This window comes from Dendropsophus ebraccatus, chromosome 6 (genome assembly GCF_027789765.1).
Source record: "Dendropsophus ebraccatus isolate aDenEbr1 chromosome 6, aDenEbr1.pat, whole genome shotgun sequence".
NCBI lineage: Eukaryota > Metazoa > Chordata > Amphibia > Anura > Hylidae > Dendropsophus > Dendropsophus ebraccatus.
In genome coordinates, this window is record NC_091459.1 from 123,316,917 (window position 1) to 123,461,095 (window position 144,179).

General features: G+C 43.4%; 3 protein-coding genes across 4 annotated transcripts; 1 reads left to right on the forward strand and 2 right to left on the reverse strand.

The window, feature by feature from the left end:
• Window positions 1-16,259: 16,259 nt before the first annotated feature.
• On the reverse strand, window positions 16,260-24,946 carry LOC138795273 (astacin-like metalloendopeptidase). Its single transcript, XM_069974266.1, has 7 exons — window positions 24,906-24,946; window positions 23,897-23,956; window positions 21,082-21,219; window positions 20,881-20,998; window positions 19,977-20,155; window positions 19,041-19,122; window positions 16,260-16,410 (listed from the first exon to the last, which is right to left on the reverse strand). Exons 2-7 carry the CDS (start codon window positions 23,910-23,912, stop codon window positions 16,260-16,262), a joined length of 684 nt encoding a protein of 227 aa, XP_069830367.1. The 5' UTR covers window positions 23,913-23,956; window positions 24,906-24,946.
• A 12,854-nt stretch (window positions 24,947-37,800) lies between these two features.
• On the forward strand, window positions 37,801-105,921 carry LOC138795053 (hatching enzyme 1.2-like). 2 transcript variants are annotated; one of them, XM_069974001.1, is made up of 13 exons: window positions 37,801-37,960; window positions 48,577-48,882; window positions 92,966-93,146; window positions 93,820-93,838; window positions 94,609-94,674; window positions 95,083-95,217; window positions 95,590-95,707; window positions 97,371-97,549; window positions 97,711-97,792; window positions 97,878-98,005; window positions 98,123-98,235; window positions 98,323-98,539; window positions 105,863-105,921. In XM_069974001.1, the coding sequence occupies exons 3-13, from the start codon at window positions 93,087-93,089 to the stop codon at window positions 105,874-105,876; spliced, it is 1,131 nt and encodes a 376-aa protein (XP_069830102.1). In that variant the 5' UTR covers window positions 37,801-37,960; window positions 48,577-48,882; window positions 92,966-93,086; the 3' UTR covers window positions 105,877-105,921. The 2 variants fall into 2 exon arrangements, with proteins under 2 accessions (XP_069830102.1, XP_069830103.1); XM_069974002.1 differs by lacking the exon at window positions 37,801-37,960 and adding an exon at window positions 45,630-45,711.
• On the reverse strand, window positions 40,937-52,501 carry LOC138795275 (hatching enzyme 1.2-like). Its single transcript, XM_069974267.1, has 13 exons — window positions 52,436-52,501; window positions 52,297-52,315; window positions 50,216-50,275; window positions 47,863-48,000; window positions 47,664-47,781; window positions 47,351-47,529; window positions 45,919-46,000; window positions 44,787-44,914; window positions 43,984-44,087; window positions 42,974-43,199; window positions 42,578-42,696; window positions 42,222-42,447; window positions 40,937-41,075 (listed from the first exon to the last, which is right to left on the reverse strand). Exons 1-13 carry the CDS (start codon window positions 52,499-52,501, stop codon window positions 41,062-41,064), a joined length of 1,479 nt encoding a protein of 492 aa, XP_069830368.1. The 3' UTR covers window positions 40,937-41,061.
• Window positions 105,922-144,179: the final 38,258 nt, after the last annotated feature.

Consider the following 144,179-nt stretch of genomic DNA (forward strand, 5'->3'; position numbering starts at 1 on the left):
CCTACTATATAGAGAACGCACAGAGAGCACACAGATAAGAGAGTTCATCTCTCTCAGGACCCCCATTCATGCGCCTGTGCACTGGGGAGGGAGGAGGGGACAGGTTGGGTGGACAGTCCAAGGCCAAGGGTGCAATTAATCCGTCTCTGGCAGCAGACTGGAAAAAAAACTTCTTCCTGCAGGACATTCACAATTCTCAATAAAAAAGCCATGATTAAGGACTAGATGGCCGAAACTTGTTGAACATGCGGTAGAATGCATTTAGCCATTGTCCTAATGGTGACTGTATAAATACATATTAAAAAAATCTACTGATTGAGAAAAGTGGGGAAATGAAATATAATTTTAATCACATTAAACTAACCGGCCCATTAAGTCTGTTACCAGAGAAAGAAAAACAGTGAAACTGCCTTCTCTGCTACTCACGTTGGATGCGGAGAAGGCGTTCGAGTCCACTGGGGATATCTATATGCTATTCTATCCAAATTTGGAATATGTGGCCCTTTATTAGAGGCCATCATGGCACTATATACAACACCCTCTGCCCAGGTGTACTCTTCAGGTATCCTATCACAAGCCTTTACCATTACAAATGGCACGAGGCAAGGGTGCCCCTTGTCACTGACCATTTTTGCCTTGGCAATTGAGCCACTGGCTCAAAAGATACGAGAAGACAGGGAGATACTAGGCATTATGATGGGAGGTCGTGACCACGGCATTGGGTTGTTTACGGATGACATTATTTTATCGCTGACTGCTCCAGATATATCCTTACAACATGCTAGAAGGATCCTATCAGAGTTTGGAAACGTGAGCTACTATAAAGTGAACCCCCTCCAAATCCTTGATATTAGCTATGGGCATGGCCTCAGCGATGAAGTCCTGTCTCCAAAGAATGTACCCATATGGCTGGTCAGAGGGGGCTATCCCCTACTTAGGGATTACGCTTACATACCCTGTAAATGAGTTATCACTTACCAATTACAATACATTACTCTCCACCCTGGATTAAGGACATTACCAAATTCTCTAAACTACCCATATTGTGGATTGGGAGGATTTCAACGGTTAAGATGATGCTACTTCCCAAAATTTTGAATTATTTCAGGAATCTCGCCATCCCAATTACTATATCTTTGTTGAAATGTATTCAACTGACAATCAATAAGTTTGTATGGCTGGGTCAGCGAGCTAGGCTCTCTGCCCAAATGTTATACCAACCTGTAGCTCAACCTCTAGCTCAAGGGGGGTTGGGCTATCCTAATATACTTTTATATTAAGCAGCAATAATGGATCAACTAAAATATTGGTGTGTTGATGAGGCTCCTAACCTATGTATGAAGATAGAGGCAGCCATACTCCCTAATAGAAATCTCTTAGCCTTCCTGTGGGCCTCTAGAATAGGCATTCCTAGTCCACCATGGATCTCGCCCACTGTGTCCGCAGGCCTTAAAATTTGAAATAAAGATATTGTTAAGTCGGAATTGGTTCCTTTAACCCCCGTTTTAACGATCGGTAAGTGACAGGGGACTCCCCGTCGTGGCCGTTAAAGGAGTTAATGACCCACTGCTGCGCAATCGCTGCAGCCTGTCATTAACGGTGAGGGCCAGGCTGCTTACTGCAGTCGGCCCCTACCTCCTATGCAGGAGAAACACCCTGGACGTACAGTTACGCCCAGGGTCGTCTGGTGACAGACTTCCATGGCGTAACTGTACGTCCAGGGTCGTCTAGGGGTTAAGGCCTCTGGCTTTACCAATTATGGTAATTGAATATCTTATCCCTGATTCTGATTTCAAATCATGGGCTGATAAAGAGATAACATCTTTCTCTACTGTATGAAAATGGAAATTTAGTTTCCTTCTCTCACCTTGTCTCCACACACAATATACCCCATAGGGACTTCTATAAATTTTATAACGAATGACACTGTTTAAAGGATATTGATGTGCAGGCCTCACCCCCTATGATTACATACAAAAAATATTTTAATAATTCTAGAAAACCGATTAAGGGCCTCTCTACTGCTTACAAAGCCATGCAAACCCGACTGACCTCTCTATCATTTGTAGTGAAATGGGAACAGGAACTGGGGAGGTCTTTCACTGAGGAGCATTGGTACCATATGTTCACTTTAGCTAATAAGGTATCTCATTGCATAGGACATCCAGAAAGCTATTGTATAGATGGTACCTGACACCCTACCAGTTATCCAAAATATACCCAGGTTCTGACCCTATATGTTGGCGTTGTAAAGCAAATGTAGGCACACCCCTACATATATGTTGGGAGTGCCCAGTGTTAATCCCCTTTTGGCACAAGATTCGTAAGCTTATTGAAAAGATACAGATGTTCCCGCTTAATTGGGGGCCTAGCATGGCTCTATTAGCATTGGACACTGAAGATCTCCACTTCTCGGATGTGAAAGTCTTACTTTATATTTTAATGACAACTAGAACTGCCAGAGCAAGGAAGTGAAAATCAGTGGAGGCCCCTGCTCTAAAAGAAATTCTAGCTACGGTAAACTTTAATTACCAAATGGAACTCTCTATTGCTATTGGATCGGACAAGGCGAGTTCAGTTGAAAAACTCTGGCACAAGTGGAGGAGCTATCAGGAGTCTTTGTGAATTAGGATTCTGTATGTGACCAACCGTTACCTACTCAAGAAGAGAGTGAGTAATCTATTTTGCACTAAGTGACCTTTCTATTGCGGTATAGAGGAACCACTGGATGTTTATTCATGTTGTATTATGTTTTCTTTTATTTCATCATTGTTTATTCAGTTATTTGCTGACCCTGTTACATTTTCTTGTAAAATTTTAAAATTTTCAATAAACTATTTGTCATAAAAAAAAAAGAAAAACCGTGAAACTGGAGACACTATAATAGCGGGTGTCACCCATGCTATGGAGATTACAGGTGTGTACAAGGGCTGCAGGGTCTGTGTACATGGAATATTCAGGTTCTTCCTCAGTAGCTATAATCTCTGCACCTTATACTGTATAATTGGTTTATGGTCTGTAAGCTTCCCCCTGACATGCGTAACCAGGACCCAAAATGTGTTACTAATGTTAATCTAATGAATTTTCATGGGGATTTTTTAGTTAATTACCAGTAGAAATAGAAGTTTCCACTATGGACTTCGGCAGCAAATACAATCATTACAATTTGTATAATACTGCTCAGGGAAGTTTGTAGGTCATTTCTAGGTCAGGGCGAATCTTGATAAATCTTGATAAAAATGTTGCTAGAAAGAAGCAGGGTGTGTATTAAGGCATAGAGCAGTGTTACCCGACCTTTCAAAACTCATCCAGTGACTCACAAGGTGACATTGTTTTTGATCTGAGACATCACCTTCCTTTCCCTCTCCATCTGGCCCAGACCACCATGATGATTTCTTGCAGCTACAATTCATCTTTTCTGAACCTGACAGACAAACATGTAAGGCAACGCACTTATACAACAAATTCATGTACAGTAAAGTCAGTAGGTATGTGGGTTGCCGCCTGTATGTAGGATCCTGTGTTGTGCCCCCCATATAGTAATAATGACCCCTACTGTGCCCCCATTTAGTAAAAATGTCCTCTGCTCTGCTGTGCCCCCACATATAGTAGCATTGCCCCCTTCCCTGCTGTTCGGCCATAGTCAATGCCCCATTACCTGCTGTGCCCCCACAGTAACTGCCCCCTGTCCTGCTGTGCCCCATAGTAATAATGTCCCCTGTGCTGTGCCCCTATATTAATGTCACCTGTGCTCTTTCCCCATAGTAATACTGTCCCAGGGACCCAGGGGCTACATGTTATGTGTGCAGTGGTAATAGCTGTAGAAGCACCACAGGGGCACTTGTCACAGTGGCGAGGAGTGGCATGAGCTATTGTGATGTCCCACCACGGGTGTTACCAGTATGTTACACCCTTCGTAAAGTCTGTACTTCAAGTAACTGTGGTGATGAAGTTGTACCTAAGTTTTGCCACAAAATGTCACTATTATATGTAACTGTACTTATGTTTTGCACAGCTGCAGGTAACCAAAGAGTTATTGTTTATTGCGATCTGTTCACCAATAAGGACCTTCTCTTCTTCTCTACCTATCACTGAGCTATTTTCTTTTCTATGCTTTATTCTCCTCCACTCACAGAGGATACACCACTCACAGAGGATACACCACCTGTAGGAAGTTGTCACATAGGGAGAGGAAGTATACACCCACACTAGGTAGTCTTTGTCTGGTTGTTGAACAGGGAGGACGCAAAACAAATTGGTCCCAGCTGTGATCCAACTGGGCTCTGGCTTTGCCAGGTCCCCTCTTCAGAACTAGTCAGTTTTAGTCAGGTTTCTGTGTAGGGCAGATGCACATGGGAGATCCAGACACCAGTTTCTTGAAAGCAGCACTTCCACATACCATGCAGTGTTAAAGAGGATGTACCATCAGGTACATCCTCTTGAATTTAACCCACTGATAGAACGGCGGCATCATGGGGAAGCTGGTGCCGCGGTCTGTTTTTCTAACCGCGGCCCGGTTCCCATGTACGGCGCCATTCTATGCACGGGCCCCAGGGTGGTGCTCAAGCACTGGAGGCGTGCCGGCCCGCCCCCAGTGGGTGGGAATTCCCTCCCCTATATGTCGCGGCTCCATTGATTCTAAAGGAGCTGCGTCATACAGGGGAGGGAGTTCCTGCCTCCAGTGCTTGAGCCCTGGCCTGGGACCCGTGCATAGAATGGCGCCGTACACTGGAGCCGGGCTGCTTTTCGAGAAATGGACCACGGCATCGGCTTTCCCATGACGGCGCCATTCTATTGGTGGGTTAAATTGAAGAGGATGTACCTGATGGTACATCTTCTTTAAGCTACCTAAGAGAGAGGATAAGTCAGAGAAACCCCAACCCATGCCGAGAGAGTCCAAAGGTGCAGTACAGTATCCTATAACAGAGGAACTGATCCGGATGGAGCAAAGTTGATAGGAGCCTACGTACTCTATCTCGCAGTGCGGTGTAACCAAGAAAATCTTGGCCACTCTGCTCAACCCAGGTAACGAGGTCTGGGGCTTGTGTCAACCTTACAGGACGGTTCACCCAACACTGGGGGGCAAAAGGTGATATAGCGACAAAGCTAGAAACACGGGCACAAGTAAACGTCTACTTTCAAGTTTTCAGTACTTTCTCTTCTTCTGCAGTATCGGCAGAGCACAATTCTACCCTGGGTTGGGACTTTCACAACACATACCTCTCTGCTACTCTGAACCTGCAATACAAATTCCTCTTCACTAGAGATGAGCGAATACGATTCGATCGAGTAGGTATTCGATCTAATATTGCGGTTTTTCGAAAGATTCAAATACAATCGAGTAGTGTGTCGAATACCCATCAAACATTCGAAAGCCCTCCCATCGCACTTGGCACTTTTTTTAAAATCCAATGACTATGCAGGGAGGCTGTGAGGGACCCTGGGAGTACGCACGCAGCGCGAAAACGACCTCTACCCTCATTGGATGGCTGAACCACATGACCTCGAATCTTAAATACTTGCCTCCCGCCTCTCGACTGCAGATGCGCTTTCAACCTAGTCAGGGAGAGTTCTTCGAGCAGGGAGAGTTAGGTTTTAATAGTGTTTTGGCTAGGCAGGATTACTACTGAACCCAAAAGTCCTTTTAAGGGCTAAGATCCAGCGAAAAAATCATCTGTGCATCCAAAGCACTTCTCAGTGCTAAGAAATAGATAGCAGCAGCAGCTGTATTCATTCCAGTACCCTGTGTGTACAAGTGCCTTATAGTTTCCCTGGTTTAGCCCACTAAGGGCACGTTAACGTTATACTTATTGTGCCAGGAGCCCAGTTAAAGGAACGTGATACCTAGTGTGCCAGTTACCCAGTAAAAGGCACGTGATACCTAGTGTGCCAGTTACCCAGTAAAAGGCACGTGATACCTAGTGTGCCAGTTGCCCAGTAACAGGCACTTGATACCTATTGTGCCAGTTGCCCAGTTAAAGGTACATGATACATATTGCTCCAGTAACGTTTGTACAGCATTACGCGTGATAACATTTGAACAGCATTACTCGAAAGAGTAGTTCAGAAGATCGACTCATTTAGTTCTTTAGTTCATTACATATCTGGCTCTGGGATCCTAATAAGAATACACTAGAAAAAGATCTTGACTCAGAGCCTTAAGTGTCGGCTGCTTGGAGGAGATACAGTGCTACCTTGGTTTAAAAGTAACTTGGATTAAGAGTTTTTTTTGCAAGAAGAGCTCACTGTTTTTCAAAATTGTAACTTGGTTTAAGAGCATTCCTTCAGTTTAAAAGCTCCCTGTACTGGGCGGGAGGGGGAGGGGGGAGGGGCATAGTGATGTCTAAAGCTGACTGAGGAAGTCTCCCTCACCTTCCAAATCATGGCAGATTCACCTAAGGCTGGGGCTTGCATCAGGGGACAGGACTGTGGAGGTAATCTCTTCATAACTGTAACCTTTCTCTCCCCAGACAGAGTGCTGCATGTATGTGCTCACATATGTCCTGCTCATTCCTTCATGCTCCCTGCAGTATCTGTCAGCACTTATGTTTCCCACCCTCTCCATTACTGCAATAATGTGCAAAACAATTATTTTATGTACTATGTAATATACAAATGACCCAAAAACCCTGTGGCTATAAATTAGCTGAGAGTCAATAGAAACATAGAAGATTTCAGCAGAAAAAGACCACTTGGTCCATCTAGTCGGCCCTTTTAGTATCTCCCTTCTTATCTTAGGATAGATATATGCAGGGCCGATTCTGGGGTTTCTGCCGCCTGAGGCAAACCTCAGGCGGCCGCCCCCTGACGGTCAGCGGGGGCCTGTGGTCAGTCGTCAGTCGTGAGTGCCTGTGGTCAGCGGGGGCATCGCGGCCCCCGCTGACCACGGGCACTCACGACTCGCTGGAGGGCGATGACAGCTGCTGACTGACAGCGCGGGACAGCGGTAAGCGTTGGCGGCGGGACCGGACGGCTGCGGCAGGACAGGTGAGCGGCTGCAGGCGCAGGGCTGCTGTCTGCCGCCCCCTGCAGGGGCGCAGAATCTGCCGCCTGAAGCGGAATACTCATTCCGCCTCATGGCAGAAACGGCCCTGGATATATGTTTATCCTATGCAGGTTTAGGCCCCATTCACATGTACGTGTTAGTTTTTACTGTTAGGAAATCCTGATCAGGAGGCCTTAAAAGACATCAGGAAAGCATCAGGATTTCCTGACAGTAATCCATTTTTACTTTCAGGAAACCATTAGGAAAAGCCGTCAGCATTTCCTGATCAGAAAAAAAAAAGTTTTTTCAATATGGTCTAGTATGCCAACAAACATCCCAAGTACCCACATAGCCCTTAGTGTACCATTCCACTGTCTCCTCCTCATGTACCGTGCCACCCTGTACCCCTTGTGTACTGTGCCACCTTTTCCCCCTTGTGTACCATGCCCCCTTCCCCCCTTGTGTAGCGTGCCACCGTCTCCCTCTCGTGCCATGTGTTTCCGCAGAACTACAGCTCCCATTATGAACTGCCAAAAGGACATGATGAGTGTTGTAGTTCTGCAACTTGGATGGCCAGAGGTTGTAAAACTACAACTACCATCATGAACTGTCAGCAGGGTATGATGGGATTAGTAGTTCTAGGGGAAAAAGCTCGCCTGTCCTGGATCCTGCACTGGCCGACCTTGTCCTTTTCTGAAGTGAGATGGAAAGGGGCAGGCTGAGGTCCAGAAGGGTGTCGGGCATCGGGCTTAGGTCCATGAAGGCCTGTGATTGCCTGGGCGGCCTTTCAGCTGACAGGCCACTCTGATGTTACAGCGCGCAGGACCCAGGGAGAAGAAGACCGCAGCAGCAGTCCTGGAACGTGGATGGATAATGTATATCGTTAGTCGCCGCCCAAGCACCGCTATTACACGTAGAAGTGCGCGGTCGGCGCCCGACAAAAATAGGTCAGAACCTATATCAACGATCAGCCGATGATCGTTGTCATCGGCTGATCGTTGTAGTACCCTTAGTCTCTTGCACTTTTGTCTACATCCAGTGTTGTTATTGCTATTGGGCTCCAACCCAGACTAGACCGTTACACCCAGCTTGTTACAGTGCTGCACCTCCATTATATCTGTCTACCACCCTCCCTGTGCTTTACCCTCCGCTAATGATTAATCCACACTTCTCACTCCCATTCCTTAAGGACTTTTCCGGTTCTATGGAATGCATGACCTGAGAATGTCAGACTCCAATACCCAAAAATTCAAACGTGCCTTCTCTGGCGACATCTTGTGGCCAAAAGTGAACACTTCAGGTCTGAGTAATAGAATACAGCGACGTATAGAAACATTATGGAAATACCTCAGTGCCGACTGACCACATACAGAAACTTAGCAGTGGCACATCTGTTCCTGTACACTGCATTGCCATCACTTCTTTTGTGTCTCCTATTTCCCTATAGATTGTAAGCTCTTGTGAGCAGTGTCCTTCATGTATCCTCCTATTTTACCCTATTACTTGTTTGCCACAGTTTAGTTCAGACAATATGAAGCAATGTCCAACCTTTGAAGGGTACTGCAATGGCCTTCAGGTGCCAACACTGTTTTAGAGGAATACATTAAATAACGGGTGATTATTGATGAGATGTCAAATTATATTATGTATAGATTTTCTTTATTAATAAAAAATTTATCACTGCATACATTTTATTTTTTGACAACCAAAATTGTTCAGCAGCATCCAATCCTGGCTTGCTATCTTTGTTCCAAAAAGTTCCATATAATTTTTTTTTTTTTACATAAAATCTCACAGCAATTACTTATTGTAAGGAGCAAAACTTGCCATTTCCTAATGGTTTTCCCATTTGAGTCAATAGAAGTTGAAACAAGGAGGTAAATTGTAGCCTTCAAAGGGGGGGGGGAGTTCTGTAGTAGAAAACCAATGGTTTCTAAATCCTCACAGTGGTGTAAGTTGTCATGAAATGAAAGCACAACCCTAGATGCAAAATATATCCAACAGGTCAACTATTACAAACTATTATCTTCTGTCAAATGGATACGGCCTTGGCTCCTGTTTTTTTTACGAGACGGTTGGTTCTGTTTTAGTTACTTCACTTATCTTGTAGTCACTGTAAGAAAGAAAGGAAAGTGATTAGCGCAGTTTGAAGGTAAGGTCACACTCCCCTCCTCTATTTCATTGTCTCCAAAAATAGGTAAGATGTCCCAACCTTAAGGCCTTATTACACAAATCGATTATCGGCCATATTTGGCCAATTCATCGCCCAGTTACGGTTGATAATCGCTTTAAGTAATAAAAGACAATGATCAGCCAACAAAAGCGAGCGGGGAACGAAGAGCAAGCGAGCGTTCGCTTGCTCCTGCTGATCGCTCCGTGTAATAGGGGCTTCACTGCATCTGTACACATAGTATATTGCCCCCATCGGGTGGGGTGGGATGGGCTTCTTGTCATTCTCCTTCCTCTCCTATAGGAATTTCTAAACTGATTTAAAACCACATCAAAGTTGGCCTTTGATCCAGTCATAAATCACCTTCAGTAGAGAAGAGAGCGGCTGATAAGAAGGCTTCATTGACGGACTTTACTGATAACAGTAGATTAATAAAGTCACAAAGAGAAAGTATCATACGCAAGAAAATAATATTAATAGGATCCATCTGTTTTGGACCTTGAAGAACCAGTATTTGTATTTTGTTATTTTAGCTTTGCATTTCAAGAGCCAGAATGTCAATTTTTCTTTTGATAGAGATGTATGTGGGTTTGTCTATTGCACATCTATTGTTGGGCTATGTTCACACTACGTAAGTTTCCGACCGTAGCGCGTTCCGTGAATAAGCGGCCGGAGACTTACGTAGTTTGCGTACAATGGAAAGTATACAATCTACGGCTGCACAGTTCACACTACGTACGAACTTACGCCCGGATCGTACGGCAGCGTAAAAAATGAACCAGACCATTGTTTGCGAACGCAAATGCCGTAACTTACGCCCGTAGCGTAACATGCGGTCCCGTACGTAGTGGTGATTTCTTCATTTTTGCAGCTTTTTGTGCCGATCCAAAAGGTTCTGTGGGGTGTCCGGGGCTAGGCGAAGATATCCAAGTAAAAGACCACTGTCAGATCTCTACGTAGGGCGCTCGGGAAGCGTAAGTAGAATTCGGGCGTAAGTTCGCAGTCCGTACGTAGCCGCCCGCATGTAGCATAAATCTCCGGCCGGAGTTTACCACGTATATGTCCCGCCGCGAAAATATACGGCCGGACATATACGCAGTGTGAACATAGCCTTGTACTGCACATACTAGACCATAAGCCTACTATGATTTTTAGCTTGTGCTTAAATTTTAGTTGTGCTTCTAGAATTAAACATGATAAACTTTAGTTTTGGTTTACTCCTACATGTTCATTCTTCAGCACGTACAGAGCAGGAGCGTGCGCCTCCCATAGACTCCTATTATGAGCGGGAGGCTAACGGCATTGCGCGACGGAAAATTCTGCCGCGGAATTCTGCTACTTTTGCTCAGTGGGAACGGGGCCATAGGGTGGAAACACACATACCGGATCCGCAGCGGATCCCTTGCCTGTCATTTTCAATGAGAAAACATCTTCGCAGTGGGATTGAGGAGGCTGTCACTTATATACTGGCAGTGGGATGTCTTTGTGTGTGTCCCATCTGAAGTGGCCTTGTATAGGATAGCACAATGCAGAATATAATCTAGGAATCACCTCAAGATGTTATATTATTATGTCCTCACTTACCAAAGTTATAGTCAGCAGAAAATCCCCTATTACCACTATTAATCCCACTGCGGAATTCGAGAAGCATCACATTCCCAGTAGACACCAGTTTAAGAGGTTTGTACATTAGTCCACAGTATGTGCCCAGGATGGGGGACGTCATTAAAGACCCATCAATAACTCTCACATAGTCTGTGGAGCATGCAGGTTCTTCATCCATCTCGAAGATATTGAAGGTTAAGGACACCTGATATAGAAACATAAGCCAGGTAAGATGGAGAAATATAGGAGCTGTGGAAGGTATGCCCTAAATATCAAGCTTTTTGCTGACATGATTTTCATGGTATTGCGTGTCATGAATAGTTTACCTTACCTTATATCCTTTGGGGGCTATGATGCTGTAGACAACATCCAAATTATTAGGATAAAAATTAAAATAATAAGGAGATGTCACCGTCCCGTTATACGTCACGTAGGTTCCTCCATATCTCACTTAAAAAAAAAAAAAAAAATGTTACATTTCTATAGACATAGGGGGAGATTTATCAAACATGGTGTAAAGTGAAACTGGCTCAGTCGCCCCTAGAAACCAATCAGATTCCACCTTTCATTCCTCACAGACTTGAAAAACACCGTGTTTGATAAATCTCCCCCATAGTGTCTGAAGGTTTTTTTTGGCTTAGCAAAACAAGATTCAAAAAGCCTTTCTTAGGGCGCCTTCACACAGGACGACTCCCAGCAGTAATCTTGCTGCAAGTTTTGCAGCGAGATCCGCTATGACGTAAGGTCCTGACAGGTCCCTGTGAATACAATACTCGCAGTGGTCTGAAAGACCAATGAATGCGAGTATGTAATTCCCCGCCCCCCCTTATCCCCTTAATCGGCTCCCGCTGTCTGTATAAACATTACCTGTCTCCTTGCTGCATTGCATGCCGGCTTCCTGCTCTCCCACCCAGCCAATCAGTGGCTGCGGCTGGGCAACACAGTGATTGGCTGGGCAGCAGAGCAGGAAGCCGTGATCCCGTGCAGCAAGGAGACAGGTAATGTATACAGACAGCAGTAGCCGATTAAGAGGTTAAGGGGGCGGGTGAATTACATACTAGCAGCGGCCTTTCAGACTGCTGCGAGTATGTATTCACAGGGACCTGCCAGGACCTTACCTCATAGCGGATCTCCGCTCAATTTCAAAAGTGTGAGAACATAGCCTTTCTGTGTTTTCAATCCACTTCTGGTTTTGGTTGCAAAATACTGACCAAAATACTAAGCAAAAATACTGTGTGTGAACATAGCCTTAAAAATGATACAATAATGAGAAAAAAAAGACATCTATTAAATTTCCATCAGTGGATTCAAACCAGAGAATGAACTGCTGGCAGGTCTCTAGGCAGATGAGTTACCCCTAGACCTCAGATCTAACACATTAAGCAGAAGAGATTCTTTCAGACATAAACTGTCTACAGAGGACTGATATGCAATCTGACAGCTGAGGGAGCAGGAGGCCGAGCAGCATTGATTATTCATGAAGAGGGAGGAGGATGCATGTCAGAGTGTGGCACAAACAACTGCTCTGTGACTCTTTAGTACAGTAGGAAACAAAAGATTGTACATAATCCGCTGCACGGAAAATTACCAAAAAGGCACCATGCTCACTGGGGGCTGCCAGCTACAGCACACTGTCAGCACCTTAGGTAGTGCCCGGGAGCAGACAGTTTCCCATTAATGTAATGGACACTGAAATTACATTTTTTTTCCCCTGTAGGAGTGCTGTAGAGAAATTTGATATCAGGACCATCCTCTTAAAGAGGTATACACGTATCCATGTTGACAAGTCCACAGGACAGGGCATAACTTAGGACTTATTCACATGTTCCGTAAAGTTGTCCGTGATCACGGACAATATTATAGCCCATTGTGAAAAAATAGGACATGTCATAACTCGGATGAGATGACGGCATGGATTCCCCCATAGAAGTGTATGAGATATATATATAGAGTGTATGGATTGCACAGATCTGAAATCCATGGAATCTGTGAAAAACAAGTGTAATTTAAAAAGCTTTAAACAGATCCGTGAAAAACATGGGCAAAGATACAGTCACGAATGTTTTTTCATGGATCACGGAGGTAGATTGCAGACTTTATCCACGGACCTTGAAAGTTGTCCGGAATTGCGGATCCGTAATCACGGTTCAACTTAGACCACATTGATTTCTATTGGGCTATTCACACAGTGCGTTGTAATTTTGATCCGTAATCCGTTCCGTAAAAAAAAAGGACATGTTCTATTGCGGATTGTGATTGCGGTACGAATAACCAATAGAAGTCTATGGGACCTGTATTTTTTTACGGACGTCACATCTATGCAAACTAGTACTATTCACATTTTACCAAAACGAACGCGGAAATGTAGGCAAATACGTATTAATTTACACGGACCACGGAGTAAAAATAGCGGGAGCCAGAAAAATTACTGATTGTGTGAACGAGGCCTTACTGAGCCACAAAACAAATCTAAACATTCATCCATCTATCGCCAGCATCTCCATGGAGAATGAATGGAGCGGCAGCCCATATATACTGTGGATAAGGCATGACTTGTCAAGGTGGAAATAATTCTTTAGACACATTTAAAATCCAGTTTCTAGATATTTTGGATTGGTTGTAGAATTACCTGTTTCATAATTAGCATTAAATCTGCTCAGTGCCGATGGTTGGTTGTTCACAATCTCTATCAGCATAAAGTTTCCAGATGAAATCAGTGGTGGGACTGGTCCACTCCCACAGGTCTTGTTCAGCAGAACAGATGATGATTGGCTGACTCCATCGTAGACTTTAATGTAGGAACTACTACAGTCAGGGGATGATGGGACATTGATGTCACTGAGCTGCAGGAGAATCTGGGAGAGAAAAGAAGAAACTATTGAGTCAATATCCCATGTAGAGGGGGCTTTGGAGTCTAGTGATTGGATGGTTGGGTATATTTTTGGCCAAAATAATTGGTCCCCATTGCCGATATCTAATGTGTCAAATTACAGGAAAGAAAATTGATTGATGTGGATCAGACACTGTAATAGATCCCTCTAAGGTCCATGACCAGACAGGTAGACAATGCAGAAAAAAAATTCTAGGATTGTTTTTGGTTACATATAAATATGTTTTAAAAAGGGGTGTCTTGGTAAGAGAAGCCCCGTCCATAAGCGTTCCTATTGATATTGTGGTGGTTAGAGGGGGCAGTTTGGGACATTCTCTGTGAACCTACGGCAAACACTCACCCTGGTGCAGTCGGCCTGTTCATATATTGTGTAAATGGCATAATACTAAACTCCATTGCAAAGGAAAAGACTTTCCTCTGAATACAATATTGGATGGACAGTGGTTTATAAAGCTGGCCCTGCAGTGACCAGCAGGCTGACATCACCATGATGTCACAGGTCCACTTGGCCATTTAGCGGCAGAGGCAGGCCACTGCCCCAGCTACTGAATGGGCCTGCAATGTCACGTCTCCGGACCTGAAAGGGACTGTATACTGGGGAGGCAGAATGGGATCCAGGGAGGTAAGTGTGTTATATTTTTCACCTACCACCTCCAATGGCATTCCGAAAAAAAGGTTCCTGACTGGAAAACACCTTTAAAGGGGGTTTTCCGGGCAAATAGAAAATTTTGTGTACAAACAGTAACAGAGTACATACCTCCTTTGCACCACTGCTCCTGCTATCAGATCTTCTTGTCCCGGATGTGCCACCATCTCGCCAACTTCAAATGATGTACCACTCCCCTGCTAAGTTCTGTGATTTGCTGAGCAGGGGAGGGAAACATCATCTGAACCTGGCAAGTGTGCAGCCAGGATTGGAGATCTGACAGCAGGAGCAGTGGGGGAACGAGGGAGGTAAGTATGTGCTATGTTACAGTTTTACTGCATGGGAAGGCAGTACACAAAGTTTTCTGTCTGCCCCAAAAATCCCTTTATTGCTCATTCAGGGCATTTGATATAACTTACCCTAATAGTGGATTGGATGAGATATAGGCAGGTTTTATATCCCTGTCCTGATGAGGAGTCATACATGGAAGATCCTGGTGTAAAAAGCTTTTGTCTACACAGATCTAAAAGGAATAAGTCTCATGTCATATGAGGTAAAAATGTGCAATACATTGTAATAAGACAGAAGTGTAATCTGTAACCATATGTACATATTTCACACAGTCAACTCTAGAGGTATTGGTATTTTTCATCAATATGACCCAAGCTTAAAGTAGTACTCCAGCGAAAATCTTTTTCTTTCAAATCAACTGGTTTCAGAAAGTTATATATATATTTGTAATTTACTTCTTTTTCAAAATCTCAAGTCTTTCCATACTTATCAGTTGCTGTATGTCCTGCAGGAAAAGGTGTATTCTTTCCGGTCTGACACGGTGCTCTCTGCTGCCACCTCTGTCCATGTCAGGAACTGTCCAGAGCAGCAGTAAATCCCCATAGGAAACTTTTCCTGCTCTGGACTGTTCCTATCTCAGACAGAGGTGGCAGCAGAGAGCACTGTGTCAAACTGAAAAGAATACACCACTTCCTACAGGACATACGGCAGCTGATAAGTACTGGAAGACTGGAGATTAAATAGAAGTAAATTACAAGTCTATATAAACCAGTTGATTTGAAAGAAAAATATTTTCACTAGATAACACCTTTAATATATTCACCCCTTCTTGCCCGTGCCTTGTAAGTAAATGGGGTAATGGCACAGTCCGTGCCCCAGAAATAAATGTGTCAGTAATGTCTGTGTCAGTAAAGGCCTAATGACATGAAATGATTATTGGCGATATCGGTCGTTATGGCCGATAATCGTCTTGTGTAATAGAAGGCAACGATCAGCCGGCATGAACGATGTCGGCTGATCGTTGCAGTTGTTTGCCTTTCAACATGTCGAAGGACAAACGACTAATATAGCAGCGACCTGTTGCCATCACCCCGTGGAACAGGAGCGGTTTGCACTTGCTAAGGTAATCCCAAGCGGGAGTACTCTGTGACGTCACAGGTGCAACGGATCACTGTGTGAGGCAAACTTCAAAGGTTCCGACCTTCTTTCTCAACGGACTTGGTGAGCGGAACTTGCACAATCACGTTCATGAGATAGATGTGTGGGAATTGTTTTTAGTAATTGGCTACATCATTGTTGAATATCAACGCGGCACAACATTTTATCATATTAATTAATATTACTTTTTTTGAGCGGTAGCAGTAACCACTAGTTGTAGCACGCAGCTTTATGGGTACTAGTATGTCAGTAATGTCAGTGTCAGTCAGTGTGTCTGTGTCAGTAATGTGGGTTTGTGTATGTTAGTGGTGTCTCAAGTGATTGTGCATAGTGGATGGTTGAGTGGTCCGCTGAAGCTCTGTCACCCAAGGGCCCACAAAGACCTGGAGCTGGCTCTGGTTATACAGTATATACAGTATATGAAGAGAGAAGGGAACACACAGATAATGTGTTCACAAATAATCTGTGCCTCCATAGTAGAAAATAAATACATTTATAGTGACTGTATACAGGTTCACGTCATTGGGGAACACTCACTGCAACTATAAAGGCTGTTAATCTTTAAAACATCCAGGTTACTCCGTCCTATCGCCTCTCCCATAGGGACGTTGGGATCAGGTTTTGGGACCATGGTTGGTAGGCCAGGATCGGTGCTGTAAGCGTACCTACAAATAAATTATTAGTAATAAAAAACATGATTTTAAAAAAAGTTTTGTATCTTTTCCAGGAGTCAGAACAAAATTCTCAAAATATTGAACCACCTCCTTTAAGGCCTCAGTCAGGTGGAAATGTTATTAAAGCTGTTTCTTAAGCCCTTTATGACCACAGGTCATTGATACACAGATGTGTTCCTCCGTGCACTCTAAGAGCCACAAATATTTTATTTTTCCGCCTACAGGGCTAGTTTGGGGCTCACTTTTTGGCGCCATGATCTAAAGTGTTTATTGGTATCACATTGGTGTAAACAGAACATTTGTGGTATCATATTGGTGCAAAAAAAAATTTTGTGATATATAATAAATAGAATCAGCAATCCTGGTGGTATTTTTCCTAGTTTCATTTATGCTAATATAGTCACATTTTAATAGAGTGGACAATTCTGCAAGCTATGATAATAAATATGTATATTTTTTATTTTTCACATACTTTTATTTAAAAGGGGGTGATTTGAACTTGTATTGGTGGATGGGTTTTCAATATTTTTTTTAAAAAATAATAATTTTTACACTTTATAAGTCCCCCTAGAGGACTTATATATGTAATCATTAGACTGCCTATACTGATCAATGCTGTGTCTTGCATAACATTAATCGGTATTATCGGCACTCTGCACAGTCTGACTGAGACACCATGGAGGTAAGTATTACTCCTCTGCCTGTCAGGGAAAGTGATAGAGACCCCCACAGTCACGCTGTTGAGGTCCCCATCAGTCAGTGACAGGACTGCTTCTATCACTGATTCCCTTAAAGGGATTCTGTCGCTAAGACACTGGTATCTAATCTACAGACATCATGTTATAGATCAGAAAGAACTGAGCAGATTGATATATAACTTTGTGGGAAAAGATTCTGTATAACTTGTAATTTGTAGACTAAAATCCCTGCTCATTCTGTGTTAAGGAGTCCAGTGGGCGGTGTCACTCAATGAACTGGACTCTTTAGCATGGAAACATCAGAGATTTCAATCAGTAATTTAAAAGTTATACTGAATCTTTTCCCATAAAAAAATATTTAGCAATCAGCTCAGTTCTTCCTGCTCTATAATGATGTTGATAGGTTAGGTAGCATTTTCATGGTGACAGGTTCCCTTTAAACGCCACGATCTATAGCAATCGCCGGGTAAATAGCAGTCAGCTGCATGATAACTCCTTTCTGACATTATCCCTGGCTCCTGGCACATTAATGTTAGCTGTGCCGCTGCCGCCCTGCACACTTTAAAACCCCTTCACTCCTACAGCACGGGGCATCAGTAGTAGGAATGTATAGAGTTGTATGTCTGACATGAAAAAAAAGTAATATAGTATCTGAAATACACTCACCGGCCACTTTATTAGGTACACCTATCCAACTGCACGTTACCACTTAATTTCTAATCAGCCAATCACATGGCGGCAACTCAGTGCATTTAGGCATGTAGACATGGTCAAGACAATCTCCTGCAGTTCAAACCGAGCATCAGTATGGGGAAGAAAGGTGATTTGAGTGCCTTTGAACGTGGCATGGTTGTTGGTGCCAGAAGGGCTGGTCTGAGTATTTCAGAAACTGCTGATCTACTGGGATTTTCACGCACAACCATCTCTAGGGTTTACAGAGAATGGTCCGAAAAAGAAAAAACATCCAGTGAGCGGCAGTTCTGTGGGCGGAAATGCCTTGTTGATGCCAGAGGTCAGAGGAGAATGGGCAGACTGGTTCGAGCTGATAGAAGGGCAACAGTGACTCAAATAGCCAACCGTTACAACCAAGGTAGGCAGAAGAGCATCTCTGAACGCACAGTACGTCCAACTTTGAGGCAGATGGGCTACAGCAGCAGAAGACCACACCGGGTGCCACTCCTTTCAGCTAAGAACAGGAAACTGAGGCTACAATTTGCACAAGCTCATCGCAATTGGACAGTAGAAGATTGGAAAAACGTTGCCTGGTCTGATGAGTCTCGATTTCTGCTGCGACATTCGGATGGTAGGGTCAGAATTTGGCGTCAACAACATGAAAGCATGGATCCATCCTGCCTTGTATCAACGGTTCAGGCTGGTGGTGTCATGGTGTGGGGAATATTTTCTTGGCACTCTTTGGGCCCCTTGGTACCAATTGAGCATCGTTGCAACCCCACAGCCTACCTGAGTATTGTTGCTGACCATGTCCATCCATTTATGACCACAATGTACCCAACATCTGATGGCTACTTTCAGCAGGATAATGCGCCATGTCATAAAGCTAGAATCATCTCAGACTGGTTTCTTGAACATGACAATGAGTTCACTGTACTCAAATGGCCTCCACAGTCACCAGATCTCAATCCAGTAGAGCATCTTTGGGATGTGGTGGAACGGGAGATTCGCATCATGGATGTGCAGCCGACAAATCTGCGGCAACTGTGTGATGCCATCATGTCAATATGGACCAAAATCTCTGAGGAATGCTTCCAGCACCTTGTTGTATCTATGCCACGAAGAATTGAGGCAGTTCTGAAGGCAAAAGGGGGTCCAACCCGTTACTAGCATGGTGTACCTAATAAAGTGGCCGGTGAGTGTATATTGGATGTAATATTCACGATCGGACCCCATTTCATATCTACTTACCTTGTATAATGCATAATGGACATGTAATCATAAGAAAGGCCCTGAGTATCCCCATGATCCAGGGAAAAAGCGCTCGCACTACCTGTATGGAAAAAAGTTTGTAAAAAAAAAAAGTAGTGTTAGTCATGTAAAGTTAGTAGAGTAAAGCCCCTATTACACAGGGCAAATACGTCCGATAATCGCTTCATGTAATAGGGCCTTTAATCAGGGCGGAATTCTATGCCCTCTGTCTATGAGAGGGCTTAAACGCCTCCGCTCCCGCCGTTCTCCACGTAAAGAATTTACATGTCAATTCTTTGCGCGGAGAGCAGCTTGAGCAGAGGCGCGTAAGCCCTCTCAAAGACAGGCTATGGCACACTGAGGCAGACGCCTGCCTCAGTGTGCCATAGAATTCCGCCACACAGTGTGAACATACCCTTTATAATAGGAGCCTATGGAACTTCCTGTAGATGTCAATGACGGAAGTTCCTTAGACTCCATTTTAATTTCCGACCACTGCTTCCGACCACACAAGTTTGTTTAAATGATAGGTATACTTTAAGGCCCTATTACACAGAGCTATTATCTTAAAAAAAAATTATCAGCATTGAGGTAATAGCTGATGCGTGGCCAATGACTGATAAACAATGTTCATGCAGCGCTGCCCATATCAATATTAAGATGTAGGATAGGCTGGGTAAGAGAGCGCCAGGTTCGTGCCAGGCCGTATTATACTGCTTTAGCTTGGCCATGCATATTCATTACCAGAAACTTTAGGCATTGGCTATCATCCTAGCACAAATCCAGTGTGCCCAACCCATCGCTCCATTCTCATGGGAGACTGGGGTCCCTGTCCTTGAGATCACAGAGGGCTCCCATGGTCAAACCTCCTGCGGTCAGCTAGTTATAGGAGATGGAAGTACGGATGGAAATACCCCTTGTGATGTTGGTTCTCACCTGAAGCAATATGGTCCCACATAATGTCAATGTAGTCATCTCGGTCATTCCTGGTGTGTTCATGGTAGAAGCCGAGATTATGCATGAGCTCATGTTGTATGAGACTATAGGTTATACAGCCGTCCATAGAGAGGCTCACGGTCTGTTTACCCCCGATCTTCCCAATGTACGACCAGCAGCTGGGAATAAGATCACAAAATCATTGAATAGGGATATTTCTTTTGGCATAGCATTGTCAATATGAAACCATGTTTCCATCTTATTACTACATCCCCCTAATCCTAAAATGTATACATTTTAATTTGGTTGGTTATCTGCCTTTTTCATGAATAGTCAGATGGGTGGAAACTTCATTTTGAAAAGGGGTGTGAATGAGAGTGGGGTGGGGGTGGGGTAAATGTGGTTTAGTAGGTATGAATATAGGCACCCCCCTGAGTTTAGTATTCATACCTTCCTCTGATGTAAAGTTCCCACCACTCTGAAAGTGCAAATGGTCAACCAAATGAGTAGTCAATCGGGGGATGTAGCAACAAAGTATAAACAGGTCTAGAATGATGGCACCCAAGGCACAAAATGCTACTGAAACTTGATTTTTAAAGTGATCTTGTCAACCCCCCCCCACTCTATGTGCAGTTTTCCACACCATCCGCAAGCTTAGATGCTGCAAATTCTATATATACCTGAATTAAACTTGTCTGTGTCTTCTTTCTACTATAAAATTACTTCATTCCAATGGTGGACAGTGTCACCTAGTCAGGGCTCTACCCAGCAGGGAATGGAGCCCAACAGCCTTGATGGGGACTCTGCCCACCGCTAAAATGAAGCTGGAGTAAGCGGGGGAAGGGGGGGTGACAGTATCACTTCAAGTGTCCATAGAAGTTTGACATTTTAAAAAGTCACATACCCGTCTCCATTTTCTATACTCAGATAGTCTGGCTCGGTGGTTCTATCGACAAACCGGATACAGGTCATCCCCACAAATTCCTCCATGGCCGTAACAAACCATGATAGCTCAAAATTTGCTGGAGAAGAAAGAAAAGAGTATTACATTATGAAGAATGAGTCACTTTTTCCTCCAATGGGATATATAATAGGAGTCACTTACTGTACGAGGAGGAATCGGTAACATAAGGAACTCGCACTATTCCATCTGGGGACTTCGGCCACAAACATTTTGTACAGTCTCTCGCACTGCGGTCAAGTTCAGGTATAATGTCACCTCCGTCAAGTATAATGTCGACTTCTACAAGGAAGGAATAAGTATTAGTAATATTTGGACGACATCCTAGATATATAGGGAACCATAGAAGGACATATCTGTCACTGGCACCTGTAACTGGTAAGATACCAAATACCTCGGATCTTCAGAAGGTCTCAAGATAGATGCATGGAAGACTGATGGCAGAAATAGATCACTTGGTCCACCTAGTGTACTCTGTCTAAAGGTGCCTATACAATTTCGGCTGATTCAATAGCTGTCAGTCTTTTGTCGAACAGGTATCTCCCCTGGCTTCACCATATACATGAACGTCCAACATGGCTAAACGTTCATGTGTCCTGTTTGGGCAAGGGAGGAGTAAGCTGCAGCCAGACAGCTCCAATGCTGGTTATCTCTTTGAGAACAACAGGGTTAGGCATTACAAATCTACTAGGAGGCCCCATAACACATTATACTGTTGGGACGGGTATTTCATATAAGGTGTATAGGCATCTTAAGTCTTTCCCCCATTTTGCATCTCTGGATCTTATTGTAGGTGAGGTCTCCAGAACTGGACACAGTGATGTCACTAGAGCTCTTTACAGCGGGATCATAATTTCCCTCTTCCTACTGGTTATACCTTTAGCTAAACACCCTAGCATACGATTATATATACAGCCTAGTATACCTTTATATATATATATATATATATATATATACACAGCCCAGTATACCATTATATATATATATATATATATATATACATACAGCCCAGCATACAATTATATATATATATATATATATATATAGCCCAGCATACCATTACACGCACATATATATATATATATATATATATATATATATACAGCCCAGCATACCATATATACAGCTCAGCATACCATTATATATATACAGCTCAGCATACCATTATATATACAGCCCAGCACACCATTATATATATATATATATATACAGCCCAGCATACCATTATATATACAGCCCAGCATACTATTATATATTTATACAGCCCAGCATACCATTTTATATATACAGCCCAGCATACCATTGGATATATACAGCCCAGCATACCATTATACCATTATATATCTATATCTATCTATCTATCTATCTATCTATCTATCTATCTATCTATATATAAATATATATATATATATACAGCCCAGCATACCATTATATATAGATACAGGCTAGCATACCATTATATATACTGCCCAGCATCCCATTATATATTTATACAGCCCAGCATCCCATTATAAATATATATATCCTAGCGTTCCATAACATATATATATACACAGCCCAGCATACCAATATATATATATATATATATATATATATATATATATATATATATATATACAGCCTAGCATACCATTATATATATATATATATATATATATATACAGCCCAGCATACCATTATATAAATACAGCCCAGCATACCATTATATATATATATATATATATATACAGCTCAGTATAGAGTTATATATACAGCCCAGCATACCATTATATATATACAGCCCAGCATACCATTATATATATACAGCCCAGCATACCATTTTATATATATACATATATATATATATATATATATATATATATACAGCTCAGCATACAGTTATATATACAGCCCCGCATACCAATAGCCTTCCCTACCGCCTGGTTGCACTATTTACAGGGGTGGATTAACTTTAATCATAGGCCCCAGGCTATTGACCAAGCTTGCCCCCCCCCCCCACATCACTGTAACTTTGGCAGCACTAGGGAGGTGTCTATAGTACAGGATAGATAATGTCATGATACCCTGATTTGTGCAAAATTGCGGTACAAAAGTGGCGATTTTTTGCAAATCCTGGCAGAACTGTAGCCAGGAGACAATACACCCCTGAAAGTATAAGTCTATTTGGGTGGCCATGGGCCCCTCAGGAGCTCAGGGCCCCAGGCTACCGCCCGAAACGGACCTATTATAATCCGCTTCTGACTCTTGACTCAATGGAAGGTGTCAGAAATCACTACCCCTAAATCATTCTCTTCTGAAGTCTTTTCTAACACAGAACTGCCATTGTAATACTTGGATAGAGGTATCCTTCTCTCCAAGTGTTGTTTTGACCAGTTATCTAATAAAGTAAAGCTATAAGAGAAAAGTAAAGGTGGCCATATATTTTTAAAAGCTGTTGGCTGAATGTATCTCACCATACATATGAACATTCATGAGGGAATAGTAAGGATCCATTTAAATCTTGTGATCTTTGACTGACCGTGGTGGCAAACGAGTGACGATTAGCAAGATCAGCACTCATCTGCAGTGCCTTGACAAGTCACAATGGATTACGTGGCCGGGCCGCATGAACAATCACTGGCTCGTTTGTGCAGCCATTACCATTTATTGTTATCAGCAGCACGTCTCCTGTGTACACAGAGAGATGTGCGACCGATAACAAATTTTACCGCAGCACAAAAGATGTGATGAGCCACCGAGCTGACCTTTTCCCGCTCTTCCACTGATAGCTGCCGCTTATCAACCAAATAAGCATTTCTAGGAAGACTTGTGGCTGATAATCGGCCTGTGTAAAAAGGGGCTTAAGCCACAGCCAGACAGCTGCTTACCTCACCCATAACAATAGAGTCTGCAGCTGAAAATTCAAATGTCTGAGAAATAAAGTTGACGTATACACAATGGAAGGATTGATAAGTCTTACTTTCGTTTACTTTCATAATTATTTCTGTCACCGTCCTATTGTCCACGTGAGTGCTGATATCTGGGAATGAGAAGAACAAGTCATCACAACAGTCTGTGGACATTGATATTATACTAAATTTTTGCCTTAACACCATAGCCATGGCTTTTTTTTTTTTTTACTACAGACAATAATTGGGCTCCACAATATACGGCACAGGACCACTGCGGCTGGTGATTGGCTGTGGCCATGACATAGGTATATGGGAATTTCATCACTGCTGCTTTACAAAGCATCAACACCGGAGTGTTAATTATCAATTAAATAATTAATACCAAGATTATAAAATAACAATATTAACCAATGCAAATAATAAAAAAGAACTGAAGGGGTACGCTGGTGATTTATTTTTTTATTTTTTTTTTCAAATCAATTGGCATCAGTAAGTTATAAAGATTTGTAATTTACTTTTAGGTAAAAATCTCCAGACTTCCAGTACTTATCAGCTGCTGTATGTCCTGCAGGAAGCAGTGAACTTTTTCCAGTCTGACACAGTGCTCTCTGCTGCCACCTCTGTCCATGTCAGGAACTGTCCAGAGCAGGAGAGGTTTTCTAAGGGGATCTGCTACTGCTCTGGACAGTTCCTGACATGGACAGAGGTGGCAGCAGAGAGCAATGGGTCAGACTGGAAAGAATACACCACTTCCTGCAGGACATACAGCAGCTGATAAGTACTGCAAGACTGGAGATTTTTACATAGAAGTAATTTACAAATCTATATACCTTACTGATGCCAGTTCATTTGAAAGAAAACAAATTTTACTGGAGTACCCCTTTAATACTACAAATAATGATAAAATGCCTAATAATAATAATAATAATAATAATAATAATAATAATATTATTAAAAAATATGAAATGATAAAAAAAAAATATTAGAAACAATGATAAAAAACGCATCTTAATCAGGAAACAATATATCAGCCTCAGCTCAGTGTTTTGAATCCACATTGGAGGACTGGGGCTTTACCTTTGTCAGCTGTCTTGCTTATTTTGGATGCATTCTTATGGCCCCTCTTAGCATGAGGGACTGTATCTGAGGAGGAGATAAACAGATCAAATAAGTTCGGAGACAATAGAGCAGACTTACTAAAGCCCCTATTACATGGGGCGATATAGAGGAGCAAACGAGCGCTGTCATCGGTCAGCTCCTCGTTCCCGGCTTGCTGCCGGTGATAGTGGGTAGGTGCAGGGGAAGCCACGGGGAGGTGCAGGGGGCTGCGAGGGTGATCACTAGATCGTCCGAGCAGCCCATACAGGATAGCGGTGGTCTGCTGCCGCTGCTCCTATTCCACAGAGCGATAGCAGCAGATCGCTGCTATCACAGTTGTTTGTCTTTCAACATGTTGAAAGACAAACGACAGCAACGATCAGCCGAAATCGTTCATGTTGCCTTCTATTACACGGGACGATTATCGGCCGTAACGGCCAATATCGACTGAATACGGCTGATAATCGTTCCGTGTAATAGGGCCTTAATTTCATCTCATTCCTAGTGTATACACAGATTAGACAATCCAATCCTTCTCTCCCCCAACATTATCAGTCGTAGAGGTGTTGGGAGGTCGGTAGACAGAATTTTATCTAATTTATATAAATTCCCCCAAATGAGATTAGGAGAAAAAAGATCTGGCTGATAGATTATGAATTGACGGAGAGGTGATATCTGGGGAAGAGAAGAACAAGTCTGTAGACACTGATATGATACAAGATTTTTGCCTTAAAGGGGTAGTGCGGCGTTTAACATTTATTCACTAAATAACACACATTACAAAGTTATACAACTTTGTAATGTGTGTTATGGAAGTGAATGGCCTCCTTCCCCATGTTCCCCCCCAAGTGGTGCATTATACTTACGTATTTGTTGTCGACCCCGACTCCAGCCATCCCTCATGCCGGCCCCCTCTGCTGCGTCATCAGCTGCTCAGCCGCCATTGGCCAAGATGGCAGCCGGGGTCGATAGCGAATATGTAAGTATAATGCACCACACTTCTGGGGGGCGGGGAACACAGGGAAGGGGGCCATTCACTTAAATAACACACATTACAAAGTTGTATATTTTTGTAATGTGTGTTATTTAGTGAATAAATGTTAAAGGCTGCACTACCCCTTTAATGACATAAAAAACTTCCTGCATTCACAATTGTATTGCTCATGAAGAATGTATTTGTAGGCTCATCATATCTTCAGGTGACGTCTACCTCATATATGATGTTTAAATAAAACAAACACAAATAAAATACCTATAGTCTATGTTCTCACATCGTCTTTTAGGATTTCCATCATTTTGAGGCCAAATAATGACCGTTACATTACTGGACGGCCGTCCAACGGCCTAAGATAGGTGGTGGGGGAACATAGCCATGTCCACCTGCTTAATCCCTGCCACATCCAGTGCCAGTGCTCCAATGCTCCCAGCCATGGGTAGTCTGAGAGTCTGAAGAAAGTCTTAGGGGGTGGAGGCTTCTTTTAGACCTCTTCTCAGGCACTGCTATGGCAGAACACCCTATAGCTAACACTAAATAAAAAATGCTACTATAGGACAATGAGTGTCTGACGACGAACTGACGACGGACTGACGAAGCGCGCATGCGCGCGAAATGGCCGTCATGAGAACGTTGTTTGTGTAGGATATAGCATCTGCCGTCCTGCAGGACTAATGTCCATGTTTTAACCCACTAAGAAATAAAGACATCTTGCATCAGAGCGGTGAGTGCTTTCAGCTTCTTTCACTATATTGCTTGCAATGAGTGTCTGACATACTTAAACAAGGAGACGTGAAAAGAGAATAAGGCAAAAAAAGAAATAAAAACATGCAAATTACCTTGATCATCTCCAGTCGGCTACAAGAAGAAGAAAAAAGAAAAACAAGTTAGTCCTGAGTGAACGACAAGAAGGTTTTCATCTTCTTTATAACAAATATCAGAAGACACGAAGAAGAAAAAATTTTTTACAGCAGATCTTGACTTACCAGTATTGGAAGAGCATGACTAAGAGGGAAAGTGGCCAAACACAGTAACACCAAGCTGAGCTCCATGACCTTGCGGAGCGAGTTGTTCAACTGTACCAAGACACCTGCTAAGGAGGATCTATATAAACCCCATAGAGAAGGGGGGCTAGCCAATCACTGTGTAGACAGCGAAGACCCCCGCCCTTATCCCAACCCACCTCCATGAAACCATAAATTCATGTAATAGTCCTGTAATAGTCCACCTTTTGGCAACATGCAAAGTAGTCACCCCTGTCCATAATAAATTAAAGGGCTATTCTCATCTCCACTAGTTAGTAAATCTTGTAAGACTCATCAAGTTAAACATTATTGAACGGAGTTCCCAGTAGTTGAAAGCTGAAAGAAAAAAATATTTTAAGATTTCCAGACTTACTCTGGTCTCTTCATCAGACATAGTTTAACAGTAAAGAAGTCAACACAGATTTTTTTTTTATTTTTATAAAATTGAAAAAAATTATACATATATGATTGTTGTTGTTGTTGTTGTTATTGTTATTATTTTTTATATATAATATTACACTAGTTAATTACAGTATAATACGATGTAATTTTTCCAAGTGAAGCGAGGCGAGCGTACTAGATTCCCATTCCTGTACCAGTCATACAAAGGAAAAAAAAAATACTAATTGTATTCTATACCCCATAGCTATGAATAAAGGATCTACTAGGTCCTCGAAGTCTACTGTTATCCATGGGCTTAGGCTATACTATACACAACATCCATCTCAGAGTTGTCCATGTTAGCAGTGTAGCTCAAATAGCTGTAAACATTCAGTATAATAGAAAAGTTGTGTTTTGATAACCAGGTCTATGTCAGGTAATTATAAAGTACTTTAGATGTTGATCCCCCCCCCCCCCAAACATCTGCCATCAGTGGGGAAATGGGAACTCCCCACACACATTTGATACTTAGACGGGTTCAGTTGACATTGGCAAGCTTAAAATTTCCCTTAAAAAACCCTGCAGCGTTTATGGTGTCCCCGGCTGTGTCCCGGGGGGGACTACATTGGGGGGGGGGGGGGCTATATACTAAAGGTGGACTACACACAGGGCCATGTACTATATGGGGGATGCACAGGACGCACCATCTACTATAGGAGGGCCATCTACTATATAGAGAGCGCACATATGTGAGCCCACAGATATGAGGGAGCCCATTGCTCTAGGGTACCGCACCTGTGCCCTGGTGGAAGGGATGTTTCAGGTTGGGTGGACAGCCCAGGGGGCAATAAATCCCCCTCTGGCACCAGACTGGAAATAAAACTTCTTCCTGCAGGACATTCACATTTTTTTCAATAACAAAAGCCACAATTAAGGACTAGATGCCCGAAACTTGCTGAAGATGCGGTAGAATGCATTTAGCCATTGTCCTAATGGTGACTTGGTTAGGATGATAAGTTTTTTCCCATGTATAAATACATTTAAAAAAAATCTACTGATTGAAATTGTATTTGATTTCCCCACTTTACACTGCAGCATCAATGTATTAGAGGAGTCCTGTAAGGAGTCTATAAGGTGTCATTTGTGTAAATTGTCGTCTTTTCTCAATCACATTACACTAATGGGCCCATTAATTCTATTACTAGCAAAAGAAAAACAGTGAAACTGGAGACAATATAACAGCAGGTGTGACCCGTCCTATAGAGATTACAGGTCAGTACAATGGCTGCAGGGTCTGTGTACATGGAATATTCAGGTTCTTCCTCAGTAGCTATAATCTCTGCACCTTTTACTTTAGTATAATCTGTATAATTGGTTTATGGTCTGTAAGCCACCCCCTGATGTGCAGAATGAGGACCCAAAATGTACAGTATGTTAATAATGTTAATATATTGAATTTGCATGGGGATTTAATAGTTAATTACCAGTAGAAATAGAAGTTTCCACTATGGACTTTGGCAGCAAATACAAAAATTGCAAAAACTTCACTTAATTTGTACAATACTGGTTAATTATAATCAAAGATACTTGATGTTACAAACCTACCTGTATTTGTACTGCAGAGAAAGTATAAAAAGATCAATAGCTGTATATGGAGGCAGCAACCTAGGAGCTAGGTGTTACGTATGCAGCGGGGATAGCTGTAGAATGATCACAGGGGCACTTGTCAGGGTGGTCAGGAGTGGTATGAGCTATGCCCACCCCCGGATACACTGACTCAGCACTGCCAATTGTTAGGAGTTGTACGTATAATGATGATGATAATGGTGAGCTGTGTGAGTGGCACGCTATTTAAGACAGTTTTAAAATAGTTAAAGTCTTTACTGAAGAACACTGCAGGCAGTACAATGGTATATAGATATCTATAAACAAATATAGCTTTGCAGTCAATCTTGTGAGGTGCTAAACAGTCATTTTCACAATCTTAGCCATACAATAGACTCCTGTGCTTTTCTCTGGTATAGAAGACACAGCCGGTACACTGGTAGACGAGAGCAGATAACTGTGATACTTTACACAGTTTAGGAGCAGAGGCCAGAGGATATGGTGAGAGGGTCATTCGAAAGGCCTATAATCGGGCCAAAAATTGTGAGACAAGGGAACTTTTAAAACCCCAAAATTATAAAGACAAAGATGAAGTAATTAGTAGTGATGAACGAATAGTGAAATATTAGAATATTCAATATGTGTACGAATATCTCCCGAATATTCGATCAAATATTTGATCCTATTACAGTCAATGGGAACAAGTATTCGATCACTGAAAAACATCTATTCAACCACTTGGAGGTAAAAACCGGAAGCCGGGGAATCTGAACGCTAATCGAATATTTATCAAATATTCGGCGAACTATTCGATAATATTCGATAGATCGAATACCTTACTATTCGATCGAATAGTATTCGCTCATCACTAGTAATTAGATTTATCTGCTCCTTCTGTTCTCTTAACTGACCATACACTGGCAAGAAATTTACAGCAAACACCAGCAATGACCTTCAGAAGGTCGAAAAATCTGCGGGACATCCTGGTTAGAAGCCACTACACAGGTAATAAACCCTCCAATCCATTCGCAAACCAAAGTGGGGTACCAAACGCTGCAGAAAATGCATAGCCTGTTGTAATATTAAAGGGGTTATCCAGCGCTACAAAAACATGGCCACTTTCCCCCTACTGTTGTCTCCAGTTCAGGTGCGGTTTGCAATTAAGCTCCATTTACTTCAATGGAACGGAGTTTCAAAACCCCACCCAAACTGGAGGCAACAGTGGGGGAAAGTGGCCATGTTTTTGTAGCACTGGATAACCCCTTTAAGGAAACAGATGAATTTTTTAAATTGGGATGGTTCCAGGAGGTTCAACATTATTCACAATATCCAATGTGACAGACTGTGATGTTTATTTTGCAGTGTGACCATGCCCGACAATTTACATCGGATTAACTTCAAGATCTCTTAAAATTCGTGTACGGGAACATGTTCGGGGGATCATTGCTGCCAAAGAAGTTGAAGATCCATGGTCTCCATGTCCAATTGCCAGGCATTTCAAGAAATATCATAACTGTGATCCGACTGGACTGATGGTAAGGGGGATTGATCGGGTGTATCCATCGCTAAGAGGTGGGGACAGAAATAGGATTTTGGCTCAAAAAAGAAATGCGCTGGATCTCTCTTCTGGTTGTGTTTTGTGTTTCTTTTGTTTTTCTTTTGCTGTGTCTTCTGTTCGTTGTCTCTCTGTGTCTTTCTTTTGCGTCTGTAGGAGTGGACGGTCTCTGGACATGAATTGGAAAAGAAATATCATTCAGTTCCGAAGATGAACACTAGAGGGCATCCTGTCCTCATATATGATTCCTATTCCTGTTATCAGCTTCCATTTCCTATTGCACACAGCACCTTTTGACCAAATATACACTATTCAATTTAATTAATCCACTAATATTCTGCTACCATAGACTTACACCTACACCTTCATCACCATTTTGTTTAAATGGAACAATTGTCCTGATTTATTGTGCACTAAGCACACGCACTCGATATCGGGGTCACATGTACTTCATTTAAATCTATTACATATAGTCATGTCCTTATCATATTTAATTTATATTTCTTAAACTTTAGACTAGGATATACATCTAATGCTTATCATATATCATGATTCACTACAATTCATTAATTATTAAATTTTTTATAGAGATTGGTTGTTTTGTTAAACCTGATTCTGTATGTTTACATGTTTTTGCTCACCATCACTTACGCACCGCGCAATTTATTTATCACCAAGTCACTTGCGATTTTTATTATTTAATTTTTATTATATTTTATATTTTATTTCACTCACCTCGTTTTCTTGATCTGCGAAATTGATTGGTTGACTGTTATACGGATATGGAATGTTATAAATGGGATTATACTTGTGTGTACATATATGGATTTAGCTATTTATTTATAATAGTATAACAGTATGATGCCGACAGGACTAACTTATGACTATGTGTGCCCGGAATCGTACCCTCTGATTGTGTGGTGTGTCTTAGGTCCGTCCATGAGAGGGCTAGGATTGATACCCTTTGAATGTTTGTGGGTGTCGGTGCCCTGGCTGACTCGCCTGTGCTGCGCAGGCGCCAATTTGCTGTCGGCGCCTGCGCAGTGCGCGCGTGTCCGCCGGGCGCTTGTGTGCCTTGTTTTACATTTATTATATATGTGTGCCTTCGGTACAAATAATTTTCTAATAAAAAATACATCTTTACCAGTTTGTAGTTGCCTATGGAGCTGTGATGCGGTTTTTCAAATTGCGGCCATGCCAAGCGGCCATGTTGGTTGGGGCATCTGAATGGTGTAGGTTGAAGTGACGTTGTCCCGTTGCTGACACCGCACTGTGTTAGCTCATCAAACATGGCGCTGGCATCATCTGTCACATCCTTCATTAGGTAAATCGCCCCTTTATATCTTACACCTGCCAGTAGCAGCTCCTGATTGGACATTTAGGCTATGTTCACACTGCGAATGATTCCGGCCGTAGTGCGAACCGCGAATATACGCACGTAGTTTTGAGGTTGATGCGCTCGCTTGAAAGTATACGATATACGCCCGCACAGTGCACACTACGTATGAGCTTACGGCCGGATCGTATACGCCGCCGTGAAAAATGAACAAGACCATTGTTTGAGGACGGAAATGTTCGAACTCACGGCCGTAGATTTCCATGCGGTCCCGTACGGAGTACTTATTTCAGCCAAATTGAACGTGATTTTTCGATCCAAAAGGTTCTGTGTGTTTTATTGGGCTGAGTGAAGATTTGCAAGTAAATGACCTGCCTCAGATAGCTTCGAAACAAGCTAGGAAGCATAACTGCACTACGGGCGTATGTTCGCGGTTCGTACCCATCCGGCCGCATGTCGATTTTTCCCACGCCCGTAGTTTCAGCCGCACATGTAGGGCGGCGTATGAAATGCGTCCGGAATCATACGCAGTGTGAACATAGCCTTACTCTGTAAATACCACACTCTCTTCCCATCATGCACCTCCTGACGAAGGGCGTACCGAAACGTGCGTTGGGGTGTTCCTGTGGGTAAGGGAGCTGCACGGCTCTAATGCATGCTGTCTGCACTTTTAACTATATGTTGTATTTTTCTCTGAGGTGATTACTAGTTAGCAATGTTGCACTTTGCACCTTTTTCCCTCTTTCTACCTCTAAAACTATTTTTGTGATTTATTATAACTACTAGTAGCACGCTTTGCCTCCGTCATTTTCTATTACTGCATGATGCACATGGCACTTTGAAATATATAAAATTCTCTGGCTAAAGTATGCAATTCATTTTTCTGATGACACATGCATGACCCGTGTGTCCCTGTGTTGTGCTATCTGTCTTGTGTTGTGTTGTCCTCCTCTTTATATAAAAAAAATTTAAAGAGTTTTTTATGATAATCATGTCTTTAAATAAACTGTTCAAATAAACTTTATTAATTATTTCTAAAATTTGCTCGGATGTTTCTTTTTGAAGAATTTTGGGGGTGGTGTATGTTTTATACATCTTCGAGCGATTTGAGTTTTGGATACTTTTTGGAGGCAATATAGCAAAAGCTTTTGGTTTTAAGGGCGGGTTCACACTACGGAATTCTCGCGGACAATGTCCGCGGAATTCCGTCAGCTGTCCACCCGCACATCTGGGTGCCTTTCCGCCGGCCCCATAGACACCATTCTATGGGCTGGCGTATTCCACTATACGCTGAAAGAAGTGTCATGTCACTTCTTTTAGCAGATCGCAGAATACGCCGGCCCATAGAATGGTGTCTATGGAGCCGGCGGAAAAGCGCGTGCCTGTGCGGCCGGACAGCTGACGGAATTCCGCAGACATTGTCCGCGAGAATTCCGTAGTGTGAACCCGCCCTAACAGTTTAGGAGCAGGGGATACACTGATGAATTGTGTTCAAAGACTCTGATGACAATAGGCTTTGGAAATAAGTAACTTTAAGAAGTGGAGGTGAAGCGACTTGTGGGTCTGTGGGGGTGAACGCAACATCCTATCCAAACAACTGTGGTGCTCAGCTGGGGCCGTAAGAGAAAGTCCTGTATCTTTGGGAATGAACATCAACCTAAGCTACCAGGTGGGCACAGATTGACACATGATCAGGGCCTACAGGCCCACCTATTAGCAGAGCTAGCCGTCATGGGTACCCCTTAGGAATCCTAGCAGTTTTGCAGTACAGACTGGGCCTCTGCACTGTGCTATACTACTGACTACCGGCCTTAGGGGTGTGTGACCTGTGCAACCGCTAAGGGCGCATCATTCCATCAAAGGGGGCGCCGCTGGGTTAACTTTTAATGTCAGACAGGCCCACTGGAGGTTCAGAAGAGCCTCCAGTGGGCGCCGACAGCTGCAGAGGCATCCCGGGAATCCAGGACACCAGTCCCAGATTCCCGGGTGAGCGCCGCACCCAGCTGTGCGTCCGGCAGCATCAGCATCCGGGACTTCCGGTACAGGCAGTGTCTCCGACGCCATGTCTGTACCGGAGGAGAGAACAAATCCTGCACAGGGTGCCATCTACCCTATGGCCGGCCCTGCTCGTACAGTACATCAGTTACTTGTGTGTTGCATTCAGAGGTAGAAGAAGACGACAGCCCAGCATGGATAAAATTAAGTCCTGAAGTTCCACAGCCCCTTACTCGCGGTGCTCTAGCCAGACATGACTAGGGTTTCAGGATATAGAAGAAAGATAATAGTCCTACACATGGGCCCTGGTCGCCTGGCCAGGCCCAGGAAGACTTCTCTCAACAGGCTCTCTGAAGTAGTGTTGCAGCTGTGCAAAGAATCCAGTGACATATGGTGGTGGGAGCATCTTTCTACGGACTTCAGCCCCAGAGTCTATAACACACAATACCGACCTATATGTGCTGCTACAATAGCAGTATACATCCTCTCTGGGACACTGCATATATTCTATAAGAAGTGGTGTATTCTTTCCAGTCACACAGACACAGTGCTCTCTGATGCCACTTCCGTCTGTGACAGGAACTGTCCAGAGCAATTTTAAATAGTGATGGGAAATTAAGTTCATTTGGGGGATTAGGTCACCATATTTGATTTAAAAGAGCAATTCAGGAGATCGGCTGATTTAGTTCTTAATTTTTTATCTCTCCGCCTCTAAGTTCCTGATAAGAGGTCACAAGAAACAGATCTTAGGATGAGATGAGCATCTTGGATGAGATATTATTTTGGTAAAATGAGGACATTTCATTAGTTAGTATTTTTGTTAATGCACTAACTTATACAACAAGCTCATAGTGTCATGCTGAACTCTGCAAAATCATTATTTTATGCATTATGTAATATACAAATGACAAGTGATGAGCGAATAGTGAAATATTCGTACGAATATCTCCCTGGTATTCGACTATTCGATCGAATATTGGATCCCATTAAAGTCTATGGGAACAAGTATTCGATTATTGAAAACCATCTATTCGACCACTTGGAGGTTCACCAAGTCCACAATGACACCTCAGGAGAAGGAAAGTGGGATTTTAACGCTTATCGAATATTTGTCGAATATTTGGCGTACTATTCAATAATATTTGATACTATCGAATACCTTACTATTCGAACAGTATTCACTTATCACTACAAATGACCCAAAATCTGAGGACTTTGTGATGTCATAACCACATTCATACCTCTCATACCCGCATGGTATTTTTAGTTATGCCATGTTTTAGCCCAGCCAGAGTTTTTTCAGAATATTTGCACACTTTGGCACTGACATTTTTCTTAAAGGAGACCTGTCACCCCCTGTGCCGGCGGGGGGGGGGGGGGGGGGGGGGGGGCGGGCTCCCTCAGTTATATCTTCCACCCCATACACAGAAACTTTTAGCGTGGTTGAGCGTTCCTGTGTTCTCTATGTGGAAGGGTAAGCCATAGCGAGACAGCTCTCACTGCGACTCCAATCCGTGAAAATGACCGCAAAGTGCAAGGTGCAATGACGATATAAAACACCTAAATAAAATAGACTATTTCACAACACCTTTTAAGGCCAGACCAGCCCCATTCTCAGGGTATGCATCAGCAACTTGATGCAACCATAACCCCTAGACCACCAGCTCGCTGCCATGATGTATTGTTTGACTCTAATTTGTCCTTTGTTAAAGAAATAAAGGCAATCCAGCCATCTTGCCCTCTTTTTAATATCAAGTTGATGCTTAGAGTGGAATGGAAAAATATATTTCTGCTTATGTGATAGTTTTTCTTGTTTACAACTAGAATAAGTGTTTTTGCAAAACCTATGCTTTGTCAGCCACCTTGTGAGCCCCTCCCAAGAATTGTTGCACGCACATCTCAATATGGTAGAAGATAAGAAAATGTGCTCCTTGCCCAAGATTCAAGCTCCAGGATTGGCGCAACCACCTTACATGGACATTTTAAACATTATAAAAACCCAGTATTGTTATCGGATTGTAGCGCGCTGACTTGCATACATGAAGTGCACGTCTGTATGTCACATTATTGTTATCTTGTTTGAATAATAATAATCCTTTAATTTGGAGCAGCTGTCTCACGTTGTCTTCTTCCACGACACCTTCAATCCCTTTCACGTTTCTTGTCACCCGCTTGTAAAGGACATTTTTAAAATCCGCCCCTTTCTTAGGGGCATATTAGACAGTCTGACCACTATAGTAAACGAGCGCCGATCTGCTAGCCTATTTCAAGGCTTGATTATCATGAAGCAAGGGCTGTGTGTACACAGGGCCGTTTTAAAACATTGGTGGGCCCAGTGCACAGCCCTCAAGAGTGGGCCCCCCCTTCCCTTTCAGCACATTGTATAATGTACTGAATTTGCCCCCACACTGTATCAGGAGCCCCAATACATACAGTAGTTACCTTATAACACTATTTCCACCATACAGTGATTACATATTACATAAAAACTGCACTAAACAAAACAGAAAGATATCACCAATGATACCATTACATAATACCGCCACATCATGACCCCTAACACTACAACCCTATAACAGAGTGCAGTTACATCCAGTGACTCACCGGGGGCGTCTTCTCCGATCAGAGTCTGTCACCTTTTCTTTTTCTCTCCATCCAGCCTGGGCCACCTTGAAGTCTTCTCCTGGCTGTGAATCTTCTCTCCAGAATCTGCCAGACAAATATTTTAGGCTCCAACACATCCAGTAGTTAGGTCCCTTGTACCCCTATACAGTAGTTACACCCCTCTGTACCCCTACATAGTTACACCCCTCTGTGCCTCCATAGTTCTAAGGTGTCCCTGTAGTATATAGACCCTCATGTGCTCCTCCAGTTATATACAGCCCTCCTGTGCGCTCCCCCATTAGTATATAGCCCCCCTGTGCACTCTCCCCAGTAGTATATAGCCCCCCCTGTGCTCTCCCACAATAGTATATAGCCCCCCTGTGCTCTCCCCCAATAGTATATAGCCCCCCTGTGCTCCCCCCAAATAGTATATAGCCCCCTGTGCTCTCCCCAATAGTATATAGCCCCCTGTGCTCTCCCTAATATATAGCCCCCCTGTGCTCTCCCCCATAGTATATAGACCCCTGTGCTCCTCAATAGTATATAGCTCCCTGTGCTCCCCAGTAGTATATAGCTCCCCTGTGCTCCCCAATAGTATATAGCCCCCTGTGCTCCCCAATAGTATATAACTCCCCTGTGCTCCCCCATAGTATATAGCCCCTGTGCTCCCCCATAGTATATAGCCCCCTGTGCTCCCCCATAGTATATAGCCCCCTGTGCTCCCCAGTAGTATATAGCCCCCTGTGCTCCCCAGTAGTATATAGCTCCCCTGTGCTCCCCAGTAGTATATAGCTCCCCTGTGCTCCCCAGTAGTATATAGCTCCCCTGTGCTCCCCCATAGTATATAGCTTCCCTGTGCTCCCCATAGTATATAGACCCCTGTGCTCCCCAGTAGTATATAGTCCCCTGTGCTCCCCCATAGTATATAGCTCCCCTGTGCTCCCCCATAGTATATAGCTCCCCTGTGCTCCCCATAGTATATAGACCCCTGTGCTCCCCAGTAGTATATAGTCCCCTGTGCTCCCCCATAGTATATAGCTCCCCTGTGCTCCCCCATAGTATATAACTCCCCTGTGCTCCCCCATAGTATATAGCTCCCTGTGCTCCCCCATAGTATATAGCTCCTCTGTGCTCCCCCATAGTATATAGCCCCCTGTGCTCCCCAATAGTATATAGCCCCCTGTGCTCCCCCATAGTATATAGCCCCCCTGTGCTCCCTCATAGTATATAGCTCCCCTGTGCTCCCCCATAGTATATAGCTCCCCCATAGTATATAGCTCCCCTGTGCTCCCCCATAGTATATAGCTCCCCTGTGCTCCCCCATAGTATATAGCCCCCTGTGCTCCCCCATAGTATATAGCAGGAATTTCTGGGTTACAGGAATTTCTGGGTTAGTTGAGCTGTAGCAGGAGTAACATCCACAGAGAGGACTTCAGCTTTTGAGGAGATTTACTGGAGCCAGCTCACCAAAGACTCTATGAAGCTTACTTATTCCTATTATTGACCAGAGAGGGAGCCTGGTCCCCTTCACTCTACTAGGTACAGTTTTAGGCTAAGTTCACTCTATGTATAATTTCATTAGACTTTCATTTTGCAACCACGGACATTATTTAATGTTCAAGTTATATACTTCTTATGCAAGTAAAAAGTCTCCTCACTGCCTTGACTCCCTATTGTCAGGCAGCAGTAATAGAGAAGCTCCAGGAGGAACCACAAGTACCATCATCACCAATCACCTAGGTGCAGTCCCTCTCCTTAGCGTGCTTCATAGCAGGTGGTGGCCGACTGCAGTGAGCAGCCCGGCCCTCACCGTTAATGGCAGACTGCAGCGATCGCACCATTAACCCCTTAAACCCCACGATCAGGGGCAGCCCGTCATTTACTGATCGGGATCCACGCACTGTGACTGCGGGGGACCCAATCGTTTTAATGGTCTCTTACCTAACTCCGTGAGGTCCGATCGGCGCTCTGTTGCTTGAGTCTGGCATAGGCAGGCTCAATCAGCAGAGCGCCTATTACACTGATCAATGCTATGCCTATGACATAGCATTGTACAGTGTATGCAATCTATTGATTGCATGTAGAAGTCCCCCAGGAGGACTTAAAAAAAAGTAATAATGTTTTTAAAAATGCCCCAAAGCCCCTCCCTCAATAAAAGTTAAAATCCCCCCCCCTTTCCCATTATATAAATAAAACATATAAAAATAAATAAATCAACATGTGCGTAATTGTCCGACCTATTAAAAAATAGCAATCGTCATTGCGAACGGCATAAAAGGAAAGAGGAAAAAAAGCGACAGTATTACAGATTTTTTCTTACATTATAAATAAAAAATATTAATAAAAAGTGATCAAGAGTCTGAGCTACACAAATATGGTATTAATAAAAATTAGAGATCATGGCGCAAAAAATGACCTCCCATACAGCCCCGTAGGTGAAAAACTAAAACCGTTATAATAAGCGTCACAATAGGGCCACTTTAGCAATAATTAACTGCAAAAAAAAAAGAAGGATTTCATTAAAAAAAATATAACATTTAGAGAATCTGTGTAAACCTGCATATGGTTGTGTTCAGGCTGACCTATAGAATAATGGTATCATGTCGCTTTCACCGTATAGTATATTACGTAGACACAGGAACCCCCCAAAATTTACCATATTGCATTTTATTTTTTTTTACGATTTCACCAATTTATATTTTCATAAATGATCTTTTTGGGGTTTCATCATACATGTTATGGTAGAATGAAAGACGCCATTACAAAGTACAACTATTCCTGAAAAAAAAAAAACAGACCTTAAATGGCCCTGTAGATAGAAAACTGAAAGTGCTAGAGCTCTTAGTGGAAAAAATTAAAACGCAAAAATTTTAATCTGCACAGTCCACTGGGTCATTTTGGGCCTGGTCCTCAAAGGGTTAACTTCCCCTATAATCCACACTTATAACACCCATCCCTTTTCCAGTTCTATGGAATGCATGACCTAAGAATGTCAGACTCCCCTCCTATACCCAAAACTTAAAGCGTGCCCTCTTTGGCGACATCTTGTGGCCAAAAGTGAACACTACAGGTCTGAGTAATAGAATACAGGGACGTATAGGAACATTATGAAAATACCTCAGTGCCGGCTGACAACATACAGAAACTTAGCAGTGGCACATCTGTTCCTGTACACTACATTGTCACCACTCCTTTTGTGTCTCCTATTTCCCTATACATTGTAAGCTCTTTTGAGCAATGTCCTTATTCAACATGTTTCCTTTTATTTTACCCTATTACTTGTTTGCCACTGTTTAGTTCAGACTATATGAAGCAACGTCTGGCCTTTGAAGGGGTACTGCAACCAACGGCATCTGGTCCCAACACTGTTTTAGAGCAGCACATTAAATAAAGGATAATTAATAATGAAACTGATGTCAAATTATATTATGTACAGATTTTATTTATTATTAAAAAAAATTCTCTGCATACATTTTATTTTTTGACAACCAATATTGGCCAAGTTTGGCAGCACCCAATCTTGGTTTTCTATCTTTGTTCAAAAATGTTCCATATAAATTATTATTATTTTTTACATAAAATCTCACAGCAATTACGTATTCTCACTTGTGAAGAGCAAAACTTGCCATTTCCTAATGGTTTTTCCCATTTGAGTCAATAGAAACAAGGAGGTAAATTGTATACTTCAAAGTGAGGGGGGTAGTTCTGTAGTAGAATATCAATGGCTTCCAAATCCTTGGAGTGGTGCAAGCTGTCAAACAGCTTCTCATGAAATGAAAACACAACACAACACAGAGGTATAGATGCTAAAGATGAGAACATAGTTTTGCCTCTTTATAAATCACTGGTCAGACCACATATGGAATACTGTGTACAGTTTTGGGCACCGGTATATAAGAAGGACACTGCTGAACTGGAGCGGGTGCAGAGGGCAACAAAGGTCATTAAGGGAATGGGTGGGTTACAGTACCAGGACAGGTTATCAAGCTTGGGGTTATTTACGCTAGAAAAAAGACGTCTTAGAGGCGATCTGATCACAATGTACAAATATATGAATGGACAGTACAGAGATCTTTGTAGTGGTCTTTTTACTCCTAGGTCTGTAACATGACAAGGGGGCATCCTCTACATCTAGAGGAAAGAAGATTTCATCATCAGCATCGACGTGGGTTCTTTACTGTACGAGCGGTAAGACTGTGGAACTCTCTGCCACATGATGTTGTCATGGCCGATTCATTAAATAAGTTCAAGGGAGGCCTGGATGCTTTTCTTGAACAATATAATATTACAAGTTATGGGCATTAGATTTCTGGTGATACGTTGATCCGGGGATTGTTCTGGTTGCCATTGCAGTCGGGGGGGGGGGGGGGGGGGGAGTTTCTCCCTGTGGTGGGGCGGTTGTCTTCTGCCCCATAGGGGTTTTTCGCCTTCCTGGATCAACACAGTAGGATTCTCCTAGGTGTAACCTGATGGACTCTTGTCTTCTTTCAACCTTATTTACTATGTTACTATGTTACAACCCTAGATGTGAAAAATATCCAACAGGTCAACTATTACAAACTATTCTATCGTCTGTCAAATGGATCCGGCGTTGGCTCTTGGTTTTTACAAGAAGATTGGTTCTGTTTTATTTACTTCACTTAGCTTGTAGCCACTGTAAGAAAGAGAGGAAAGTAAGTAAGATGTTACAAAATAAGTAAGATGTTACAAACTTAAGACCCTATAACACAAAACCATTATCGGTCATATTTGGCCAATTATCAGCCATTACGACCTATAATCACTTTGTGTAATAAAAGGCAATGATCAGCGGACGTGATTGCTGTCTTTCAATATGTTGAAAGACTAACGACTAGGATGGCAATGAACTGCTGCTGTCGCTTTGTGTAATAGGAACAGATCACTGCTCTCTCCTGCAGGGAACGAGGAGCAAGAGCGCGCCGACCTGACAGGTTGGTGCTTGCTTGCTCCCACTGATTGCTCTGTGTAATAGGGGGTTTACTGCATCTGTAGTATACATAGTATACTGCCCCCATCAGGCATGATGGGCTTCTTGTCATTCTCCTTTCTCTCCTATAGGAATTTCTAAGCTGATTTGAAACCACGTCCAAGTTGACCTTTGATCAGGTCATAAATCACCTTCAGGAGAGAAGAGAGAGGCGGATAAGAAGCCTGTCAGAGAATCGCTTCATTGACGGACTTTACTAATAACAGTAGTTTAATAAAGTCATAAAGAGAAAGCATCATACGCAAGAAATAATAATAATAGTCATAGTATACATCTGTTTTGGGCCTTGAGAAACCAGTATTTTTATTTTGTCTTTGCATTTTAAGAGCCACAATGTCAACTTTTCTTTCGATAAAGATGTATGTGGGTTTGTCTATTGCACTGTTGTACTGCATACACTTACTAGACTATGACCCAAGTATGATTTTTAGCTTGTGGTAAGATTTTAGTTGTGCTTCTACAATTAAACATGATAAACTTTAGTTTTGGTATACTCCTATAGCTGTTATAGGAAAAGATGAGGATTTGAGTTCCAAGCCCTATTAAGATGTATTACAAACTTACAGAATAAAGGATTTGACTCTCTCTTTACAGGCTTTGGCCAGTACCATTCTTAAAACGTTGTATGGTTACTGTTTAGGTCCTGTGACATGTGCTTATTGGTGGATTTAAAGGAAAACAAAATCTTTGTATGTGTCCCATCAAGTGGCCTTGTATAGGATAACACAATACAGATTATATTCTAGGAATCACCTCAAGATGTTCTATCTATTATTATATGTCCTCACTTACCAAAGTTATAGTCAGCAGAAAATCCCTTATTTTCATTATTCTTCTCACTGCGGAACTGGAGAAGCATCACATTCCCAGTAGACACCAGTGTAAGAGGTTCGTACATTACTCCACAGTATGTGCCCAGGATGGGGGACGTCGTTAAAGACCCATCAATAACTCTCACATAGTCTGTGGAGCATGCAGGTGGGTTATCCATCTCGAAGGAACGGAAGGTTAAGGACACCTGATATAGAAACATAAGCCAAGTAAGATGGTGAATTATGGGAGCTGTGGAAGGTATCGAGCTATTTGCTGATGGTTGATATTGCGTGTCATGAATGGTTTATTATGGCCATTTTCATCTCACAACTTACCGTATATCCTTTGGGGGCTACTATGCTGTAAACAAGATCCACATCATTAGGATAAAAAAATGGAAATTTAGGAGATGTCACCTTCCCATTATACGTTCCGTAGGTTCCTCCATATCTCACTTAAAAAAAAAAACCTCCTGTTAAATTTCTATAGACATAGGGAAACATTTATTATCAGGCTAAAATGCCTAAATATATTCACAAACATTGTTATTGTAAATATTTTATTTCCATTGGGTCCCTCTGCGCCGCTTGTGCCAGAAGGGTGGGGAGGGGGCCAAATGGAGGGTGCGGGTCTCTACCTAAATCCTCAGAGCCTCGTCACTGCGGGGACAATTTTAAGCACAGTACAAAATCTGGGGGGCGGAGGTGGCATTCAACTGTGAATTGTTGTACCTGTTTGATAAGAAGCAATAAATCTGCTCAGTGCCGATAATTGGTTGTTCACAATCTCTATCAGCATGAACTTTCCAGATGAAATCAGTGGTGGGACTGGTCCTCTTCCACAGGTCTTGTCCAGCAGAACAGGTGATGATTGGCTGACTCCATCGTAGACTTTAATGTAGGAACTACTACAGCCAGGGGATGATGGGACATTGATGTCACTGAGCTGCAGGAGAATCTGGGATAGAAAAAAAAAAAAAAAAAACCTATTAATGTCTTCTGAATTAATATCCCATGTAGAGGAGTCTTTGGAATCCAGTGATTGGATGGTTGGGTATATTTTTGGCCAATTTCATTTGTCCCCAGTGCCGATATCTAATGTGTCAAATTACAGGGAAGAAAACTAATTGATGTGGATCAGACATTTTAATAGATCCCTCTAATGACTTAAAAAGGTTCTTAATAAGGGACCAAGAGTCAATAAGCCTTTTTATGAACATAGCTGGGTGGGGGGAAGTTTAGTAAATTCTCTATGAGTCTACAGGACTTTGCCTGTCTTGTATTATGTAAATGACATAATATTAAACTATATTGCGAGGGAAATGAGTTTCCTCTGGAGATAACATCGGATGGACAGGGGGTTAATATATCCAACAAGAAAATGGACAATATCTTTAAAGGGGTTTCCAGGCAAGTGGAAAGCTTTGTGTACGGACAGAACAGACTACATACTTACCTCCCTCGCTTCACTGCTCCTGATATCTGATTATCTGGTCCCGGATGTACCCCCATCCTGCCAACTTTAAATAATGTGATTTGCTGAGCAGGGGAGGGGGACATCATCTGAACCTGGTTAGTGTGCAGCCAGGAGATGAAGATCTGACAGCAGGAGCAGAGGAGAAACGAGGGAGGTAAGTATGTGCTATGCTACAGTTTTACTGCATGGGACGGCAGTACATAAAGTTTACTATTTGCCCAGAAAATCCCCTTATTGCTTATTCAGGACATTTAATATAACTTACCCTAATGGTGGATTGGATGAGATATAGGCAGGTTTTATATCCCTGTCCTGATGAGGAGTCATACGTGGAAGATCCTGGTGTAAAAAGCTTTTGTCTACACAGATCTAAAAGGAATAGTTTAAAGGGTGAAATGCATTGAAATAAGATAGAAGTGTAATCTGAAACCATACATATATGTATTAATTAACACAGTCAACTCTAGAGGTATTGGTATTCTTCATCAATACGACCCAAATTTAATATATTCACCCCTTTTTGTCCATGCCTTGTAACTGAACGGGGTAATGGCACAGTCAGTTCCCCAGAAATGCCATCAATTAACTGCTGTTTGACGGCCCTGCACACTCCTGCAAATAATCCAGTCCCAGTCACAAGAATTCCCATAAATACAATGGTCATATTCCAGAAATAACGCTGGTTATCCATTTGTTAGGGAAACCCGTGATGTCAGTAATGATGTCACAGGGATTCCCAGAGCAAAGGGGGTTTGGAAGGAAATAGAAGAGATGCAAACTGCATCCTCTCTACATTTCTGTATATATAGATCACTCATAACTAATCTAAAGAGCTGGTATTTTTATATGTATATGAAGAGAGCAGGGATCACAAAGAAAACGAGTCCACATATAATCTGTGCCTCCTCAGTTGAAAAGAAATACATTTAGTACAATAAAAAAAATTAAATAGAGAAGCAAAAGCCTATGGCCACCTGTAGTCAGGGTGGAGTTCAGCTTATTTCTATGGAAGGCGACAATAAATTTATAGTGACTGTAAACAGGGTCACGTCATTGGTGAACACTCACTGCAACTATAAAGGCTATTAACTCTCATAACATCCAGGTTACTCAGTCCTATCGCCTCTCCCATAGGGATGTTGGGGTCAGATTTTGGAAGCATGGTTGCTAGGCCAGGATCGGTGCTGTAAGCGTACCTACAAATAAATAGTGATTTAAATTAGTGATGAGAATTTTTTTTTTTAATAATTTTCAGCAATCAGTACCTCTCATGCAAAAATACTTTTGACAAGTTATCACCTCAGACCCGCTGTGATTGGGAAATATAGCCAGGAGAGGACTACCATCCAATCACCGGCTGTATCTGCTCAGTGGCTAATTGCAACAATGTAATGAGGCTAAACTGTCGGAATTAGTAGGCCGGCTGGAGAGTGGATCACATTGCTGCTGTGCTTTCTCCCCGGCTATATCTCCTGATCACAGCGCATCTCAGCAGTTAGACCTACTGCGTATAACAACTTTTGCCCTGTCTGATGACATGAAAGAGAAGAGGTCCGACAGCATCTGTAGAAAAAGAAAAAAAATCAGTCCAATTTATTGACATGATCAGGTACAGCACAGCAATGTTTCAACCCTTAGCTCTTTGTCAACCTATGGGTCGAAATGGTGCTATGCTGTACTAGGTCCCATCAATAAATTAGACTGATTTTTTTCATTACGGATGCTGTTGGACCTTTTCTCTTTCAAGTCACTAAGGATTGTGGGCTTACCTGCTTGCACTCTATGGGGAAGATTTATCAAACATGGTGTACAGTGAAACTGGCTCAGTTGCCCCTAGCAACCAATCAGATTCCACCTTTCATTTCTCACAGACTCCTTGAAAAATGAAAGGTGGAATCTAATTGGTTGCTAGGGGCAACTGAGCCGGTTTCACTGTACACCATGTCTGATAAATTTCCCTCTATGTACGTGGCCTAACTGGACTACTCCTAAGGTACTTTTTTTTATATGGGGCCGCCCAGTGACTTGTCAAAGTTATATTCCATGACCGTGACCCTTTAAGGCTTTAGTCAGGTGAAAATGTTATTAAAGATGTTACTTCAATTAAAAAAAAAGTCTACTATGTCATGAACACAGTAAAATGTAGTAACAAAAATTTTGAAATATACTGGATAGGACCCTGTATTTTATATATACTTACTTTGTATAATGCAAAATGGACATGTAATCATAAGAAATGTCCTGGGTATTCCCATTATCCAGGGAATAAATCTCCTCGCTACCTGTATGGAAATGTTTTAAGTAAAAATTATAAAATGAAATCAGATTAGAATTATTATTAGTTAGTTTTATAGTTTTATATAAAGATCACTTATAAAGAGACTTAGGGGGAGATTTACTAAGGTTGCACCCCTTTCTTACGCCAGGAAGAAGCCCAGCAGTAACCCTCGCTCGCCTGAAGGACGGGGGAGCGGCGAGGGGGGAGGAGGCGTGGCCTCCTCCTGTGCCTAAATTATCAAGGGTTACGTCTGGCGGTGTAGACTTTTGGGCAATCTCGGCGTCAGGTGTAGGCGTCTTAGTAAATACGACTGGGGAAAAGGGGATGGGGATTTATTTAAGACTGGCATACTCGTACGCCAGTCTTGATAAATGTCCCCCTTAGTGTTAATGAAAAACAATACAATTCTGCTTTGCACTGTATTACCTTAGACTGCAAGTAATCTTTGATCTCATCATCATCTGACATTATGTATATGTGTGTGTAATGAAGCGTTCAGGGGTTAAAGGGGAACTCCAGAGAAAATAGATAGTTTTCTAATCAACTGGAGTCAGAGAGTTATATAAATTTGTAAATGATTTCCATTAAGGAATCTCTGGTCTCCCAGTACTTATCAGCTGCTGTATGTCCTGCAGAAAGTGTTGTATTCTCTTTAGTCTGACACAGTGCTCTCTGCTGCCACCCCTGTCCATATCAGGAACTGTCCAGAGCAGCAGCAAATCCCATAGAAAACCTCTCCTGCTCTGGACAGTTCCTGACATGAACATAGGTGGCAGCAGAGACTGCAAAGAATAAATCACTTCCTGCAGGACATACAGTAGCTGATAAGAACTGGAAGAATTGAGATTTTTTTTTTAAAAGAAATAATTTACAAATCTGTATCATTTTCTACCATCAAATGATTTAAAAATTTAGTTTTTTTTTTCTCTGGTCCCCTTTAACCTGACTACCAACTACCAATGTCTTTGACCAGAGGCAACCATATATGACTAACTTGTCCAGGTGCACAGGGTCCCAGTAGTAGTAGTAGTAGGAGCTCAGTGAGCTTCTAGGATGCATGGGGCTTGTATACTGCTCTTACAGGGAGTCCTCTGCTATATGTGTCCTCCTCTTTATAAATGGTCACACTTAGCATGGCCATACATATTGCAGAAACTTTACCAGAAACTTCAGGCATTGGCTATCATCCTGACACAAATCCAGCATGCCCAACCCACTGCTCCATTCTAATGAAAGACTGGGGTCCCTGTCCTTGACATCACAGAGGGCTCCAGTGGTCAGACCTCCTGCGGTCAGCTAGTTATAGGAGATAACTCTGTCGGATGGGAATACCCCTTGTGATGTTGGTTCTCACCTGAAGCAATATGGTCCCACATAATGTCAATGTAGTCATCTCGGTCATTCCTGGTGTGTTCATGGTAGAAGCCGAGATTATGCATGAGCTCATGTTGTATGAGACTATAGGTTATACAGCCGTCCATAGAGAGGCTCACGGTCTGTTTACCCCCGATCTTCCCAATGTACGACCAGCAGCTGGGAATGAGATCACAAAATCATTGAATAGCATGTTTCTTTTGGAATAGCATTTTAATACTGACCATAGTCCCCTTTATATAACATTTATGGTAAACATCTATATACATCTGAAATGTTAAAAAGTCACATACCCGACTCCATTTTCTATACTCAGATAGTCTGGCTCGTTGGTTCTGTTGACAAACCGGATACAGGTCATTACCTCAAATTCCTTCATGGCCGTAACAAACAACGACAGCTCAAAATTTTCTGAAGAAGAAAGAATTTCATTATGAAGAATGAGTCAAGTTTCCCCCCCCCCAAATGGGATATATAATAGGAGTCACTTACTGTATGAGGGGGAATTGGTAACATAGGGGACTCGAACTAGTCCATCCCGGGACTTTGGCCACAAACATCTTTTAAAGTACTTCGCACTGCGGTCAAATTCACGTCGAATGTCACCTTCGGTAAGTATAATGTCGGCTTCTACAGGGAAAGAATAAGTATTAGTAAGATTTGGAGGACATCCTATATATAGAGAGAAGCATAGAAGGACATACTGGCACTTGTAACTGGCAAAACATGAAATACCTCTGATCTTGAGTATGTCTCAAGATGGAATTATCGAAGATTGATAGCAGAAATAGACCACCTGGTCCATCTAGTCTACTCTGCCTGTGTAAAAGTACCCATACAGTTTCAACACCCATCAGCTCATTCAATAGCCTTCAATCTTTTGGCCAACAGTTCTCACTTGGCTTCACCATATACATGAAAGGTTCCGGTATGCTGAGTGTTTTTATGACCCATTTGGGAAGGAGAACAGAAGAAATTCCCATACCATACATCCCATACAAGGGGTATGCTGTAACCAGACAGCTCCAATGCCAGGTCAGGCATATAAAATCCATTGTGAGGCCCCCATAACCCCTTACACTGTTGGTATGGGTTCGGCTGACCATAGTATAAGGTTTGTATACTATAGTATAAGTTCTAAGGCACCTTGAGTCTTTCCTGATAAATTTTATTAAGACCTTATACCATTTTTGTATTGTTTTGTAGGTGAGGTCTCCAGAACTGGACACAGTATTACAGATGTGATGTCACTAGAGCTCTATACACGCGGGATCACAACCTCCCTCTCCCTACTGGTTATACCTTTAGCTATACATCCCTGCATACTATTAGGCCTGGCTGCACTGGAGAATCATTGTGAGGTGTCAGAAATCACTCCCCTAAATCCTTCTCTTCTGAAGTCTATCCCAACACAGAACTGCCAATAGGATATTCGGACAGAGGATTCCTTCTCCCTAAGTGTTGTTTTCACAAGGAATCGAAATAAAGTGAAACCATAAGAGAAAAGTCAAGGTAGCAATACATTTTCAATAGCGGTTCAATAGCTGGTGAATGTATTTGTCCTGACCTCTCCATACACCTGAACAGTAAAGGGCCTTTTACAGCGGCCAGAAACACTCCTTTGTCTGATAATTGGCCCATGTAAAAGTGTCAGTGATCAGCCGAGGAGCAGGAAAATGCTGATTGTACCTTTTGTGCTGCACTAAAATATATTGCTAATAGCTACACATCTTCCTGTGTGAACAGGGAATGTTTAGCCGAGAGCACTATACTTAAATGGCCACACAAACGATACAGTGATCATTTGTGCCGTAAGGCAGCGCAACTGATCCAATGCAATTGAGCCTCAGTCTCGCTGATCGGCCAATGCTTGCGTCCTAGCACGGCCCCATATCAGGGCATGTAAAAGGACCCTAAGCAGCAGCCAGACAGCACTGACAGCTGCTTATCGCTCCCATAACAATAGAGTCAGCTGAGGTCTAATGGTGTGTTTGTGGGTGATGAGATGTAGAGACCTGCACCGCTCCAGATATGCACTATGTGGGATGGGTCTGTGGATCAGTCTTGAGCCAGACAATGAATGTGAATGTGGCTGCTGGATGGGGGTGCAGACTACAGAGGCAAGAGGTACCAAAGTTCAAACAGAGAAACACGTAGTAGCACTCACCCTTTCTTCAGCTTAGCAACTTTATTGCATTCACAAAAAGAGCTTTATGGATTCGCTTTAAAGAACATGCTTACTCTGTAAAGACGGGGAAGGGAGTCCCCCGTCTGATCCAACATATCAGAACTGTCCACAATGGCGATATCTCCTTACTAAGATTCCTTGGCCTCGAACGGGTTAACCCCCCTAAAGACGGCTCAGACAGACACCAAATTTTATTGAGAAGGGAATCTACATGGATCTCGCGTCTGAACGCGGTTGGCCTGCTCGGCCTAAACGAGCGCAACCATCTAAGTGTCTTTATCTGATACCTGACATATGTTTTTATTGGTTGTTATTTATCACGTGCACATTGTAGTATGTATATAACACCCCTCCTAGCATCCTGACGTCATCACCTGGTCGACAAAGGGGGCGTATCCCTGAAACGGCCGTCCCAGGACACGCACACACCTGAATCCATCCCCTCTCAAGAATAAAGTTGCTAAGCTGAAGAAAGGGTGAGTGCTACTACGTGTTTCTCTGTTTGAACTAATGGTGTGTTTACCTGGCTTTGGCTTCAATAATCTGTCAGATAAATCTGTCTGTGTAAACATACCCAAACATGCTTGACCTTTCAGCCCCCCAGCAAGTGCAAAATAAAGTTGACTGATAAACCATGAAAGAATGAAGAAATCTTACCTTGGTTTACTTCCATAATTATGTCAGTCACCGTCCTATTGTCTTCATTAGCGATGATATCTGGGAAGGAGAAGAACAAGTCATCCCAAAAGTCTAAAGACATCGATATTATAAAAGGGTCTTTGCCTTAACGCCATATAAAAACCTTCCTACAGTAACGATTGTATTGTTTATTTAAAACCCTTAGGGGACACAGCCAGTTTTCATTTTTGCGTTTTCGTTTTTCCCTCCTCGTGTATAAAAGGCCATAGCGCCTGCATTTTTCCACCTAGAGACCCAAGTGAGCCCTTATTTTTTGCGCAACTAATTGTACTTTGCTATGGCAGATGTAATTTTTGCCTAAAATGTGCCGGGAAACCAGAAAAAAATTCAAAGTGTGGTGAAATTGAAAAAAAAAACGCATTTCTTTTATTTGGGGGAAATGTGTTTTTACGCCATTCACCCTGGGGTAAAACTGACTTGTTATGCATGTTCCTCAAGTTGTTACGATTAAAACGATATGTAACATGTATAACTTATATTGTATCTGATGGCCTGTAAAAAATTCAAACCGTTGTTAACAAATATACGTCACTTAAAATGGCTCCATTCCCGGGCTTATAGCGCTTTTATCCTTTGGTCTATGGGTCTGTGTGAGGTGTCATTTTTTGCGCCATGATGTGATCTTTCTATCGGTACCTTGATTGCGCATATATGACTTTTTGATCGCTTTTTATTACAATTATTCTGGATTTGATGCGACAGAAATTGCGCAATTTTGCACTTTGGCATTTTTTTGCGCTGACGCCGTTTACCGTGTGAGATCAGGAATGTGATTAATTAATAGTTTGGGTGATTACGTACGCGGCGATAGCAAACATGTTTGTTTATTAATTAATTAATTTATTTTTATTTATAAAATGGGGAAAGGGGGGTGATTCAGACTTTTATTAGGGGAGGGGGTTTTGTGTTATTAAAAATACATTTGTCTTTTACTTTACACATATACTAGAAGCCCCCCTGGGGGACTTCTAGTATATGCACTCTGATCTCTCATAGAGATCCATGCAGTATAGTTATACTGCATGAATCCATGAGATCGGTGTTCTATTACTTTTGGCTGCTGCAGCCAAAAGCAATAGAATGCCGAGCCGGGATCAGCGCCATTACGGAGCAGACCCCGGCCCGGGATGGATGCAGGGATCGCCCCCCCGCAATCGCGCCGCAGGGGGGCGATCCCCCCACTAGACCACCAGGTATGGATAACAGCAAGTATTTAGAAGCAGCTGTCAACTTTGACAGCTGCTTCTAAGTACTTAATTAGCGGGCACGGCGATCGGACCGTGCCCGCTAATAGCCGCGAGCCCGGGCTACACGCGGCACCCGGGATCGCGGCAGTTCAGAGGGTGGTCGCCGCGCGACCCCCCTCTGAACTCCCATAGCGGCACGAGGACGTTCAATAACGTCCTGGTGCAGCTATGGGTTAAAATGAATATGAAGGCTCTCTCTAATGACAATCAATGGAGGGGGTGGGCCAGATGACGCGGCAGTGCTCCTAACAGCGCACTGGGGCAAAGATTACCCCAACTAACAGGGCGGGACTGGCACAGAGGAGGAGGTAGGAGGTAAGACACATAACTTCATCCTCAGTGTCCCGGGCACTTTAAGGGGCTATCAGCGGGTTAGATTTGTCTAACATGCTCATAGTTCCCCTTTAATAACAAGATTAAATAATAACAATGTTAATAAATCATATTAAAATATAAAGAATAAAACAGATAATAATGAAATAAAATGAAACCTAAAATTATTAAATAATAATTAAAAAGAGTAACCATTAATAGCAAAAAATAAATAAGAAAACGACTAATAAATAGTAATACTAAAAAATGTAAAAGATAAAAAAATTACTTAAAATTAAAAACATAAATACTAAGACTAAATAGAATTAATTGTTAAATAGAATAAAAAAGTGTATTGATAAAAAAACATAAAAGTAACACAATAAAAACAGCAAAAATGAAAGATGACAATAATTCGAAGAAAATGGAGAATTTAAATGGGAATAAGGCAAAAAAAATACATAAAAACATGCAAATTACCCTCATCACCTCCAGAAACCTAGAAGGAGAAAAAAAAAAAAAAAAAAGTTAGTGTAAGGGAATTACAAGAAGGCCACCGTATTCCTCCTCACATATACTTGAAGGAAAAAAGTTTATAGTTAATGGGATCTTGACTCACCCGCATTGGAAGAGCTTGACTAAGAGGGAAGACAGACAGACATAGTAAGACAAAGCCGAGCTCCATGATCTTGTAGAGCAGGTTGTTAAACTGTACCAGGACAACTGCTAAGGAGGATCTATATAAACCCAATACAGCGGGGGGAGGGGGGGCTAGCCAATCACTCTAATCATTGAAGCCCCCCTCCCTCCTCCCAACCCACCCCGATGAAAGCATAAACTCATGGGATAGTCTCATCCGCCTTTGGCAGCATGCAAAGTAGTTACCCCTGTCCATGATAAATTATAAGTGACTTACTAAAAAGTCATCAAAAAAAAATTGAAAGTTCCCAGTAGTTGATGACTTTTAATGGCTAACTTTAAAAACGATGACAAATTGTAAGAGTTTAAGAGTTCGAGTTTTAGGGGGTGTGTTTGGTTCCCATTTCTGTACCAGCCATACAAAAAAATAATAAAAAACTCTAATAAAAAAACAGCACACTATACCCTCTATATTCGCGCATACTATTTAGCAAAGAGAGAAGGTCATCAAAGTCAACTGTTATCCAGGGGTTTGGGCTGTAATTTGTAATCCTTTTTGTCAGTGATGTCCATGTTAGCGCTATGTTTTATGTTCAATCTGTTTAAGATGTAACAATATTTTATATAGTTATTGGTTGTGGATATTCGAAGCTATGGAAATAGTATAATGGAAAAGTTTCTTTTCAAATTCTCTCCCCCCCAAAAAAATGGGAATATAAGCATGGGTGTTCATGATAACCATTGCACAATGCTTATGTAATAGTATCAGAAGGAAACCAAGTAGTGCAGTTTGTTTGCATTCAAAAGAACTTTAGGTGTTGATTCTTTCCCGCTGACATTTGCAATCAGTGGGAAAGTGGGAACGCTCCACAGAAATTCAGTGCTGCCAATATCGTTGGGTTCAGACAACATTGGAAAGCTTAAAGTGTCCCTTGAAAAACCTGACATGTTGAAAATTTAGCTTGGTCGAGATCAGTGTGTATGCAGGCAACGATTGAAAAACCATTGGTGTGTTGTTGATCGCATCTTTTAGGCTGACACTAGGGATGGTCCGAACCCGCCAAGGTTCGGCTGAACCCGAAAGCTCGGCATCGGATTCCTGCTGTCTGCCCGCTCCGTGCAGCGGGCGGATACAGCGGGAGGACCGCCTGGAAAACTGGGATACAGCCTATGGCTATGGCTGTATCCCAGTTTTCCAGGCATTCCTCCCTCTGGATCCGCCCGCTGCACGGAGCGGGCAGACAGCGGTAATCATTGCGGATGGTTTGGGTTCGTACGAACCCAGTACGAACTCGGTTCAGACCATCCCTAGCTGACACTAAAATGGATGCTCATTCACCGGATAATGGTTCAGTGTAAAATGTTTTGTGGGGACGGTAAAATCATTGTTAGCCACCCATCTCTCTCTCTGTCTAAGCAAGAGATGTGCGGCTGATAACTATGTATTCAAATGTGCAGGAGATAATCCACAGCACTCGATGGTTGAACGTGAAAAAAATGTGAATTTATTCCATATAAAAAAAATCAATCCAAACAAAGAAGTGTCACAGCAAGGTGCAGCTGTCAGGATCCGGACAGCAAGACAACACAACACAGTGAGCCCTAAGCTCAGCCCCGCCCACTGTCCTCTACCTATTTGCCACAATCCGCCCTAAGATGGCGGCGAGCAACTGGGCGTCAGTCCCTGCACTGGCTAGGTGGGACACAAAGACAAGACAGACAGACAAAACACAATAAAGGATGGTCGACAGTCCGGGTCACAACAATCGGGCAGCAAAAGTACAAAATCACAATCCAAAGGTGAGGTCAATAAACAGGCAATATGGTCAGGGGCAGGCAGCAAGCAGGAATGGTCAGAAATACAAAGCAGAGTCAGAATAAACAGAGCAAGAATAGCAAATACAGAACCAGGCAGAGACAAGCTCAATATCCGGCAGTGAGAGGCAGGCTGGCAGACACTATATAGGAGACCAGAGGTCCAGTGCAGGAGCTGATAGGACCAGACCCCTAATCTCCTCAGAACACCTGGGGCAAGAGCAACCTGACTGGCAGGGAGAACAGTCTGTCAGACTAGCTAACCAGCATCAGAGTTAACTCCGGAGTGGCCAGGAGTATCTCAGGCAAAGCGGGTGTGGCTGAACACACAGAAGGAAATAGAGCAGTGTTCAGACAAGGTTCAGGTTACTGCTAAAGACATACAAAACACTGAATATCAGCGCCATCTCAGCCGCGCAGCATGAGCTGAGGGGCGCACGGAGTTCATCCCAGGCACATTCATGACAGCAGCATACAGAAAATACCGGAGCAACGTTTCAGCCAACAGTCTTTGCCGTTTTAAAGCACGGTAAGTGAACATGTGAATCAGCTTTATATACAGGTGAAACAAGCTGAATAAGCTTTTCTATTGGTTTACAGCAGTGATACTCAAGTGTCAGAGTAATTGTGAGTATTAACTCCATCGTGTCCATTTAGTCCATAGTTAGGAGTAGATACTATAATACATGAAAAGTTCTACTCATCTCCCCTTACGTGAATGAATCGCGATAAAAGCGCTTTCAAATGATGAAGTCCATTCATAAGAAACGCAACAGAAACAGAGGTTTACACGGTTAGGGAAATTTCTAGTTGTGTGTAAGACAAGACTCCTAGCTCAGATAGTCAGCTGAGCCAAACGATGTTGTAGACATAAGTTTGTATTAATCCATTTATGCATTTAAATGGCCGCACAAGTGTTGCAGCAATCGTTTGTGCAGCCAGGCAGTGTGATTAGCCAGGCTGCAAATCAGCACTGATCTCTCTGATCGGGCCGTGTAAGAGGACCCTAAATCGCTTGTTTCTCCAGCCTCCTTCTGGTCTGAACACCCAGACCCCAACTGGTGAAAACTTTTGGCATGTCTTTTTGACAGATACACTTTAATTTTCAGTTCCCGAAACTGAATTAATTTTATCACAGACACTGGGCTGTTCACCAAGCTTTACCCCAACCCATGTAAATATGGCAGCACTAGCATGGTGCTCATAGGCACAGGGAAAAAATTTTTTTTTTTGCAAATCATCACAGAACTGTAGCCAAGAGACAACATACCATTGAAAGTATGTTTGGGTGGCCATGGGCCCCGGGCTACTGCCCAAAACAGACCTATTGTAATCTGCAACTGGCCCCAGTACAACAGAGCCCACACTTAATGCTCTGCTACTGATAGCGGTATCTTCTTATGTAAAGTAGACATTCAGATACCAGGGCCCAGGGGCAACTGTTACCTCTACATCTCCTGTTTTGGTAACTCTTCAGCAAAAGGTTCAGATACGTCTTTAAAGAAGGCGACCAATTAAGACACAAAGCAAATTAATTAAACAAATCATTAAAAAGATTGTAAGAAACATATAAAAGTATTACAGATGTAGCCACCTTCAACATGATCCCTGACGCATTAATTTTCTGATTTAATGCGTCAGGATGATTCTAACGAAACTCCTTTGGTGTAATTCCAGACACAGCCAGTAGGTGGCAGTATTACAGTTAAAACTATTTACTATAGGTTTTCAGCTCTGATGCGATCTGCCGACCCTCTCCTCTCTCTACTGTAGATGGGATAATGACAGAACCTGGTTCTGTCATATAAATGGAAGCATCATATAGGCTCCTTATTGCAATGACAGAACCAATTGGGTTCTGTCATTACAGTAAGGGAAATTATTATACGGCAAGCTCCTGCAGTGGAGAGAGAGGAGGGCCAGCAGATCGGGGCAGATGAAATAGCATTCTTACTACACATTACTGACAAGGCAGGGATTGTAATTGTGGAATCCCCTCATTAGTAATGTGATGTGCAGAAAGCTATTACATTTCTTGTTCTAAGTTTTGTATATTTCCCCCAGTAATGACTAAAGTCAGTGAATATTTTTTGAGAACAATAAGTGTGTGTTTTTTTTTTTAAGAAAAAAAAAGAAAAGAAACCTTTAATTTTTCTCCGAAAGCATTGTCTTGCCATAACACTGAGCCTTGTCATTACATCGTGTCAGGCACTGAACGAAAACATGCTAACATTTCATTACAGCGTTCTCTATCTCCAGCCACTCAGTTCAGTAGTCACATAACTCTTAATTGATTCATTGATACTTTTACTACACACCAATTTATTGTGCTAATTGTTTATGATGAGTGGCAACAAACATACAATAATAATAATAATAAACAAGTTGTTTCCCCAGGGGATCCATCTCAGGACTATCATGACAGGAGGCAGTGCCCTTACCTCTACTTTATCTGTCCTACTCTGGGGTTCAGTCTTTGATGTTAAAGCTGCACTGTCTAAACTGGGAGGGCAGCTTTAACATTGTACAATAGCCCCCTGTCAATCATCATTAACACTTAACACAATAAATTAGTGTGTAGAGTGTGGATAGTAAAAGTATGAATTAATCAATTAAGGCTGCCTTTACACAGACAGATTTATCTGACAGATTTTTGAAGCCAAAGCCAGGAACAGACTATAAACAGAGAACAGGTCATAAAGAACAGCCTGAGATTTCTCCTCTTTTCACATCCATTCCTGTGGAGTGCTGGGTAGTGATTTTATACAGTCCTCTGGGAAGGAGGGGGAGGGGAAGTATCAGGTCTGTACCTGGGGAGGGGACTTTCTGAAGTGCTGAGGGAGGGGGGTGTCACAGTGCAGGGGTGGGGGGGGGGGGGGGACAGAACAGGTTACTGTGTGATACTAATAGTGGTTGCTGAATGGTGCTGGGGTCTGTATGAGAAGCTTCTTAGTCAGCAGTAACTAGCTCATACATTACTATCACCTGCAATAGTATCTATTCTTCTGTTGTAATAAGTTTTGTAACAGAAAAGAAATTGTTACTATTGCAGGAGATAGTAATGTATGAACTTGTTACTGCTGACTAAGAAGCTTCTCATACAGACAGCAACTAACCTTCCCAGCAGCTTCCTATCTGTCAGTACAGTATACAGCATTATGCTAAGAGAGATCCCTACAGCCCATGGCATCTTTAGGAAAGTAGCTGTCCTGCAGGGGATGGTTATTGTCCTGCTTGTTAATGAGAAGAAGCATCTATTGTATTGCTAGAATTGATCAGGTTCTGACATTACACTGGCTGCTTTGAAGATGCAGGGAGCTAAGAAGAGTGTTTGACAGCTTCACAGCAAGCAGGAAAAACGGGCAGAGATTGCAGCAGTCTATACCAGGTATAGGACTATCATGATAAGAATCATGATAAGAGTGTGGCGTAACAGGGGGATCAGGAAGGACACCATTTTCCAGTGTGACACCTGTCCTGATCCCCCCGGCCTCTGCATACTGGATCGCTCCAAGGCGCACCACACGTCACTGGGGTTCTACATTTTCTAAATTCTGTCCCTTATTCCTATTTCAGGGGTCACGTTGATCCAGGGATTATTCTGATCGCCATTATGGAGTCGGGAAGGAATTTTTCCCCTGTGATGAGGCTACTGTCGTCTGCCTCACGAGGGGATTTTGCCTTCCTCTGGATCAACACAGGTTGAGTTTGATGGACACCTGTCATTTTCAACCTTATAAACTAATAATTGGCCTAATACCCCCAAATAAATTAGAATTGTCCCTTTTCCCCAGCTAAGTAGGTATGGCCGCCATTCCCATTAGAGGATGCCATGATGCAATTACAGAGCCTCTGTGCTGCCGGGACAGAAGAAAACCCCCACAAGTGACCCCATTCTGGAAACTACACCCCATAAGGAATCTAACAAGGGGGGCAGTGGGGATATGGCCCCCTGGTGACGGCCACATTTGTGGCGTGAAAATAAAAAAAAAATATTTTTTATTTTCATGGCACATGTTCCACATATGTGCCCATCACCAGTGGGGTCCATATGCTCACTGCACCCCTTGTTAGATTCCTTATGGGGTGTAGTTTCCAGAATGGGGTCACTTGTGGGGGGTTTCTACTGTCCTGGCAGCACAGGAGCTTTGTAATTGCGACATGGCCTCCATCCTCCATTCCAGCCTCTAAATGGCGCTCTGTCCCTTTGGTGGCTTGCCCTGTGCCAATATGGCACATTATGTCCACATGTGGGGTATTTTCGTACTCAGGGGAAATTACCCTACACGTTTTGTGTTCATTTTCTTTTTTAACCCCTTGTGGAAAAGGAAAAAATCAAGGCTAGACCAACATTTAGTGTAAAAAATGTTTAATTTTTACCCTAAATCATTGATCTTGTCTTGATTTTTTCATTTTCACAAGGGGTTAAAAGATAAAAAAAACACAAAATGTGTAGAGCAAATTCCCCTGATTATGGAAATACCTCACATGTGGACATAAAGCGCCATGCGGGTGCAGGGTAAGCCTCCGAAGGGAAGGAGCGCCATTTGGTTTTTGAAGGCTGGATTTGGCTGGAATGGATTTCGAGGGGCCATGTTGCATTTAAAAGGCCCCTTTGTTGCCAAGACAGTTGAACCCCCCACAATTGACCCCATTATGGAAACTACACCCCTCAGGGAATGTAACAAGGGGTGTAGTGAGCATATGGACCCCACTGGTGACGGACACAAATGTGGAACAATATGGCGTGAAAATTAAATATTACATTTTTTACACTATAATGTTGGTTTAGCCTTAAATTTTTCATTTTCACAAGGGGTTAAAAGAGAAAAAAACACACAAAATGTGTAGAGCAATTCCCCCTGAGTCCGTCAATACCCCACATGTGGACATAAAGCGCCGTGTGGGTGCAGGGCAAGCCTCCAAAGGGAAGGAGCGCCATTTGAATTTTGGAGGCTGGATTTGGCCAGAATGGATGATGAACGCCATGTCGCATTTACAGAGCCCTCGTGCTGCCAAAACACTGGAAACCCCCCACAAGTGACCCCATTCTGGAAACTACACCCCTCAGGAATCTATCAAGGGGGGCAGCGGGGATATGGACCCCTTGATGAAAGTGAAAAAATGAAAATTTTCCCTTTCACGTCACATTGTTCCACATTTGTGCCCGTCACCAGTGGGGTCCATATGCTCACTGCCCCCCTTGTTAGATTCCTTGAGGGGTGTAGTTTCCAGAATGGGGTCACTTGTGGGGGGTTTCCAGTGTCTTGGCAGCACGAGGGCTCTGTAAATGCGACATGACCCTTGAAATCCATTCCAGTAAAATCCAGCTTGCAAAGGCCAATTGGCGCTCCTTCCCTTTGGAGGCTCGTCCTGCGCCCCCTTGGCACTTTATCGCCACATGTGGGGTATTTCCGTACTCGGGAGAAACTGCGCTACACATTTGGTGTTTTTTTTTTTCTTTTATCCCCTTGTAAAAATGAAAAATGAAGGCTAGAACAACATTTTAGTGTAAAAAATAGAATTTTTACTTTTTTACACCACATTGTTCTGAAAAACTGTGAAGCACCTGTGGGGTCCAAATGCTCACCGCACCCCTTGTTACATTCCTTGAGGGGTGTAGTTTTCTAAATGGTGTCCCTTTAGGGGTGTTTTTTAGGTTTTGGCACCCCAGAGCCTCTGCCAACCTGAAGTGGTACAGTCAAAAATAACCAAATATAACGGAGGCGTTGAAATTCACTGGGCGCTCCTTTATATCTGAGGCTTGTGGTTGCGTCAAATAGCCCAATAGGGCCACATATGGGGTATTTCTATAAACTGCAGAAACGGGGCAATCAATATTGGGGTGCATTTCTCTGCTAATAGGTTTATCATTATGAAAGATATTGGATTACAATAAAATCTCTGCACAGAAAATAAAAATTTTCAAATTTCTTACACACTTAGGGGGACATGTATCAAGCAGTGTACCTTGTGCTCCTTAGTATTTTTTGGCGTAAGTGTGATGTGCACAGCCCTTCGTCAGATTTACTAAACAGTGTAGCTCGGTGTATGTGTGAATATGACACCTTACTCCAGTTTTTTGCCTTCTTGACATTTGTGGGCGTGGTTATCCGTAAGAATATTCTCAGCCGGGATTTATCATGTGAGAATTTTGAAATTTTCGCATTTTCGTTCACATCTGTACTCCAGTCCCAGGGTAGCGGAACTTTTTTAACCAGGGTCAATTCATGAATACCTGCAGTAAAATGCGCAGCACCAGGAAAGCTATAGCAGGTGATTTATGAACCAACATGTGAATGTTCATAAATACCTTACTAGGCTGCAAACATATAAGCCAGTGCACAGTGCTAAAAATATTCGCAAAAAAAGGTGCAAATGATAAATGTCCCCCTTAGCTTTTATTTCTGTGACTCCCCTAAAGGGTTAAAAAACTTTCTGGATATGCTTTTGCAGAGTGTGGGGGGCGCAGTTTCTGAAATGGGGTGCTTTGTGAGGCTTTCTAACATACAGGCCCCTCAAATACACTTTGAACCTGAACAGGTCCCTGAAAATATCTGATTTTGAAATTTTACAGAAAATTTGGAAAATTGCTGCTAATGTTTTAAGCTTTCTATTGTCTAAAAAAAATGAAATATAGTTTAATAAATGCCGCCAACATAAAGTAGACATGTTGCTAATGCTATTTAATGTATAATTTATGTGGCATAACCATTTTCTGTATAAGCAGAAAGGTTTCAAAGTTTGAAAAATGCATTTTTTCACAATTTTTCACGTTATTTTGGTGTTTTTCATAAAGATTAGTTATGAGTATCGACTCCATTTTACCAGAAATGTAAAGTACAATATGTCACGAGAAAACAATCTCAGAATCAGCCAGATAGGTAAAAGCATCCCGAAGTTATTAATGACTAAAGTGACACTGGTCATATTCATAAAATTTGTCTCTGTCCTTAAGGCCATTTCAGGCTCTGTCCTTAAGGGGTTAAGAGCGACTTGGGTCCCGCCACTTTAAGAGCGACTTGGGTACCTTTAAGAACGACTTGGGTCCCTTTAAGAGCGACATGGCTCCCGTCCCTTTAAGAGAGACTTGGGTCCCTTTAAGAGCGACCTGCGTTCCTTTAAGGGTGACCTGGGTCCCTTTAAGAGCGATCTGAGTACTTATAATGGTAAAGATCATTGCTCGGTTACCATGACAATCTTACTCATGTCGGGGAGACAAAATTGTTAAGGACCTTCCATATATTACATCTTCTATTGGCCAATAGTGGACATGTGACTGTGGATGGTGTGATACATTGCATGACGAGACCTTAGAGTTCCTATTGGCTGCTATATTTCAGCTATTTGCATATGTGCTGTGATTGGCTGTCAGCGGTTAGAGTGTGGCCATTATTTGCAATGGGCCATTATTTTCTATGGGAAATTTGGGGTTGTTTAACGTAAATTTCTTAAAAACGACAAATCCGATCGAAACGAAAAATAGATAGCACACCACACACCGCCGAGGGCTTCGAAACGCAGTTTGAACGGAGTGTGTGCACAAAGCGGTTCGGGCTGTATTACGCGCAGAAAAATGGCTGGAAGAAGAAGAAGAAGAAGAAGAAGAATACGGATTACAATATAGTGCTTTTCAAGCACTATAATAATTAATATAAATTATACAATGATCAATTAGAACTTAGATTGTGGTTAGTGAAAGTATGAATGAATCAATTAAGAGTTAAGTGACCAGAGAACTGAATAGACGGCAATACGATGGAATAGGGAATAGTGCTGCCTACACAAAAATACATTTGGTATATGTTTTTGCTCAGTGTCTGACAGAATATAATGACCAGGGTCAGGAAATACTGGAGAAAGATAAAGATGATTTGTGAGCCGAGCTGCCAATAGGTGATCGTTGCAATTTGCAACTTTTGAAAATGATCACCTATTGGCACTTTAGCTCACAAAATCATCTTTATCTTTCCCCAGTAGTCACTGACCCCTGTCATTATATTCTGTCAGACACTGAATAGAAACAAACCTCAAATATATTCCTGTTCAGTAGTATAGAGTTTGTTAGTTTTACTGCCTTATGGAGTGCTGGGTAGTGATTTTATACAGTCCTCTGGGAAGGAGGGGGAGGGGAAGGATCAGGTCTGTACCTGGGGAGGGGACTTTCTGAAGTGCTGGGGGAGGGTGTCACAGTGCAGGGGAAGGGGGAACAGAACAGGATACTGTGTGATGCTAATAGTGGTTGCTGAATGGTGCTGGGGTCTGTATGAGAAGCTTCTTAGTCAGCAGTAACTAGCTCATACATTACTATCACCTGCAATAGTATCTATTCTTCTGTTGTAATAAGTTTTGTAACAGCAAAGAAATTGTTACTATTGCAGGAGATAGTAATGTATGAACTTGTTACTGCTGACTAAGAAGCTTCTCATACAGACAGCAACTAACCTTCCCAGCAGCTTCCTATCTGTCAGTACAGTATACAGCATTATGCTAAGAGAGATCCCTACAGCCCATGGCATCTTTAGGAAAGTAGCTGTCCTGCAGGGGATGGTTATTGTCCTGCTTGTTAATGAGAAGAAGCATCTATTGTATTGCTAGAATTGATCAGGTTCTGACATTACACTGGCTGCTTTGAAGATGCAGGGAGCTAAGAAGAGTGTTTGACAGCTTCACAGCAAGCAGGAAAAACGGGCAGAGATTGCAGCAGTCTATACCAGGTATAGGACTATCATGATAAGAATGATATTCCTCTGGCTGAAGAAGGAACAGACATAAAATCATCATGATAATCATTATTATCTTGATAATCCTATAACCTGAATGGTGACAGAGCAGAAGTTCATTACACAGCCACATACAGGAGATCGCTGCAGAGCAGAACCGATGGCAGCAGTCTGTGACAGGTTATGGGATTATGGTGATTATGATTATTATGTTGATCCTATGGCTGAAGAAGGAATAGACAGAAGATGATCATGATAATCATTATTTACCATGAGGGTCACAACCTGAAGGCTGGCAGCACGGAAGCAGCTCACAGCCACAGAGAAGAGAATGGCCACAGATCGCGGCTTTAAGCTATGGGATCATGATGCTAAAACTGTTTATCACCATGATCCCATAGTTAAGGCCCTATTCCACCAACAGATCTGACAACAGATTATCAGCCAAAGATTTAAAGCCAAACCCAGGAACAGACTATAAACAGAGAACAGGTCATAAAGGAAAGACTGAGATTTCTCCTCTTTCAAATCCACTGCTGGGTTTGGCTTCAAATCTTTGGCAGATAATCTGTCGTCAGATCTGTTGGTGGAATAGGGCCTTTAGGAACAGAATCAATAGGTTCTGTTTCAAGTGAAGATAACATTAAATGTCATGCCATAGGGGGAACTGTTCCTGAGAGCATTCTAGGAGAGGTGCTTCATGAACAGAAAGGAAACTTTAATTAACACACAGTGCAGCGGGGGAGAGGGTTAATATTTAATGCTTTAATATTTAATTTTTTTTTTAATGTTAATTTTGTATATTTCGTTCCATCTGAGGATGTTTGAACGGAATATACAAAAATTAGAACGAAATAAATGTAATAGACCTCTTTAAAACACATTAAAAGTCAGGCGGCAAGGAGCAGAAGTTTTCTGACTTTGAGTAGGAAACCCTGTATAAGTAGTAGCTTCTAATTGTGAGTATAGCGTAGGGTACAATTGTTCCAAGCGCCACCTGGTGGTAAAGTGTAGAAACTACAAGTTAAAACCTTACATTTCTTTTCACACATCAAGATAACGCTGACACAGAAGAGTTACTGTGACACGCTATCCCGTCAACCCGATCATGGTGACGATGGCTACATCTGTATATACAGATGGTATGGCAGAAATACAATAACCAGGTGTTCTTAGTATGATATTGTGGACACTTTTGCATAGATATGAATACAAAGGTGAAGTACTTACAATATCATTAGTGCTTAGTATCATCTGTCCTTCAAGCATTAACCACAAGTAAAGCCGCAAGTGGCTGAAACAAAACATCAGCCACCAATTAACGCAGGACAGAGAAGAATGAATAGACAGATTATGCTTACCCAAGGACGCTTATCACTTAGCGCTCTACAGGATTCCTCTAGCCATTCATTTATGCACCAAGGGGTGGCACTGTTATTTACTTAAGTGTAATCTGATCATTCATATTTTCCTCAATAACATTCCATAGAAAAGATGTTTGAAATGCATTTAGGCATTGCGCTAACGCTAAGTTGTCCCCTGGTTGGGATGATAATTTTTAACTATTACCACCAGACTCTAAACACTAATATCACCAGTAAAAGTTTACAAGGGACTAATATTACCACCACATACCAATACCACCACTGCTACGGAATAAAATCCACTGTACAACCAATATCATCTCACACAGTGACCAGCAGATACTAGCTCTACACAGGCTCTGTACACCATAAGTGATTACAGTGCAGTTACAGCCAATGACTCACAGGGGACGTCTTCTTTAAGTGAATCTCTGGGGGCTTTAGGGGGGAGCGGGCTTATGTGTCCGGAGGCAGAATGCTGCCTCCAGACATAAGAGTGATAGGCAGGGTCAGGAGCCATCAGGACTGCACTGGGTGCTGCAGCTGATAGAAGCTCAGTGGGCCAAGTCTATTACAGGATCGGGCCACTGGGCCCCTTAATGCGGTGGGCCCCATAGCAGCCGCCACGGCCTGTACTGTGAGCCTATAAAGTGTCATTTATATAAATCATCCGCTTTGCCCCATTTCTTTTGACAAGGAAAGGGGAACCCTTCAACTCTCCAGCTGTTACAGAACTCCAATTGTCATCATGCCAGGACAGGCAAAGCTAAAGCTAGAGCTGAAGGTTCTCATCCCTGCCTAGACTATTGAGCCCATTACCTTTATTACTAGAGAAAGAAAAACAGTGAAACTGGACACAATTTTTACAGTGGCTGTCACCCATTTTATGGAAATCACAGCACAATGGCTGCAGGTTTCATAGCAGGTAAACATGGAATATTCACTATATCCTCAGCATCCCTGCTGGTCTTGGATTCCTTAGGATCCCTAACAAAGAGTTCAATGGTCACCTCTTCTTTCTAACTGTTGTGACCTGTAGTGACAGCGGTGGAGACATCAAATGGTGGACATGAATAGTATAGATCCCTTCAAGCAACAGAGTCTGGGTTAATTATACACGAATATCTCAGTAAACAATAATAAGTAATAGAAATGTCATAGTACAATAATATCCATTGTTTATGTTTATAAATAGTAAAAGCCGGACACCTTAACTACATAGACTGAAAAAGGGGTGACCACCTTTATCAAAAAGTATACATTTTTATTAATACAATTTTAAAAAAACACAGAATGCAAATGGTAGTACCACAAGAATCAGCAATGCCGGTCTGAAATAAACCAGTATACACAACAATGTCCAAACTCCACAATAATATGCACAAACATGTCACCACGTTCGGGTGTCCTCAGAGACGTGGTCCTACTCTACCATTCTCACACTAGCAATGGATTCTCCTCGTCTATCAGTAAGCCTACAACTGGGCAGATTGGATCCAAATATTCTCTATTTATAGCACCCTTGGGACATGAGTGGAGTGCAAGCCAACAGGAGGTAGCCAAATCCACCAAACAGAACAGAAAAAGGTAAAAATTGGCAGAACTTCTATGCCACACCATTTGGATCCAATCTGCCCAGTTGTAGGCTTATTATTAGCCCAGGAGAGGCCATTGCTAGCAAAAGAATGCAGGACCATGTCTCTGAGGACACCTTAACATTTGCTAATATCCTCATTTTTTAATATCTATACAGCAGGTTTTTATCGTGTGTGTGCTGGGGGGAGTATGTATGATAAGCACTTGCACCTGTAGGTTGCTGTTGCACTTTCTTTTTTTTTTTTTGCTTTTTTTGTTTAACAGTAATCTGTGTGACTGCAGTCCCAACTTGTGTTTCTTCCATTTTCTAATATCCGCACCAACAGTTGTTGCCCTCTCACCAAGCTACTGGTCTATTGTCCTGTAGCCCATCTCAGCCTTGTACAGGTCTCCAATTTTGCCCCCGGTGTCCATAGACAGCTCTTTGGTCTTGGCCATGGTGGAGAGGTTGGAGTGTGTGGACAGGTGTTTTTTATATAGATAATGAGATCAAACAGGTGCACTTAATACAGGTAATGAGTGCAGAGTAGGAGAAGCCTCTTATAGGAAAACTTACAGGTCTGTGAGAGACAAAGTTCTTGCTGGTTGGTCGGTGATCAAATACTTATTTAATGCAAACAATGTGATTTACTAGATTTTTATTATAGATTCTGTCTCCTACAGGTGACGTGTACCTATAATGAAAATGACATGCCTCGTTACATCTTTACCTGACCTCGTTCCAGTGACCTCGTTCTCCAGCGTACAGCCTATGGCTGTATCCATATATTACTGACAGCCTTAGGGTGGTATCCAAATGGATGCAATGTTACAGTTGTTGTCACCTGTCCTATGGAGATCACAGCACAATGGCTGCAGGTTTCATGGCTGGTGTACATGGAATATTCATTATCTCCTCAGCACCCCTGCTGGTCCTGGATTCCTTAGAATCCCAAACAAAGAGTTCAATGGTCATTTATTCTTTTTAACTGTTGCCACCTGTAGAGACAGCGGTGGAGACTGCAGTGTCCCAGAACACACAAGGACTACTACTCCTATTATGGCCATTTCTCTTGCTGTTTCAATGCCTGTTCTGGTAAGTGTTTGCACTGCAACTGCTGCTGGTTTTCCCCTAGTATTCTCTGGTAATGTGCATTCTCATGTGTATTCTCATGCATTCCTGTGTATTATTACATTGTACAGTGGTATGCAAGGCTGTTGATCACGTGACCTGTAACCATGGTTCCTCCAATGGCCGACTAGCTCTGGCCAGGAGCAACCATGTGACCTGCCACTTCCTCCTAACAAGTTAGTCTTCCCCCTGCTTCCAAGCAAGGAGGATGTGTGTCGTCCCTCTCCTACCTCAGAGGAGTTGGACTTCTTCTCTGCAGCTCCCACTTCACCACTAGAAGTGTGGATCCGGTGCTCTGCTATATTCAAGTCTTCGGCTGTATCTGCCTGCTCAAGTGACCGGATTCTTCTCTCTCATCTGGGTGTCATTCCGTTATCTCTCCTCATCGCTGCAAGGATTCACAGCAAGTATTATTCTCAAGCTAATCCACCCAGCAACGCTATTTCTCTCATACTCCTACTCCCATCATCCGGCACGTATTCTCACAGCCTATGCAGCACCAATCCTGCTTTATTTGTCAAAGCCTGCTACATACCCGGTTGCATCCGGAGAGACTGTTGCTACTAGTTACCTCATCTATAATAAAACCGCTGTTACTGAACCCTGGCATTGGTGTCCACTAACTGGTGCCCTGACTAAGTGCAGCGAAGAATCGCATGCCCATCATCACCCGCAGATTCCACAGACCGGCCCTACAGCTGTGCTGCCCTCAGGCCTATACCGTGACAAGTATAACCCCTGCAGCTGCCCCGGTCATTGCCCGCTCATAACACCAGCACTGCGGAAGTGGCCCCCAGGGGCCAGGGCATCGCATTTTTGGCGTCACGAACAGGATACAGACTGTGTTGTGCCAACTGTCAGTGCCCCCAGAACTGTACAGTTGCCCTCCAGAGACTTTGCCGATTACTATGGGGGTGATTGAAGTGTTTCGGGCCCTAAACAGTACCCAAGATGGCCGCCGTCTTCTTCAATTTCTGGCTGCGCCATACCCCGGAGAGGAGGGGGTTAACAGCCATGCTGCCAAAGCGCGGGAATCGTCCGGCGCCATAGACTTTCCATTGGCTGCTCCTGATTGGCTGCCTGGGCTGGATGACGTCACTGTTGCTGGGCAGATTCTGGAACCTGATCCTCCAGCCTGGCGCTCCTCCCCTTCCTGCTACAAGTTCCAGCCAGAGCGTGACAAGATGGCGGCCCCCGAGAAACGATTGCCTGCAGCCGCAGCACCAGGGATGCCGGAGCTGCCGGAGAGCAATCCTGCCTGCCTGCTAGCACCGCTCCCATCCTACAGCGACACCAGCTGGGACGCTGCCCCGTCGGGCGAAGGAAGTCTTCGCCAGGCCTTCATCCCGGCCTCTTCTGATCAGAATGAGGGGCCCATACCTGAGACCAGCATTTCTCCGGGACCCGGTCACTCCAGCACCGCTGACCTCGCTTCTTGTACCGGAGGGTCCTTATCACCGGACAGCGAACAGATTGTAAGTGGACCGACTCTGTTGTCCTCAGTCCCTGGCCCTAAAGGGGAGAACTCTGCTAAGGCCTTCATATCCCCGGGTCTGTGGCAACCTCCAGGGCGTGATTCGCCGCCCGTGCCGCAATGGATGCTCGGGCGCGGGCCTAAGATTATGCAGCTGATCGAGGACATTCAGCAGGCCCTCGCTGCCCTGTCGCCTGCCACTACAGCTGCCACCGCTATGCCTAGCGCTACTCCTGCGGCTTCCACTACAGCGGGCCCGTCTACTACCGCAGTCCCCTCTACTGCCCCCACTGCTGTAGCTATGCCTCTTCTACCACGACCATCACCTATCATGTGGCCCCCATCATCTCTCCTATCACCACGGTGACGCCCAGCATTGTAGTCACTACGGCATCCAGTGATGCTTCTGCTCCAGGCCCTTCACGCTATCGCTATCCGTGGAAGAAGAAAAAGAAGAAGCCTACTCAGGGTCCTCCAGGACATTTCTGCTAAGTGTCCTTACAGAGAACAGAGCCCTTAAACTGTTTTGTTGTCTAACTGTTTTGTTCAGGTTCCTGCTATGCAACGTTCAAGGTTCGTGCCTGGTCCTCCTGACCAAGTTCCCTGTACTAACCAGCCATGAGCTGATGGACACTTACAATAACAAAAGGTTCTTTAGTGCCTGTCCCAGAGCCTTTTACATGGACGATGTCTAATTGCCTAAAAAGAGACTCTACCTAACAGAGACACTTAACCCATTCCTTCCTAATGCACTTTCCTGTGATTGTGTGTTCCACACAGGGTATTATTGCACTTATTTCATTATTGCACTTTTCCTACCATTGCATTCCAGTGTTATCGGACTCTTTGTATTTCCTCCTCTGAGTAAGCACAAGGTTACATAGATAGCCTCAGAGTAGAGTGCCTCTTTTGTAAAACAGTATATTTTTCCAGTGTCAAAGTCAGATAGCTCCTCCTCTGAGTAAGGGAAGTTAGTACATATATATATATATATATATATATATATATATATATATATATATATATATATATACCTCAGAGAAAGTCCAGTTTATGTAGGAGTGTATTTTCTCATCCAGTCTCATTATTGTGTATTATTATCATATCTATCGCTGGAAAGATTTAGTTGAGCCAGTTTGTATGCAGATTTTCCTCAGATTTTCATTCAGATTTTTCTCAGATTTTCATTCACATTCATGTGAGCCAGTTCTCCTCCAGACCTCGCAGTATTTGTTGTCTGTTGTGTTTCCCTTCCTTTTTGTTTCCAGTATTTGTTCACCTCTGTCTTGTCTCAACACAGTAGTTATCACACATAGTCATACTCCAACCTTCACACTGGTCCATACATATCGCACCTTGGATACCTTTTTGTGTGTTTGGCCTGTGGAGTGCTTGTGTGTGTGATTGAGTGGTATGAAAGGGAGCTCCCCATGTATGTTTGCTTTTATTATTTTGTTCTTTTCTCTTCCAGGTATCCAAGACACTACTCAGACACACCAAGGTAGTACACAGGTCTTCACGTTCTCCTCCAGTAGGGTAACACATTTAACAGAAAACCTACTGTCTAACTGGCTGGAATATGGAGGGTCACCCGCCAGCAGTTAAGTTGTCCTGGCTTACACGTCAGATGGTTCACGCACTAGCTACCTGGTCGCCAGAGTACGTTAGGCACCCCTAGGTGAAGTCCTGCCACTAGGGTTTCTCATTCTCTCTCTTCTCACCTGTGCCTTGGGCGTGGGAAACACACACCTCATCACACTCACTCTCATCATTCATTCCTGTTGTTTGATTGTCCAGTCTATTCATGTCTGCTGCCTTCTAGATTCGCCGAGGTCGGCTCAAACTTGCTAGGGAGGTATGCAGTGTCCCAGAACACGCAAGGACTACTACTCCTATTATGGCCATTTCTCTTGCTGTGTCAATGCCTGTTCTGGTAAGTGTTTGCGCTGCAACTGCTGCTGGTTTTCCCCTAGTATTCTCTGGTAATGTGCATTCTCATGTGTATTCTCATTTATTCCTGTGTATTATTACATTGTACAGTGGTATGCAAGGCTGTTGATCACGTGAACTGTAACCATGGTTCCTCCAATGGCCGACTAGCTCTGGCCAGGAGCAACCATGTGACCTGCCACTTCCTCCTAACAAGTTAGTCTTCCCCCTGCTTCCAAGCAAGGAGGATGTGTGTCGTCCCTCTCCTGCCTCAGAGGAGTTGGGCTTCTTCTCTGCAGCTCCCACTTCACCACTAGAAGTGTGGATCAGGTGCTCTGCTATATTCAAGTCTTCGGCTTTATCTGCCTGCTCAAGTGTCCGGAGTCTTCTCTCTCATCTGGGTGTCATTCCGTTATCTCTCCTCATCGCTACAAGGATTCACAGCAAGTATTACTCTCAAGCTAATCCACCCAGCAACGCTATTTCTCTCATACTCCTACTCCCATCATCCGGCACGTATTCTCACAGCCTATGCAGCACCACTCCTGCTTTATTTGTCAGAGCCTGCTATATACCCGGTTGCATGCGGAGAGACTGTTGCTACTAGTTACCTCATCTATAATAAAACCGCTGTTACTGAACCCTGGCATTGGTGTCCACTAACTGGTGCCCTGACTAGGTGCAGCGAAGAATCGCATGCCCATCATCACCCGCAGATTCCACAGACCGGCCCTACAGCTGTGCTGCCCTCAGGCCTATACCGTGACAAGTATAACCCCTGCAGCTGCCCCGGTCATTGCCCGCTCATAACACCAGCACCAGGGCATCGCAAGACATTAAATGATGGCATATATGAGGATGTGAATAGTATAGATCCCTTCAAGCACCAGAGTCTGGGTTAATTATACACAAAAGTCCCAGTGGACAAAAATAAAGGAATAGAAAAGTCATAGTACAATAAAATGGATTTTCTCCATAAACAGCAAAAGCCGGACACCCTAAAAACATAGACACAAAAAGGGGTGGCCACCTGTATTAAAATGTATACATTTTTTAGTACTACCATTTGAAAATATACAGTATGCAAATGGAAGTACCATAAGAACCAGCAATGCCAGTCTGAAAAAAGCCAATATACACAAAAAAATGGATCACTCTACATAATCCCAAGTATGGGGGAAGGCAGGAATGCAATATACAATATAAAATGACCCGATTACAGCTCAGTGGCATGTGGCATGTTTTGCATAAAAGTGCTTCCTCGGGGGGCATGGTCTGTGCAGCAACATGGCTGCTATTTATAGGGAGAGGGTAAAACGCAGATGGAGTCTAAAGTTTAAGCCAGTAGGGCAATAGTAAGCAATGTTAAAAAATCAAGAGGGACAGATACTATAAAATTACCACTTATCACCTACAGTGGGGAAAATAAGTATTTGATACACTGTGTAATTTTTGGGTACACCTCAACCGTGAGAGACAGAATATATAAAAATATAAATAATTAATGATTACTAGACATCGTGGCGCAAAAAATGAGCCCTCAACCAGCCCTGTAGGTGGAAAAGTAAAAGCGCTATGGCTCTTAAAAGGTGAGGCGACGACACTGCTTCAATGTGACCTGGACATTAATGCATCAATGACCTAGGTCATAAAGAGGTTAAAGGGGTACTCCGGCGGGGGGCTATTTTGGGATCTGGTCGGGGAGAAGGTGGTTGAGAGAACAACGTCCCCTCACCTTCCCGGTTCCAGGGGCGGGTCCCGTATTGCGGCGCTCCGGTCCCCAGCCGCTTCCTGGTGTCTGACGCGGGCTCGAGACACGACGTCTCAAGCCCGCTCAATGCTCTTACTGAGGTAATAAGGTTGTTGGTCAAAATCTTGTGACACATGGCTCCATCCATCCTCCCTTTAATTTGATGCAGTTGTCCTGTCCCCTTTTTAGAAAAGCCCCCCTGAAGTATGATCTCTCCAGCCCTATGCTTCACGGTGTGGACTGTGTTCTTGGGGTTGTACTCATCCATCTTCCTCCAAACACTGCGAGTAGAGGTGATACCAAAAAGTTCTATTTTGGTCTCATCTGACCACATGACCTTCTCCCATGATTCTATATAAAAATAAATATTCCTGGTGCTTAATACACTGTGTGACCAAGTCCCAAACCAAGCCGCCCACTTGGTATAGAGTCCAATAGTAAGTAATAAGGGGACAAGACAACTTCTAGTTGCAAAAACACTTATTCCTTTTATATTGTATGCAAAAAGGTTTCTTCAGTAAACATATCGACAAAACAGAAAAACAAAAATAAGTCACCACAGTGTACTCGGACAGCCGCCGGATAATCTTCGCACCCTGATTCGGTGCCGGCAAGTCTCTGTCCTTCGAGGCTCTCACCCTCTGGGGATCGATGACGTCGACACGTCTCAAGGTAGACCATTATTAAAACCGCAGCAGTGTGAACAGGTGATCACGTGGATAGCGGATAATGTGTCCAGTAACTTATCCACCACCCAGTCTTCCACGCAGTCCACCCACGCTACCCAAGGGAGTGGAACCCTTGCTCCATTAGCTCAGCCTCCTTCCCCACAGCCTGGCCCCTCCAGGGAAAGAAGGGATTCAGATCCACCACCATGCTCCCAGGAACTTTTCTGGACCCTTCCCTGAGTCAGAGCAACCGGAGCAGTCGATCTGTCCTGATGCCCAAACTATGCAGCTCACGCACTCAGTTGGTGATGCGAGTGGGGACTTGCAAGCAGGGTTGGAAGAGGTGTCTGATGATGACGATGAGACCCGGTTGTCAGACAGTGAGGTTGTTTTCATGGATGTAACTCAAAGTGAGGAGGAGAGTGAGGAGCTGGTGGATGAGGACGAGGTGACTGACCCGAGCTGGGTGGATAAGCCTAGTGAAGACCGTGCTTCTGAGGGGGAGGAAAGTTCACCCGCAGGACTGGTTGGAAGAGGAAGAGGGGTGGGCAGAGGGAGAAGCAGGGGCAGAGCGAGTAGATCAGCAACTGTTTCAAACTCCCATGGCCAGGGCTAGATGTTCCCAAGACTGGAGTTTTTTTAAAGAAACTGTGGATGACCGACGGACTGTAGTGTGCAAAGTGTACTATGCCAGAATTAGCAGGGGAGCCACCACTACCAGCCTAACCACTACCAGCATGTGCAGGCATATGAGTGCTAAACACCCCACTCAGTGGAACCAAGGCTGTTCAGTGAGTGCAAGTCGCACACCTGCTCTTCCCCTGTGTCACGTGCTGGCTCTGTTAGTCCCCCCGCCCAGGCCCCAGGGCCTCCCGTCCTACACGCACCCCTTCACCTCCACTCTGCTCCACACCCTCCAGCAAGGTGTCCAAACAGCGTTCAACTGTCCCTGCAGCAACTGTCCCTTGCCTCCATGTTGGCTACTGCTGGGTCTTAACTGGCATCCATGTTGACTATTGCTGACTACTGCTGTGCCTGCCCTTTCCTCCATGTTGGCTACTGCTGGGCCTTAACTGGCATCCATCTTGACTATTGCTGGGCCTTAACTGGCATCCATCTTGACTACTGGTGTGCCTGCCCTTGCCTCCTTTTTGCTGGGCCTTAACTGGCATCCATGTTGACTACTGGTGTGCTTGCCCTTGCCTCCTTTTTGCTGGGCCTTAACTAGCATCCATGTTGACTACTGGTGTGCCTGCCCTTGCCTCCTTTTTGCTGGGCCTTAACTGGCATCCATGTTGACTACTGGTGTGCCTGCCCTTGCCTCCTTTTTGCTGGGCCTTAACTGGCATCCATGTTGACTACTGCTGGGCCTTTACTGGCATCCATGTTAACTACTGGTGTGCCTGCCCTTGCCTCCTTGTTGGCTACTTCTGGGCCTTAACTGGCATCCTGGGTTTGTGTGTAATTAGCAGTGAGCTTGGTTGCGTGTGACAAGGGGTGGAACCTGGTGGTGGCTCTGCAACTCGGCAGCCTCACACATGTACCATGCCTGGCCCACGTCTTCAACCTAGTGTTGCTGCGGTTCCTTAAAACTTACCTCAATGTGGCTGACTTGCTCACCAAGGTGCACCGCATCTGTGCGCATTTACGCAAGTCAACCAGTTAAACTAACCCCGACTGCTACAGTCAAATTCAAAGTCAAATTCAAACTCAAAACAACGGTGGGGGGAGAAGTGGGGAGTCACATGATGCAGGGAATGTTACCCCAACTGCTAGAGTCAAATTCATAGTCAAATTCAATTTACCTTCCTTGTCTTGTCCATTTCGAACCATATTATCTGTGGATGTCATCTTATTTTAGGGGTGTCCTCTGCCATCGTTTCACCAGTACCTTCTACCTTTTTTGGAAGTTGTAGCCGTTTTGAAGGCAGGATTGACAAGGCCTTTCACCAGTAGCTTCTATCCTTCCTTGGATGTTGTAGTAGCCTTTTTGAAGGTGGGATTGACCGGGCCTTTCAACAGTACAGTCTACCTTCCTTAGATGTTGTAGCCTTTTCGAAGGCAGGATTGACCAGGTCTTTTCAATAGACACTTGCCCTCTCTTAGAGACTCTTTAAAGGATTGAAAGTGTATTCATTCGTTCAAATTAAATTCCTCTTAAGAAGACTGTATTGTTATTTTTCGTCCCTACCTCCAAAGATATGCCTCTCACACACAACTGCATGTGGGTGTGAGGCTAAATCTAGCCATAATTGTATTGTCCATCTTGGTCTGGGTCTGTGGTGTCAGTTTTTGGGTGGTCCATATGCTACCGGTGTTTGAATGGTTCCATGTGTTCTCACCGTCATGCTATGTCAGGCTAAATTTTGGGTTGGTTCAAATGGTAACTCTGCTTTAATGAAACTCTGTGTCCTCACCGCCATGCTGTGTCAGGCCTAATTTTTGGGAGGCTCACTTGCTACCTCACTTTAAATGGTTCTCTGTGTCCTCCCTGCCTTGCTCTGACGTCACACTACGTCTGCAGAGGAGCGGGACTGGTTGCCAGGGGCCCACCGATCACGGCCCCGCCAACCAGCCAGCTGTTTTATTTATTTATTTTTTTTACTCTTATTCTACTGTGTCAGGCCTAATTTTTGTGAGGTTCCACGCCTGCCTCATCTAAAGGCCGATAATGGCCACTTTATGTTTTTTTTTATTTTCTAACCTTCAATTTAAATTTTAAAATCAAATCGACTTCAATTGAAGTACAATTTTGCAGGGCTTTCTGGTCATCTATTGTATCTCCAAGATACATGCCACTGTTTAAAGGGACAGTGATAATGGTGGATCCTAAATTAGCATCCTTGTGTTGTCTATTTCGTACCATATAATCTGTGGATGTCAACTTGCCGGTGTTCTCTGCCGTCCTTTCATTTTTTAGCTCAGGCCCTCTTAAGAAGACTGTATTGTTATTCTTCGTCCCTACCTCCAAAGAGATGCCTATCAAGCACAACTGCATGAGGGTGTGAGGCTAAATCTAGCCATAATCCAGCTAGATTATGCACCTTCTACCTTCCTTGGATGTTTTAGCCGTTTTGAAGGCAGGATTGACCAGGCCTTTTACCAGTAGCTTCTTTCCTTCCTTGGATGTTGTAGTAGCCTTTTGAAGGCAGGATTGACCAGGCCTTTTACCAGTAGCTTCTTTCCTTCCTTGGATGTTGTAGTAGCCTTTTTGAAGGCAGGATTGACCAGGCCTTTTACCAGTAGCTTCTTTCCTTCCTTGGATGTTGTAGTAGCCTTTTTGAAGGCAGGATTGACCAGGCCTTTTACCAGTAGCTTCTTTCCTTCCTTGGATGTTGTAGTAGCCTTTTTGAAGGCAGGATTGACCAGGTCTTTTTAATAGACAGGCTAACACACTTGCCCTCTCTTAGAGACTCTTTGCAAAGGATTGAAAGTGTATTCGTTCAAATTCCAGGGCCTCTTAAGAAGACTGTATTGTTCTCTGTGACCTCACTGCCATGCTCTGACGTCACACTACGTCTGCGGAAGAGTGGGACTGGTTGCCGGGGGCCCGCTAATCGCACCCCCGCCAACCAGCCAGCTGTTTTATTTTTTTGGTCTAGCCGTGGCCTGGGCCTCACCACCCCCGGTCGAGAGGCATCAAGTATACCCTTGATGGTGAGTGGTGACTGACAGCTGGCCTAGCCAGTTAGCTGTCAGCACCCGGGTTCATGTCCACTACATATCCAAGCCCCTGGACTCACTCCAATTTTTGGGTGGGCTCACTTGCTTCCTCACTCACTTGTAAAGGTTCTCTGTGTGCTCAATGCCCTGAAGTGTCTGGCCTAATTTTGTGGAGGTTCAGTTGCTTCCTCACTCACTTGTAATGGTTCTATGTGTCCTCACTGCCATGCTGTTTCTGGCCTAATTTTTGGGAGGCTGACTTGCTACCGCTTCTACCTTGTTCACTCTGTCCTCACCGCCATGCTGTGTCAGGCTAAATTTTTGGCTGGTTCATGATCTGCTACCCCTGTTTTAATGGTCCCCCGTGTTCTCAAATTCCAGGGCCTCTTAAGAAGACTGTATTGTTCTATGTGTCCTCACTGCCTGACGTCACACTACGTCTGTGGAGGAGCGGGACTGGTTGCCGTGGGCCCGCTGATCGCGTTCCCGCCAACCAGCCAGCTGTTTTATTTAATTTTTTTTGTCTAGCCGTGGCCAGGGTACTCACTCATCACTAGTACTTAGTGATGAGCGAATAGTACGCTATTCGCGCTAGACCGAAGCGTATTCTTCTACTTTAGAGATTATTATTATTATTTTTTTATTTGTTTTGCTCTGCAGACTGTGAAAAATGGGCTCTGTACCCACTCAGGATGAATGTAACCACGAACTCCTCTGTATGAAACATCGATACATCCAACAGAGATTGTTTAAAAAAAATTGTTCTGCAATGCAGACTGTCAAAAATTTACTTTTTACCCACTGAGGATAAATTGGTATGGATGAGGTGAAAGAGGATGTATATAGTGCGCATCAAGTTCACACAGGTGTATTTTTCAAAAAAACATTCCGTTAAAACACTTGGAACGCTAGCTGATTACACCCGCACTGCGAGATAGAGTACGTAGGCTTCTAACAACTTTGCTATATCCGGATCTTTGTCCTCTCTGTAAGCGTTTAGCGCTGCATAGTGTGTACAAGTGCTACCTTTAAGAAACTAGTCTCATGTGGGTCTGTTCTGCACCACACCTCAGACTACACTGGACCTGTCCTCTAACAGGGGACTTGGCATAAGCAAGGGGCCAGCTTGACTGCTGTAGGGACCATTCTGGCTTGCGTCCTTCCTCTAGAGAAACCAGAGTAAGACTCCCTAAGTGTGACTTCTCCCCATGTGACAACTTCCTACAGCATATGTAACGTGCTGTGAGTGGGTGAAAAGAGAGAGAAGAAAGAAGATAGGTAGAGAAGAGAAAGAGCTCTCATTGGTGCACAAATCACAGAAACAACAACCTATTAGTAATTGTCACTGTTGTTTCTTTTTTTTTGCAGAAATCAATAGTCCAGGCGATTATAAAAAAAAACTTTGTAATTAGGTTTATTAGGCAAATATGCCATTATCTGCATTTAAAAAGACTTTTCCCAGGTCCCCCCCTACTCTTCTTTCTGTAATCCACTGCTCATTATCAGAAAATTTCGACTGTTTTACATCAGTCGGATCCTGTCTGTTCTATGAAGAGGGGAGGGGGGAGGAGGAGTCAGCAGCAGAGAGCAGAGAACAAAGGATTACACAGCTGGGAGCCGCTGAAAGCTGGTATTCAGAGGTCAGAGAGGTCAGTGTTGACTTCAGAGGAGCCTGGTGATGTAAGCTGTAAATTAACTCTTTGTCGTCCTGTTTTGGTGTTTCATCTCCCTCCACCCCGCCCCTCTTTATAGAGAACAATGAAGACGTGGGGAGAGTTTCAAACTGCTTTTTCATTATAAAAATGTTTTTTTCGGCTAATAAACCCAATTACAAAGTTTCTTAAAATCTCCTGTACTATTGATTTCTGCAAAAAAAAAATAAAAAAATAATAATAATTAACCACAGATGGCCAATTTGTATTTTTGCACCTCCGTTTCTTTCCTCCTTGTGCTTAAAAGGCCATAGCACTTGCATTTTTTCACCTAGAAACCCACATGAGCCCTTATTTTTTGCAGCACTAATTGTACTTTGCAATGACAGGCTAAATTTTTGCATAAAGTACATTGCAAAACCCGAAAAATTTCAATGTGTGGTCATTTCTTTTATTTGGAGGGTATTTTTCGTTACAATTACAACGAAAATTAAAAAAAAAAATTCAAACCATTGTTAACAAATATATGTTCCTTAAAATCGCTCTATTCCCATGCTTATAGCGCTTTTATCCTTTGGTCTATCTAGCTGTGTGAGGTGTCATTTTTTGCAGGGGGGGGGGGGGCGATCCAACCCACTAGACACCAGGGAAGGGCTGCAATGAAGTCTTTAGATGCAGCTGTCAACTTTGACAGCTGCATCTGAATACTTAATTAGCGGGCACAGCGATCGGACCGTGACCGCTAATAGCCGCAGTCCCAGGCTACATGCAGCACCCGGGACCGCGGCGGTTCAGAGCGGGGCCGCCGCTCTGAACTCCCCTAGGCGACCACTGGAGGTACGGGTACGCCCAGGGTCGTCTAGGGGTTAAGCATACAATATACATACTAGCGACATGTAGTGGTAAAACTTAGGTACTACTTCATTACCACTACTACTTTGAAGTACAGGCTTTTGCGAGGGGTGTAAAGACAAGCAACACCCATGGTGGGACACCACATATACACTGCAGACATGACTGACACCTCATGGCTCTCCCCCTGTGTATACACTGCAGACATGGCTGACATCTCATGGCCCTCCTCCTGTATATACACTGCACACATGGCTGACACCTCATGGCTCCCCTCCTGTATATACACTGCACACATGGCTGACACCTCATGGCTCCCCTCCTGTATATACACTGTAGACACGGCTGACACCTCATGGCTCCCCTCCTGTATATACACTGCAGACATGGCTGACACCTCATGGATAAGAGATAACAAGCTTAATAAGGCTGGGTTCACACTACATTTTTGCAATCTGTTTTTCTTCATCTGTTTTATGCAAAAAAAAAAAAACAGATGAAAAAATAGATGCATTTGCGTGCATCCGTTTATATTCGTTTTCCATTTGACTTGTATTATAAAAACAAATCAAAACTAGAGATGAGTGAACCGGCTCCAAATCCGAACCCGAACGTTCGGTATTTGATTAGTGGTGGCTGCTGAACTTGGATAAAGCTCTAAGGTTGTCTGGAAAACATGGATACAGCCAATGACTATATCCATGATTTCCACATAGCCTTAGGGCTTTATCCAACTTCAGCAGCCACTGCTAATCAAATGCCGAAAGTTCGGGTTCGAGCATGCTCCAGGTTTTCTCATCTCTAATCAAAACGCATCCGTTTTTTTTGGCGTCCACAAAAACATGCAAGTCAATGGAAAACCGGACCAAAATTGGTGCACACAAATGCATGCTTTTTTCATCTGTTATTTCCTCTATTTTTTGCCAAAAATTGTGCAATATATATATATATATATATATATATATATATATATATATATATAGCAAAAGCACAGTGTAAACCGAGCCTTATAGTAATCATTTATATTCTCAGGACCACAAACACTTTCATCCAGCTAGTGCAGTAAGATGCTGCTCCTTCCTCCATTTATTATAGTATTTATATATTTCAGGGTTTTCCCCATTTTCAGAGGTCACAGACAACACCTGTAGGATAAGGAGAGTCCGTAGCTTCTAAAGTCGCTAAAGTCATGGTACTTCATTAGAACATAAATAAATGATAGCACTAGGTTTGGTAGCTCTTTGAACCTAATACTCTTTGAGCCACTGCAGTTTTTGTGCCAAAGCCAGATGTGGGTTGAAAAGGAAAGGGAAATATAAAGGAAGGACTTCTGGTTCTTACTGGTTCCACTTCTGGCCTTGGCTCAAAACCTACCATGTGTGAAACTAGCCTCAAATCATAAAAAAAAAAACACTTTGAGACATGTGAAAAGTTTTGATTGGTTGGGGTCTGAGTGTTCAGATCTCAACAGTTCTTCACTCCCAACTCTGTGTCATGTGACCTAGACAGACTTACAACATAAGACTATGGTATTTGTCTAGGTCGCTGACAGAGCGGGGAGAGGTAAATAATCTACCTGCTGAGCATTGGATTCCTCAGCTCAGTACTTATGGTCCCTGATTCCTAAACCATGCTCCAACAACTGCAACTCTGTAGGACATGCTGGAAAGTGTAGTTTTCACAAAATCTTGTGAGTATCCTAACATTAGGACTGGTGTGCGATACTCTGTGCGTTAAATGATTGCTACCGTATCACCTAGAGCAGGGGCCCCCAACCACCCAGACCAAGTTGTAAAGGGTTTAGCACTAGTCAATAATGGCGGCACATAACAGAAAGCGGAGTAAAATCTGGTTTTCCCAGTTCACAGTGTGGCATTACTATATTAAAAGACTCCTGCATTAGGAGTGTATAGGCTGCGTTCACACATTGGAGTGTCGTTGCAGCACTGCAGCATCTCGACAGAAATGATGCAAAGAAACTGCAATGTGTGAACACAGCCCTAAGGTGTTTGTTTATGTAAATTGACATTTTTCTCCCACACATTAGGCTAATGAGCCCATTACCTCTATTACTAGAGATAGAAAAACAGTGAAACTGGTTACAATGTAACAGTGGGTGTCACCCCTCCTATAGAGATCATAATGGCTGCAGGGTCCATGACTTGTGTACATGGAATATTCACCCTGTCCTCACCACACCTGCTGCTCACTTTCATTTCCACATAAACAGCTGAATAGTGACCTGTTCCCTCTAATGAATGCCTCCTGTCTGTTTGATGTGCTTTTTGAGTGCCCTATCTTTTTTTTTAGTAAAAGTAAGGCTTTTGCAACAGAGGAGACACTGGCAGCAAACACTGCAGTTAAAGGGGTTATCCAGCGTGGGGGCACTTTTTGGGGGGGATCGGGGAGGAGGTGGCTGAAATAGAAGACGTCCACTCACCTCCCCGGTTCCAGCGGCGGGTCACTCATCGTGGCGCTCTGGTTCCCGGCCGCTTCCTGGTGTCTGACGCCGCCCGAGACGCTACGTCTCAGGGCCGCTCAGCCACTTAGTGAAGGAGGCGGGATCCGTTTGAAGTCCGCTTGGATCCCGCCTCCTTCACTGAGTGGCCCTGAGACGTAGCGTCTCGGGCGGCGTCAGACACCAGGAAGAGGCCGGGGACCGGAGCGCCGCAATGAGTGACCCGCCACTGGAACCGGGGAGGTGAGTGGACGTCTTTTATTTCAGCCACCTCCTCCCCGGCCCCCCCCCCCAGAAAGTGCCCTCATGCTGCACCCCCCCCCCCCTTTTAAAGGGGTTATCCATGAAAATATTTTTCTTTCAAATCAACTGTAATTTACTTCTATTTATAAATCTCCAATCTTCCAGTACTTATCAGCTGCTATTTGTCCTGTAGGAAGTGGTGTATTCTTTTCAGTCTGACACAGTGCTCTCTGCTGCCACCTCTGTCCATGTCAGGAAGTGTCCAGAGCAGCAGCCAATCCCATAGAAAACCTCTCCTGCTCTAGACAGTTCCTGTCTGTTCGGCAGAGAGCATACAGGACATTCAGCAGCTGATAAGTATGGGAAGACTTGATATTTTTAAATAGAAGTAAATAACAAATCTGTATAACTTTCTGAAACCAGTTGAATTGAAAGAAAAGATTTTTGCTGGATAACCCCTTTAAGTTTTTTTTTTGATATATGATAAGTGAGTTTTGGAGTGTGCAAGCTTTTTTTTGTGGAACTTTAAATTTTAGGGGAGGAGTGTGTAACAAATACCTGTTGCTGAGTGATATCTGTCTATACTATAACAAATCACTATAGGAATATAGTAAGCTACTATATTCTTGATCTGTATTTATTTTCCTAGGGGGTATATACGTTGTATCTGGTTCATGTGGGATACTATAGCTTGTATACACACAAGCTTGCTGTGTGTTGCACAGGTGGATGATGAGGGGGGTGGTTGCTAATCTGTGTGCAGCCTGCCAGTCCATTTGCATCAGAAGAGACACTAGCAGCAAACACTGCAGCTAAGTTCTTTATATTGCTAAGGCTTGGTTCACACTGTACGTTTTTGCAACAGATAGATGCATTTGTGTGGATCCGTTTTTCCACTGACTTCCATTATAAAGAAAAAAAAAGGATCAAAATGCATCTGTTTTTTTTTTTTTTAATGTAAACAAAAATATGGTCAGCTATGTATATGTATACGTTAACAAAATGGAAAAAAGGATCAAAACAGATGCACACAAATGCATCTGTCTTTCTATCCATTTTTTTATCTGTTTTTTTTTTTTTTTATTGCAAAAACGTAGTGTGAACCCAGCCTAACTGATAAGTGAGTTTTGGAGCATGCAGGTTTTTGATCTGAAGTGTGTTTTTTGTCTCAAGTTTGCAACTTACAAATTCAGGGACTTTAGATTCTGGAAGTTTAGAGGAGAACAGATTGTTTATTTGTTTGCTTTTCTAATTATATATAAAATCATTAAAATATGAGCTCCATGTTTGACAATGCGGTCCAATGTACATCATGTGCGATGTTTGCAATCCTTGAACAACCGGTTAAAGGGTGCATAGCGTCATGTGAGATGTGTGCATGTTGCTGATTTGGAAGCCCAGATCCTGGATCTAAATGAGCAGCTGCTAATGGTGCGTTTACATAGGCAGATTTATCTGACAGATTTTTGAAGCCAAAGCCAGGAATAGGTCATAAAGAAAAGACTTAGATTTCTCCTCTTTTCAAATCCATTCCTGGCTTTGGCTTCCAAAATCTGCCAGATAAATCTGCGTGTGAAAACGCACCATAAGATGAAAGGAGTCTGCTGCTCACTGAAGGCTCTATTCCGCGGAACGATTGTCGGACGATAATCGTCCCGTGGAATAGAAGGCAATGATCAGCAGACATCGTTCATGTCGGCTGATCGATGCAGTCGTTTGTTTTTCAACATGTTGAACAACAAACGACTCGTATAGCAGCGATCTGCTGGCATCGCTCTGTGGAATAGAAGTGTTGGCAGCAGACGCTGCTATATGCTAAGGGCTGCCCGGACAATCTGGCGATCATCCGGGCAGTTAGACCCCCCGCCGCCGCAATCGCCCGCTCACTGCCGACACGTGGAATAGCGGCAGCAGTGAGCGGGGAACAAGGAGCAAAGGAGCGCTCGTTTGCTCCTCCAGTCGGCCAATGGAATAGGGCCTTGAGCAAGTACTCGCAGGGGTAGATGGAGGAGTGGCTGATAGCATGGAGGTTCAGGATGATGAGGTGACAGTTAGAAAATGGGGTAGAGGGAAAAGTACAAGGGAGGCTAGTCCTGATCTACCACACTCCAACAAGTTGGCCAAATTGGCGGATGAGGAGGATGTTGATTTAGGGATGGCATTGCTGCCGCAGGACTTTGCCTCTGGAAGCCATGGGGGTGTCTGCTCCAGTAAGGAGGGGAATAGGAGTGCAGGGTAGGCCAGACTGGTAGTGGGGGACTCATTTGGCGGGACAGGCAGGGCCATCTGTTACAAAGACTGGGATTGTTGAACAGTGCGTTGCCTACCTGGTGCTTAAGTTCGTCACATTGCGGATCAGGATTACATTACTGGGAGGGGCTAGCGATGACCCAGCAGTCATGGTGCACATTTGCACCAATGATAAAGTTAAAAACGATTTCAGGGCTTGGGCAGAAAGCTTAAGACTAGGACCTCCAAGGTGATAATTTCTGAAATATTACCTGTACCACGAGCCACACCAGAGAGACAGCGGGAGATTAGGGAGGTAAATGAGTGGCTTAAAAGCTGGGGTAGTGTAGAGGGGTTTGGGTTCATGGAGAACTGAACCGACTTCTGTCGGTTACAGGCACTACAGTAGGGACGGGCTGCATCTTAACCCCTTAAGGACAGAGCCAATTTCGATTTTTGCGTTTTCGTTTTTTCCTCCTTGTGCATCAAAGGCCATAGCACTTGCATTTTCCACCTAGAAACCCACATGAGCCCTTATTTTTTGCGTCACTAATTGTACTTTGCAATGACAGGCTGAATTTTTGCATGAAGTACACTGCGAAACCAGAAAAAAACTCAAAGTGTGGTGAAATTGAAAAAAAAAACGCATTTTGTTTATTTGGGGGAAATGTGTTTTTACGCCATTCGCCCTGGGGTAAAATTGACTTGTTATGCACGTTCCTCAAGTCGTTACGATTAAAACGATATATAACATGTATAACTTATATTGTATCTGATGGCCTGTAAAAAATTCAAACCATTGTTAACAAATATATACGTCACTTAAAACCGCTCCGTTCGCAGGCTTATAGCGCTTTTATCCTTTGGTCTATGGGGCTGTGTCAGGTGTCATTCTTTGCGCCATGATGTGTTCTTTCTATCGGTACCTTGATTGCGCATATGCGACTTTTTGATCGCTTTTTATCACAATTTTTCTGGATTTGATGCGACCAAAAATGCGCAATTTTGTACTTTGGGATTTTTTTGCGCTTACGCCGTTCACCGTACGAGATCAGGAATGTGATTAATTAATAGTTCGGGCGATTACGCACCTGGCGATAGCAAACATGTTTGTTTGTTTATTTATTTATTTGTTTACTTTTATTTATAACCTGGGAAAAGGGGGGTGATTCAAACTTTTATTAGGGGAGGGGGCTTTTTATTGACAACAACACTATATATATATTTTTTTTACACATATACTAGAAGCCCCCCTAGGGGACTTCTAGTATATACACTTTGATCTCTCATTGAGATCTCTGCAGCATAGATATGCTGCAGAGATCCATGAGATCGGCACTTGTTTACTTCCGGCTGCTGCAGCCGGAAGTAAACGATGTGCCGAGCCGGGGACGGCGCCATCTTGGAGCGGTCCCCGGCCGGCTTCAGAAACGGAGATCACTCCTCCGGGATGTTATCCCGGAGGAGCTATCTCCGCCACTAGACACCAGGGAGACGCTGGATCCGGTAATTGGATGCAGCTGTCATGTTTGACAGCTGCATCTGATTACTGTATTAGCGGGCACGGCGATCGGACCGTGCCCGCTAATACCTACGGTCCCGGGCTACAAGCGCCACCCGGGACCGCCGCGGTTCAGAGCGGGGTCGCCGTGCGGCCCCTCTCTGAACGCCCTTACCGGCAATAGGGCGTACCTATACGCCCTTTGTCGTTAAGGGGTTAATGGGGAAGGGTGGAGCTGTGCTGGGGAGAAAATGGCTAATGGTTGGAGGAGTGTTTAAACTAGGGTCCTGGTAGGAGAGCAACTACGACATAGAAGGTGAAGAGAGAGTAGAACAAACGTCCAGCAGATGTGGTTGGTAAATCTACAATAACAGAATTTAAACATGCCTGGTATATACTTATATCTATCCTAAGATAATAAGAATGGAAATACTAAAAAGGGCAGACTAGATGGACCAAGTGGTCTTTTTCTGCCGTCAATCTTCTATGTTTCTGGATAGAGAGCTGGGGCTAGAATACACGCTCACCTATTGTGGTTGTACATACTCAGGTACGACTCTAATATGCGCTCAATTTATTAAATCAGGGTCTGCTGTGGTCCACCTCCTGAGGGTCCTTTCTTGTTTCCGGTGTAGAAATCACAATTTGTTCTACAAAATTGTGAAAGCTGAGGAATTAGAACTCATAATGGTGGAAGAGGATTATGATATAGTGGGGATAAATGAGACATGGCTGGATGGATGGACGGTTAATCTTCAGGGTTATAGTCTGTTCATTAATTTTAATAAAAATAAGAAAGGGGGAGGGATTTGCCTATATCCTTCCTTAAGCCCATTCTGCAGGAGGATATATTTGATGATAATGTGAAGTCTTTTTGGGTGGAAATAAGGGGAGGGACGAAGAATAACCTATGAAGGGTTATCCCGCGCTACAAAACATAGCCACATTTTTCCAGAGCAAGCACCACTCTTTTCTCCAGTTTGGGTGGAGTTGTATCTTCGATGCATTGAAGTGAATGGAGCTTAACCCCTTCGAGACCGGGCCCATTGATGCACAGATGTCCGGGTCAAATTAATGCAATGTTCCTCCTTGCCTTCTAAGAGCCATAGCCCTTTTATTTTTCTACCTACAGGGCTGGTTGGGGTGTCATTTTTTGCGCCATGATCTCTAGTTTTTGTTAATATCATATTGGTTAAACAGAAAAATTTTGCATAGATCAGTGTTATCGGTGACTGTCACTGAGTAACTTAAACACCGCGATCGCAGCGTTTAAGGGGTTTTTGGCACGCAGCTGCGGGATCGCAGCTGCTTGTCATTACCTCCAGCCCCGGACACACTGATGTGTGTGGGACTGCTCTCACTGTAGCGGTCCTGCACACATCTACAGCCCCTTCAGTCAGGAACGTATATATACATTCCTACTGCACAGTGTATGTGCAGTAAGAACGTATATTTACAGATTGCTCACATGAAGGGGTTAATTGCAAGCCACACCTGAACTGGTGCTGTCTCTGGAACAAAGTGGCCATGTTTTGTAGCACTGGATAACCCCTTTAAATCTTTTTTTTTTTCATTGAAGCCCCTCCTGCGTTGGTTTTGCATTTTTATTTAACATGTTCTAATAAGAGCTGGAAGTCATCCCAGTTTTCTTCTGTGCTCCGTACCAAGGGACCCAGCTTGTTGATGTGCCGCGCTATGGAAATACCCCACATGTGGACATAAAATGCCAAGCGGGCGCAGGACGAGCCTCCAAAGGGAAGGAGCGCTAATTGACCTGAGGAAGCTGAATTTCACTGGAATGGATTTCAAGGGCCATGTCGCATTTACAGAGCCCTCGTGCTGCCAAAACACTGGACAGCCCCCACAAGTGACCCCATTCTGGAAACTACTCCCCTCAAGGAATCTAACAAGGGGTGCACTGAGCATCTGGACCCCACTGGTGACGGGCAAAAATGTGGAACAATGTGACGTGAAAGGGAAAATTTTCATTTTTTCACTTTCACGGCACAAATGTGCCCGTCATCAAGGGGTCCATATCCTCATTGCACCCCTTGTTAGATTCCAGAATGGGGTGTAGTTTCCAGAATGGGGTCACTGTGGGGGATTTCCAGTGTTTAGGCAGCACGACGGCTCTGTAAATGCAACATGACATTCATCATCCATTCTTGCCAAATCCAGCCTCCAAAATCCAAATGGCGCTCCTTCCCTTCGGAGGCTTGCCCTGCGGCCACATGGCGCTTTATGTCCACATATCAGGTATTTACGGACTCTGCTCCGTACTCAGGGGAAATTTACGGAAATTGCTCTACACATTTTGTGTTTTTTGTTTTTTTTTATCTTTGAACCCCTTGTGAAAATGAAAAAATAAAGACAAGATCAATGATTTAGTGTAAAAATTAAACATTTTTAACACTTGATTTATTTTTTTTTTTCCACAAGGGGTTAAAAAAGAAAATGAACACAAAATGTGTAAGGTAATTTCCCCTGAGTACGAAAATACCCCACATGTGGACATAATGTGCCATATGGGCACTGAGCAAGCCACCAAAGGGATAGAGCGCCTTGGAGGCTGGAATGGAGGATAGAGGCCATGTTGCAATTACAAAGCTCCTGTGCTGCCAGAACAGAAGAAACCCCCCACAAGTGACCCCATTCTGGAAACGACGATCTTCGCTCTGGACGCCGAGATCAGGTGAGTATAGTGCACCTACACTATACACACCTGTTCTGCACCCCTCAGCTACCTAGCTGAGGGGTGCAGAACACGGGGACACACTTTTTAACTCTTTGATCGCCGTGATGGGCCAGCCGGTACTGGCCGGCCTATCACAGCGATCGTGGGGGTGGAAACGGTGCCATCTTTTGGGGGCTCACTAATGGCGATTGGTGCTGTCTCGAACAGCACCAATCACCATTGCTTTCCTGGTCACTGATGACCCGGAAAGCTGTTTCAGCTGCTACCGGCTGATCTGTATTGATCAGCCTATAGCTGATCGTCAGCGATCGTTGGTTAAACCTCCCCTCCGTGCCGATGAGCAGAGACGGCCTGCTATACATTATAGCATGCCATCTTCCCCGATAGCGATTGAGGAAACATCGGGCGTGAATGTACGTCCATTTCCATTAAAGCCCACCCTGCAGGGGCGTACATTTACGCCCGATGTGGTTAAGGGGTTAATGGATGTTGTTTCCATAGACTTCAGTAGAAATCACTGAAGACTGAAAGCAATGGCCCTTATTTTAAATTAAAATGGAGGCTGCTATTTTACAGCGTGTGAACAGGGCCTTAAAGGGAGCTTAGTCTCCCCCTCCCTGTAAAGGTCACAAAACATGCCCACAAACCTTTCCTATTCACATTGATGGGACAGCTTCTGTCCATTGTTGTCTACGCTTGCTGTAAAAAAAAAAAAAAAAAAAAGTCAAGTTTCTGTCTCTAATCTTTAAAAAAAAAAAAAAAAAAAATCTATGCCATACATTCCCTTTAAGCTGTCCCATAGAGATGAGCGAACCGGGTTCGGGTTCGAGTCCATCTGAACCCGATCGTTCAGCATTTGATTAGCTGGGGCTGCTGAACTTGGATAAAGCTCTAAGGTTGTCTGGAAAACATGGATACAGCCAATGACTATATCCATGTTTTCCACATAGCCTTAGGGCTTTATCCAAGTTCAGCAGCCCCCGCTAATCAAATGCCGAAAGTTCAGGTTTGGATGGACTCGAGCATGATCCAGGTTCGCTCATCTCTACTGTCCCATATCCTATAAAGGTCTTTTGTGGTAAAACACTATCATAACATTGACTCTAGCTTGATGGTCTAATGGAGGTTCCCATAATGCATAGTGACTACCAATTCTTTAACCCTTTGAGGACCAGTGGACCGTGCAAATTTTCATTTTTGCATTTTCGTTTTTTCCTCCTCCCCTTCTCAGAGCTCTAGCACTTTCAGTTTTCTATCTACAGGGCCATGTAAGGGCTTGTTTTTTACAGGAATAGTTGTACTTTAAAATGGCGTCTTTCATTCTACCATAACATGTATGATGGAACTCCAAAATTATTATTTATGAAGATATAAATTAGTGAAATCGTAAAAAAGAAAGGAATGTGGTAACTTTTGGGGGGTTCCTGTGTCTACGTACTAGATTCTCTAATATATATATTTTTTTTGCAATTACTAATAAAATGGGCCTATTGTGACGCTTATAACGGTTTTATTTTTTCACCTACGGGGCTGTATGGGGCGTCACTTTTTCTGCCATGATCTCTAGTTTTTACTAATACCATATTTGTAAACATCGAACGTTTTGATAGCTTTTTATTTATTTTTTTTATATATATAATGTAACACAAAATCGGTAATCCTAGCACTTTTTTCCCTCTTTTAGTCTACGCTGTTAGTGATGACGATTGTTATATTTTATTAGATCGTACAATTACGCATTCTACAGCATATTATATGTTTATTTAAATATTTTTTATTTATATAATGGGAAAGGGGGGTAATTTAAACTTTTCTTGGGGGAGGGGCTTTGGGGCATTTATAAAGACATTTTTACTTTTTTGTAACACATTTTAAGTCCCCTTGGAGGACTTTTACATCCAATTATTACATTATACACACTAATCATTGTGTATACAGCATTGATCAGTGTGATAGGCGCTCTGCCGATTAAGCCTGCCTGTGGCAGATTTAATCAACAGAGCGCCGATCGGACTACATGGAGAAAGGTGAGAGACCTCCGGCGGTCCGTTAAAACGATCGGGACCCCCCGCAGTCGCACTGTGGGGGTCCCGATCGGTAAGTGACAGGTGACTGTCATAAGGTGTAGAGGTGTTATAACAGGCAACATAGGAGACAACTTAAAAAAAAAAAAAAAGAGCCCCTTTTATCCATTTAGTCCACCCATTATTTCCCTTATTTTTATCTTAGGATAGATATTTGCTTATCCATGTTTAAATTCGCTTACTGTAGATCTACCTACCACATCTGCAGGAGTTTCTTCCAAGTATCTACTACTATTTCAGTGGGGGGGAAAAATTCACATTCTGACCTTCCACCCAATAACCACAGATTGTGACCCCTCCTAAATCTTTTTTAAAGAAACTTTTACCTCCGAAAATCCTCATAAAGTAAAGTCATCATCTGTAAATGTTATGTTTCTACAAAATTTCATTAGCTTGCAGTAAATCTTCAAACACAGGAGTCTTAAGCCCCTATTACACAGGGCGACTGAGAGGAGCAAACGAGCGCTGTTAGCCTCGTTCTTCGCTCGCTGCCGCCGCTATTACATGCAGTGTACGGAAGGGGGGGGGGGGGGCGGCGCGGAGAGGTGCCCGGTGATCGCTAGATCGTCTGGGCAGCCCTTAGCAGGTAGCAGCGGTCTGCTGTCGCAGCTCCTGTTCCACAGACTGACGGTAGCAGATCGCTGCTATATTAGTCGCTTGTCTTTCAACATGTTGAAAGACAAACAACTGCAATGATTAGCCGACAACGTTCATGTCGGCTGATCGTTGCCTTCTATTGCACAAGACGAATATCGGCCGAATACGGCTGATAATTGTTTCGCGTAATAGGGCCTTTAGTTGTTCTCTCCATAAAATAACTGAGCTTTGTAGTGCTTTCTGTGGATTGGCATACTGCTCTGGCAGGCTAATGACTTTATTTTGAAAGGGTCTTTGAAGGTCACAAATAGAGATGAGCGAACCGGGTTCGGGTTCGAGTCCATCCGAACCCGAATGTTCAGCATTTGATCAGCCTGGGCTGCTGAACTTGGATAAAGCTCTAAGGTTGTCTAGAAAACATGGATACAGCCAATGACTATATCCATGTTTTCCACATAGCCTTAGGGCTTTATCCAACTTCAGCAGCCACCGCTAATCAAATGCCGAACGTTCGGGTTCGGATCGACTCGAGCATGCTCCAGGTTCGCTCATCTCTAGTCACAAAGTCGCTTTAACATACTCAAAAGTTTTCATTATGCCCTCTTTTCCCGTCTGTAATTCATATAAAGGTTTCCATCATGTCCCTCTTTCCCTTCTTCCTCCTGTAACACATATAAAGGTTTCCATCATGTCCCACTTTCCCTTCTTCCTCCTGTAACATATAAAAAGGTTTCACAGTGTTCGCCATCTCCCTTCTTCCTCCTGTAACATATATAAAGGTTTCCATCATGACACCCGTTTCCCTTCTTCCTCCCTGTAACATATATTAAGATTTCCATCATGTCCCCACACACCACATCAAGGTTCCTGATACGTGTGAGTCCCTAAGTAAAAAATGGCGCAGCCCCCCACATCGACCATCACAACAACAGGGCCATAAAAAGAAGTGGCAATAAATGTTGCATAATTTGCCCATCATTGTAATCGTACTGACTTGAGGAATATAGAACGCGTCAGTTTCACCAGGTAGCGAATGCCGTAAACACGAATCCTACCTAAAATTTTAAAAATATCATTTTATTTTTTTTTTTCACTTTCATCTCCCAAATATTTTAAAGTACAATTGGTGTCCCAAAAACACACAAAACCCATATATTGGTCTGTAGCTGAAAATATGAAAGCACTATGGCTTTTTAAAGGGGTTATCCAGCGCTACACAAACATGGCCACTTTTCCCCCTACTGTTGTCTCCAGTTCAGGTGCGCTTTGCAATTAAGCTCCATTTACTTCAATGGAACTGAGTTTCAAAACCCCACCCAATCTGGAGACAAGAGTAGGGGGAAAGTGGCCATGTTTGTGTAGTGCTGGATAACCCCTTTAAACAAAAATTGGCTAAAACATGAAGAGGTTAATACACATTTAAATAAACAAAATTGTAAATAGAGGAAAAGATTTAGATTTAGAATAAATAATCGAAACTGAACACTGACCCAATAAAACATACAATAAATTTATTAACAAACAATAAATAAGTAAATAAAAAAAACTATATTCTACATAAGTTATTAAGTCAGGTAGAAAAGAGCAATAAATTACTCTTAAATATACATTAAATAATTAATATTCTATGTGAAATATTAAGCCAGGATAAGGAAGTACAATAAATATATTAATATTAATATTTTTTTTTACTGATTCTCAAAGGGGTACTCCGGCACTGATAAAAAAAAAAAAAATCAATCAATCATAAACATAGTTTTTACACTTACCATCCCTCCTCAGTCTGTCTCCATTTGAATTCCCTGCTGTTTGCAGGTCCCTGAAGCTTCAGTTGGTGTCTTCATTTTTTCTTCACTTCCTGGTGTGGGCTTCCCCATGATGCACTTTGTCTCTTGTGATGTCTAACTGACTCTGTAGAACAGCCAATCAGAGGTGAGCAACCTGTGTCATCTGACAAAGGGAGGCTGGCTTAACAGGGCTTAGACCCACCTCTCTCTTGCACCATACTGGTACCATTCAGTTACTATATCTATGAATGACCAATGAGAGTTCTGCAAGGTTCACTGCCATAACTTACAACTTTTTTTTTTTGTTTCTTTTGTTGAGTGGCTGAGGGGTCCTATCTATGTGGTAATTTGCTGATCCTGTCATCTGGTGGGCTTATATACTGTACAGCTTCTAGCTGTGATAGAAGATATCTCACCACTAAGTAGACAAGTATAAGACCATGGAGCTGATGAAGTTGGTGCTGATGGTTTCTATGGCTGTCGAAGCTTTGCCAAGACCGGTAAGTCACAATACACACATCTGTTTCTTATCCTTAAAGCGACTCTGTACCCACAATCTGCCCCCCCCAAACCACTTGTACCTTCGGATAGCTGCTTTTAATCCAAGATCTGTCTTGGGGTCCGAACGGCAGGGGATGCAGTTATTGTCCTGAAAACAACTTTTAATCCTGCAGCGCTGTGTCTAACGGCTGGGGCTTACATTTGTATATGCATTAGGCTGGCACCACCTTTCCGTCCTTCCTCCCCACCCTCCTCATCATTAGGAATGATCCAGGAACATTTACTGCTGTTTGAGCTTTGCACCTGTGTATTAACGATCCAGCCCATGTTCATTATACACACAGCTGAGGAATAGGAGACAATCTGCCTGGATCATTCCTAATGATGAGGAGGGTGGGGAGGAAGGACAGAGAGGGTGTGCCAGCCTAATGCATATACAAATGTAAGCCCCGGCCGTTAGACACAGCGCTGCCAGATTAAAAGTTGTTTTTATGACAATAACTGCATCACCTGCCAAACGGACCCCAGGACAGATCTTGGATTAAAAGCAGCTATCTGAAGGTACAAGCGGTTTGGGGGGAACAGATTGTGGGTACAGAGTCGCTTTAAGCATCTGCATTGCTTATTTCTTATTATTCTTATTCTTAATGGTTCCATTATTTCTTCTTACAGGTGCATGATCTACCTAATTGTAAGTTCCCAATACTTTTATTCCAATATTGTCAGTATGTAGCACTGTCATTTGGTTACCTTCATATGTCCTGGTGGTTTAGGTTAGTTTTATGTTCTTTGTGTATTCAGGTTGCTCCTTGATTTAGTCCTTGGAGAGCCCTAGGCATTTGCCTTCTCTGCCCTCCCATGATATATGACCCTCTTTATTTGTGACCAACTCAGCTCTGTGATAGATATTAATTGGTGTATATATAGATATCACCTTCTCCTAATCCTACAAATCCATATGGACTAAAGCTGCAGTAAAACATTCAAAGTTTTTTAAGGTCAATGGATAAGGTCAGCTATCTACCTCCATGATCCGTGAAAACCATCCGTTTTGCATCCATGTCCATGTTTTTCAAGGATCTGATGAAAGCTTTTAAAATTACACTGATTACATAGCGTCCATGTTTTCCACGGAATACATGGATGTACACAGATATCAGATCCGCGTAATTCATAAAAAAGACGGATCTCATAGACTTCTATGGGGGTAAATACGTGCTGTGATGTCGTCCGAGTTATAACACGTCCTTTTTTTTTTTTTTTTTTACTGAACGGATTGTGGAATCTGTGAAAAAAAATGACTGTGTGAGTAGCCCAATAGAAAGCAATGGCCTGTAAAATTGTTCATGATCACGGATCCGTGTTCACGGACAACTTCACGGAACATGTGAAGAAGGCCTTACCTCTTTATAGGTTCCTTGTTTTTACATATTTTATCATTGTGGTTTCTTATCTCTACAGATAACAAGAAATCTGGCTTGGGTCCCACTGTATTTGAAATCATCGAAGCTGCTAACAAAGATGAAGGTTCGGAAAACTTTCCTACTGCTCATGTTGTCATCATGTTTTTTGTTTTTCAAAGATAACATAGCAGAGTGACAGCAAAACTCACAGCAACACTCATCGGGGACAAAGGTTGAAGTTGAGCAGGAGACAGCATCTTTTTAATCTACGTGGTTTAATTTTTTTTATTTATTTTTTTGCTTTAAAGGGGCTATCTAGGAATAAAAAAAGTATTGCAATTCAGCACCATTCATTTCAATGGAACTGAGCTGCAAACCCCACACCTAAACTGGTGCTGGACAAAAAATTTTCTAAGCCTGGATAACCCCATTAAATGCATTAGAGGAATAAAACATGTTGGATGGAGAAGAAGGACAAAGGATAAAGACAGATGGGTATTATGAGACAATTCACCACCTTCCATCTTCTTAGGTGTTCCTGTATTCCTGAAGGAGAGGGATATCGCCATCATTACAGCCCGTAATGTTAGGACTTGTAGTGAATGCATGTGGAACAAAACCGAGAATGGAATTGTCGAAGTTCCATATCTTACAGATCCTCAATATTGTAAGTGCCTATTCTTTGTTTTTATTCTTTGAAAAAAATTCTGCCCCGCCGGAGTACCCCTTTAATAAAGGGGCTATCCAGGATTAGAAGAAAGCAGCTGGGTTTTTCTAATCCTAAATAGCCCCTATAATCTCCCTTACTATGTCACCTATAGAAGTGTAGGGCCCATGTTGTACGTCGGCTTTTTCATGTAGGGAAACTTTGAGGTCTTTTCTAAAAACATTGCAGTGTCGTACACTGGATGACATTATACAGAGGTCTCTCTCTAGAATACCACATTAATCATATGGTAGTGCATGGAGAGCCTATGGTGCTGAGCTGTAGGAATCATTGGCCTGATGTTACTTATTCCAAAACTCTTCTTTTCTTCAGCTATAGCAGAAGCAGCTCTGATCAGTCGGGCCCTAAAGGAATTTGAACTGTTGACCTGTGTGCATTTTGTGAAACGGAGCTCAGAACTAGACTATCTCTATATATGGCCTGGAGTAGGGTAAGTGCTAAATGTCTGATATCCATAACCTACCCCTGTCTATTCACTGTATCTGGAATCGCAGCTTAAAGGGGTTATCCAGCGCTACAAAAACATGGCCACTTTCCCCCTACTGTTGTCTCCAGTTTGGGTGGGGTTTTGAAACTCAGTTCCATTGAAGTAAATGGAGCTTAATTGCAAACCGCACCTGAACTGGAGACAACAGTAGGGGGAAAAGTGACCATGTTTTTGTAGTGCTGGATAACCCCTTTAAGCCCCTATTACACGGGGTGATGTGGACAGCAAGCGAGTGACGACATGTCAGGTCAGCCAACATCGAGTGGGTAAGAGCCGGGGAAGGGGCTAACTGGATGATCGTTAGATCATCCGGGCAGCCCATAGCAGGTAGCGGCAGTCTGCTGCTGCCGCTCCTATTACACGGGGGATGGCAGCAGATTATTGCCGGGCTGATCGTTTGTGATTTAGCCTGTTGAAAGAGAATGATCAGACGGCATTGTGCATGTTGGCTGATCGTTGTCTTTCTATTACACAAACCGATTATCGGATGAATACGGCCGATAATATCTTTATGTAATAGGGCCTTTAGTCTTATTCAAGACCATCAATACCAGTCCCAGCCTGTGTAAATAGAGCGGCACTGGGTATACCATGAGCAGATGTTGCAGTTTATCTTAGAGAGAGTTATGTTGTTTTTATGTTTAGTGTTTTCTATAGGAATGGGAGGGGTATGACGGAGGTTCATCCCTCCAGAACAGTGCTTCCCAACCTTTTCCACCTCGGGGCACCCCTTGGAAAAAAAAAATTAGCTCGGGGCGCCTCTACCAGAAAATGTTCTATAAAATGCAAAAAAACACCATTCAGTGACTCACAGATGACGTCTTCTTTGATCTGAAGCATTCGCTTTCGTTTTCTTCTCCATCTGGTCTAGACCTCTATGATGATTTCACCCAGCTACAATTTATTTCTTCAGAACCTGTCGGACAAACATCTTAGGCTCTGCACATTTATTTATTTCCTTTCTCTCTTATGCTGTGCCTCTCATATAGTAATAATGTGCTCTGATGTGCCCTTCGTATAGTAATAATGTCTCCTGTACTGTGCCCCAATATAGTAATAATACCCGTTGTGCACCTTATTATAAAAATGCTCACTATTGTGCCCTTCCTAATATTAATGCTCTTATTACTGTGCCATTTGTGGTAATAATGCCCCCCATGCTGTTCCCCTCGGTAATAATTCCCCCCATGCTGTTGCCTCCATAGTAATAATTCTCCCCATGCTGTGCCACTCAAAATACTACGCCCCCCATGCTCTGCCACTCACAAGGGATATTAAAGTGACAGTGTCATAATTCCCATTGGATCCCGTGGCACCCCTGGCGGGTTCTCCCGGCACCCCATTGTACCGCGGCACCCCGGTTGGGAATCGCTGCTCCAGAGAATGATAGGATCAGTGGCAAAAATCCAGTATGTCTGACCCTTTGCTCTTTTGTTGTACCACTTTTATGTTGCATTAATTTTTAAAATGTTTACTCCAAAGTCTTTTTTTTTTCTATAAATTTACAAAATGTAATAATAGTAAATGGTAAGATCTTCTAAGTGAAATATTCATATTTCTATAACTGTAATAAATGTAATGACTCCTTTTTGTCTCTTACACCTAGCTGCTGGTCTTACATTGGGAAAACTTTAGGCATGCAGATAGTAAGCCTGGCCAGTCCAAGATGTATGGTGTACGGAGTAATACAACATGAAGCTATGCACAATCTTGGCTTTTACCATGAACATACCAGAAAGGACCGGGATGACTACATTGACATCTTATGGGAGAACATTGAGCCAGGTGATACATTTTGCATCATTATCATCTAGAAAACAGAAAAAAAAATAATAATTTTGCATTGCATTATTGCACTGTGCCCCTATTTATATGTTGCATGCCTGGTCAATAGAGGAAAGCTAATAAATCCTTACACACAATAACTTTGTTTCTATCTTCTCCAGGTTTCTCCGACAGTTTTGACATTGTTAAATCAAATACCTTGCACCTTTCTTACGATTATGCCTCAGTGATGCATTATCATCAGTAAGTCCTTGTGACTGCAGATACTGTTATTTCTTATTATAATATTCATTATTATGGTATACACTTCTTCATCCATCCTCTATAGGTATGCTTATTCCATAGCAGAAGATTTGCCTACTATAGTCCCGAAACCTGACCCTAACGTGCCTATTGGACAGAGATCAGGGATGAGTAATCTGGACATAATGAAAATCAATGCCTTATATGACTGCAGTAAATTGTTTTCCATATATACATATATATTCTCTAAAATCCCAATTCCTATTTATGCTATTGGACGTGAACTTCATGTTTCTTGCTAACAGTGCTCTTTTGTATAATCCTATATAGACCTATGTAGGGAAAAGTTGATGAATGTAACGGGATCTTTCTCCGGAAACAGTTCTTTTGCAAACCAACATGGTGGAAACTGCCTCTGGCTTATTCAAGTTACAGGCAGAAAGGTAAAATCCAGGGAATACAGATTATTTTTTTTTTTTTGGTAGCTTGGTCTATAAACTAATAGCCTTTTTTTTTTTTTTAAATTACAGATTTTATTGGTGTTGGACTATGTTAGCTTTTCCTCTACTGACAGCATTAAAGTCTATGATGGTTCCATAAAATCATCACTCGTTCTCTTGGATAAGACCGGCGCATTCCAAGCATACCAAATAAAGCCTTTGGTTTCATCCGGATGCAGTATACTCGTAGAGTATGTGAGCAAAGCCAATGCCAAGTTAGGCGAATTTGATATGTCTTATTACACTGGTAAGTGAGCATTCATTCCAAGATTCAAGATTTTCAAGCTTCTACAGATCCATTAACCCTTTGAAGACGCAGCCCAAAATGATTCAGTGGACCGCGCCAAGTTTCATTTTTGCGTTTTTGTTTTTCCCTCCTCCCCTTCTAAGAGCTCTAGCATTTTCAGTTTTCCTTCTACAAGCCATGTAAGTGCTTGTTTTTTTCAGGAATAGTTGTACTTCGTAATGGCGTCTTTCAATCTACCATAACATGTATGATGGAACCCCAAATATATTATTTATGAAAATATAAATTGGTGAAATCGTAAAAAAAGATAGGAATATGGTAACTTTTGGGGGGTTCCTGTGTCTACGTAATGTACTATACGGTAAAAGTGACATGATACCATTATTCTATAGGTCAGTCCGAACACAACCATATGCAGGTTTACACAGATTCTCTGTTATACATATTTTTTTATGAAATCCTTTTTTTTTGCAATTAATTATTAATAAAATGGGCCTATTGTGACGCTTATAAAGGTTTTAGTTTATGGGGCTGTATGGGATGTCATTTTTTGCACCATGATCACCATGATATTTGTGTAGCTCAGACAATTTGATGACTTTTTATGCATGTTATATATATATATATATGATGTAACAAAAAAATCGCTAATCCTGGCACTTTTCCCCTCTTTTACCCAGACGCACTATGACAGCACCCCTGGAGAGGACCTCCCACCGCAGGACAGGAAACCTGAGAAGATAAAAGTCTGACACTCCTCTCCACACCTCAGTTCAGGTTTCCTGTCCGGCGGATGGGAGGCCTCTGAAGAGTCCCATAGGGGATGAAGTTACCTTCTCCACGCTGGCTGCAGGTCCCCCCTTTAGCCTAATCCGCTGGGGGTTTCCCTGAGGGCAGAAGTCTGTCCCGGAACAGCAGCCCTAAGTCTGGTCTGAAGCACCCCGGGTCAGGGCGGGATGCCTCCCCTCCAGTCCTCGGTCCCTGTTGTTTCGGGGGGATACTGGGGGCTGGGGCAGAGCGGGCCGTGCCTGTCTCCCCGGTCTGAGCGCGTGCGCTCCATCTTGCGTTCCAGGGCCTGGGGGTGCGCGCGCGCGGCCGCGTCGGAGCGCAGTGCGTCATGACGCAGGCTCCGCCGGAAGTGACGGAGCCTGTGACGTCAGACACCGGGACGCCGCATCCGGAAGTGGAGCTCGGCGGTCCCGGCTTCCTCAAAAGGCCAGGGGAAGCGTCCCTCCCTGTCCATGCCTCCTATAGCGTCCAGGAGCGGAGGACTCAACCAGCCAGCCCCACCGGTCTGGTGCATATTCCGGCCTTCAGCATGTCTGAATCTTCGGGCAGGAAAGAAAAAGGACGCCATGATCGCTCCTCCAGGTCTGACAAATCAGAGAGATCGGATAGATCAGCCAAGGAGAAGCACGTAAAACCCAGCAGACCAGAAAGACTGAAAAAAACGCATGAAAGCCCGGTACCTGGGGTGATGGGATACATCTTGGTGGGCGTATGCATTTCCGTTTTTTGTGCTAATATAGCATTTTTTATGTGGTTTTGTTTTAGGTTTCTGATAAAAGTTCAAAAAAAGCCACTTCTAAACGCCACCATAAGGAGTGTGGAGAGTGTAGAGTTCCCCTACCTGATGACCACCCTAGATCCTTATGCCAGCCATGTATTGACAGATTGCTAGCTCAGGAAACATCATCTCTAGCTGACACCTTGAAACAGATTGTGAGAGATGAAGTCCAAGCATCCCTTAGAGGGTTTGGAGTGTTAGGGCCTACTACTTCAACCCCTGTTATGTCTGTTGCCTCTATTAATATTGAAGAGGATTGTCCATCAGAAGCTCCTATATGTGAAAAAATTGTTGAAGAAGGGGAAATTGAGTATATCCCGTCAGACAATGAGGAGGGGGGTTCCTCTTCTAGAGTTCTTTTCCCCACTGAAGATATTGATCAGCTAATTAAAGCCATAAAAGCCTCTATGAATATTGAAGAGAAAAAGACCCCTTTATCCGCAGAAGATGCCATGTATGAGGGGTTAACTCCTAAAAAGTCTCGTACCTTCTCACTCCATAAGAGTATTAAAGCTTTAATCGATAAGGAATGGCAAAATCCCGACAGGAAGTTTTTTATTCCCAGATACTTCAAAAGGAAATATCCCTTTGAGGACTGTGACTCCAACACCTGGGATAAACCCCCGGCCATTGATGCACCAGTGGCAAAATTAGCAAAGAAAAATAGCCTACCCTTTGAGGATATCGGTACCCTGTCAGACCCTATGGATAGGAAATCTGAATACTATAATAAGAGAACATGGGAAGCAGCTACGGGAATCCTGAGAACTAGCATAGCTTCCACCTGTGTAGCAAGATCTCTAAGGGTATGGCTCGCTAAATTAAAGTCTCAAATAGCTGATGAGCCTGCATGTGAAAAGGTCCTAGCAGATATCCCTGTTTTAGCCAAAGCTGCTGATTTTCTTTCAGATGCCTCTGCGGATAGTATTAAGTTAGCAGCAAAAGCAGCCGCACTTTCCAACTCCGCCAGAAGAGCATTATGGCTCAAGACATGGAAAGGGGATATCACGGCAAGAGGAAAACTTTGCGGTATTCCTTGTGATGGCAGTCTCCTATTTGGTCCCGTCTTGGATTCACTATTAGACAAAGCCTCTGATAGAAAAAAAGGGTTCCCTGCACAGCCTAGAGCACAGGAGACATTTAGGCAGAAAAAACAATATAAAAAGCCCTTTCGTAATACTCAGGACAATAAAAGATTTAGAGTGCCAGCTAAGGGTAAGGGATACATCTTTAACTTTAAAGATGACAAACCAAAATCTTCCCAACAATGACGTTCTCCCGGTGGGTGGCCGTCTGTCTCAGTTCACCCGGGCTTGGGAGAATATTTCCCCCAGCCCTTGGGTTCTAAGTTCTATTTCAGTGGGACTTCTCCTGGAGTTCAGGAGTTTTCCCAGAGACAGATTTCTCCCCACCAGGAGATTAACAGACACAGTAAAACAGAAGATTATAGAAACAGAAATTCTCTCTTTAATACAAAAACAAGTATTAGTCCCAGTCCCCTTAGATCAGCAGAAGAGAGGATTCTACTCACCTCTATTCCTAGTCAAAAAACCAAACGGTTCATTCAGGGTGATCATAAATCTCAAGGGTCTGAACAAGTTTCTCCAATACAAGAGGTTTCGTATGGAAACCTTAGGATCTACAATAAACCTTCTGTTCCAGGACTGTGTGATGGCTTCCATAGATCTAGAAGACGCCTACTACCACGTACCTATTCACACGTCTCATCAAAAATTTCTGAGGGTAGCGGTCTGGATAATAGACCAATGGATTCACTTGCAGTACAGAGCCCTTCCCTTTGGGGTCTCTCAAGCCCCGAGGGCATTTACAAAAATAATAGCGGATATGGCTTCCTTCATCAGGAAGCAGGACATAATATTTGTACCATATCTAGACGACTTCCTCCTAGTGGCGAACTCGGAAGCACAGCTACATCACAACATCACACTAGTTTCCGAAATAATCCAAAGATTAGGATGGAACATAAATTTGAAAAAGTCAAATTTGGTGCCCTCAAGGCAATGTGTTTTTCTTGGAACTCTGTTAGACTCTTCTCAACAAATGTCTCTTCTTCCCCTCACAAAGCAGGAACTGGTCAGAAAGAGAGTCATGGACTTATTCCTTTCTCACACACCAACGCTACGGGAAGCAATGTCGGTGCTAGGTCTCCTCACGTCATGCATACAATCAGTAAGGTGGGCTCAGTACAGGACAAGACTGCTGCAGATGGACATTCTAAACAATTGGGACGGTTGCCAACAGTCACTCAACAAGAAGTTTCTCCTGAGTTCCACAGCAAGGGTAAGTCTGCAGTGGTGGCTAGTTCCTCAGAACCTAAGGGAGGGAGTACGTTGGAACCCCTCACAAATGATAAGAATCACAACAGATGCCAGCCCTTGGGGGTGGGGGGCTCACACAGATCAAGCTTTTGTCCAAGGCAGGTGGCCTCAACATCTCAGGCATCAGACCTCAAACTACAAAGAGCTATATGCAGTGTTCCAGGCCTTACAGGATCTCTCTCCTCTATTATCATTCAAAGATGTACAGATTTACTCAGACAACACCACAGCAGTGGCCTATATCAACAAACAGGGGGGCACTCGCAGCAAATCCCTCCTCCTTCTCTCCCAGCAGATCTTTCATTTCGCAGAGAACAACCTACTATCCTTATCGGCAATCCACCTGAAGGGAAATCTAAACCGTCAGGCAGACTTCCTCAGCAGGACCACAATCAGCCAGACAGAATGGTCCCTCAACCTGGAAATATTCTACAAAGTAGTAAAAAGGTTTGGTTCTCCAACGATAGATTGGTTCGCCTCGAGGAAGAACAAGAAACTGAGGAGGTTCTGTTCTCTAGACCCAACAGAAAATCCAACAGCAATAGACGCATTTGCTCAAGATTGGAGCAGGGAGATGGGGTACGCCTTTCCCCCAATCAGCCTTATTCCCAGGGTGCTGAAGAAGATTGTCCAGGACAAAGCCAGAATGATCTTGATAGCCCCCTTCTGGCCAAAACGTCCCTGGTTCACGCTTCTGAGAACTTTGTCAATACACCAGCCATGGATTATGCCAGAAATCCAAGACCTCTTGACACAGGGGCCAATAGTTCATCCGATTTCACCACACTTGCACTTGACTGCATGGATGCTGAGAGGTTAATACTGAAAGGTAGGGGACTGTCAGATTCAGTAATCAACACAATGCTGGCCTCCCGAAAGGAAGTAACCTCCTCAATATACCTAAGAACATGGAGAGCATTTTTAAGATTTACACAGGGTAGACAAAATCCTTTGGGGGAACCAAATATCCCTCTTATCTTGGGGTTCCTTCAGGCAGGTCTAGAAAAAAACCTAAAGCCTAGCACCCTCAAAGTGCAGATCTCTGCTCTTAGTACCTTTATTAAATGCAAAATTAGCTGACAACTTGCTAATAAAGAGATTCATCACAGGGGCTGTAAGGTTAAATCCTCCTTCCAGATTAACGGTCCCACCATGGGACTTAAATCTAGTCTTAGAAGCTCTCACGAAACCTCCTTTTGAGCCTCTAGACTCATTGCCTCTAAATATTCTATCTCTCAAACTCTCCTTTCTTCACGCCATCACCACAGCTAGAAGGGTTAGTGAGATCCAGGCCCTCTCAGCCTTTCCTCCTCACACTCAGGTCCTAGACGATAGAGTGATTATGAAAACACTCCCCTCTTTCCTTCCTAAGGTAGTGTCGGAGTTTCACAAAAACCAGTCAATTGTCCTCCCTACCTTTTGTGACAACCCATCCAATGACAGGGAGAAGATCTTTCACAATCTAGATGTTAAAAGATGCCTCACAAAATACCTGCAAATCACAGAAAATTTTAGAAAATCAGAAAACCTGTTAGTACAGTTTTCAGGTGTTAACAAGGGTAAGACAGCCTCCAGACCTACAATTAGCCGCTGGATAAAACAAGCAATTACTCTAGCATACACTTCTCAGAGTAAAGAACCACCTTCTTACTTCTCAGCCCATTCCACTAGGGCTATGGCAGCTTCTTGGGCAGAAAAGGCTGATGCCTCCTTAGACCAGATTTGCATGGTGGCTACTTGGTCTTCACCACATACCTTCCTACGCCATTACAGGCTTCAACTAAATCCTCTGTCTGATCTGTCCTTTGGTAGGAAAGTTCTTTCGGCAGTAGTCCCGCCCTAATTAAATTTCTAGTTTTTCCTCCAGGGGTGCTGTCATAGGGCGTCTGGGTAAAACCAGAATTACTTACGGTAATGATGTTTCCATAAGCCCATGACAGCACCCCTCTGGTATACCCCCCCATATTGTCGTTATTATTATTATTATTATTATTTCTATGGTTATTTATTATTTCATTGTTTATGTAAATCTACTCACTAAGTGAGAATTGTTGTTCCGCTGGAATACTCTTTTAGAACTGAGGTGTGGAGAGGAGTGTCAGACTTTTATCTTCTCAGGTTTCCTGTCCTGCGGTGGGAGGTCCTCTCCAGGGGTGCTGTCATGGGCTTATGGAAACATCATTACCGTAAGTAATTCTGGTTTTCCTTTACGCCATTCGTTGACAATTGTTATATTTTAATAGATCGGACAATTACGCACGTCACGGTATATATGTTAATTTATTTTTTATGTTTTATTTATAAAATGGGATAGGGGGGTGATTTTAACTTTTATTGGGGGAGGGGCTTTGGGGTATTTTTAAAAACATTTTCACTTTTTTTTTTTTTTACACATTTTAAGTCTTCCTGGGGACTTTTACATGCAATCACCATATTGCATACACTGTACAATGCTATGCTCTGCTGATTAAGCCTGCCTGTGGCAGACTCAATCAGCAGAGCACCTATTGGACTGCACGGAGCAAGGTAAGAGACCTCCGGCGGTCCATGAAAGCGATCGGGACCCCCACAGTCACACTGCGGGGTCCCGATCGGTAAGTGACAGGAGGTGTTCCTGTCACTTACACTTAAACGCTGCAATCGCTCCTCGATCGTGGCGTTTAAGGAATTGATGAAATGCTGCAGCATGATCGCTGCAGCCTGTCTTTAAGGTGAGAGCCCGGCTGCTGAATGCAGCCGGCCCCCACCTGATATGAAGCGTGCTCCGCTCCCGAACGCACTTTATAGCGAGATAAACTCCCAGGACGTACAGTTACGTCTAGGGTCGTCTGGTGACAGGCGGCCAGGGCGTAACTGTATGTCCAGGGTCGTCTAGGGTTTAAAGACTCTTGTTGTTATCTTATTTTAAAGGGAATGTACCAGCAGTACATCGCTTTGTGTCATTTCATATGAATAGACTGCCACTGGCACAGGGATGCTGATGCCACTGTCCTTTTTTTGAACCGCGACCCAGTTCTGGAGCACGCAGCCGGTTTATTCTCGGGTACTGGCCAGGCATGAAGCACTGGAGGCGTCCCTTTGTTGCCCCACCACCACCATCTCTAGCATATGGCGTGACTAGGGCTGGCTGTGTGTACTTTCTATTGATGTCCCTTCTCTTACAGTGTTCTGTACAGACGGCAAGTTGGTCCTCATTGTCATTAATTCTGGTGTGTCCTCTAGTCTGACAATGGACCCACCATAGATATAAGCCCAGAATTTACACCAGAATTGGGTGACTAACTGATCTATATTCAGTAAAGAATACAACCAGGGAAAAAAAAGATGGGGGGGGGATGTAAAATAAATGGGGACCTTACCCAAATATGACAACAGAAAAGAAAAAACTAATTTGTTTCTTTTTCTTTAAATTTTTAGTTTCCTTGGGTTGAGGACAAGAGGCACGTGCAGCTAGTGGGGATTTTGTGTAAATATACCAGTAGATGTTGTAATTTACTGTGTTTATTTATTCATCCATGTCTGTTTTTTCCAGTTCATCCTTTGAATAAAAAAAAAACATTTCTAAGAAAAGATAGTTTTTTTTTTTTTTTTTTATTTTTTTATCCTACATTGAAAAGGAATTTAAAGCTTCTTGAACCTCCCTCCCCCCTCCTCCTCTATGTGGCCTATTTAACCCTTTAATGACCACATTGTCTTTTGCCGGAGGAACAAAAGTAGCTTGGCACTGGTCTCCAGTACAGAATATGACGGGAACTCTCCGTTCTAACTGTCAAGAGCAGAGAAACCATCCATCCTTGTAGTTTAACCCCTTAGATGGTCAGTGACATTTAAGTGGTTTATGGGCTGTTGCCACTACATGAGCACCGGGGTGATGCAATCGCGGGGATGCAGATGAATTTGCTAATGAAGGCCCCCAGGTATGCCATATATTTGGGCCTACTGAAGGACACTAGATCATACTGAAGGACACTAGATCATAGCACTCGGCAGTGCTCAGTCCCAAAACTTAAGTTCCAAAGTAGCAAACCAACAAAGGAGTAGGGAGACGGCACTCAATGGATCTTCAGGCTCTATTATTTCTTATAGGCAGGCAGCTTCGTAGTAGGTAAGCGGGTACGCCAGCACCCACAAGAAAAGGTTACAGCCGTTTCACACACTCTGTGCTTCTTCAGACCCTTTTTTTTTTGTACTGCAGCAAAGCCCGAATTATCATTTGTCACTTGATGATTACCGGTATTATATTTTCCATGTTTGGTGATATAAGAGTATATATAGCATAAAATATGTTAATCTTCCTGTTTCCTCCATCACATTAGCCCATTAACTTTTTACCAGAGACAAAAAAAAAATGTGAAACAGGGCACAAGGTAACATTGGGTGTCACCTGTCCTTTGGAGATCATAGGGCAGCACAATGGCTAGAGGGTCTATGGCTGGTGTACAGTACATGGAATATTCAGTCTCTTGCTGGTCCTCATATTCCCTAACATAGGGCCTAATGGTCACATGCTCCTTTTAATAGATTTCACTTGTTGGCTTTGTTGTTTTTAAGGCCACAACCTATAGTGGTCTTTCATGTACTCATTTCGAGAGCCATAACTGTTACTTTTCTAGCAACAAGTAATTGACTTGTAATTTACAGTAATAACGAAGTGAATCTTCATTTGTCATCTCTGTAATCTGCTTATCAGCCTGCTGCCTTTAGACTCCAGGTGCAGGGAAAAGCTGGATCCAGGCCTAGGAAGCTGGAAGAAGTTTCCTGTACAGCTTTTCCCGGCATGTGGGGAGGAGCGGCACGGAGAGGCAGTGAGTTAAAGTCACTCTGTAGCCACAATCTGACCCTCCCAAACCACTTGTACCATCTCTGTGCCCTAACTTTGTACCACCCCTCCATCCCTCCTCCCCACCCTCTTCATCATTAGGAATGCCACTGGAACATTTCCTCCATGCTGAACATTGCACAGATCCTTAACGATCCAGTCCATGTGCCATGCTGACACAGGTGGGGAATAGGAGACACTCTGTCTGGAGCATTCCTAATGATGAGGAGGGTGGGGAGGAGGTGGTGCAAAGTTAGGGCACAGATACTCCCGTTTGGCACAGGGCTGCAAGTTTAAAAGTAGTTTTTTTAGGACAATAACTGCATCACCTGCCGAACGGACCCCAGGACAGATCTTGGATTAAAAGCAGCTTTCCGAAGGTACAAGTGGTTTTGGGGGGGACAGATTGTGGGTACAGAGTCGCTTTAAAAGGCAGCAGACCGCTGAGTGGATTGCAGTGATAACTAAGCAATTTGGCAATCTCATTCATCTAAAGCACTTTTTTTTTCTTTTCTTTTCTTTTTTTAGTTATAAGTAGAGATGAGCGAACCTGGTTCGGGTTCAAGTCGATCCGAACCCGAACGTTCGGTATTTGATTAGCGGGGGCTGCTGAACTTGGATAAAGCTCTAAGGTTGTCTGGAAAACATGGATACAGCCAATGACTATATCCATGTTTTCCACATAGCCTTAGGGCTTTATCCAAGTTCAGCAACCACCGCTAATCAAATGCCGAAAGTTCGGGTTCGGATCGACTCGAGCATGCTCCAGGTTCGTTCATCTCTAGTTATAAACTATTTAAAGGGGTTGTTCGGGCATAGAAATTTTTTGAGAGGGTGATTGAAAATAATGAGGTAAATGGACAAAAATATTTTTTTTAAACATCTTTAAAAAATTTTAATCATACCCCTCCCTCCCAAAAAAGTATTAATAATTAATTAATTAGCAAAAAATATAGAACTTAAGAAGCCATATAAGATTAAATGGGTTATTCAGCGCTACAAAAACATGGCCACTTTCTTCCAAAGCACCACTCTTGTCTCCAGTTTGGGTGCAGGTTTTGTTACTCTGTTCCACAGAAGTGAATGGAACTTAAATGTAAACCACACCTGGAGTGGACAAAAGAGTGGTGCTGTCTCTGGAAGAAAGTGACCATGTTTTTGTAGTGATGGATAAACCCCTCTAAATATATTACATATACACACTCCTACCCCAATCAATTTAATGCCTGTGCTGCTGGTATCTTTGCAGTGATTTCCTATGACCATCGGACTCATCACTAACTTTTTCTTACGTACCCACATGAAGCACTATGCAGTGTTAAACCTCTTAGGAGAGGACTAGCCAACAGATAACCTCAACCCACGCTGTGGATTAGGAGAAGTAACAGTGCAGAACAGTATCCATATAGAGCCACAGAGCCAGGAACTGATCCGGGTAGAGCAAAGTTGCAGTAAGCCTATAAATTCCATCTTGCAGTGCGGGTGTCAGCAGGGAATCCTCAGCATTCCGCTCAGCCCAGGTAACAAGGTCTGGGACCTGTGTCACCCATTGGTGTTGTTCGGCTGCAGCTAGTCTGCATAAGGTGGTTTGAAGACTGAAATCAAAGGTCAATACACGGGCACAGGTCTTATTCTTCTTCTACAAGTATATCCTCCAACATCCCGGCAGAGCACATTTCTACATGGGTTGAAACTCTCATGGTATCCTCCTCTCTGCTACTCTACCTCAGCACAACTCTATGAACACAACTATTTCCTACTCAGCACTTATCTCGCAGGTCTGGTTGTCTTATGTGCAAGTGTTTATTGGGACTTTTGTCAAGTGTATACCAAAGATCTTCTGTATTACCTGATGCACATTTACAAGTAATAAACTAACTCAACGTTATCTCAGAGTCTGTGATTATTCATCACCACCAACACAGCATATACACTGCAACCTTGGGACAATTCCCCTTTTCTGTGGGTGGCGGGTCCTACTATCCGGGAGGGTCATTACACCACTCTAGCCATCTGTGACTACATCCTCCGTGATACTATCCCAAGGGACCCGGTAGCAACTTGCTCCTAGCCAGAAGAAGAGGTGTAGTCCCTGTCAAGGCACTGCCCTAGGCCAGGCCTGCATACATCACTGCAGCAGGAACCTGTGGCTTGTGCCCTACCCACTCTGCAGTGTCCCAGAACAGCCCTTCTTATGCTCATACTTTTATTATAACCAGTTCTGTTCTGGAAAGCTATGGTCCACTGCAAACTGCGTGTATTGTGTCACCCCTGCAGTATTCAGGTCTGCTATTTCATTCATTTATTGCATGTATATTCAGGTATCAGTGCCTAATGGTATTATGTCGCCTCCCAGTGTTCAAGGATGGTACTTCTCATGTATATTTCTCTGTATATGCCTAATGGTGTGATGATGCAATGGCTGGATGTCAAGTGACTGTGCTCTGCTTCCATGGTAACTCCAATGGTCATCGAGCTTTTGGCTGGGGTTACCATGTGACTTCCTGTTCTACCTCAGTCTATTCCCTACCATCAAGGCAATAGGTTGTGTGTTTGTCCTCTCTCCCTGCTAAGAGAGAGGCCTGCGTGTGCTCTGCTGCTCCAGTCCACTGGCTGTGTTCCTGTCTCAAGTCTCAAGATTCTCATCTGGGTGTCGATTCTTCAGTCATTCTTCAGTTCCTCTCATCATCATCATCTTCTCTAATCATCAACAGCAAGTATTTCTTTCAAGTCTCATTCCACCCAGCATCTCCACTTCAGTTTCACTACTACTCCCATCATTCAGCACGCTACTCTCACAGCCTATTGCAGCATCACCCATTACTCTGCTTTATTCAAGATTGCCTTATTCCCGGTTGCATCCGGAGAGACTGTTGCTACTAGTTACCACCGTTACAATAAATATACAACTACCGTTGTTTCTGAACCTTGGCATTGGTGTGATAATTGGTGCCCTGACTAAGGACAACGAAGAATCGCATGCCCAGTATTCCCGCATGGTCAGGAGCCCAGTTTCCAGCTGTATCACCCTCGTGCCTATACCGTGACCACATTATCTTACAGCTGCCCCGGTTCCTGCCTGTTAGCACCATCTATACTGCGGAGTGGCCCCTAGGGGCCAGGGCATAGCAATTTTTGGCGTCACAAACAGGATTACGATCGCATTGTGTGCCCCCAAGACTGTGCCGCAACCCCAAAGAGACTTTGCAACTGTCCCACTGTGGCCCAGGAAGGGGTTAAGGCCGCATTTCCCAGGTTCCCGCGCGCCGCTCACGCTCCGCCCCCGGCCCTTCAGCTATTACCTCTGTTGCCGGGGGAAGAAGATTCCTGCTGCACCTGCCGGAAGTTGCCGGGCCCAGCTTCCGCCCGCTCCACCGCTGTCTCCTGCAAGCCTGCCACTCCTGTCGCAGTCATCTCAGCTCACCCAATCATCCGAACCACTCGGTGCAGCTCATCCAGGGATCCCGTCTGCTGCGCTGGGACAGCCAGATAAGTGAAAGTTCCCAATCATGTCCAGCCCGGATGATGATGCCGTCGGCGGGTCAAATAGTCCACCCTCCTCACCCACTGGCGCACCCGCTCCTCCAGCTGCCCCCCCTGCATCTGCTAGTGCTGCTGGAGTGCCGTTTTTCATTGGGCCCAATCACCTGTCCAGCTATAAGGGGGAGCCCCACACCTTGGCTGCTTTTAAGGAGAAAATCTCTCGTACTCTTCAACTGGTTTCTCTCTCTCCTACCCAGCAGGTACAACTCCTATTCGGACAATTAGAAGGTCCTGCTGCAGAGGAGGTCCGGTCATGGCCCGCTACGGAGAAAGCCGGGGTACAGCAGATTCTTGATCGCCTCAGGAGAGAATTTGAGGTACAGTCCCCCACAGAAATTCGCCTCCAGTTCTATGATCGGCGCCAGAAACCAGGTGAGACCCTGAGAGACTATGCCCTTGCCCTCCAGTCTGCCTATCGGGCCCTTCAACAGGTGGATGTCATTGACCCCTCTGCAGCAGAAAACATAATCACAGACCGCTTCATAGAGGGCATAGACTCTAGGCTCATTCAAAGCCAGTTGCGCATGTTGGCTGCACAGAACCCTAATATGTCCTTCCTGGATTTCAAAACCCTGGCTCTGAGAGTAATAGGATCTGACTCCCCCTGCCATAACTGTCCCCCGACCTCGAGGCAGCCTGTACTGACAGGTGTGACCCCTGGGCATGTCACCACGCCTGCTATTTCATCTGTTCCAGCTGTCCAGGCCGTGCAAGCTTCTCTCACCAGCCCCCTGGCTACTCCTGACCTCCTTACTCATGTAGTCATCTCTGTTTGCAAAGCCATTCAAGAGCTAAAGGGGACCTCATCCATCTCTTACTCTCACTCTACCTCCAGCCAGGCCCTGTCTCTAGAGTCACCTCCCAGGCGTCCACGCTCTGCCCTATCCATACCCCACAGGGCCACACCTCAAGAGCGGCCCTACTGTGACTACTGTCGGCGACATGGACACTACCAATCCCAGTGCTTTCAGTTAAACGGGCCACCCCCCGGGTCCGAGGGCCAACACCCGGGAGGTAGAATCTCAGGCCCGCAGGAGTCACAATGGCTCTCAAAATTCTTATCGCAATGCCCGCATGTGACTCTATGGATAGACGGTGTGCCTCTCGAGGCCTTGGTGGACATTGGTTGCCAAGTTACTACCATCCCCAAGCATGTTTTTGAAGCACATTGGGACCGCAGGGTGTTGTGTCCAGTGGAGAAGGCCAGGCTGAAACTGATTGCTAGTAATGGTCGGCCTATCTCACAACTAGGGTATTGGGAACCCACTATATGCATTGGTAACCGGAGGTTAGCCCAGCAGGGTGTTATAGTCACCGAGGCTCAAGGGGACAGTGAATGTCATTTGCCATGTATTCTCTGAATTAGTAGCTGCCTTGCATAACTCTCTGTCTCAAGCTTCTTCACCCTACAGGCAAGCCATCCAGAAGACTATCAAGGCGCTCACCGCTCAGCAGAGGTTTGTCAATCACCGTGGGGAGATTTGTAGTGTCCGTACTAGAGATGCTCGCCCAATCACTATCCCAGCTAACAGTGAGACCCTTATCTGGTGCAGGGCTCAACCGGACCTAGACAACGCTGACTACGAGGCTCTACTAGATTCCATCGAGATTGAGGGGCAACCCCTTGTCATGGCTGCCTGAAGTCTAGTGACCGTCTCCAATGGTCAGGTTCCAGTACGGCTGGTCAACCTCAGTGCATCTCCAGTCGACCTACCTAACCGAATCAAGCATATTCAGGGGGTACTCAAAGTTGCCAAGCGCCATCATGAGGCCTTTAGCAAGCATTCACTTGACTTTGGTAAAACTGGTCTGGTCCAACATCGAATTAATACCAAAGATCATCCTCCTATCAAGGAGAAGCACCGGCCTATTCCGCCTGCCAGCTATCAGCAGGTGAAGAAACTGCTCCAGGAAATGAAGGACACCAACGTCATCCAGGAGAACCAAAGTCCGTGGGCTGCCCCTATTGTCCTCGTTAAAAAGAAGGACGGCAACATCAGATTCTGTGTTGACTACCGGAAGCTGAACACCATTACTCACAAGGATGCCTATCCGCTGCCTCGTATAGAGGAATCTATTGCTGCTCTGGGTTCAGCCGCCTACTTCTTTACGTTGGATCTCACCAGTGGGTATTGGCAGGTGCCTATGGCTCCGGAAGACCGGGAGAAGACAGCATTTACTACCCCCATGGGACTCTATGAGTTCACCAGTATGCCGTTTGGGCTCTGCAACGCCCCTGCCACATTTCAGCGGTTAATGGAGAGGTGCCTCGGTCACGTCAACTTCCAAAGTGTATTGCTCTACCTGGACGACGTCATTGTCTACTCTCGCACTTATGAGGACCATATTCATCACTTAGCCAAAGTGTTTCAAGTCCTTATTGACGATGGCCTCAAGATCAAACCATCGAAGTGCCATCTCCTCAAACCGCAGGTGAACTATTTGGGGCATGTCGTAAGTGCCGAGGGGATACAACCTGACCCCGAGAAGATTTCGGCTGTGGAAAGTTGGGGCATTCTCAAGACAGTGAAAGAGGTGAGAAGCTTCCTTGGATTTGCGGGCTATTACCGCCGTTTCATACCCCACTTCGCCCAGGTGGCTGAACCACTCAATGAGCTACTCCGTGGCTGTCCTCGAGAGAACTACAGTCTTCGGCTACCCATAGAGTGGTCTGAACGTCAGGAGATGGCGTTTCAAACCCTCAAGGCCCTGTTGATCTCGCCTCCCATCCTGGCTTACCCTGACTATAGTCAGCCTTTTCATCTCTACACAGACGCCAGCTTCCAAGGCCTAGGGGCTGTCCTGTCTCAAGTCCAGGGTAATTAGGAAAGAGTTATTGCCTATGCCAGCCGAAGTTTAAGAGGTGCTGAAAAGAATGATAGTAACTACAGCTCGTTCAAATTGGTGTGGGCTTTACTGAAAAATTCAAAGATTACCTCGCGGCTACACCGTTCACTGTCTATACGGATAACAACCCGCTAGCTCACCTCAATACCGCGCGACTGGGCGCTCTGGAACAGCGTTGGGCCTCTAGGTTGGCCAACTTCAACTTCGAAATCAAGTATCGAAGTGGCAAGGCCAATGTGAATGCTGACCTGCTGTCTCGACTGCCTAGAGGTGAGGAAGCCCCAGAGGATGACTACTGGGAAGATGTAGAGATGCCCCCTTTTTATCAGAGATTCGCTACCCAGAGTACTACCACGGCGGTCAAAGAGAGCGAGACGTCCCCTGATCCGGGGCCCTATCAAGATTTGTCCAGATGGCAGACCATCCAGAATGAGTCTAGAGTCTTGGGGGAAATCTATGACTACTTGTCTACTGGGAGAGTCCCCATGAGAATCAAGAGGCCCTATCCAGACGTTGAACTGAGACGTCTCTGGAGACAGAGGAATCGGCTCTTCCTTCATAAGGACCTACTTCTAAGGAATTCGTTGGACCCCGTCTCTGGAGAACGATGCCATCAGATCTTGATTCCCCGGCGAGACGCCAAATTGGTGTTGGATGCCTACCATGATCGTTCCGGCCATTTCGGGGTCCATAAGACTGAGGCGACCATCCGTCAATGGTTCTATTGGATCGGGATGCGGGCTGACATTGAGAACTGGTGTGCTGAATGCCCTGCCTGTAACATCTCCAAGGCGGGAGGAAGAGAGGCTCGAGCTCCCTTGCATTCCATTGTGTCCCACCGGCCAAATCAGCTTGTTGCCTTGGACCATGTGAAGTTGGCCCCAACGAGATGTGGATACACCTATGCCCTGACCATGGTCGATCACTACTCCAAGTGGGTAGTCGTGGTACCCGTCCTAGACTTGACTGCAAGGACCACAGCCATCACTTTCTACAAAGAATATGTGAAACACTACGGCTGTCCTGAGTCCCTGCTCACAGACCGAGGCCCGGCTTTCGAATCTCAACTCTTCCATGAGCTATGCACTTACCACGAGTGCAAAAAGCTTCGTACCGTGGCCTATCACCCGCAAGGCAATGGTCTCTGTGAGAAAATCAACCAGGTCTTCATCAACATGCTAAGAACAGCTTCGGTGGCAAAGCGGGTGGAATGGCCTCACCTGTCGGATGAGCTGGTGGAAATCTATAACAACACCACCCATTGCTCTACAGGCTACTCTCCTTTCTATCTGATGTTTGGGCGCCAAGGTTAGCTTCCTCAAGACCGTGCGCTTGGAGTTCAAGTAACTGACACTGTCAACCCTCTGCCTGATACTGACTGGGTCCAAGAGCATCAGAAGAGGATTCAAGACGCCCGAGAGATTGTCGACCAGAAGATGGGAGAGGCTCACCAGCGTCAAGAAGATGCTTATAATCAAGGGGTGCATGCCACACCACTAAGAGTGGGGGACAGAGTCTGGCTCAAAAAGTATCACCGCACCCACAAGTTGGAAAGTCTATGGGAGCCTGAACCCTATATCATTTCTGCTATTCCCTATCCAGAGACTGACGTGTATGAGGTCAAGAAGCCAGGTCTGGCCCCTCAAACTGTACACCGGAATAGGATAAAGCGCTGTGTGAGGGAGGATCTGCAAGGCCTCACAGCATTCTGTCCAGCACCTGTACAGGCACTTCCGCCAGTCTCAGAGGCTCCATCCGGCCTCTCTTGAAGATATGTTCCAAACTGAACCATTCCTCATGGCTATTGGCTATCAGGGGATTCCGATGAACACCCCAGTTGTCCTGCCTCCTGCGGCTCCTCCTCCTCAACCAGCTGCTGTCAATGACCCCGAATCTGTTCCAGAGCAAGCTACTCATGAAGCCAACCTCATGCTGAGACGGTCTGAGCGCTCAACTCGGGGAACACTACCAATCCGCTACAGAGACCAAAGTCCTTAAACTGTTTTCCTTTTCAGTTTTGTTCACTGTTTTGCCACGTTCAAGGTTCGTGCCTGGTCCTCCTGACCAAGTTTCCTTATTATCATCCAGCTATGTGCTGATGGACACTCATTGACCAAACTGTTGTTCAGTGCCTGTCCCAGAGCCTTTACATGGACGATGTTCTATGTTGCCCAAAGAGACTCTACCACACAGAGACACTTAACCCAGTCCTTCCTAAAGCACTTTTCATGATTATGTGATTGTCAGAGGTTTATTATTGTATCTCATGATTGCACTTCAGTATTGCACTTCAGTAGTCAAAAGTCTATTTTCTTGTCAGAGTCTTATATATACTGTATATATTTTCCTACCTCTGAGTAAGCAGAAAAGTCATTTAGATAGTCTTAGAGTAAAGTGTGTCTTTTGAAAAAGTATTTTCTCACAGTGTATATTTTCATGTCAGAGTCACAGTTTCCTCCTCCTCTGAGTAAAGAAGTCAGTCTACATATTTATATCTATAGCCTCAGAGAGAGTTTATTTTCTAAAAAAGTGCATTTTCTAAAAAGTGTATTTTTCAGAAGGATCTTCTATTTTCTCCATGCATAATATTATTGTATCTACAGCTAGAAAGATTATTGGAGCCAGTTTTCTTCAGATGTCTTCAGAGTTATGTGAGCCAATCCTCCTCCAGACCTCGCAGAATTTGTTGTCTTTTGTATTTCCCTTCCCTGTGTCTCCAGTGTTTGTTCACCTCTGTCTTGTCCCAACATAGTAGTTGCTACACATAGTCTTACCTAACATTCACACTTGTTCATACATATTGCACCTTGGATACCTTTTCGTGTGTTCGGCCTATTGAGTAATTGTGTTGTATGATTGACCAGTATGTATGGGCGCCCGAATGTATGTTTGCTTTTGTTATTTTATTCTTTCTCTTCCAGGTGTCCAAGTCACTTCACACAAACACCCAAGGCAGTACACAGGTCTTCACAGTTCTCTTTCTTCCAGTAGGGTAACTCATTGTCATTGGAAACCTACTGTCAAACTGACTGGAATATTGAGGGTCCCCCGCCAGCAGTTAAGTTGTCCTGGCTTTCATGTCAGATGGTCCACGCACTAACTACCTGTTACCAAAGTCCTGCCACTAGGGTTTTCTTTCTCTTCATATTTCTCTTGTCACCTGTGCCTTGAGCGTGGGAAACACACATCTACATATTCACTCACACTAACATTCCTTCCTCTTGTCTTGTTGTCCTGGTCCTCTATGTTCATTCGACCACATCTACCTTAGCTTGTGGTTCGCCGAGGTCGGCTCATTTCTAGTAGGGAGGTATGCAGTGTCCCAGAACAGCCCTTCTTATGCTCATACTTTTATTATAACCAGTTCTGTTCTGGAAAGCTATGGTCCACTGCAAACTGCATGTATTGTGTCACCCCTGCAGTATTCAGGTCTGCTATTTCATTCATTTATTGCATGTATATTCAGGTATCAGTGCCTAATGGTATTATGTCGCCTCCCAGTGTTCAAGTATGGTACTTCTCATGTATATTTCTCTGTATATGCCTAATGGTGTGATGATGCAATGGCTGGATGTCACGTGACTGTGCCCTGCTTCCATGGTAACTCCAATGGTCATCGAGCTTTTGGCTGGGGTTACCATGTGACTTCCTGTTCTACCTCAGTCTATTCCCTACCATCAAGGGAATAGGTTGTGTGTTTGTCCTCTCTCCCTGCTAAGAGAGAGGCCTGCGTGTGCTCTGCTGCTCCAGTCCACTGGCTGTGTTCCTGTCTCAAGTCTCAAGATTCTCATCTGGGTGTCGATTCTTCAGTCATTCTTCAGTTCCTCTCATCATCATATTCTCTAATCATCAACAGCAAGTATTTCATTCAAGTCTCATTCCACCCAGCATCTCCACTTCAGTTTCACTACTACTCCCATCATTCAGCACGCTACTCTCACAGCCTATTGCAGCATCACCCATTACTCTGCTTTATTCAAGATTGCCTTATTCCCGGTTGCATCCGGAGAGACTGTTGCTACTAGTTACCACCGTTACAATAAATATACAACTACCGTTGTTTCTGAACCTTGGCATTGGTGTGATAATTGGTGCCCAGACTAAGGACAACGAAGAATCGCATGCCCAGTATTCCCGCATGGTCAGGAGCCCAGTTTCCAGCTGTATCACCCTCGTGCCTATACCGTGACCACATTATCCTACAGCTGCCCCGGTTCCTGCCTGTTAGCACCATCTATACTGCGGAGTGGCCCCTAGGGGCCAGGGCATAGCAACTCCATAGAAGAACTGAACTACATCTACTTTCAACTGCCCACCTGATAGGAAAGCCCTATCTTATATAGGGTGGTGTGACAGGAAATGTGTGTGAGAGAGAAGTGTACAGAAAGTCTGCTCAATAAAAAATAAAAAAACACATAGCATAACCTTTTTCCACATACTGCAGCCGTGCACGGGGGAGTGAGACACCTAGTGGCAGCAACAGAGAATGCAGCTAAAAATCACTTGGTGTGACAGCTGAACGAACTAGTTTTACTTGGGTGTGTTAAGACCAGACAAAACACCCATAGGGGACACTACATAAGCACAATGCACCCCACCGATCAGCTGACACTTACAGAACATTGATAATGGAGCCGGATGCAGTTGGTCCCTTACTTAGTGTAGCGGCAGTGCTGGAGTACTGCAGCCACAGCCCCTACTTACCTCAATAAGAGCTGTGGAGGCAAAAGCTTATTTGTGAGGGTGTCAGTACTCAGTCAAGCAGCTATTGAAATATGACATATTAAAAGTTTTTATCGGTTGGTATGTGAACGTTAAAGGGGTTATCCCAGTAACAAAAACAATATTCTTAACAACCCCTTTCCCAATACCACCCTAATGGTGCGTTTACACAGACAGATTTATCTGACCGATTTTTGAAGCCAAAGCAATGAACAGACTATAAACAGGGAACAGGTCATAAAGGAAAGACTGAGATTTCTCCTCTTTTCAAATCCATTCCTGGCTTTGCCTTCCAAAATCTGTCGGATAAATCTGCCTGTGTAAATGCACCATAAGTCTCATATACATGTATAACCTATCTTGCACCCTTTCCCCGTTTTTTTTTTGTTTTTTTTTTCTTATTCTTATCCGCTCTGGACATGTAAAATCATCTACTCTGGGTCCACTGTGACCACGCTCAGCTCCCTCTCTCCTCCTCACTTTGTAGACACAGGACATGTAATCTCCTCTCTGGGGGCCAGGTTAGGGTGCGTTTACACAGACAGATTTATCTGACAGATTTTGGAAGCCAAAACCAAGAATGGATTTGAAAAAAGGAGAAATCTCAGTCTTTCCTTTGTGACCCGTTCCCTGTTTATGGTCTGTTCCTGGCTTTGGCTTCAAAAATCTGTCAGATAAATCTGCCTGTGTAAACGTACCATTAGCTGCATATTGACTTGGTAACCCGACCCCCCAGGAGACATTATCGGCCTCCTCTCCATGCACCTGTGCTGCTTCCATATACTTATATGTGTCCCTGAGCCTAGGTTTCTGTAATATGAAATATTATAGTTCTATCTCTGCTTGCTGCCAGTCAATGCAGGCATATGTACCTGTCTTTGTGTCACAGCTCTGTATATTGTAAGCGTTATGGATGTTCCTAGAGTCTGGATGGAACTAGAATGTTTTTATTCACAGTCAGAAAGCAGAGATCTAAACCTACACTACACTCCCACCCCCGGTATACAGATGCCCGTTATGCATCACATAGCTACACCATGCATGTGTGAGCTCTGCTACACCATCAGCTAGTATGGAATACATGATCTGATGCAAAATTAGTAAAAAAACACACTTACCGGATCCACAGCGTATTTTCTTCTGCGGATCTGCAGCAGATGTCATTTAAATAACCGAACACAGCATCAAATCTGCACCATCAAATCTGCTGCAGATCTGCTGCGGATCCTGTAGGTGTGAACGCACCCTTAGGTGGATAATCCCTTTAAGAGTGCCACCAAGCAGGAGAACAAGTTGGTTCTGGTTCTGCGTCAGATGACTGAGAAAGCCACATAATGTAAGTCTATGGGGCTGTCTCACTTACATAGACACAGTGCCTCCTTCTCTCGATCTGTTGTGATCTGAAAGCCAAACTGATAAAAACTTCTTTTTCTTCCCCTGACGGATGTGATTTATAGCTGCAGTAATGGAAGTGACCACAAGATGGACCTCAAACACAGCACCATCTGATCTGTGTAATAGTACAGCCTGGATACAAGGCAGTCTCCCATTCAGGGTATAACCGGGTGTATACTGTACTGGCTAAGGGTGAATTTACACAGTCCTTTTCTCTCCTCCTGTAGGTGCAGATAGAAAGAAATACAATAGTAAGGAAGTACCCTCACTAACCACTAGATGGCACCTAACACCAGCACACTCACATTTGTTTTATACAAAGAATTGGGTCTGGAGATAATCACTGTGTCTGTGTCTATGGTACTTACCGTAAAGCGTTGTACTAAATGCTGTTAAACACAACTCAAGGCAAGATGGCAGCTCTCATAATAATGTACTACAAATGAAGTAAAAATAAAATAAAAATTGTAATCAGAAAATAGAAGCAGGTTAGAAAAAAGGCAATTGTTTCAGTATCTGACTCCAATAAGTAAAAAAAAAAAAAAACATTTGGCGAAACAATCCCCTTCAATGGTCACTTATTTCTTCTTATAGATAATAATGTCAGTATATACTAATATCACACAGAGATATAGCAGAGCCAAATGTGAATGTGTTTTAAATCTTTATGACACCTAAGTGGTAAAATTCACATGTATCTGACGTTCAAAGTCAGCTGTGGTTTCAGTTACATAGAGACTAAGGCTAGAAAATAGAGGCTTTATGCATTTGCCCAGTTTGGTTTTCCATAGCATTACCTCTTAATTTAACTTTGTATATACATCAGTTTTTAAACAACTGGTATCAGAAAGTTATACAGATTTAAAAAATCTCAAGTCTTTCAATATTTATCAGCTGCTGAATGTCCTGCAGGAGGTGGTGTATTCTTTCCAGTCTGACACAATTGCTCTCTGCTGCCACCTCTGTCCATGTCAGGAACTGTTCAGAGCTGTAGCAAATCCCCATAGAAAACCTCTCCTGCTCTCCAGACTGAAAGAATACACCACTTCCTGCAGGACACACAGCAGCTGATAAGTACTGGAAGACTTGTGATTTATAAATCTATATAACTATATAACACCAGTTGATTTGAAAACAACATATTTTTTCTCCAGGGTACCCCTTTAACCCCTTAATGTATTATGAGGCTAGGCTATGTCATAGTGCCATTGAGGGGGTACCGAGAGGGTTTATAACAGAAGTCTCCTCTGTACCATGCCCCTCCTGGCTGCTATCAGCTATCAAATAAAAGTTATATACGTCGCCTATCAGTTTTACCACTTGGCGAAAGGCGTAAAGATGAAACAGTGTAATGACCAAATTCGCTTTTTTTTTAATTCATTTTCCTTGTGCAACAAATTTTTTTTCCGGTTTTGCAGCAAATTTTAAAGAACAATTAAGTGTTTCATTTCACAGTACAATGTCTTAAAAAATAAGGACTTATAGGTTTCTATAGGTGAAAAAATGCAAACGCTATGGCCATAATTCATGACACTTTCTATTGATTGTGTCTGGGTCACCAGTGCAGGCAGGCGGTAGGGAAGGCAAATCGTATGCTGGGCTCTATAGCTAAAGGTATAACCAGTAGGAAGGGGGCATTGTGATTCCACTGTATAGAAAGAAAAGACGTAAAGATTTGAATTTGTATAGTCTGGATGAAAGAAGGGGAAGGGGGGGCATGATAAAAACCTTTATATAAAAAACTTTGTTTCGGTTTTATATGAATCCCCATAGAAAACCTCTCCTGATCTGGACAGTTCCTGTCTCGGCCAGAGATGTCAGCAGAGAGCAATGTGTCAGACTGAAAATAAAACACCACTTCCTGCATGACATTTTGTAGCTAATAAATATGGGAAGACTTGAGATTTTTTAATTGAAATAAATTACAAATCTATATAACTTTCTGATACCAGCTGATTGGAAAGAAAAAGATTTTCGCTGGACAACCCCTTTAAAGGACTAAATAAGGTTCAGGAGGGGAGAAACTGAACACAAGAACAAGGTGGCACAGTCAGGGGTTAGTTGGAGGAAAGATCAGAAGCAAAAATTTTACTTTACTGAAAGCGTAGTAGATGCTTGGAAAAACTTCCAGTAGATTTGGTTGGTAAATCTACAATAACAGAATGTAAACCTGCCTGGTATATACATATATCCTAAGTTAATAAGAAGGAAAAAAATAATAATAGGGCAGACTAGATGGATCAGGGGGGCTTTCTCTGCTGTCAATCTTTTATGTTATCACTATATAGCAGAATAGTCTGATTTAAAACCTGCAATACCAGTCACAACCTGTGAGGCAAAAGGTGGCACTGTTTTGCAAAATAAAAAAATAAATAAATAAAAAGAAGGGAACAAAGTGGTAGACTCTCTCATGACACCAGAAAATTTTAGGAGCATCAGATGTCCCAGCTTATCCATGGAATGGTTGTGGAAGGCCTTTTGCAATCGTGAGAAGCAGCTGCATTATTTGCCTCAGAAAACTTTTTAAATTTTCCTTTGCACCAATTTAAATTTTACCTGAAAGTTTTCACTGTAATTGTATGAACCATAGCCCTGGTAAAAGATGATAGTCAAGATGATGCGTTCATAATACATGTATAATACATGTAATGCCTCCTTTTTGTATTATATTCATAGCTGCTAGTCTTACGTTGGAAAAATTTCAGGCAAACAGCCTGGCCAGTCCAAGATGTATGGTGTAGAGATGAGCAAACCTGACGAGTTTCGGGTTCTTATGAACCTGAACTCTCGGCTTTTGATTCCCGCTGTCTGCCCGCTCAGTGGAGAGGGTGGATACAGCCTGAGGACCGCCTGGAAAACTGGGATACAGCCTATGGCTATGGCTGTATCCCAGTTTTTCAGGCGGTCCTCAGGCTGTATCCACCCTCTACACAGAGTGGGCAGAAAGCGGCAGTCAGAAGCCAAGAGTTCAGGTTCATACCAACCCGAACCTTGGTGGGTTCGCTCATCTCTAGTATGGTGTATGGAGTAATACGACATGAGGCCATGCACAATATTGGCTTCCTCCATGAACATACCAGAGAGGAGCGGGATGACTACATTGACATCGTATGGGAGAACATTGAACCAGGTGATATGTTTTACATCCATCATCCACCAAACATGAGTGTTTTCTTTGCCGTCCATAGCGTCTAGTACATGGGTCTCCAAACTGCAGCTCTCCAGCTGTTGCAAAACCACAATTTCCATCATGCCCGGACAGCCAAATTTTTGGATTTGGCTGCCCTGGCATGATGGGAAATGTAGTATTACAACACCTAGAGGGCCACAGTTTGGAGACCCATGGTCTAGCAGATAGAGAATGTAAGGAATACTTTTTTTAACGGACACAAAAACGTAGTCAATTTCATTTTTGTGTCTGTTAAAGAAAATAGATCTTGTAAGTCCACATGAAATTAATATTTGTCTCTCACTCTATATACTGTCATTTCCAAGTATAAAGTCAAACATCATCATTTTAGGGAGGAAATAATCTAGAATATTCTTGTCTCTTCTGCAAGCGCCATAGAGCACAATGGTCTGGGGGTTTTTTATGTTTTTTTAAAGTGTTTTAAAATTGTCCCAAATACATTAAAATAAACAATCAGGTACTCAGCTTCACTGATTTGCACTAATCCACCATTCGGGTTCTGGTTGGCACCCGCATCTATTTTCTGGAACAGATGTCACATGATCTGTGGCACCAGGGGTCATAGGCCCTACTCCAGGCATCATGGCAGCCATTAGACTGAGCAGTATTCAGCACTCTCTTGATTCTGTGATTGGCTCAGCAGGAAGCGAAGGGGTAAAGTATGGACTCTGTTAATGGATTAACACATGGGGAGGTGGTACATACAGATTTATAAGGCTATTTTAACTCCTTAGAGACATAACTGTAAGAAAAGATATGTTTTATTCCAATAATAAAACATTATTCTAATAAACAACACAGTCTCTTGACCACTAAGTGAAGGTAGTTCAAAGGGGTTGTCTGTCTGGGACCCCTATTTTTGCAGTTTATTCGTCTTGAGTCTTACACCTGCTCAAGAAATTGGTGGCAGAGATAGGACACGACTATAGCTGCTGAATAGCTGAGCGGGCCTGCCATGTCACGTCTCAAGACCAGGAAGTCGCGGCACACCAGGGGACTGGAGCAACAGGATGTGGGCAGAATGCAGGAGGCATTGCTGGTGTGAAGCTGCGGTGAGGCGTGGGGCAGCAATTTGGTGGACTCCCTGCCGGGTCAGCTGGTACGGTGGAATGGTAGCTAAGTGGGAACTTGTCAAGGTAGACTGGAGTGGTGTAGGATCCATCCCGGACAGCCTGGCCAGCACACAAAAAAGAGATTAACCAAGTGTACTGGTGTGGGAAAGTGCGGGTACACAAAAATAGACCAGAGTCTAATACTTAGAATGAAAACGAAACTGTTTACTTGTAGGAATTCAGTGCAATACAATAGAACTTTACTGGAATACAGTTCAGTGCAACACAAATGAACCATTTTGCAGTTGAGGTAGAGATCAGGTGCTTTAGGAGAGAGAGCTTTGTAGAAGAAAGAGGAGGCCTTGTCCAATGTAGAAGTGTACTCTGCCTGGAACAGTTGTAGGTGTGTAGATGGAGATATGGAGTATATATGGAGAACACTTGTACTCTAGTCTGACCGCCTTCTGCCCTGCAGTTGTGAGCTACTCGTTCTGCTAGGGTAGTATGAGCCCCAGGTCTTGTTATCTGGGCTAAGCAGACTCCCGAGACTTCCCATTTGTCCTGCACTGCGCAGTGGAATACCTAGACTTACTGTAAATTTGAAGCTTCAATTCATCATAAGTTGCAAAAAAAAGTATAAAACGTGGACACTAAAAGACTAGAAACGAGTGGTGAAGCGAAAGCCAATAGATGGGTGCAAATTGGTCTGAAAAAAATCAAGGGAAAAGGGGCCTAACTTATCCAGAAATTGAAGGAACAATCAAGTTCATTGGAGGAAGCCTGATGATATGGGGTTGTTTCACAACCAAAGGCGTTGTATACTTGACCAGGACAGATGGTGGTCTCATTGCTGAGCTATATGTGAGTATCCTACAAGATGAGTTACTTCGTACACTCCAGTACTATGAGTATGAAAGGGACAACATAAGAGTGAATATTCCAGCATGACTACGACCTAAAGCATATGTTGAGATTGGCGATGAAATGGTTCAGTGACAGTGAAGCAGAGTTGCTATATTGGCCACCACAGTCCCCAGATCTCAACCCAATTGAACCCTTGTGGGTGGAGTTCAATTAAAAGCTATATTCATACCAAGAGAGTCAACCAGTATGCACCAACATTGGGAACATGTAGAACCTGAAGTTCAGATTTTGGTCCAAACATGTTTGAATCCGATCAGAAGCATGCCCTAAAGCATGGGTCTCCAAACTGCGGCCCTCCAGCTGTTGGGAAACCACAACTCCCATCATGCCTGGACAGCTAAAGCTTTGGATTTGGCTGTCCAGGCATGATGGGAAATGTAGTTTTGCAACAGCTGGAGGGCCGCAGTTTGGAGACCCATGCCCTAAAGGGTCCAGGAAGTGCTGAAAGCCAAAGCTAGATGTCACAGTGGGATGCAGGAGAGACATGGACAGTGGACCCTAAGCTCAGCCCCGCTCACTGTCCTTGTCTACTTGCCGCTATCTGCCCTAAGCAGCAGTGGGCAACTGGGCAGTGGTCCCTGGCCTGGATATGTGAAACAAAAGACAAGACAAAACGCACAAACACAATAAGAATAGTAAGCAATCTGGGTCACAACGCTTGGGCAGCAAAAGTACAAAATCGCAATCCAATATCACGGTCAAAAGTCAGGCAAGGGGGCTGGGCTGGCAGCAAACAGGGAAAGTCAGGAAGGCAGATGAAGATCAAGAATACAAGGAAATCGGTAACAGACAAAATAGCAGGCACAAGACAGAGCTCAGTAACCTGTAAGATAATGCAGACACAGAGAAGGTGAAATGGACCACAGACGGGACAGAAACAGCAAAGGGAAAGGAGAGACCAGCTGTCTATTAAAACCTAAAACAGAATAACCATAAAGTGGCCAGAAGGAACTTGGCAGAGCAGACACGGGTGGGGCAGGTAAAACAATTAGCAGAACAGAAGGAGTGAGACAGTGTTCAGACAAAGCAAACAGAATAATCAAAATTCATGGCCAAAAGTAGTTCTCGGTTGTACCTTATACCCCGAGTACTGCGCCAATGTCCCAAAAGGTGTAGTCATCACACTAGATTTGCTAACAAAATAATAAACATTTAGGATATGTTCCGTATACGAAACATGCGCCGAAATCTCAAGTGGAGGCCATGCAGTGGACTCTGCTTAAAGTTCCGCCTGTTCCATAGACTCAATGATATTCTGAAGCATTTGCCCAAAGAACTGACAGAATATCATTGAGTCTATGGGACAGGTGAAACTTCAAGCGGAGTCCATTGCGTGGCCTCTGCTTGAAATTTCGACGCATGCTCCGTATTGGGAACATACCCTTCACACTACAGAATACGCCTGGATAAGTTTTGGCGGAATCCGTGGCTCGTACCCTCTGGCAGCCGCGCGCCTCTCCGCCCGTGCCATACACACCATTCTATGGCAGGGTCGATTTCGCATTCCACCTAAAGAATTGACATGTCTATTCTTTCGGCGGAACACGGAATCCACCCGGCCATAAAATGATGTCTATGGAATGGGCGGATTCCGTAGTGTGAACCTACTTTTACATTTATATTTTCGAGACCAAAACAATGCAGTTACATGACCAGAATCTGCAGAACTAAGCAATCTTGTAACATGATTTGAAAGGACCCAGGACTGCTCTAATATTACCATGTTGTTTTTCTGTTTTGTTTTTCAAGGAGAAACCTAGGAAAATTAAAAAATATTTAGTGCTGGCAGGGGGTGGGGAGAACATAACAAAGAACCTGTACTTACCATCATCCTTTCCCCCACAGTCCCGCTTCCAGCTCCTGTGGCCTAGTGGCCCTATTGGCACCCATGTAATCACGAGAAGACATCTGGTTATCACAGCGGCCCACTGCTAAGCCTCTGTGCCTGCCAAGACAGCACTACCGATAAAGACTGCCTATGGCAGGCTTCCCTATCAAAAAAATCTACAAATAGATTTGCTCATCTGTAACTGGTATATTGTATGGCTATGTTCGCCATATGTTGTATGGCTATGGCGTCCGCCTTTTCTATTTAAAAATATGTCTGGTATTGCCTCAATGTAATTGACTTCAGTGCAATGCATTAAAGTCATTGGAATGATGGACGTCCAATACACCCAGTGAATAATGATGATTATGACAATTATTTTCGGACGTCTTTTGCAAATAACAGACGTTATTTTTTGTTCACGCACAGTTTTTTTCTTTTTTCACTGTCCTTTCACCATTTTTACTATTAAATTCAATAGACTTTTCAATTAAAGACACATCCAAAGGTCAATTAGTCAATGTACCAACAGCCGTCATTGCACGACAGGCGGCCAAACCATGAAATCACAGATGTCATGTTTTCTTATCAAAAATGGAGAGAAAAACGTTGTGAGAACATAGCCTATAAGGGACAGTACATTTCTACCCCCAGACAACATGAGTTCATAAAGAAATAGCTACTCTGTGCAATACAAGAAAGGAATCGAAGCATAATGTGTGATTGTTGTTTATAGAAAAAATTAAGACCTACCCCCAAAATAATCCCTAGCCTTTTTTTCTGAGAAAAAAAACAATATAAGAACCTATTTTATTTTCGGAGAAACACGGTAGTAGAATCCGGATCACATACATCAATGCAGTATATGAATTACATTGATCCACATAAGCAACCAACTGATTGGTTATAAAGGCCTCAAGGTGGACTGAAAATGTTTTGTTTTTTTGTTTTGTTTTTTCAAAAAGTTTTAAAAATATTATTTAAATATATATATATATATATATATATATAAATGCCTTTCTATTTTTCTCATATTGCAAATAAAAAAACACTAAAATTATGTTTAGTAATCTAAAGTATTAAATTATCTTATCACATTCCTGATTCTGCATTGTTAAAGGGAACCAATTAGCATGATTGTGCTGATATGGTTCCCAGCTGCACAATATAGATCTACTGTGCAGCTCTCCAAGGCTACCAGCCCCATCTGCGACGGTAGCTTTACATGGGGGAAAAAGGAGTTTTATTCTGGCACTCGAGGCTGGGAGAGGGGCGGCAACTAGTCATCTGGGGGGGGAGTTGCTTGTGACTAGTCACAGCTCTCTGAGAGCCAGCGCGCAGTGCGAGGATGATTGACAGACAGAGAGACCTGTTAGTGGCCTATCAATCGTCCTTGCACTTCGTACTGACAGACAAAGAGCAGAGACTAGTAAAGCGCGGCTCCCCACCCAGATGACTAGTTGCCGCCCCTCCCCTGGCCTCTGTAATGCTAGGACTAAATTGTGGCTTTTTGAAGTATATCAGCCTCCATTTTATGTGTCAGGTATAGGATAGTCTCCATTTCAAAACTTTGAAAGTCCTTAATTGATGGATGACCCACATGACCGTATACACGAGACTTCTGGGTAATCAATAAAGTTTGATGAAAGCTTTTACTGATTCAATGGAGATAGTTTACAAAGAAAACCTCATATCATTACTTCCTCTGTACATTGTCCCATAGTTTGACTATTGCCCTCTTAGAGATTAGAACTGGCCATTCTATTCTTTAATATGAGGTAATCCAAACAAACACAACAAGATCTGTGTATTCTAAACTTAGAGGAGAAGTCCGGCCAAAATTATTTTTTTATATGTTATTACTGATGGACAGTTATATAATTTTCTTATGTACATTAATTATGGGAAATGCACATGTACTGCTATTTCCCTTAATTAAGTGTATCAGGAAGTGTTAGAATTCTCTCTGAAGCAGTGACGTCACGACGAATGGTGTAATTCCTATGGAGTGTCCAGCAGGGGGCGTACTATATATAGAAGTCAATGAGTACCATTGACTTTTATATATAGTGCGCCCCTGCTGGACACTCTATAGAATCAATGGATGTGTGTATGTAATGTAATGTTATGTACTGTACTTTGTGATTGAATACTGTACATTTATGGAATACTTTGGGGAGCAAGTGTCCTTGCTCCCCATAGTATCCCATAAATGTATTCAATGAATAGATTTGCAGGGCACCGAGCAGGGAGGGAGAGAGGGGCCTGTGCGTCTACCTCCCCCCTCCCTCCCTGCTCGGTGCTGGGCACATATACACAGTACTACTATTATCTGCAGATAATGGGGGATTAGTGCCTGTGCTATCTATCGCCGCCCGCGCCGCTGCTCACACAGGGGATGCTCTTCATGCCTCCCTCCTCCGCCCCCCCCTCCTCCTCTTAGCTTGAAACGAACTATCGCGCCGCTCCTCACACTACCCCGCCGCCGGCTGCCGGTCTCTGCTCCTACATACCGGCTCCCGTCCGCCCTGCATGCCGGCCGCGTCAGCCCTCCCCCACCCACGGTGCTCCCGGTGCTTCCTGGTGCTCCCTGCGGGGTGGGGGAGGGCTGCTGCGACCGGCATGCAGGGCGGACGGGAGCCAGTATGTAGGAGCAGAGACCGGCGGCCCCTGTGTGAGCAGCGGTGCGGGCGGCGATAGATAGCACAGGTACTACTCCCCCATTATCTGCAGATAATGGAGGAGTAGTACTGTGTATATGTGTCCAGCACCGAGCAGGGAGGGAGGAAGGAGGTAGATGCACGGGCACCTCTCTTCCTCCCTGCTCGGTGCCCTGCAAATCTATTCATTGAATACATTCATGGGATACTTTGGGGAGCAAAGTCCTTGCTCCCCAAAGTATTCCATAAATGTATTCAATCACAAAGTACAGTACATAAAATTACATTACATACACACATCCATTGATTCTATAGAGTGTCCAGCAGGGGCGCACTATATATAGAAGTCAATGGCACTCATTAACTTCTATATATAGTGTGCCCCCTGCTGGACACTCCTTGGAATTACACCATTCGTCGTGACGTCACTGTTTCTGAGAGAATTCTAACACTTCCTGATACACTAAATTAAGAGAAATAACAGTATATGAGCATTTCATATAATTAATGTACATTAGAAAATTGTATAACTTTCCATCAGTAATAACATATAAAAAAATAATTTTGGCCGGACTTCTCCTTTAATGTAACACTAGGTTGTATTAAGATTATTCATTCATTTTTCTAAATTAATTATTTATTTATGAAAAACCCTGTATCGGGTTTCCCTATTTCCCTAACCAGCCAGGTTAAAAAACCAAACAGCAGCAGCATAGTAGTACCAGGGTGGGAAGGGCCAATTTTTGGCCCTCCCCAGCCTAATAATACGAGCCTGCTACTACCGAGTCCAGGAGCGCCATATTTTACACTCCGGTACTACTGGTACCCGGCTCTTCCCAGTACCCCTGTTGGCAAAGGGGACTGGGGTAATAATGGGGGGGTTAGTATTAGCCTTTTTATACCGGCTAACACTAAGCCTGACTTAGTAATGGATTCCGTCTTTCCACTTCTACTACTAAGTCTGAAAGTAAAGAAAAATAAAACACCACACAATAGAGAAAAGTATTTTAATTTAAAAAAGAACACCCCCACACCCCACGTTGACCGTTTTATTTAAATAAAAACAACACTGGTCATCAACATAGTCCAATGAATCCAACATAATTTACAGGATACCGATTATCTAAAGAACGAAAGGAAAAAACACATTAAAAAGGCAGGAGCAGAACACTCATCATTATGACAGGTGTTCTGCATCTTACAGTAGGCAGGATCTTAGCAGATGCTGCTTATAGTATGGCACACAAGGGGTTAAGTATGGATGCATGACATCCTCACTTAACCCCCAGGAAGGCCACATTGATTTCACAATGTACCCATCCCAGAAAGGAAGGGGGTTAATTGCCCCCTTTCTTGCAGTGATGGGTTCAATGCTGGGAGAAGAAGTGGGGCCCTATTGATACCCGACGTCTTCTATCTTCAGCAGAGCCTGGAACACTTGTATCTCAGTGTCTCTGTCTCTTCAAAAATGGATCAGCAGCATCGGAGACTGCAGCTGGGACACTGTTACAGCCACTGATTGGCTGAGCTGACAGTGCTCAGGTGTCAGCTCAGCCAGTCAGCGGCTTAAGTAGTGTCACTAGACAACAGGGAGAAGACCGGAGGGTAAGTAAACCCCCCCAGAATGGAGCACAGGCCGGGGTTCATTTAATCCCCTGTGGACCAGATTGTGTCATTCTGCTTCCCCCCCAGGACACGGCACACAGAAAACTGTGTGCCGCGTCTGCCACCCGCTTCCGCAAGAAAAGGGTCACTTAACCACATTTGGGTTAGCATTTTGACCCGAACACGGACTGTTCGGGGAAAAACACAGACCTTTAAAACACCCAAAGTCACACACAGACTTTCACATTAAGGATACAAACCCACTTGCCGGATCCGCAGCGAGTTGTCCGCAGCCCGCCCCGTTAACCCCCCAGCCGCCGGAGCTTATACGTCACCTGATCCCGGCTCCGGCTTGCTTCGCTGATTCCCTGCACTTCCCGCTTGGCCAATCAGTGTGTTTCCCCCGCCGCAGCGCACTGATTGGCTGAGCGGGCTGTGAAGACGTCAGGAGCCCCGAAGCAAGCCAGAGCCAGGATCAGGTGACGTATAATCTCCGGCGGCTGGGGGGTTAACGGGGCGGGCTGCGGACAAACTCGCAGCGGGGATGTACATCCCTTCTGCGAGTTTGTCTGCCATTGAGAGCATAGGGACGGGATCCACAGCGGGATCTCGCTGCGGATCCGGCAAGTGGGTTTGTACCCTAAAAGTAAACAATGCAGCAAAAATGCCAGAAAAAAATGCCACATGTCGAATAGTCCCACCAAAAACCTATGTGTGAGGGCACCCTAAAACTACCTTTTCCCCAATCTAAAACTAGCACTGCAGACGCAGCTGTAGCCTCGGGGAGCTGCACAGTAGCTCTCTAAAGTGCTTACTGGTTCCCTACAGCGTCGTAAACGATAAAAAAGAGGTACAAGAAATACATTTGCTAGATTTGATATTGTTAGAATAAATTTAGCATCCAGTTTTACCTTATAGTGAACACAGGAAAAAAACAACATTTCACATGTGGATTTGGGTTTTTTGGCTTCATATTAAATTCTTAAAAAAAAAAAAAAAAAAAAACATTATTAGATTTACAAGGTGAAGAGGAAGAAAATATTAGCAAAAAGTCAACATTCAGAGGTTGGGAAAGAGATAAATACCCAATAGCATCAATTTGTTAGAACAGTGGTAGGGAAACATGGCTCTAAAGCTGTTGGAAACCTACAAATCCCATCATGCCTGGACAGCCAAAGCTATAGCTCTGGCTGTCCATGCATGATGGGAGTTGTAGTTTTGCAACAGAGAGCCAAGGTTCCCTACCCCTGTATTAGAAGAATCCTGTACTGTGACTCTATAATGTGTTTGTTGTTTATGTAAATCATCCTGTTTCCTCCATCACATTAGACTAATGAGTTCATTATGTCTATTACTAGAGAGAGAAAAACTGTGAAACTGGAGACAATGTAACATCGGGTGTCACTCGTCCTAAGGAAATAACAGGTCTGTACAATGGCTGCAGGGTCCATGGCTGGTGTACATGGAATATTCACCCTGTCCTCAGCCCACCTGCTGGTCTACTCACTGTTGGAACTACTCACATATCCTAGCAAAAGCCTCAGGCTATGTTCACATGAAGATTATAGGGATATTTTTGGGGATGTAAAATACGCCACAAAGCATTCATGTTATGTCCAAAAAAAGCACCAAAAATAGAGGTTTTCTCCATGTAATTTTAATAAATAACCATAAATTTTATGCACAACCAGGCAAATCATACTGTTGTGGTTGTTACGACGCTACATCTTTTTTTCATTTGCCAGTTTGACAGCAGTTTTTTTTTCATCGTTTTGAGACCAAATAACAGACGTTATTTTAAAACAACATTATTTGGAGTATATCGGCTGTGGCTTTGAAATATCGGACGTTATTTGGGCTCTAAATGACATTCGTCAAAAAAAGGAGATATAATATTTGCCCAGTTTTCTAACTTAACATTGTTGAGTTAGTGGTTTATGCTCAAGGTGGGTCAGGACAGTTCTGGTTGATGATGCCCATTTACGTTCCAATACTCGCAACCGAGTGGGACTTAAGGGGCTACCTATCAGGGTGGTGTGGTGCTCTCCCCATCATGGAGGCACCCTGTGGAAACAGGCTAGAGATATCTGGCTATCCCGTGTTTTGAGACTCCCAACCGAAGCTCTCTGGACTCTTGTTTTGTATACTCAGATGTTGAGTGATGAAATATATTGCATAAACTCCATAGCACTCAAAGTACTATAGCAATTTGAAGCCAAATAACATAATGACCCAAAACCATGAATAGGTCAAAGATAGTGTGTGTTTATCTAATATCAAATGTAAGACGCATGCAATCACTTACTCAGGTGTGTAACAGATAGAAGGCCTGGCGTATACTATGCGAAAACTGGCGGCATGATACTTGTAGATCAATAAACCGAGAATCTGGGCATGCTTGATAAATCTCCCTCTATGTATTACAAAAGCAGAGCAACAGAGATGATAAGTTTTCGTTTTGGGATAATACAAATAGAATTAGGGAATTTAATCTACGAGAGCTAAAAAATTTTAGAAAGATACTTAAAAAAAGACAGAATTTTTTAAAATATAGAGCAAAGAAAGTAAAACTTTAATTTTTTCATGTTTGAAGGCATAAGTGAAAAACTACTGATGTGGCATTTGACTGGTTTTCCCACATTACATTGCGGCATCAATGTATTAGAGAAATTCTGTATAGTAAGTCTATAAGAAGAAACTAAAACTGGACACAATGTAACATAGTGGGAGATCACTCTGGAGATCACACGACAGCACAATAGTTGTAAAGAGACTGGTGTATGTGGCATATTCAACCTGTCCTCAGCCCTCCTGCTGGTCCTGGACTCTTAACATTCATTGTCTAACAAAGAGTCTAATGGTCATCTGTTCTTCCTTTTTAATTATATTGAAACACAAACAAAAAATAAATAAATAAATACAATGCTTCATATGTACGCCCCCAACCTGTTCCCCCTAAATGATACAATGCTGGGCACTTATTCACATTCTATAGTTGTGGTGACCCCATCCACCACCCCACCGCCACTCCCACACCCCACCTTGACCATTTTACTTAAATAAAAACAACACTGGTCATCGGCGTAGTCTAATGAATCCACCGTAATTCACAGGATACCGATTATCTGAAAAACTAAAGGGAAAAACACACATAAAAAAGGCAGGAGCAGAACACCCATCATTATGGCAGGTTTTCTGCATCTTACAGTAGGCAGCATCTTAGCAGATGCTGCTTATAGTATGGCACACAAGGGGTTAAGTATGGATGCATGGCATCCGCACTTAACCCTTTATGTGCTAGATTGAACAATGTGGACCCCAGGGGGTTAAGTGAGAATGCATGCCATCCTCACTTAACCCCATGGGGGCCACATTGATTTTACAATGTACCTATCCCAGCAAGGAAGGGGGTTAATTGCCAGGCATGATGGGGCCCTATTCATACTCATCCGATATCTTCTATCTTCAGCAGAGCCTGGCACACTTGTATCTCAAGCCCCTATTACAAGGGGCGACTATGAGGAGCAAACGAGCGCTGTCAGCTCGCTCTCTGCACGCGGCAGCGAGCGGTTGAGAACTGAAAAATGCAACACAACCCTAGGAAAAAATGCTGTGTGTCGCATTGGAATTATTTGTGGCATACAAAGTCCCACCAAAAAACTATAAATGAGTATATAACAACCGCACACGACTCCAAAGCGGTTTGCTTATTCTGCCATCTTTTTATTTTTCATGTACAGTTTTTCAAGACATTTATGATGCATTCATAATAATTAGTATACCCAATCAAGGGACGTTTCAGTCGAATGACCTTTTTCAACCAGGTATCTGCAGACAATGATATATACATATGTTAGTTTGAACTAATACATATAGACTTTATCTAACAATAATATCTCATACAAAGTGTATAACTTAAATGAGGGGAATCTAGTTCATTGTATCATGTTTAATTGAATTAGGTATGAATAGTTACTAAATGTGAATTAATCATTAAAGATATGTTATAGTTTACTGTAAGACAATTAAGTAATTATGAATTGATCATTGAAATCATGTTATGACTTACTATACTATAAATGAATAATTAAGGAAAATGATCATAAAATGAAAAAAAAAATAAAAAAATAAAAAAAATTAGTGAATGAAAATAACAAATTGAAAAAATAAAATAAATATACATATAAAATAAAAATGTAAAAAAAAATAATAAAAAAAAATAAATAAAATATAAAAAATGTGTGAGGGCTAAAACTACTTTTTCCCCAATATAAAACTACCACTGCAGGCTGGTAGCCTCTGGGAGCTGCACAATAGCCCTATACTGTGCAGCTGGAAACCATTTCAGCACAATTGTGCTGACTGGTTCCCTATAGCGTCGTAAACAATAAAAAGAAAAAAAGAGGTACAAGAAATACATTTGGATATTGTTAGATTTGGTATTGTTAGAATAAATTTAGTTTCCAGTTTGACACAGGAAAAAAACAACAACAATATTTCGCAAGTGGATTGGATTATATAAAAAATAAAAACATTATTGTTCTTAGAAGGTGAGGAGGAAGAAAATGTTAGCAAAAAGTCAATATTCAGAGGTTGGGAAAGAGATAAATACCCAAATAGCACCAATGTATTAGGATTCTTCTAATACAGGGGTAGGGTACCTTGGCTCTCCAATCCCAATCCCAAGCCTTAGCTTTGGCTGTCCATGGATGATGGGAGTTGTAGTTTTGCAACTAGAGAGCCAAGGTTCTCTGTACTGTGACTCTATAATGTGTTTGTTGTTTATGTAAATCATCCTGTTTCCTCCGTCACATTAGACTAATGAGTTCATTATGTCTATTACTAGAAAAACTGTGAAACTGGAGACAATGTAACATCGGGTGTCACTCGTCCTAAGGAAATAACAGGTTTGTACAATGGCTGCAGGGTCCATGGCTGGTGTACATGGAATATTCACCCTGTCCTCAGCCCACCTGCTGGTCTACTCACTGTTTGAACTACTCGCATATCCTAGTAAAAGCCTCAGGCTATGTTCACATGAAGATTATCAGGATATTTTTGGGGATGTAAAATACGCCACAAAGCATTCATTTTATCTAAAACATGCACCATATCTAAAACATGCACCATAAAAAGATGTTGTCTCCATGTTATTTTAATAGATAACCATAAATTTTATGCACAACCTGGCAAATCATACTTTTGTGGGTGTTACGACCATAAATTTTTTTTCCAACTGATTGGCCAAGAACACGCTACATCTTTTGCCAGTTTGACAGCAGTTTTTGTTTTGTTTTTTTATCATCATTTTGAAACACCGGCCATTATTTGTGGTATATCGGCTGTTGCTTTGAAATAACGGACGTTATTTGGGCTCTAAATGCCATTCATCCAAAAAAAGGAGATATAATATTTGCCCAGTTTTCTAGCATAGAGTAAAGTTGTCTTAACATTGTTGAGTTAGTGGTTTATGCTCAAGGTGTGAGGATCATTCTCAAGACAAATGCCATGATCGCTGAACCTGTGCAAAACCCCTTTACACGTACTGGATCCGCAGCAGATTTCACACTGTGAGTTTGCAGCGAAATCTGCTGTGGATCCTGGTAGTGTGAAGTGAATGGGTTACATACACGCAGCAGAATTTTCATTTCAGTATACGGCCCCTTTAACCCCCGCATCCCGCCGCCCCCGGCCCGCAGCATATATCTCCTCCTCCGCGGCTGTGTGAGGCTCCCAGCTCCCCATCTGCCAATCAGTGCACGGCAGCACTGATTGGCTGATGGGGACCGACGGAAGCCCGGAGCCTCACACAGCTGCGGTGCCGAGCAGCTTATGTATGTTCCGGCCTGGGGGTTAAAGGAGAAGTCCAGCGAAAAATTTTATTAAAAAGTGTTATATTGCCCCCCAAAAGTTATACAAATCACCAATATACACTTATTACGGGAAATGCTTATAAAGTGCTTTTTCCCTGCACTTACTACTGCATCAAGGCTTCACTTCCTGGATAACATGGTGATGTCACTTCCTGGATAACATGGTGATGTCACGACCCGACTCCCAGAGCTGTGCGGGCTGTGGCTGCTGGAGAGGATGATGGCAAAGGGACACTAAGGCACACAGGGCACTGAAGGGACACTGAGCATCCCTCTGCCATCATCCTCTCCAGTCGTGTTGTAACATCACCATGTTATCCAGAAAGTGACATCACCATGTTATCCAGGAAGTGACATCACCATGTTATCCAGGAAGTGACATCACCATGTTATCCAGGAAGTGACATCACCATGTTATCCAGGAAGTGAAGCCTTGATGCAGTAGTAAGTGCAGGGAAAAAAAGCACTTTATAGGCATTTCCCGTAATAAGTGTATATTGGTGATTGGTGATTTGTATAACTTTTGGGGGGCAATACAATACTTTAATAACATTTTTCGCTTACATATCCGCAGTGGAATGAATATTCCGCTGCAGATAAGTAACCCTCATACATGGATCCGCAGCGGATTTCACTGCAAACTTGCAGCGTGAAATCCGCTGCGTATGCGGTACGTGTAAAGGCACCCTAAGGGGAAAATCAATTCCCAAAATGGAGAGAGGAAGAAAAATATTTAAAGCGTTATATTTGACATAAACACCAGACCTGAGATTGACCCGAAACTGGACAACGTCTGAAAGAGGTTGGGTATTGGGATAAGCGGTAATCGGAGTTAGAAGAAAAAAATGGAACTGAGGGGCTACAGAAGCCGAATGTAAGGATTTAGGCCAGATGTTGAGTGATGAAATATATTGCATAAACTCCATAGCACTCAAAGTGATATAGGAAATTTGAAGCCAAGTGACATAATGACCCAAAACCATGAATAGGTATGTCAAAGATGGAGATTTATCAAACATGGTGTAAAGTGAAACTGGCTCAGTTGCCCCTAGCAACCAATCAGATTCCACCTTTCATTCCTCACAGACTCTTTGGAAAATGAAAGGTGGAATCTGAGTGGTTGCTAGGGGCAACTGAGCCAGTTTCACTTTACACCATGTTTGATAAATCTCCCTTATAGTGTGTTTATCTAATATCAAATGTAAGACACATGCCCTCAAAGGTGTGTAACAGATAGAAGGCCTGGCGTATACTGTCCGAAACCTGGCGGCATGATCCTTGTGAATCAATAAACCTAAGCCAAAGTTTAAGTAAAGAAGGAGGATTGTAACTCATAGCATTATGTGGGTCATTTATTAACACTGCCGTACGAGTATGCCAGTCTTAAATAAAGCTTTGCTCCCTTTTCCCCAGTCCAATTTACTAAGAGGCGTATGCCTTTTAGTAAAGCAGTCTGCTCTGTGCCTTACGGCCGGCATTGCGATTGCGTGGCAAATCTAAACCAAATCTATGCCACCCTGCCCCCCTTGCTGTGAACCCCACCCCCCACCGACTCTTCAGGGGTTATGGCTGGCTTACGCCAGGGAGAAGGCAAGAATCTGCGCATCCTTAATAAATCTCCCTCTATGTATTACAAAAGAAGAGCAACAGAGATGATAAGTTTTTGTTTTGCGATAATACAAATAGACCCCTCCGTGAATTTAATCTACGAGAGCTAAAAAAAATTTGAAAGAGGTTTAATAAAGACATAATTCTTTTCAAACATAGAACAATGAAAGTAATACTTAATTTTTTTCATGTTTGAAGGCATAAGTGAAAAACTACTGATGTGGCATTTGACCGGTTTTCCCGCATTACATTGCGGCATGAATGTATTAGAGAAATTCTGTATAGTAAGTCTATAAGAAGATACAGTGAAACTGGACACAATGTAACATAGTGGGAACCCTTCCTCTGGAGATCACAGGACAGGACAATAGTTGTAAAGAGACTGGTGTACATGGCATATTCAACCTGTCCTCAGCCCTCCTGCTGGTCCTGGACTCTTAACATTCATTGTCTAACAAAGAGTCTAATGATCATCTGTTCTTCCTATTTAATTATATTGGAATACAAAAAAACAAAAAATAAATAAAAACAACGCTTCATATGTACGCCCCCAACCTGTTCCCCCTGAATGATACAATGCTGGGAACCTATTCACCTTCTATAGTTGTGTTGACCCCATCATCCACCTAGGACGTAGTTTTCTTATACTGTAGGTAAAAGTCCTGCTACTGTAGCACTGACCTTCCAATTCTGGGGATTCTTGATTTTCTTAAACTCGAACCGAACCAAACTTTTTACTGTTCGTTCGAGTTAGTCTTCAAGTTCGAGTTCAAGTTCAAGCGCCTTTTTGCCAGCCAATCAGTGCAGAGCACATAGAAGTGTCAGAAACATCATTGCTGAGGTGTAGGGGTTTCATTGGCTGCTAAAATCACATGACCATCTCATATATATATATATATATATATCACTGTGATGTGTTCTGGGTGTCATTTTCTGCTCATTCACTGTGCTGTACAGATTGCTCTCTGTCTGTCTGCTTGCATGCTGCTATTTAGCTTAGTTAGTTAGTGGGGTGTTTAGCAAGCTCAGGGACTTAAAGGGAACCTGTGACCCCCCCCCCCGTACCGGGGTGACAGGCTCCCGACCCCCCGCTAGAGCCCCCTATACTTACCTGATCGCGCCGGGTCCCGCTTCTTGATTCGGTCCGGTGACGGAGATTTCAGCGCCCGAAGCCCAGCGCGCGCGCTCCTGAGATGAGTCCGATGCCCATAGAGAATGAATGGTGATTCCGACGCTCCATTCATTCTCTATGAGCGTCGGACTTATCTCAGGAGCGCGCGTGCGGGGCTTCGGGCGCTGAAATCTCCGTTATCGGACCGAATCAAGAAGCAGGACCCGGCACGATCAGGTGAGCATAGGGGGCTCTAGCGGGGGGTCAGGAGCCTGTCACCCCGGCACGAGGGTGACAGGTTCCCTTTAAGGACAAGCTCAGGGACTTAGGGAGAAGCATAGACTTATAGTGCGTTTACACAGGCACTAAACAGGAACAGACTAGAAACAGGGAATGGGTCATAAAGGAAAGACTGAGATTTCTCCTTTTTTCAAATCCATTCCTGGCTTTGGCTTTCAAAATCTGTCAGATAAATCTGCCTGTGTAAACGCACCATTAGTTAGATAGCATTTTCCTCTCCATAGACAGCAATAATTTGATTTGGTAAAGCTGGGAGACCGCCATTATTTTCTTATTCACACTCAGTGCCCAAAAGTCCATTATTGTCAGTTTTTATTGCTGAATAATAGTATAAAAAAGTCTTCCCATTTGTCATACACATCAATCAATCATACATAGAAGATGCTTCTTTAAAAGTTCATTTTTGTCAGTTTTGGGGGTAAAAAACCATTAAAATTCCACATTGTCATACAGATATATATTTACCGTGATTATTTTATATATATATATATATATATATATATATATATATATATATATATACACCGTGTGTTTTGTACAAATACACTCTATACCTTGCTAATGTGGTAAATGACTATTCTAGCTGCAAATGTCTGTTTTTTGGTGCAATATCTACATAGGTGTATAGAGGCCTATTTCCAGCAACTATCACTCCAGTGTTCTAATGGTACAATGTGTTTGCTCATTGGCTCAGAAGGCTATATGATTATTAGAAATCCCTTGTGCAATCATGTTCACACATCTGAAAACAGTCTAGCTCGTTACAGAAGCTACAAAACTGACCTTCCTTTGAGCAGATTGTGTTTCTGGAGCATCACATTTGTGGGGTCAATTAAACGCTCAAAATGGCCAGAAAAAGATAACTTTAATCTGAAACTCGACAGTCTATTCTTGTTCTTAGAAATGAAGGCTATTCCATGCGAGAAATTGCTAAGAAATTGAAGATTTCCTACAACGGTGTGTACTACTCCCTTCAGAGGACAGCACAAACAGGCTCTAACCAGAGTAGAAAAAGAAGTGGGAGGCCGCGTTGCACAACTAAGCAAGAAGATAAGCACATTAGAGTCTCTAGTTTGAGAAACAGACGCCTCACAGGTCCCCAACTGGCGTCTTCATTAAATAATACCCGCAAAACACCAGTGTCAACATCTACAGTGAAGAGGCGGCTGCGGGATTTTGGCCTTCAGGGCAGAGTGGCAAAGAAAAAGCCATATCTGAGACTGGCCAATAAAAGAAAAAGATTAAGATGGGCAAAAGACACAGACATTGGACAGAGGAAGACTGGAAAAAAGTGTTGTGGACGGATGAATCCAAATTTGAGGTGTTTGGATCACAAAGAAGAATGTTTGTGAGACGCAGAACAAATGAAAAGATGCGGGAAGAATGCCTGACGCCATCTGTTAAGCATGGTAGAGGTAATGTGATGGTCTGGGGTTGGTGCTGGTAAGGTGGGAGATTTGTACAGGGTAAAAGGGATTCTGAATAAGGAAGGCTATCACTCTGCACCGCCATGCCATACCCAGTGGACAGCGCTTGATTGGAGCCAATTTCATCCTACAACAGGACAATGACCCTAAACACACCTCCAAATTGTGCAAGAACTATTTACAGCAGAAGCAGGCAGCTGGTATTCTATCATAGGTAATGGAGTGGCCAGCGCAGTCACCAGATCTGAACCCCATTGAGCTGTTGTGGGAGCAGCTTGACCGTATGGTACGCCAGAAGTGCCCATCCAACCAATCCAACTTGTGGGAGCTGCTTCTAGAAGCGTGGGGTGCAATTTCTCCAGCTGACCTCAACAGATTAATAGCTAGAATGCCAAAGGTGTGCAATGCTGGAATTGCTGCAAAAGGTGGATTCTTTGACGAAAGCAAAGTGTGATGTAAGAACAATGTTATTTCAAATACAAATCATTATTTCTAACCTTGTCAATGTCTTGACTCTATTTTCTATTCATTTCACAACGTATGGTGGTGAAGAAGTGTGACTTTTCATGGAAAACACAAAATTGTTTGGGTGACACCAAACTTTTGAACGGTAGTGTGTATATATATATACCGTGTATTGTTGTTATACAGATATATATCCAGGAAATAGAGTTCTCTCTGTTGCTAAATCTTTCTCAATGGCAAAAAGTATCATTTTCACAGGGGTATCCCCCCAAAAAAACATTTTTTGCATAAATAAATAGCCCACCCATCGCTTTCCATCTTTCCAATATCAAAGCTGGGTGACCTCCATTATACTGACTACTATACAAAATGCTGAAAAGCTGGGTGACCTCCATTATACTGCATACTATACAGGATGCTGGGAAATCTGGGTGACCGCCATTATACTGACTACTATACAAGACACTAGGAAAGCTGGGTGACCTCCATATACTGCCTACTATACAAGATACTAGGAAAGCTGGGTGACTGCCATTAAACAAGATGCTAGGAAAGCTGGGTGACCGCCATTATACTGACTACTATACAACATGCTAGGAAAGCTGGGTAACCTCCATATACTGACTACTATTTAAGATGCTAGGAAACCTGGGTGACCTCCATATACTGACTACTATACAAGATGCTAGCAAAGCCCGGTGACCGCCATTATACAAGATGCTAGGAAAGCTGGGTGACCTTCATTATACTGACTACTATACAAGATGTTGGGAAAGCTGGGTGACCTCCATTATACTGCCTACTATACAAGATCTTAGGAAAGCTGGGCGACCTCCATTATACTGCCTACTATACAAGATGCTGGGAAATCTAGGTGACCTCCATTATACAAGATGCTGGGAAAGCTGAGAGACCTCCATTATACTGACTACTATATAACATGCTAGGAAAGCTGAGTGACCAACAACTGCCGCCTCACTGCCACCTCAAATCTGCTACGTCACTACTGTCTCAAATCTGCTACGCCACTGCCACCTCAACTCTGCTACATCACTACCTTACTACCTCAACTCTGCTATGTCACTCTCTTAACTCTGCTACCTCAGTTATCCATTGAAAGGAATGAAGTATTTTACCCTCTTAATATTTTTTTTCTGCCATTCTTATAGCCAAATTTTCTTCACTAAGTTGTTCCATTTATCCAGTTTCCTCTTCTGGATTGTAATTCCATTTTCTCCTCACCTGTATAGGAATAAAAATTAACCCAAACATCTCCCATTGACTTTAATGGAGTTTGAGTTCGAATTCGAGTCAGACCTCGAACAGAACACAGCTACAGTTCGCGGTTCGACTCGAACTCAAACATTTTACTGTTCGATCATCACTACTGGGAACCATATAAGCACAATTGTGCTGACTGGTTCCTTATAGCGTCGTTAACGATAAAAAGAGGTGCAAGAAATACATTTGGATATTGTTAGATTTGTTATTGCTGGAATAAACTTAGCATTCAGTTTTACCTTATAGTGAACACAGGGGAAAAAAACAACATTTCGCAAGTGGATTGTTTTTTTTTTTCTTTAAGGTGAGGAGGAAGAAAATGTTAGCAAAAAGTCAATATTTAGAGGTTGGGAAAGAGATAAATACCCAATAGCATCAATGTATTAGAGCAGTGGTAGGGAACCTTGGCTCTCCAGCTGTTGCAAACCTACAAATCCCATCATGCCTGGACAGCCAAAGCTTTAGCTCTGGCTGTCCAGGCATGATGGGAGTTGTAGTTTTGCAACAGCTAGAGAGGCAAGGTTCTCCATCCCTGTATTATAGGAATCCTGTACTGTGACTCTATAATGTGTTTGTTGTTTATGTAAATCATCCTGTTTCCTCCATCACATTAGACTAATGAGTTCATTATGTCTATTACTAGAAAGAGAAAAACTGTGAAACTGGAGACAATGTTACATCGGGTGTCACTGGTCCTAAGGAGATAACAGGTTTGTACAATGGCTGCAGGGTCCATGGCTGGTGTACATGGAATATTCACCCTGTCCTCAGTTCACCTGCTGGTCTACTCACTGTTGGAACTACTCACATATCCTAGCAAAAGCCTCAGGCTATGTTCACATGAAGATTATAGGGATATTTTTGGGGATGTAAAATACGCCACAAAGCGTTCATTTTATGTCCAAAAAAAAGCACCAAAAATAGATGTTTTTCTCTATGTAATTTTAATAAATAACCATAAATTTTACGAAAAATAAAAAAAACACCATAGCACTCCTATAGGTCTCTTCCAGACTCAAAGCATATAAAAAAGTCTCTAGGTAGATAAGGATGAAGCAAAGTTACCAATTAGAGATGACCGAAC

Excerpts from the sequence above, each read along its gene's own strand:
- LOC138795275 (XM_069974267.1), bottom strand. The coding sequence starts at position 52,501 with ATGGAGCTCGGCTTTGTCTTACTATGTCTGTCTGTCTTCCCTCTTAGT. Across the intron at positions 47,530-47,663 it reads AGTATAGAAAATGGAGTCGG|CTGCTGGTCGTACATTGGGA; the intron begins GTATGTGACTTT and ends TCTCATTCCCAG. Across the intron at positions 44,915-45,918 it reads TCCATTTTGCATTATACAAA|GTACGCTTACAGCACCGATC; the intron begins GTAAGTATATAT and ends ATTTATTTGTAG.
- LOC138795273 (XM_069974266.1), bottom strand. Across the intron at positions 20,999-21,081 it reads TACCGATTCCTCCTCGTACA|CAAATTTTGAGCTATCATGG; the intron begins GTAAGTGACTCC and ends TTTCTTCTCCAG. Across the intron at positions 16,411-19,040 it reads TCCATTATGCATTATACAAG|GTACGCTTACAGCACCGATC; the intron begins GTAAGTAGATAT and ends ATTTATTTGTAG.
- LOC138795053 (XM_069974001.1), top strand. The coding sequence starts at position 93,087 with ATGGAGCTGATGAAGTTGGTGCTGATGGTTTCTATGGCTGTCGAAGCT. Across the intron at positions 97,793-97,877 it reads TCAGTGATGCATTATCATCA|GTATGCTTATTCCATAGCAG; the intron begins GTAAGTCCTTGT and ends CATCCTCTATAG. Across the intron at positions 98,006-98,122 it reads CAATGCCTTATATGACTGCA|ACCTATGTAGGGAAAAGTTG; the intron begins GTAAATTGTTTT and ends AATCCTATATAG.